The sequence below is a fragment of the Anopheles moucheti genome, chromosome 3, assembly GCF_943734755.1.
Source record: "Anopheles moucheti chromosome 3, idAnoMoucSN_F20_07, whole genome shotgun sequence".
Taxonomy (NCBI): domain Eukaryota; kingdom Metazoa; phylum Arthropoda; class Insecta; order Diptera; family Culicidae; genus Anopheles; species Anopheles moucheti.
The window spans coordinates 82,893,638-83,024,679 of record NC_069141.1 but is presented as its reverse complement, the minus strand read 5'-3'; the positions used below and the strand labels follow the sequence as shown (position 1 = coordinate 83,024,679).

At 44.9% G+C, this 131,042-nt stretch overlaps 3 protein-coding genes across 6 annotated transcripts in view; 2 read left to right on the top strand and 1 right to left on the bottom strand.

The window, feature by feature from the left end:
* Positions 1-10,579: 10,579 nt before the first annotated feature.
* Positions 10,580-80,795, top strand: LOC128303444 (BMP-binding endothelial regulator protein). Of its 4 annotated transcripts, none has more exons than XM_053040393.1 (7): positions 10,580-11,020; positions 38,210-38,430; positions 42,947-43,023; positions 57,471-57,570; positions 57,634-57,810; positions 76,117-76,553; positions 76,900-80,795. In XM_053040393.1, exons 2-7 carry the CDS (start codon positions 38,328-38,330, stop codon positions 78,163-78,165), a joined length of 2,160 nt encoding a protein of 719 aa, XP_052896353.1. In that variant the 5' UTR covers positions 10,580-11,020; positions 38,210-38,327; the 3' UTR covers positions 78,166-80,795. The 4 variants fall into 4 exon arrangements, with proteins under 4 accessions (XP_052896353.1, XP_052896356.1, XP_052896355.1 ...); XM_053040395.1 differs by lacking the exon at positions 10,580-11,020 and adding an exon at positions 18,947-19,100 and having other exon boundaries at positions 38,215-38,430; XM_053040394.1 differs by lacking the exon at positions 10,580-11,020 and adding an exon at positions 18,947-19,100.
* Positions 80,796-99,682: 18,887 nt separating this feature from the next.
* On the bottom strand, positions 99,683-115,345 carry LOC128304721 (heparan sulfate glucosamine 3-O-sulfotransferase 5). The gene is made up of 7 exons (XM_053041934.1): positions 115,266-115,345; positions 108,319-108,493; positions 108,107-108,238; positions 107,778-107,993; positions 104,964-105,127; positions 103,145-103,338; positions 99,683-99,906 (listed from the first exon to the last, which is right to left on the bottom strand). The coding sequence occupies exons 1-7, from the start codon at positions 115,328-115,330 to the stop codon at positions 99,683-99,685; spliced, it is 1,170 nt and encodes a 389-aa protein (XP_052897894.1). The 5' UTR covers positions 115,331-115,345.
* A 15,449-nt stretch (positions 115,346-130,794) lies between these two features.
* LOC128304790 (cilia- and flagella-associated protein 299-like) overlaps positions 130,795-131,042 on the top strand; it is an 817-nt gene continuing 569 nt past the window's right edge. Inside the window, exons 1-2 of the mRNA XM_053042025.1 lie at positions 130,795-130,934; positions 130,994-131,042. The exon at positions 130,994-131,042 is cut by the window's right edge and continues 105 nt beyond it. Of these exons, the coding sequence (XP_052897985.1) occupies positions 130,795-130,934; positions 130,994-131,042 (189 nt within the window). The remainder of the gene's footprint in view (positions 130,935-130,993) is intronic.

Sequence of the window (131,042 nt, the reverse complement as noted above, 5' to 3'; positions counted from 1 at the left end):
CTGGCGCAAAAATCAACCTTGCAGGAGGTGTTGATTTCGACATATTTCGGATGAAGCCGGCAACCGATAGCGCTGGTTGGCAGGTTGAAGGTCTGCGAGCCTGAAATAAAATTCGCATCTCTATATAAACTTATCTTAATCCGTGCTTAATATTGGAGGCGATTATATGGCCGAAAGTTGCTCACTCATCCAGTGGGGTTCCGATATTGTTACCAAACTTAGTTTTGGTTGCAAATTCTTAGAACTGGTTAAGTAAAAAACAAAATTCATGTTTTTTTTTGTTTGGTTGAAACAGGGAAAAATTCCATTCAAGTGACCTAATTAATAACACTTTGTCTAATGACATAACAGCTTCGCCTTTATTGTTGCGGAAAGTCTTATCAATTTTCTTTGGCTGATTGAGCAATATCAAAGGTTGAGACGGTGCGCGCACACACCAAACACAAAATGAAAAGCAAAACAAAAGCAATGCACTTCACAATATTAATTTTAACCGGCATGATAAGCGACCGCACCGCGCCGAAATACCAGAACCATGCTGTCATGCCCACAGTTCACCTACCCTTCGGGAAGGATGTAATCAACCCGTGAGACAAAGACAGCTCGGGGCAAACGAAGCGAAACAAAAAATCCCAGCCAACAATTCGATGAAACAATTGATAAATTCGCACTCGCGCTCGCTGGTTCGATGATGATTGTAATCGGGACAAAACATTCCGGAAATAGCTGTTGATTGCAGCGAGCGATAGGGAACCGTACCGGTGGAGTTGTTATTTTTGGGGTGGTATCGATTCGGGACGCAGATATTTTCGAGAGCTCGTATTGGAGGGTACGAGATGCGCTGAGTTGCTGACGCCGATTTCTGACACGACAGCTCCGTACAATGTCGCATGCGCGCAGGAAGAATTTGAATTAAAGCTCAGCTCCATAGGCGAACATGCTTCACTAATGGGTCCAGTGTGTGTCGTTCGATTGTTTCAGTGTAAACAATCCACCAACCCGTCCAATTACTTGTTCGCAGCTAGTAGAATGTAAAATTTCCAGATCAGATCATAACTCATAACTTCCCTCGCCCCCTGCACAACCCCACACCGCCCCGTGGGGATTGTTTTGAATGTCGCTTCGAATGCACGTCGCGCGGGTTAACGAGGCAGTCGGGAGGTGCATTCGCGTGGAAGTGCATCGTGTGCAATGAGCGTTGTTTATCCGTGCTTAGCCATTTTACGGCCCTGTTTTTTTTTTGCTCTTTAGCTGTTTTGCCTTTGTGTAGAGCTGTGTCCAGAGAACATTTAATTAACAAGACACATTCGAGAAGACGTCAAGCCGAGGACGAAATGGAACGGAACGGAGCATATCAGGGCACAGGATTGGGTGGCTACACCGGAAATTACACCGTCCAAATGGTGCACTGGGCCGTAAATCAAAGCTTGAAATGATGTTGAACTGTGCATTTCCATTTACAACCCAATCGGCCGACAGTTGGGCCCGATCGCGTGGATCATAAAACTAATTGGTAATACATATTCAAAGTCGTTTACGTAGCTTATCTAACGCTGTGCCTACCGTATTAACGCATTTTGTGCCGCGACGGTATATGCACCCCCTGAGAACAAGATGCAGCTAGTGAGTTAAATATGTATAAGGTTTAATTTAATTTTTACGATTGTGTGCAAATTAAGTAATGAAACCGTAACAGCTTTCGGAAACTGGTTCTCGGGTTCAATTAATTAATAATGGTTAGTTCAAACAAGTGTTCGATCCGTTGGTATGAAACCAATGTAAAGTAATGAAGACAATGCATGCAGAGAGTGTAAAGTAATACAAAAAAATACAGTAGTAAGTTATTGTTGATATAGCACATGAAAAAAATGAATGATAGAAAAAGAAGGAATTAAATAATTGATTAGGTAACTAACAATTACAAACAAACATAAAACATGTAAAAGTTGAAGAAAAAGAGTCATAAAAAAGAAAAAAAATATAAAAGTCACAAAAAAGTCTAAAAGTCTAATGCAGTTATAAAGACAATACAAAAACATCCTTAGAACGGTAATAAAAACGCGATAATAAGTAGAAAAGTCTACACGCTGATCAATTAAGAAACGTATTAGTATTAAATAAAAACAAAACATTACAAGCTTTTTTATTTAAAATATATTATCATTATTTCAAAATCGGATACAAAAGTGAAAAACAGTGCTTGAAAGTTAACAAAAAAGTCAATAACAATTAAATACCAACTGAAGTTAATTTAGAATCCGGATGAAAGAAAAAGTATACAAATGACTTTCAAGCTTAATATCTTCATTTCTTTTTTTTTGTTCCATTCTATATATGTCACTCGTTCCCTTTCTTACCATTATGACTGTGAAAGCGTGCGACTCTAATTTAATATTGGATTAATAATCGATCGACTGATCTGCATACTAATATGCCCAATTCCATTACGTGTGGACTAGCTTATCCAGTTCGGCGTTCGATACCGTTTCTCGTTCATCCCAGCACGCGGCGCTGGGTTTTATAAATGGACAAATTATAATTCCACAGCGCTATTTCCCTGCTAATGCTAAACCACATTCACGGCCAGCAGTTGTGGTTTCAAACCCCACGCAGGAAAAAACCACGATTACTATACATCTTTATATTTAAATCAATCAAATTTACCGCGCATGAAATAAATAATTCCATTTGCTCGCGCCACCAATCATCATCAACGTGTACACGAGAGTGTGTTCATGTGGCCACTCCAAAAAAAAAAAAAAGAAACGATCCTTCAGGGCCTTCACAGAGTGCCAGAAGAATGCGGAGCATAAAAATGATTCCCCTCTGCCGTTCCCAGGTTTTGTTGGCTTACTCTTCATCGCCGCGTGCTGCGCTGTGTTTGATTTGCCTTCCCCGTCGACGGACGGAACGTGTTGCGATTTGTGGCCTTTTGCCGGTGCACAATCCGCCCGCCCGGATTGATATGACACTCACGTGGTCAACATAAATTGGTTTTGTTTCGCTTTTGTTCTTTAACCGCCAGGCCGGTAGCCACAATGAGGTTACGCGAGGCTAGCGGGTACCTGGGATGGATAATTAATGGAGTGGCAGCTCGAGGTGGAGTTGAGAAGTACCCCGATGAGAGCCGACACAGGTAAATCGTGAGGTTAGAAAACAAATAAAAAAAAAATAGTAATACTGGTAGTAACGTAAACACGGTATCATTGAGCAGAGTGATTAAAATTTTTCGTTTACACCTCGGAACGCGTGTGTGAACGATTTGATTCTAACCGGAGTGGTCTTAGGCGGCGCAATTTGCTATGATACCCCATTATGGCCCGCTGGCGGGTGGGGAACGGAGTAGCATCATGGCACATCGAATGAAGGGTTTTTTTGCCCCTTTGCTTCCTACAACATTAGATGCGGACAAGGTTGCTGGAAGCTTGCATTATGTGCTTGAATAATTGAAACGGTTCAAGTGGTGTGGTAATCAAGCTGGACGATTGAGTGATTACATAGCACCGCCGTGCGACAGTGTGTCCGGGATGTTAAATAAGTAGCAATAAATGTCGGAAGGTTGAATAATGTCATGTAAAATGATGAATGAATACCTGCATGGATATATGTATTAGCAGAAGCGAATTTTTCTCTCCACACCTACAAGCCTAAAGTGTAAAACCCGCCTGGAATAGCTTTCGTAATGATAGCTTACTCCGCATTATTTGAATTAAATCAAACGCTCTTAAAACAGTAATTATTGGTTATTTCTCACGTTTTACTGAGCCCTTGGTTTCAAGGCGTCTTTTCAAGTGCCGTGCGTTCATTGATTTTATGTTACGAATGTTATCCTAACCATTCCACAGGTGTCATGTATGTAGGTCGACTCCTTGTTGGGTGGTTTTTACCATGGGTTCTACGATGTACTTTATTATTAACACATGTTCATTAATATCGAAGTCTGAAACATTATTGTAGATGCCCGAAAAGTTATCGCAGATGGATGATCTGATCAGATTTTCAAATATTGTAGCACATGACTCCTGGTAATGATAATGGGGGAATTGTCTTTTCTGGGCTGAAAATCCAGATTGTGACTCATGATCATGTTCATGGCTTAGAGGTGTACGTGAGAAGTTTGTGGCAGAAGGTGTTCTAGCATGATTGGGCATATCTCAACAAGAACGTTATTGTTTGATAATCCTTTTCCTTTCCTTTTTTAACGAAATAGCTAAAGTATAGAACTACTTCCAAGTTGATTTTTTCACGTGATCTTTTATTAGAAGCGTTTATAAGAGCGTACAAAGATTTGTTTACTGCAAATAATCTTCAAAGATAGTAGAAGATGATCTACATGATTTTGAGGTCTATCTTGCGAACGGCTCAAGGAACACTCCGAACACTAAAGGTCAATCATTGCAGGATGAGTTTTGCAAGTTTCTAACAGAGATCGCACTGCAGACTTTAATTAAGTTAGCTCAGTGTTTGCCAACATTCAACCTTTTTGTTTCTTTCAACTTAAGACATATGTTTTGTGATCATGAGATCATGTGATATATGAGCCTTTAAGACTTATGTAAACAGAGTCATTGAACATGATGCTTTATGCTTCAACCAGCGGCGGATCAAACGGTAGGCGGAGTAGCCGGTCGCCTAGGGCCTCGCCGTGTTGGGGGCCCCAAACAATTTGTGCCGATTGTGCGATTTTTGTGAATTTAACAGCAGAGTTAATTTATAGCAAAAAAATTAATTGAAAAGGTAAAAAAATGATCAAAAATATCTTCCTGGGTTATATTAAAAAATTGTTGCTATCGAATATCGACTTTGTGACTTTAAAGTATAAACGAAATTGCACCAGGACCAGGACACTAATTTTCCCGTTAGTCGAGAAAAAATTTCTTCGAAAACTACCAGTTTCCGAGTGTATAGTATCAGGAGAGCATCCACCGAAGAGGTAGCACCTAGTACAGCAATTTTGGTCGAAATCCGCCGAAAAGTATGCAATATTTAAACACTAACTTTCCCGTTAATCGAGAAAAATTTCTTCGAAAACTACCAGTTTCCGAATGTATAGTACCAGGAGAGCATCCAAAGAAGAGGTAGCTCCTGGTACTGCGCCGTAAGGTATGCAATGTTTATACACTAACTTTGCAACCAACTTGCAATGCAATGCGCCGTAAGGTATGCAATGTTTAAACAATAACTTTTCATACAAACCAGCTGTTTTGAGATTTCCGATACCAGGAGATCATGTCTCTCAAGAGGTGACGCTCAGACACTCAGGCACTCAGTCACTCATGAGTGCCAGTCACTCAGTCACTCATGAGTGCCAGTCACTCATGAGTGCCGGACACTCATGAGTGACCGGTACTCATGAGTGACCGGTACTCATGAGTGACTGGCACTCATGAGTGACTGAGTGAATGAGTGCCTGAGTGTCTGAGGGTCACCTCTTGAGAGACATGCTCTTCTGGTATCGGAAATCTCAAAACAGCGGGTTTGTATGGAAAGTTAGTGTTTAAACATTGCATACCTTTCGACGGTTTTCGACCAAAATTGCTGTACAAGGTGCTACCTCTTCCGTGGATGCTTTCCTGGTATAGGCAATCTGAAATTAGCTGGTTTGTATGGAATTTCGTACCAGCCGACGGGAAGTTTGAGCGAGTTGAATTATGCTTTCCGTTTCATCCATCTTCCTTACACTAGCGATCGCTCTCACGGGTTTGATAGTATGCAATGCAATAGGGATGGGCAAATTTATTCCACACTGCAGGTGCCACCTCTTAAAAAACATGTTTTCCTGGTATCGCAAATCTGAAAACTATTGTGTTGTTCATGGTCCTAAACATCAACATGAGCGAAACAGTTTTCTAAGAAATTTCTCTGATTGTTACCGTAAAGTGAACCGATTGAAAACTGTACCTTGGGCGAAAAATCGTAGAAGGCGTTGGACTACTCAGGATTTGAAAATGTACGTAAATCGTAAAAATGTGCTCCAAGTAGTGGCGTTAGGGTTCTCCTTAGCGCATACAAACGTTTATATATAGACTAGCTTACTAGGCCTGTTTACAGGGCTACGCAACAGATCTCTGAGGTGTACGCAAAGGAGCTTTCTTTCCGAGACTTTGCTGGTGTTGTTAAATCATGTTTTTAGTACAACTCCCTAACACCGATAATGTCGTAGCAAAATTATAGGCCCCCCCCTTTAAAAATTCCGCCCTGGACCTTCAAAGGGATTGATCCTCCATTGGCTTCAACTAATAACCCGCATTGTCCTGTGTAAAGCAACAGGACGTAAACGACACACATAAAACTTTACGCAATATCTAACAAGCATGGACACACTGTTCCCATTCAGCTCCGGGCCACCATAATGGCAATTCAATTAAAAATTATCACCAACAGTGCGACAGTGTCGGGGACGGAGATTATCCCAGCGTCGTGGGCATGTTCGGATTTTAACGAGCTACGGAAAGATGATGATCAGTCCCGCCTTTGTACGGTGTCCCGCAATGAACGTCCCGTTGCACTGCCGGCCCGGTGACATTTAGTCGATATTGCACCCCACGGTTAGCGGTTCGTGATCGATCGTGTTCCGGGGCGCATTGATGGCACATGCAAAAGCATTACGTTCCGTATCTCTTGTGCAGGTGCGGCCGTACACATTCAAATTCATCTTCGTCCATTATTAGATGATCGGTTCATCCGACCAAAACCGTGCACAAGTACGTTTGTGTCCGAAGGAAAGAAAATGGTACCGTACGCTTGTGGCATCGGCCGTACGGGGTGCGGCACGCTTTGCATCTTTGCACTTGGTGATCGTGTTGCACTCTGGTCACCGTGGGATCGGGGGAGGAGTTTCTTACACCGTACCGTGCAGGTTAAACCTGGATCGGTTTTGGTTGTACTGTGGCGGGAGAAAGGGGAGAAGGAAAAGAGAAGAAGGGGTGCGTTTAGGTCGAATGCCCTGATCAACGAGCCGAACATATATTGGCAGATAACATGAATACGTCTCGTCGCGTAATAGCATTTAATTGACATTTGAATGTATAATCGATGTGAGAATATCTAATTTATTGTGTTCATAATTTTTCCTTTTATTTAATTGATATTTTCTCAACCCACCCGCGGGGGGAGTTGCCACGGCGTATGCAGGGATACGTGTCTCCAGCCATGTTGATCGTGTACCGTTGATCTGTCGCCCGGTTGCAGCTTGCCTGCCTGTTGGTGGATGCAGCTGAAACCTTAAGCTCATAATTCATCGTATGGAGGACGAATTCGTGCCTGCACTGTGAAGCGATATTTTCTATAAATTGTCATAATTTGAGTTAAAATTGTTACCAATATTTAAAAAAAGATTTTAAAGAAGGAAGGATAAAATGCTCCTTATTGGTTATACAAGAATAATTTGATTACCATGCTTTATTTTACATTTCAATTTTCTAAACAATATCGCATAAATCCCACCGTCCATTTCTATTCTGCGTGACCAACAAACCGACAGCTCCCCATTGCCGCCAACCCCGTTAGAAGTCACCCCCGTTACAAGATAACCAGCGACTCCCCGCTGGCTAGCTGACTTCTGGAAGTGGCAGGTCACTTTGGTTTGCTCATGCAGACCGCCTACAGCCAAGGGAGCAACCCTCGATCGCTAGCAAGCGGGACAGGGTTTTGCACAACAAAAAAAACCCTCAGACAAACGACACCATCGGCTAGGTCTAGATATGAGCCACTGACGGGACAGTGTGTAGGCTTAAATGGTTTCCGATCCAACGTCATAATGCGGCCACACGCAAAGACACTGACAGGTTTTCAGCTCGGGCGGTTCGGTTTTTGCTGAGTTAATTTTTGTTCCACTTCGAAAAAGTGGATTTATTTTTGCACCGTCCTTATCTAATCATCGCTATGCCGGATTGGAATGCCCGTACCAGAAGCGCACCGTATTGAGATGTAATCTACGATCGAGTTTGTAATGGTAGGAAAACTGACCGATAACCTTCAGGGCGACTGTTGGGGTGTTAATGAATTAAAACGGAAGCAAATTAGATGCAAACTCGGCAAAGAAATGGTAACGAATGACCAATTGTGGGGGAGGGTGGACATTCGATTCACTCCCCCATTTTTGCGTGTTTTTTTTTCTGTCCTCATTGAGAATAAGACATCAAAGAGTCGCTAAATTCAATCGCATTTTTCACACCCAATGGTGTGTCATTTATTCTTCTCGTCGCGCTCTCTTCAATCGCCTGCAACCAGTTCAAGCGACACTAAATAACGTCCATTCTGACAACTGGAGCACGACGTACACTTGACTTGCCGAGTCGTGTGCAGCTGCAGTAGCGAGACAGACAAGAAACCTTCTGGAGTTTGAGGCAAAAGAAAAGAAAATAAATGTTGCTCCAGCTATCCGTTGTGTAAGATGGCCAACCATAACCCCCGTTGGAGAGAAATTGATTCGACACCATTACCATACAGTTCGTACGTACGTTCTTGCTGCTTTCGCGTATCCTTCTCGCTACTTTCGAAAGGAGTCACTTTCCACGGACAAAGAGCTTAACATTCCGAAATGATCAGATTGATCGCGTTTGATTCCAATTAGAGTGGATGAAATAACGCTTCTTGAATGATGGTTGAACATTCTCAAGATGTTATTTGATAGATTTCAAGGTTAGATTGCTTCTTCTAGAGCCTACATCTATTCTGACCTAAGAAGGAATCTACAATAGAAGCAAGGTTTACAGCACCATTAACTAACGCCCAGAACTCCTACCTAGCCCTTTTATGTGCGAGCCACTTCAAATTGGCCTGTTATTAGGGCAAACAGTAATTCACACCTTGGAGAAATATAAAATGGAATCTTTTCCAGCCATTCTTGAGGGTTTGAATCAATGATGTCTATACCGATTTCATTTATATGGTTTTATGGGATCGAATTGGTTGGTGTTGATAAATGTTTGTTGCTCTTCCAAAGGGTCAGTTGTGAAGTTTCGCTCTTCTGGAAGTCAAATAGTCAAATAGTAAAATCAAATCCGCTAAGAGGGATCGAAATAAAAGAAAAAAAACCCTTGAATATACGGGTTTGTTCGATACGTCAACGCTAGTTGAACCTGTGCCAAACTCTCATACTGACCCTCACACAAGTGCCAAGTTCAAGCTCAGCGGAATAACCCGCAACGCATAAATCGCACTACTCATGTGTTCTATTTGGGATTTTCACGAGTACGCCAAGATATTACACATGAAATTATAATTATTGTTGTAAAGTACGCACAAGTGTTCAATTGTTCTACAGAGAAGTTATTGTTTGTTTGCAATACACACGCCAAAAAAATCATCAATAGTTGCTAGTTAAGTGGTTTAATTATACGTTTCGGTACGTGAATCATGCTGTTAGCTTTAATAAGCAGAACAAAACACGATTTGCTGCCCGGGAGGAAGCTGCAAGAACATCTTCGTGTGTGAGTGAGGGGACAGTGCAGGGGCTATAAAGCATATGGCGGGAAGGAATGATCAAAATTAGGATTCATCAAACGTTCGTGAAACGTGGCAAAACTGCAATCTGCTGCATCATGTGCAGGAATAACACACACCACCTCACAAAGGGTGGGTAGTAAATTGATCGGGTAGCGATGGATGCAGAAATGGGTGAAAGAGAACGTGGATGGCCCTCGGAGTAGACAGAGAGGCCAACCCAAAACACACTATAAATCATGTTTCGAAAGCGTTCATCTGTTAGCTTCCTCGTGCAAAAAAACAACAAACCGCCGCTTGGGGAGAAGTGCAGTGAAGCGACAGCATCCAAGTGCACCGGCTTGCACCAGGCAGCACGCGTTGGCTCGCTGAAGGAAGCGGAATGTCGCAATTGAAAATGTGCACATTGATCAAGCGTGCCTGTGCTCGCTGTCAAACGATTGCCATGGCAACGATAGCTTCTTCGGGTGCGCACTAGAGGAGAAAAGGAAGCTGCGAGGTGGTGGAGCTGCCGATCAAATGACAGGCGGCCGTAGACAGTTGCGGTACGGTGGATCATCCAAAGGAAGCAACGTGGTTGGTGTTGTGTTCACTAGCAGAAGCGATAGAAAAAGTATCCGAACGTCGGACGATCCCATTCCAGGAGGAAATTCGATGCGCGATTCCCGTCGATAGAGAGAGAGAGGTGCTTTATAGTGGTGGTGTTGATGGTGATCAAACCTTGCTACTACGCACAGATGACAGTAGCCGCGATAGCAGATGGTTAGGCGATCGTGATCAACCAGAGAGGTGTGTGTTTTCGAGGGATACTGTCCCTTTGCCGAAGGAACATCGAATCGAAGTGATCGTGAAATTTATTCTCCACAGCGAGTCTAGAACAGCTCCGGATATTTTCGAACTTTGGGGCACGTGCGGACAGTGCTAGTGAACTACAAAAAAAAAACGCATACTGGCCAGCACCAAGCACCACAAAAACTGCAACACACCGAACAAAACCGGAACATCTCGTACGGCAAGATGCTGTGCTGCTGCTGATATTGGTGTCCGTGGGGCACCAGCCCTCTCTTTCTCTTGGGATCCCGATCGGATGTCCAGAGATGGAGATGCGTGTATTAGTCCGCCACTCGTGCACCGGCTCGTCTGTCATTACATTCTGATCAAACTGTGTGTGCTGTGCGTTCCATCTGTTACCGGCAGACGAGTGGCAGGCACACCGGGATATCACTCCCTTTGCCCGCAGCAACGTCATCTTATCGGTTGACGCGTGCTCAGCTTGCTAATGTGACACCGATGAAGAGACCGAGCTACCGTGTTGAAGGTAGCTGAATTCCTTCGACTTTCCCCGCCACCAGATTGACCCTTTTCTCCAGAATGATGCGGGCTGGCGTGTGCGGATCAATACCGCAAGGTGGACATTACTAAGTGAGTTGGTGCAGGTTTTTTTTTGTGTGTTACGGTGGCTTTCGATCGAGAGATGTTGCGAACGTTTCGAGGAGAAGTGGATGGATCAAACGAAGGATGGTGAACGATAGACGTGCAGATCAATCGTCGAACATCACAGCTCGGTTTAGTGGTAAGTGTGTTTATGTTGTTTATTTCGCTTTTTTATTGTTATTATTGGAATGTGCCAAAGATAAGTTAGTTGCTATGAGATTGAATAATAAAAGTTTGTAACTGATATAATTTTATAACCATTTCATTTTTTATCAAACACCGTTTTTTAACGGTTAACAAAGTAAAAATACAAATTACCTGCTTGTACCTTATTACCTAATATTGGTTGTAAAATGGATGCTTTATTTTTATAATTCAGTAGTTAATTTTAAATTATTACAGTGTACTAGAATATTTGATTTAATGTGGAACTTTTTGAACTGTTCGCTCACAAGAAGTGTTCATCTACTGAGGTAACTTTTCAGGCCATTTCCCGCTGAAATGCATGGATGGAAAAATGGATCGTGCGAGCTTCAAGAAAGGACCCAACAAAAAAACTGAGGAAGGAAATTCTCCAGAATAAAAGAATTTAAGCTTACTTTGCAGGTTGTCAGATTGGTAACCGAATTGATCAATCATACAAATTGTGATTGATTGTATTAACGAAGGTTTAGAAGTAACATCATTTTGTGTAACTGACTTCGTTTAAATAAATAATAATTTTGTATAGACTTCCCTTAATTGAAGATTGTTTAGAATACAAATACATCTTGTAATAGTCTACATTTGCACATGTGATTGAACAGTATTTGGACAAATGAAACTGAGGTTAGGTTTTCCACAAATTGTTTAGTTAATTATTCGATTCCATCCACACAAAACTCAAATTCTAATTGAAAACTGGTGTAAGCATTAGGTTAAATTAGCCATTTACAAAAAGAATTAAACACTCAGCACGTGAACATCATGTTCGAGCATGGTGCACATGACACTCAACCGATGTTCGGGACTTAGTTTGATGGAAATGAGAGAAATTGAAGTACACACACACACGAGCGAGAGAAGCAAAAAAAAAAGCTCACACAAAATTACACCCGTCGCCATGTCTCGGTCTCTATACACCTCGGTACCATATTTGTAGCCGTGGCGCTTCACCACAAATGGGCAAATTGTTCCGTTGGGCCGAAGAAGAATCTCCCAGCGGTTGTGCGTTGTCCCTTCCCCGGGCTGGTGGTGTCTCATATTTTGCCCAATTCGGGAACAAGCAGACATACCGGCCCGTCGGACCGGCATGGCCACAGCTGCACCACCGGAAAGCGGTGATCCATGTTCTGTGCCGCATCTTCTTCTTCGCTTGTTCGTTTGCATCGTTCGGTCCAGCATGCCCCAAGACTCGACATGCTGGTCGCGTTACAATTTCGTAAGGATTCGTTCAAGTGTCGCGCGCGCACGGACGGGGGCTCTTGGTTGTAGGGAATCGAAACCCCCCACCCCGGCCAGGTGAGTTGTTGAATTTTAAAACAATTAGCCTTTTTCGGAGCAGTGTCTGCGAGGGGTTGTGCGTTTATACAGCCAGTATGGGTGGATCTTAGCACGCGCTCGCTCGCTCGCTCAGGAATTGTGGTGCGTGGTGCACGGAATGGGTGGTGGCACTGCACAATGCAATTGCAGGTTTGTGGCGCGAGCCATGATTCGCTTCCTTATAGAAAGAAGCGTACTGGCGCTTGGATGTACTTTTAAGGCAAATGGAATTGTGCTCGCATGCTTGCTCGTTTGTTACCGTTTGCTGCACAGGACAAAGACACAAACACCAGCTGTTAGATTGGAAAATAAATGTAATAATGATCCCAAATGGAAAGGATAAATAAAAGAAAATATATTAAATTTCTTTAAAAATATATCAATTAAGCGAAAACTCCACCGTTCCACCGCTAAACATTATTTGATTGATTTATTTATGCGCCCAGATAATAATAATTAATCGACATATTAGCAAAAGAAAACAAACCGTAATTGATGATTCGGCAATGTATAATAAATGCAGCCCGACCGTCTGACCGGTTAACCGTCAGCAGGGGATTGCAAATTAATGTATTACTACCCTGTTCACGAATCATCGTCATGTACCGAAAAATTGACAGTGAAATGCAACCTGCCAAACGATCACAATGGACATAATCAATCCACAACTCCGTCGCCCAGCGCAGACATTGTGACGTGATGTGAAATGATGATAAACTTTTGTGCCGAGTTTGTTTTTAAAATTTATTTATTTCGATTTCCCTCGCCAGATTCGCTAAACATTACGGATCATGTCATGTCTTTTTTTGCTCTCTAGGGAGTTTTTGATGTTACTCTAGGTTGCCGATTCGGACCTGGTGGAGCCGATTGTATCCTTTGCTGCTTAAACTGATGGCGCATAAATGCCGCGAGTGTGTAGGTACATGTGTACATTAAATTGTTAATTTGAAATTAGCGTGATTCAGTGTCATTACGAACCGTTAATAGACCTGCATAGAGATGGTCATTCCGTTTCGTTGCGTTTTCATTTCCGATTAGAAACCCACAATCTGTACCTTGGTGCCGAACGGGTGGTGGAAAAAAAATGCATGGCGAAGGTTTGCACCCCTGCGAGACGTGTTGCGGTTGGGCATTTGTGTGCCAGCACGCTGGCAAGGTGTTGTGGGCGTAGTGAAAGCCTTCTTTACTGACTTCCCTTTTGCGTTCGCTAGGGTCTGGCCGATTCGGATCCGATTGCGATCGGTTTGCAATTATGGGTTATTTGGATAGGAGCAAGATAAATAAATTAGCACCTCCTCAGATAGGTTTGCCCGTTGGCGAGCTATGGCTGGATAATAGTAACAACATCCAAAGGGAATCGAAACCGAGAGATACGATTGTAAAACAGTGCAAGACTCATGTTGCTCTAGGCTTCGGCAGAGACAGAGATCGCATGGCTAGAGATTGAATGTTGGTTTTGGCGTCTGATCAATTGTTGAAAAATAATATATATAAATTATTATAAATGAAATAATTTCCAATTATGGTCAATCTTAGAATAGAAAATAATTTAGAACTAAAATATTTGAGAATAATTTAAGAAAATTAACAACGATTTGTTTTTTTAAACTTTTTAGTATTACTACAAAACTTGTTGTTGTATTATTCATACAATATTTTCTCATTTTTTTAAATATTTCTATTTTTATGTCACTGAAATCATAGATGCACTGTAAAGTGAAATTTATTGTTCACTTGTCTAGCTAGCAACCCACGAAGGCAAATACACCGGTTCTCATGTTCAGACATAAAATGGGTAAAAGACGTATTTTGACTTGTTGTTCATATTTCTTACAGTAAATGAAATAGAGCAGCAAATAAAGAGGGACATGAGATTGTGTAATTGTTTTTTATCGGTTCATAGAAGCGAACATTACTTTCTTTGTGAGGAATGAGAAGAAAAAAATAGTTGTATTACATGTTTGGGGACTATTCAAACAATTTTAGGTACAGCGTGAAACGTTCTTCATTTTAACTGTTACACTTATTTTTTTCATATTTAATTTTGGGTTTAATATGACTTTTAGATATTTATTTTGTAGTACGAATTAACAAATATATTAAAACATAATCTTACTCTTCTACAAAATACACTTAAAACATTTGATAGTTATAGTGTTAAAGATTTGTTAGTAAAATATTTCATGTTACGCTCCCGATCTAACAGCTTACCACAGCCTTTTGATTGTTTACCGAGTAGGTGTAGAAAATATGTACTCGACATCAGGTGGAATATGTTTACTGGACAGGCGTCGTAGGACATGAAATGTCTACAGCACGAGGTATTATTTATCGTTACACCGCCTCGAAGACCTTCAGTAATATCAATCAAAATTTCCACACCGTCCACGGTACGGCAGCTTGTGGAGGCAAAGTTAAACAAATAATGCTTTTTTGGGGCGTGTGAAGAAATGTTACAATCCGGGATACATTGGTGCAATTGTTTGCTTGTATCCCAGCGCAGCACGTTTCTTTACGGTTGCACGTGAAATTATTTATCCGGTAAGGACTTCATAATAAAGCTCGCAACCAAAATAAAGCGTTTGCGCTGGTGATGGGGTGAACTGGGCCGAAGCGACCTAAATCTTTCGCGCGCCTTGCAGGACACACCTGGGACAACAAAACGGGATCTCGCGAACCGGAAAATTACACTACGGCCAAAGTCTTCCCACGGCGCAACCAGGCGCTAATGAGGGTACAATGATAGTTTACTATTTATTTGTTTTTGTCCGCGATCGGTCGGGCAGCTAGCTGTGGCTGATTGCCGGTACCGGTCCGGTAGTACGCATCTGTCTAGTATGTAGTAGTAGCATCAACCAATGGCAGCTGCATGCGGCGTGCATCGCGCTTCAATTATTGCCTGCACGCGTCTCGTTTCGCACAAGACAAACAGTCACCGGCGGGCACACATTATAGAACCTTTTTTGTTTTGTAATCAGCCATCGAACTCTGGCCACGGAGCGGGACTGCCTGGGCAGCATCCTTCTGGTTGTTTTTTTCTCCCCCCTAGCACCGCGAAGTATGGCAAAAGCAATCGATGTGCACTATCGAACCGGCCGGGAGCATATTGCGAGCGATAGGGTGCTCGCAGGGTCTCCACGGGTCACCATTATTGTTTGTGTCCCATCGAAGGGTGTTGTTGTCACCGTTACAAACATAACACACTGCACTGCAGTGGTTTGATAATCCGTGGCCAATCTATCCGCTCCGGCTGATACGATAGAGCCGAGTGTAAGGCGAAGAATGGGACGAATAATATTATTAGTGAACTTGGGATCTTTTGCCTTGCTGGGCCGACCGACTATTGTTTTGTTGCTGTTTGTGAGCTGTGTTGCGTTACGCGCGCAGTTCCCAGCGTCAACTAATTGGACAGTGTCCTTCACGGGGGCAAAACTATTAAATTGATACACGCCGGTACGGGGCACAGTAGCGTTCTGGTAAATATTTATTTAAAACAGCGTTTGAGTGAAATCCAATTTGTGCGATAAGAGCTGGCGGAAAGGACACTTTTGCTGATTGATCAGTGTACCTTAATTAATGACGTAGAAGAATGGAGTGATGGAAAAATAATTGTTGATCAAATTAAATATAATAAGTTTCCTTTGGTGAAGTGATGTGATATTATTAAAATCTTCGTTCTGTAAAATCACTTAGTCAGTACATACTTTAAACTAAATTTAGTATCTAACATAACAAACCAAACAAAAGCTCTTAAGCTATAACACTTATAAGGATGGGAGTAATTTCCTTCTATCATAGACATTTTGTTTACCATATTCCAGTGGGACTCAGCAGTAAACCATCCCCGCAGTAGAAGTTCCGATAAGTGAAGTAAATGTATATACTGGAAAAAATATTGCTGAGTAGCCAGTCCATAAAAAATTATTATCAAAAGTTGAAGCATGATAGAGTAACATTCCGATCAAATTAGATTAGAAGTAGATGATTCCATTGCCAAATCGCTATCTTTTATCTCCGTGCACTATGGCGTATTACTAAGTGATTGCGTGTGACTTTGCGAATAACAAGAGACTATTTCATCATCCAACATGACCTACGTCAATGAGTATTAATCATTTCTTGAGGACGAAAAATACAACGATCAAAAGGTTTGTAACGCCAACAATTCTGATCGTTCTCCTTCGGCATAAACGACCCAGCTTAGTTTTATTTCCTTTTCCATGTTGTCCAATTTTCCTGTTAACACAGGAAAACGGTGTGAATCATGCTATTTTGTATCATCCCCCAAGTTATTGTCGCCACGGGTTCCGCTCTACACGTGGAACTCCGTGCTTGGTGGAGATGATTCACCGATTAAACTGAGCAGCTCGACGCGACTCGACCGCAATGTGCCCCGCTCGGTTGGACAGTATTTCGTAGCGTTAGGCCTGTCGGTGGATGATGCCCGCCGTCATCATCCTCCTATCGGTGACTTCAGTTCGATCTCGCGCTGATGATGATGGTAAGGAGGTGCATATGTTTCCACGAATTCAGAGCATGTGTCATGTCGTGGGGTGGTGCCGGCGTTTTTTTTGTTGTGTTGTATTATTGCTATCCTACCCAGCGTGTAGTTCGTGCTGGATCGATCAAAAATGAAAAACAACGATGCTGATCTTGTTGCTCGCTTTGATGATCGTTTGAGCAGATGAGACGGTCCGGTCGGGAGTGACCATTCCATCATTACCAGATGCTAATTTTGTTCGACTGCTCTCATGCCCAGCGGTTTGGAATGTTGGCGCCAATCTTGTTAAGTTGAATGGTTTTGGAACCGCGAGACCGCTAGTTGTAACTTGTAATGGTTTGTACTTGAAATGTATTGCCGCTTGATAAATAGTTCGAAAGTTTTTAAATGAGTAAAAAAGGAGAATGAAACAAAAGCATATTTCGTCATTTATATTGAAAGTAATTGATGCTTTCTATTTTAAAGAAGACACTTTTTATTGAATATTGTTAAATTTTTATCATCACACTTAACCGCAATATGTACATTTCATAGTAAAAAGTGTGATGAAATTGAAATGACAACATTTTTCAAACACCCTACTTCGCGCCGAGAGTCAGCGGCAGACGAGAGAGATTACATTCGGTGAGCGTAACTGCTCGAACTCACCCCATACTCGCCGGAGAGCTGCCCGAATCGTCGTTCCCTTCGGAAACGGTTTCTTCGTTCGGTGCGGTGTGATTCTACCATTCATTTTGAATTTATCTCTTCATCACAGCGGACACGAACGCGCCCGTGCTTGTAAACGCTGATCTGTAACTATTTATTGTGTGTAAGCACGATACGTCGTGCCGCGATTAGTAAACGAACCAAGGCGCCTGTGTTGGTCTCATCGGCGTAAAGCTCGCACGGGGTTGAAACTTGGTGTTCGGAGTGGAAAACGAAACAAACCAGCAAAAGGAGTTATGGAAGAATAGTGAAATTGCACCCGGTATGCACTAAATATATTTAAGAATGCGAAAGTATGACAATTGGGTAACGAATTCCCAGTGCGAATAGTAGTCACGGTCAGCTGGACACTCTCATCTTCGACACTGTGGAGAGATGTGAATAGCACGGGACACTACTTGGTGTCTGTATCAACTGTAAATAAGGTGCACGCAATACGCACGGACCTGTTCCCGCCAATTCGCCCTGTAAGCCTTCCAGGGTTTTCACTTCCAACCTTCCTTCATCTATTCCACCTCATTTCTCACCCTTCCTCCTCCAGCCCTGCTCAGAGCGGGTGTTACTTTTTCCACCCTTTCACATTCACACACACGTGATCGCAGCGGGTTTGGAATTGGTGTGGCGCCCAAGTGTTGCGTGAGTTACATCTAGTGTTTTGTGTTTGGTGAGCGCGTTGTACGTGTGATTGTGATTGCCGTTAAGGTGATCACTCATCTCGGCATATGAATCATTTGCTATCGGCGGAACTTTACGGATTGTGCGAAAACCACGGATTGTGCAGACTCTTTGTTGCGGAAGAAGTTATGTTGGGCGAGAGCAACTTCACGCGATAGATCTCTAACCTGTCGCGTTAGGCCACGGATTCCTGCGGGGCACAGCAACTGATTGTACAGCAAACCAATCATCTTACCCAGAGCCAAGACGGAGCCAGTTAACCGGCCAATCTCGGTTGGGTCGCTTTAATGAAGAGTGACGTTTATTGACAGCCCGAATCCGTCCGGCTGCCGTAATTTTGATTGATTCTGCCCTGAATCTCGCTTCCTACTGTCCTCCTTTCCCAATTCCCATCCCCATTCCTTCCCATTAGGCCCGCACGATCGGGCAATTGGTTTGCGAGTTGCAATTTCATCAGAGTGGTAGGGAATCACATATTTAACGTATTCGTGCGTTTTTTTTTCAACGTTGTTGTAGTCGGTCGGTTCGATCGTGTGTTGTTTTTAGTGAAGTGCATTTGCTGTTGTTGCCTGTGCGAAGTGTATTAGTGTATGTGCGTTTTGTGATAGTGGGTGTGCGTGGTTGTAAGTGAGAGTTTATTGGGCACAGCAGTTGCAACCGGTGCAGTTGGTTCTGATCGTGTTCTCTATCAAGTAGCCGCCGGTTGACTGCAGGTGATCGGTTTTCCATCGGCCGAGAAGCATCTGTGGTCTACCGGAACGTTCCAAAGGCCTTTTGTGTACCCGGTTGATCTTTCTTCTCGTCAACAGTAAAGGTAAGTCCTCGAGGATGTTGCTTGTGAGGATGTGTGAGTAGTTTTACGCAGAACCGGTGGACAAACCATTAGCAAGGGATGAATATGTAAATGTATACCTCCGGGAGCTTCACGTCAGGTGGAATGTAGTTCGAGTGCTTGCTTGCTCTCTCTCTCATAAAACTGTTAGAATTCCCTAAGGATGAGCTTCATTGATTTAAAGGTGTCATACGCTAATTGGACATTGGACGAGGCAGACCAGGGGTACGGATGTACGTCTTGTGGCACAGGTACCACCGTGCTCAGAATTGCCTGTAAATTACAAACCGATGTATCTTGTCCCCTCTTACCTGTCCCATGATATTGAGGCTTCGCTTCTAAATCCTTTCGCCGGCGCAGGATTCTGCACACGGTGCTGTGCTCCACAGATGCACAGTGATGTTTGTTTTAAACCTAGCCGGAGGAGGCACATAACTCGATCTCCGGTCGATCTTCAATTGATCGCAGTTACCTATACGGAAGCACGGCAATGGATGGCAGTAAAATGGATGTACCGCAAGGCAGCCGATTGGCACAAGCAAGAGCCCTACTAAAGCCCTTACAAGGACTTATGGATCCCGCCCACCGTAGTTTGCCCAGTGCTCCACCCTCTTTCGATAAAACGTGCTTGCGCGGGCTCTGTGCGTCCAATGTCGATTGAGGCCCTATGCCTTTTTTTGTTGCCGGTTGTAATAGCCGGTTTCTAGCAGAAGAGGACTTAACGTAAATGAAAAGAGAACGTCAGCGGCACGTTAATCGTCACTCACCAGACTCATTGTCACTGGTTTGGTATTTGAATGTAACGATAACAATCGGTTTGGTACGCAGTCCACCATTTCCTTTCGATCGGTATCGCTCCCCACCCGTAAGGGGGCCGTCGGCATTTTTCTTGTGCAGAATTGATAACACCCTGCTCCGCTTATTGTTCCCCGTTTTCCCCCCCGGCCACCGCAAAGGGTCTCCGGTGTGATTTATGTCGGGCCGCTGTAATCAACGGTGCTTCGCGCAGTGTGCATGCCCTTACGCGGGATTTCACAATCCCCAAACCTTCCAATCAATGACCGGTTGAGCAGCGAATGTGAACCGACTGATCGCCACCCGAATGCGATACGAGTTTGATGAGTGCGCCGCCATTGTGAGCTGCTGTGCCCGAAAAGCAAGATGAGGCCCGAAAGTTCAAACTCCCCGTATCAGGTACGGTGCGGCCAACGGGAACCAACGGGTGCGGGAAGATGAAATATTGAAACAATCAATTTAGTCCATGTTGAACAAATTGTTTGTGCTTCTTGCGATTCACCGACCGTTGGTGGAATGATTTCCATGTCCGCAATCATGCGGTTTTTTTGGTGTGTAGTTTGTTGGTTGTGTTGTGAATAAGGTCATTTTTTTTCTTTAAAAATTTTCATGTGTCGTTTCGCACTATCAAACAGTGCACAGTGCGCAAAGCATTGCGGCCCGTCACCACCGGGACCGGGAGCCAACGTTATCGCAGATTTAATGCCATTTCGTATTGTTGTGAGGCGCACCACCAGCAAGAAGACAAGGCATTATTCGACGAAACTATGTTTGTGGTGTAGATTGTGCGTTGGCGAATCTTCGGCTCAAACAGCTGTTTGATGGCGTATGTGTCGCCATCGATGTAAGAGCAAGATGGTTGACTTTGCGATTGCTGTTGACCAACGGGTCCTTATCAAGCCGAAGAAATGGTCTGCCACGCATCAGGAGTTTCAATCTCTAAGCTTCCAGAACATACTGTTCAGCTGTTAATTTCAGCTGTTTTATGCTTTTGTACTGGCAACACAAAAAAGAGATTCACCCAATTAGTAATGTAATGTTTAAAATAGAAGCACAAATTATTAATCCCAATCACTTCATGTGTTAAGATGTGCTCCTTAGCACACAAAAAACGAAATGAAATCCCCGTCGTACTCTTGCCGGAGTAATTTGATCGTCCAAGAAGCGAACGGAATGGAACGGTTAAAATGTCCCAGCGAGATCTTATGTGTTATTCAACAAATAGAGCAAAGGATTAAATAGAAATGCCGACCAGGAATTCATGTGGGACCATGTGGCCATGGCAAACCCAAGTGCGCTGTCCGAAGGGATGGCCGAGGGAGGGATGGGGAAGAGTGTGGGGGCTTGTGGATGGGTTGTCAGCTTTGGTGGCGTGAACGTGAAAAACGTGCCACGAGTTGCTAAGTGGAGCCGGGACTCACTCTCACGCTTGCAAACCGGTCAATTTCGGCGATGAGCAGCGGCAGCAGCGGCAGCAGCTACGCCCTGTGCGTACAAAGACGTTCTAATCAAATTAGTAAAGTGACCAGCGTGATGGAGATTTCGTAAAACGGGTTAAAGGGTTGGATGCTGCGCGGGGCAGGGCGGGCGGGGATGCGAAGGAGGATTTCAGTTTTCGACAGGCTGTTTTTCTTGTTGTTGCTTTTACCATCTTAATTCCCCGTTCCCTGTACTGGATATAGCGGTCTTGAGGGAAACATGTTTATTCATGTTGGTTCGTTGTTTGTTACATGACGTTGTTGGGATTTGGTATCATATTTTTTGAGAAATAAAGAGATATTTCTTTTTTGTTTACTTGAAATAAATTTGTGAATAAGATTAAAATACATAAGTGGCAAATGTATCGCGGTCTAGCACAAATGTAGAGGATACATCCAAAAAAATATTTAATATTGGTAAGAATTATTATTTGGAATATAATGATTTATATGGTGGGACCCGTTTAAAGTTGGGTATTATGAGTTTTTCATGCTAAATTGAAGAAAACTTAGTACTACGATATTTCATAATAACTTTCCAATGATACTCAATATAAGCACGAAGGTAATTGTCCAAACTGCCCTATCTTCATTATATGCCGGTTGGAAAAGTTCTGTACAATGTATGAACTTTATACCTTCCCTCCAGAAACGCCACAAAAGAGTCCGTACCACTTTACGCAATCGGTCAGTTAATGATGATTTACCATATCACTAACCAAAACGGCAAGTATGAGGAACCACCACCGGAACGGTCGCTCGCACACATCGCGGTTGGTGGGGTTCGGTTCACGATCTGACCCAAGGACGGCCATCGTGATTCGTCGTGGCCCTGTTTCTCGCTGGTCCATTAATTGAAACTATTTCATTGTTAATTAGCGCCATCTCGATTCCGGAGTGAAATCAGTTCACGGCAGGTCCCTAGGATTTGGTCCGGCGGAGGCTGCACTGCGTAGTGGCCGTTATGTGCCCGGCTGGTTGACTGGCTTTCAATCGAATTGATTCACCATAACCATTAACGCCATTGGGGCAGGAGAATTACGCAGAGGACACACGGGGTTATGCTCCTGGTTTCTGTTAGCACCTCCTAATCGTATCCACATCATCCGCGCACCAACATTGCACTGCGTATGCTTCGGTCGCTCGCTCGCTCGCTCGTTTGTTTGTTTATTTACTCATGTGTCACCGTGCGTTTTGTGTGCTTTGATTTTCATCGCAGCTCGTATTGTAGAGGATGAGTGTTCCCCCTTCCGCCTGACCTGCAACGGCCTCGTACTGGACGGGCCGGCCTCATCTCATCATCTTGGATCTGGATCTTGTGCTTTGTGATTTGTTTGGCTTGTACGTGTTGTTTATTTAATCGAATTGATTCGATTGTCATTGCCGCTGATTCGACGAGGTACATCGATCAGCTGAGCTTGCATGCGTCTGTTCAAACTAATCTGTCGCTTTGCGCTGTGGATCTCCGCAAGATTGTAAACGGTTTGAGCGAAACCTATTTTTTTTTCGTTGTTTGTTCAATGTCTGAGAATTGGTAAAAATGTGTGCTGCTGTGGTGGTGGTGCTGTGAAAACCGTCCGATCGTGGTGTCGCTGGAAGCAAACAGTCATGAAAGAGGATATCCCCGTACGAACCGATAGCATTAGGGGCATTTATATAACCCCCTTATTAGCGCGCCGAGAGCAGTGGAACTGTCACCCAACTCCCGCAACACGGAGGACTGGAGCTCTTCCTTCCCACGGGGGCAGAATCGGCACTTAAAAGCTGTCACGCTAGTTGAGTTGGCGCCTGGCGCCAAACGTGAGTCCCGATGAATCCAGTTGGAGAACCTTCTACCACGGCTGGTGGTTTCATCTTCGCCGATTTTTAGTAGCGTCAAGCAAAGCAAAACAAGCAGGACAACAGCAAAAAAAAAAAACACACACACACACAGAAATGCGCGCGAGCGGCAGAATTGAGGTTGAAGCTTTGTTTTGACAGTCCGGACGGATCCGGATCTGGACGCTCCACCCTGTACGGTAGAGACAGGGTGTGAAGCCCGGGTGGATTAGGAAATCTAAACCGAAATCGTCTGCCGCCAGCGTTACGCGGTTAAGCACCCGCAACACGCCACAAATGATGTCACGTAAACGTACGAAGCTTAACCTCCGCCGGCCGGATAAAAATTGGAAAGGAATTTAAAGCCACGCTAAAGTTTAAACAACTGTCTGGACCATCGGCACCGTCTGTTCTGGCCGGATGGTACATCTGGAGATGAGGTTCGCGGGTTAAGGCGGGCTTTTTTCTCTTTTCGGTGTCGGCTCTTGTGTCGTGTTGGTTGGGGTGTTTGTTATTATTGTGTCTTGGTTTATTTATGTCCAGCTTTTTCTTTCATTCTTTTGAGCAAAGTTGCACATTTCTTACCACAATACAGACACCCGGGGCATTTGTTTATTGGGACGGATGGATTGAACGGTGCACAGCAAAGCGAAGAAATTGTTTCAAGAGATGTCTCCAGGTTGTCTAACTTCTAAAGATTTTAATGGTGCTACCACTATTGCCTTGTTATGACGTACGCTAGATTAAGGACGATGATATAGAATTGTACAAACGATGGATAGAAAAACATCTAACGACGAACATCGACGTACCAAATGATGATGCAGCAAGATTGGACCACCACAATTGATATCCCGCGAGGGCCTCTCCTTGGGAAGCTATTAGACAGCGGGCTCACGCTAGCTTTGGTGCTTATGTTTCTTTTCGGACGTTGCCGTAATGGGGGGGAGTTAAGCAAATTCCTTGGAAAAAAGTTCTATTTTTGGAGCAACTCACCAGGACAAGATTTGCCGAGATATTACCAATTTGAGAGCTATATATGAGAGCTCGTTTATCTCGGTTTGCCAGCAGTTGGGTGTATCCCTACATCTTGGGTTAATGATTGGTATCCTAACTGCTGGATGATGGTCCCTAAATCATGTTCACCCAGCATGCAACTGCTCGTCAGCAGAATTTTCTGCAGGATGTCTCTTTATACTTGAATTACCATTCCAACCAGTGAGCATAGACGGCTTGGACGTAAGCATTTTTTATTCACGCCAATTTTGTGACGTGGGTATAAGAAGCGTCCATCAGTTCCGGTTGTAAACACCGTAAGTCATCAATTTTCTTTTGCAACACGAGCCATTAATGCTGAGGTTGAAGGAATGACCTAGGTCCCAAAAATTGGTGGCGCTCAAGACCGATAACAACACGGAATCAAGAATTCAGCTCGCTACAGGAAACTCTATCCACCCGTTGGACTCAAATTACGGACCTCGCATCGGGTCGACCCTGGACGCGAGCCACGCACACCATCTGGGCCGGTTTTGCATGTGCGAATAATTATGCCAACTAAAGTTTTTTGTTAATGGGGTAGTAAGGTGACGTAAAAGCCTTTCCGTGGGTCAATAGCAGCTTTCAATTTGGGTCTTGTCCTATTGCGAGCCAATCTTCTGTTGGGAGTACTCTCACAAGTTCATTCTGCATCGAACAGTTGTACATCAGAAGAAATTTAAGAATCGATTTAAGATAATAGTTACCTGGTAATCTTACTACTAACCGGTACGAAGATTGTCAATGTTTGGTTGTCACCCCAGTTTGGGCGTCCTCGTGCGCTAGTTCCGATTTCTTTCCTCAACTTCAGCTGATCGGTGCACTTTTCAACTGCCCCTTTCGGATGTTCACATCCGTAAACTTGATCGGTCTGGCCGGTGACAAATTACACCACACCGCAGCAAATGCCACCGGATCGCGCACGCACTGCTGTTGGTGCTGGCTCAGTGTCTCCCATGTTCACCACACGTTACGCGACGGAAAACATAATTGCATCCATGCGCCCGTCACCGATTAGCACAGCTGATTGGACACCGGGTTCCGCATCGTTGTAGGTTGTATTGCTTGCCTGGCAACGGGTAGAGAATGCTCGAAAGTTGTAATTGGAACTCTGAGGGTGCCTCGTTTGTCGGTGGATTACCGGGTGAAAGGTTAATCACAGCAATGAGCGAAAAAAAAACGGATCGACATAACATCAATATTCTTGGCAAGCAAATTAAGAATGCAAAATACACCATCACATACAGCGTACTTGAAAGAATTCCCGCCCGGTAAAAGATGGTAGCAAGAAGGAAAGATTCTTCTCCGGAAATAATAATCTGGCCATGGCGAGTGAGAAATAAACTGTGGGAACGAATGAAGATAGTGTCAGGAGAACAGACTGTAAATAACATGCATTAATCAGGAACGCGGTCTGGGCCGCAAATTCCGTGGTTTAGCGCGATTACCACAAGTGAAATTGCGAACACATGAACGCCCAAATCGATGCGATGGTTAAGCTGGGTGTCCCACGGTGATCGATCGTCCGGTTACGTCACAACTGTCACTGCTGAAGGCGACGGTTTCGTGCGGCGGAGACCGTTTGAATTTTTATCGCTTCATTGTTACCCCGGGTGTGCTGGTTGCTATTTGTCACCTGACCACACAACGCCCAACGCTCATCGACGTGCCGAAAACGTGCCCAAAACCGATCGGTGCTAGATCCGTGCCTGTACGTGATCGGGTTGCTAATTGTTGCGGTACTTTACCGTCCGAAGATCTATTGTGTTTCAAGTTCTCATCAAGAAGCTTTCAACATTTCCATCAACGGGGGGAAAAATGCAAAGAACTCGATCACGATCAAATGTACAATCAATTAACGTTCGGTTGGACCTCATGTTGATTAAATTTATAAAATTGGTAACGCGTCGTCACGATATGAGAATATCGGTTTTGGTTTCTTGGTTGTATTGTCGATCGATTGATGGACAAATTTTTGTTCAAAACAGTCCTTGGGTCTTTTGAGGATTTTATCATCTGACATTGGAAATGTTAATTCTGGTCTATTGTAACAACTCTTTTGTAAGGTCTGACTAAAAATAAGGACTTGGGGACTTAATTTCGGGTTTATAAAATTTGTGGACGATTGCAAAAAATCCCCCACCTTCACTCCAATATTTGTAGAATTAAACCGTAAATTCCATAATTTGTATATTTTGATATTTCTTCGTATGATATGAAGAAACTTCCTGATTGGCATTATTAAATGTTCCCAGTGTAAATTAACGAATACAATCTACTTCCAAGCAGCAAGAGCAGCATGGAATGTATCGTTAATCGGTCAATAATGAAGACGGCGTTCTTCGATGGGTAATAAATTTTTCCACACTTAATGGCAATTATAGTTTTTATTTCAACCCATAACCCGCAAGCTGGAACCCGCTGTCGGATTCGGGGAGTCGAACAGAAATTTATGCACCCGCTCAATCTTCCGACAGTGGTGATGGGATACTAAATAAGCAGTAAATTTCCTTTGCGAGCACGCGAGTTTGAGAGGTGTGTTTGAGTTCATACGTCAAAATCTGGGCAGTAAGTAAGTGGTTCGTTTCTTTGTGGAGAGCATAAATTTGAGGTTAAGAAAAAAACAAACGTTTATACAAACATAAGCGCGGTGCCGCGGGCAGCGTAAAACGATAACGTAACCGAGTGCAGTACGATCTCGACTAACTTGTGTTCGATCTGATGACCTTGATCAGAGCATCGTCTTCGCTCGTGTACGTGCGGCAGTTAGCAAGCAAGAAATACATCAGATGGAATGGTTCAACGTGGCCACAGTTTAGACGTCGCTGCTCCAAAGAATCGTAAACAATCGTACCCCACAACACAGCGCCAATCGGTGCAACAACGGCTGGCGTCAACGATGACGATAGATGCGACGAACGATGCGCCGGTGTTACGGCACGGTCTGGTTTTTGGACACGGGATGCTCGGGAAGGATAAATTAGTAACTGATCTAGAGAAAATAAATAACACTAATTGCGTTTGAAGTGAGACGCCGATGCCGCCGTTTTGCGCCGAAGTGTAATCTCCCGTCCGGAGCAGATCTGCCCGATCTGTTCGTACGGCGAAAAAAAAAGAACCGGTAGGTTATATATCTCCAAATCATGGACGTTGGACCGTTTTGCGATTAGCGATTGAGTTGTTGAGTTCGCTGCAAGCGCTTCATGATGGCGGTCACCGTTTATGAGCTCATTTGATGAATAGACTTACTTTCGGTATGTATTTTGTTTTATGGTCCATTACTTAAGCTTATGTCACTTTACGACCGCTCGGACACACAGCAAAACTGACGACAAATAGTTTGGGGTATCATTAAAAAGCTGCAGTTAAAAATGCTCACACAAATGCAATGCATGTGCCTTTTACATAACGTTAACGCGTTAAATATTTTATCTACTTCACCATCCACTTGGGAATTCGCTTCATTTGAAGTGAACTTGCGGCGCACCGTGGATTGACTGTTCAAGGAGAGTTCGAGGCAAAGCTGATGTGTTTTGTTGTGAGCGCACGCGGCTGTGTGTGTGTGTCTGGTTGTAAGCGAGCGTCTGAAGTACGAAGCCTCAAGCGATCGAAATGGTAAATTGATACAACGATCGGGTCCCAGCCTCGACGATCACTTCCCAGTTGCAGTCGCGCTGCACGGGATGCCGGCAGAGCGGGTGTTGTGAGAAATTTGTTCGATCTCCTCTTGGCACCAGCGAATCCGGGACAGAGCGCATTTTTTGTTGTTGCTGTTGCTGTATCGCCCTTACGATCAACCACCCGTAAATCGTCGATTGATCAATTGCCATCCTGTAGGTTTTTTTCTCTCCTCTCTGTAGCTTGGTGTTGTGGCCCGACCAGCTGGATGTGATAAAAGTGAACGAGAGCAAACGATCAAAGTTGTGTGTGGAGATTGAAATCAACTGTGTAAACCCTTTCCTTGTGATAGGATGGAAAGGGTTGCATAGGGTGAGAGGGGGGGGGGGGGGGCGCAGACCATCGTTCAGGTGCACTTGCAACTCGACCGCCGGTACCGCAGCGCCAGCGTGGACAAGCAGCGAGTGGTCCACCGTACCGAAAGTAGTTGATCTCACTTTCGACTGTTACGAGTGCTGATGTGAAACACATCCCGTGGCATCGTATTTTGTGTGTGTTCGGTTTATTTACTCGATAAATTTCCCCCAACAACGGTGTTGGTGTAACGTATTTGGTCCATAATTTTTTTTTTTCCTTCATCTTTTCTCTCCCTATCTTTCTTCACCTGTTCAAACCCACCGAAGGGACGCACGGGGTGCACCACGTGCCCGTACTGCTATTGCGTTTTATCAAGCGTGATTATTTCACCGCACGAAAAAGTCATTGCGGTAAGGTACAAATTGCATTCGGTGCGATGGTGCGGGTAAGCAAACACCCAAGGCAACCTAGGGGGTTGAGAGAGAGAGAGAGACACTGCGAAGCATTTCGAATGCAACGCAGACCGCAGATTTTCCATGGTGTGAATAATCCATTCCCGGCACCGGTGGACTGCCCTAATGCACTACTAATTTAATGGTGTAAACAAGCAATTAGAAGTGATTTACAAAAGTTCCGCCCGGATACCCGTCCCCACTGGTAGTAGAGGTACAGGGCGTCTCCATATTGGGACACCCCGTGGTGCGTAGCAGTCATGGCGCGTAATGGGGGTACACCCGGTGATGCTGTTTACACGTGAGAAAGTTCCGCACTACGACGGTAACGCACCGGTTGCATGTTTCGTAAAAGGGCAGATTTTTTCTTTTTTCACGGAGCGTGCGGTGTTATTTTAACTCCATGTCGGATGAAACTAGCACTAGTTCCTGGTAGTGGGATAGTTTGGCACACAGCAACACAAAGATGCAATCAAAAAGAGGGTGTAATATATTCGCCACGAAACACAATTCGCGGAAAATCCTGAACGATTCTTTGGAGGTTGATGATCGTACAGCCAGCGTGTAGTAATGGGAAAAACGTTCCATTTGGTGTCTCACAATTTTGGGAAGCGAGTTTTCCTTTGTTTCGTCTAAGGGATATAGTTCAATTATATTGCAAATTAAACGTCACCAGCGTAATGAATTTTGCATATGTGCCCCGAGATAAGCCATCTTGTTGCAAACGCAATTGAACGGCACACACAAACCACTGCACCACTGTGTATCTTCATAAAAGATTACCGCAAATCGCGTAATATTTCATAGAAACTAGCATTCCAACAATGTGCTTATCTTTCAGCACGAAAGCACTAGCTCCATATGCTCCGCGGCCAGCTATCTGATGCGCTCGCAGAAAGAAAGCAAAAGTACAAACTCATCCCAAAAACCAACAAGCGGACCGTGTTACGGTATTGGCCGTACGGAAAAAACTCGCGAAATATACACACATTGATCCCCACACACGCGCGGGCCCCGTACGGGTTGTACAGCATTAGATAATTTCCATTTATCTAAACATTTACACTATGCAGATGGGCAAACGGGCAAAATTGAATTCGCGGCCTTCCTCCGTTTTGCCCCAAACTCCCATTCTACATCGACTTCTTCCAACTGTTGCAACACTGGCTCGTGCAGACCCAGACACGATAACCGCGTATTGGTAAGATCTAATGAGGTAGGTAGGTAAGGCAAGCGAAAAAAAAGACACACAATTACCTTGCGCGTTGGACAGCAACAAGAAAAACAAAATGGTGCGATGGAGCGAGAAAATGAGCGGTGCACGCTGCAAGACTTTGTTGCGGATACACAATGTGTTTTAAGGGGGGCGATTTTGTTGCCCTGAAGGTGTTAATCTGATACCATTAGGCAGGGCAACTAAAATAAACACGGCTTAGTTAAATAGATGGTGGTGGTGGTGGTTTCGGTTCCAACTGGTCCGCACAAAGGTCACTGCCGGTTTCGGTAACTACGCGGGCAAATGCTCAGTGTTTGACCTCCGGCAAACGGTTAATGGACCCTCCCTGGTTGCGGAAGATGAGTGGCTATTGTAATGATGCCGCATTATAGTCGCGATCCGGTCTGCTACTTTGTAATTAGTGGTCAGCCAGATGATACTGGATGGGTTCTTGAAAATCCCGCCAGAGGGCCCCCGGAATGCTGAGCAAAACTGATGGGTTTTCACCGGTTGATTGGTCATATTAACCGCATCAGGGTTTTGTGGTTTTGGTGGGTAACGTGCGAGACAACAGCGATTGGATATTGGCAACTTCGGTAGCAACACGGTTCCCCCGGATGATAAGGATATCTTAAACCACCGGTATCCGGTAGCAAGTCGCACGGCGGTGGTCTGTGGTGAACTCTATAAATTCACCGCGAGGAGATCAAATTTGATAGATGGTCTGAAGCTATGGTAACAGGACCGTATTGAATTCTACTTCCACCCCAAGTACTATGACCACCGGCGGTCACAGCTCCGATAGATGATCTATGTACACCTTGTTACACCGGTTCCACTTACAGCCCAACAAAGTATAGCATTGTTTCTAATGTACCCAAAAGACACCGTGGCTAACGATCGCACCGGCCAACAACAGGGAAAAAAAGTCAACCACAATGTGCAATACCTCCCCTTGTATTGGAGGTGGTCTCGAACAGCTTTTTTTTTTGTTTTACTATTGGTGCGCTATAAATAATGTAAAGATAGTGGTACAAAGCGTGTAAAAAAGCTCCCCCTCCCCCCATTTTCCACGGACGCTGGAGGGAGGTTCTTTTTTTAACGTTGCTACGTTTCAATTTACGAGCTTTGGGGTGGTGCTGCTGCTGGTTACTTTGTATTGGCGCGCTGGCCGGCAATGCTGTGGAATGTTTTACAGCCAGAACCGTAATTTATGGAACGGGCAAATGCATGCTGAAAGCAATTTATGAGCATTTTCTTTCGGTAGCAGTTAGTTTTCTCTCTTATTATTTTTTTTTGTTCGTTGTTTGTAGTTGCCGTTTTAGTCGACGTCGCAGTTGTTTAACTATCGTGCGCCATTAACGAACGGTGACACATATTGATAGGATTTTTTTAGGTTCGTCCCTACAGCTAGTGGCCATTGATGCACACGTTCATTGACCCCCTCTCCGTTCGTCTGGGCAGACTGGTCGTTTATCAGGGAGGCCACAGAAATGGGCGCAAAAGTTTCACCATTCATCTCGGTCGGTCGATTATGGTGGAAAGTTTTCAGTATCTTTGGGGGGTTTTGGGGATCCGGACAAGAATATATCAAGTACCGGCAGATACATTTCGGTGCTGTAGATAAAAAGTCAGAAATAGTGACCATCCGGTTGCAAGCAAAAAGTACAATTTTGCCAAATTTATAGCTACCAAGTCACCGTAATTTGGATTCACCAAATGCCATCCATTAAAGCATAGACTACAGCACAGTGCTTATGGTCGACAGAACCGCAAGAAAACCCGTCGCGACCGGAAGAGTGTAAGCGCGTGCATGTTTCGCTGACTTGTCGACTGACGAGTCACGTAGAAAGGTAGCTCCCCCAAAAAAAAGAAAGAAAAATCCCCAACTACGAAACAGAACATTCTCTTCAAACACGGATGTATCTCGTCTGCCGCCTGTGCAGAGTTCAACAGTATCCAAGACACCCTGGCAACTTGGATGGCAACTCTTTTTGGTACCTAATTAACCGCAAGCAAATTAGACAGGATGACTGGCTGGGTTGGAGAGCGCATCGCAGTCGAACTCCTGCCGAGGGAGATCCCTCGCAGTTGTTGCGAATTAGCAGCAGTGGCAACCGTTCGCCACTCTAAACACATGTACTACGCTATGCTATCGGCGGTCTAAGCCGGGTGCGCTTCTGCCAGAGCAACCCCTACGTTTCTAGGTTCTCCAAATAAACATTGACCTTCTGAGTTTGTGCCGACGGTACTCAGCGCAGTATCCGTCACATCCGCTCAGTTTTTTCTGTTGGAGGTCCGGGAGGTTTTGAAGAGTACCTTCCCTTACTCGTTCGGTGAGGTGTTTAGCTATTGGAAGCTGCATCAACAGAAACCCCCGTTGCTGAACGGTGTGACCCCGTTGCGACGGCCAAACGCACGGAACAGTCCGAACCCGCGTTCTGACCTCGAGAGGCTACGCAATGTCTACCGCTTCTGGCTTAGCGGCTGCCGGTTCCATCCAACGCCATTCCTATCGCTCGACGAAACGTGTTGCGAAGGACCGTAAACCGTTGGGGCACTTTGGTTGCGACGTGGAATAATTAACAGGTGTATAAATATTTACTTCCTCATAATTCCTGCAGCACATGCGCGCGCGGGTTTACGCCCGGGCCGGGTGGATAGGCGACGGTGTAGAACATGGTCTTCGCCAGCAGAGCCGCACGGCCAGCGATGATTCGCACGGTCAGGTGTTTCGTCGCGTTTTGCTTGCCGGGACCGGACCGAACCGAACGGACCGCTGTTCGCAACCGTGATGATGAATGATCCTTCTGCGTTGCGTCTTCAGCGGCCACGCTGACGTCGTGTCGTCTTGCATTGCGGGGCACGGATTTCGATGCCGCGACCCTTTTACGATCCGACCCGTCCGTGGTGGTGCGTACGGCAGTAGCGATGGCACAGATGGCACGCTAAATATCATCCGGCCGATTAACAAGGGCGAAGCGGAATCCCTTGGGGGGAAAAGGGTTCGGGTTCGTTAAATATCGCTTAGCGGAGAGGCGGCAACTAGCGGCATAGACTTGGGACGTGTGTCTAACGGGTCTGAGCGAGCACTGATTTACGGGGCAACACGACCATTTGTGTGACGGTCTTGCCTTTCTTGCGGGAGACGATGCGCGCGTATATTTATTTCACGCGCGCGCGAGCGCTATTCCCTCGGTGGTATCGTAAAAGTGAACCGGCATAAGTTATGATTCGATTTGATATTTCCTGATAGCCCAAGACCAAACCCGACGACAACGGAGGAAGGGAGGGTGTTTTGGGGAGCGTTTGGGTATCTTTTCATCTGCGATACAAGCCGACACGAGCATGATGTAAAACCGATGCGAAAACATGCGCTCAGCGAGAGGAAGTTTTGCACACCAAGTCACCAAATGGTCGTGTTTTATCTGAATTTTAATGTAAGCTGATCGGTCGCCGGAGGGGATGCTACTTAAAACGGTTTGCTAATCGGCAAGATACACCGCCAGACGGCTATGCTAAACAGAGATGACGTATAATCTATGTTAATGATTTAGTAGCATTAACGTCTATGCGACACACTTGCTTTATGCGGTTGATGGTTAGAGTACGCGAGAGTCTTGGAAAGAATTTTTCAAAAGGAATAATTGAAGTCAAAACACAACATTTTTGCTTGCAATTTCTTGTACCAATATTGTAACAACGATCAAGAAGCAGAATCGAATGAAGAAGCAATAAAAAGTAGGAAAACAAACTACTTACATTCCATCCGCTGACGCTTTACTGCAAGTCATGCGTTCTGATGATTGATCAGAAATTGTTCTAACAAGTGATGTCAAATTAAGTACGCCCTCGGGGAAGAATCTTAAAACAATCCTCTTGAGAAAAAGTACAGCAAAGAACAAGCCATTTGTACATGGCTAAAGAAATGAAGAGATTTTCTTCCATCCCCACGAAAAGTGTGTGAAAAATGAAACACACGCAGACAAATGTGCCGTTCGATGACTTCGTCAAAGCGGTCAAAGAAGGCTGTACGCCCTTTCGGCACAGAACAGATGGATGGATGGATGGTTGCCTGGGTACGATCAACAGTCATGGGAAAAAAGGGCAATGCCACCGCACGCTGCCACCAGGAAGCTTGTTGAAGCGAAAGGAGTGTCAGGCCTAGTAGCGGCGGTAGGAATTATGGCATACAAACTTATCAAAACGCTAATGCGTTGAGCACCGATGGGCGGTGTGTGGAGTCACGCTGCCCGCGAAACAAGACAGACTGCGAGACTCTCGAGCCGAGGGGAATGCCAAACAGCACAGGCCGTAATGCCTTCGGTATTGCGTGAAGGAAAAAGGCAACTCTCGCCGCACCGGAGTTCATCCCGGGAGGCACGAACTGTTTCGGGTGTTTGGACGGTGTGCGACCGGGCTACGAAACCAAAACGGCAATTAAGATGATGCTTCCGAGACGAGCTACATTTATGCATGCACACTCGTTCGCATTTAATGTCTTAATTAACGACCCCCTTCCACGGGCTCCGCGCACCCGTGTTCGAGTGCGCGGGCATGTACCAATGGTTCGGCACCGGCATCGGTTGAAGCTGAGATTTTAATGCTAATTGTTATTTTTATTGTTCCTACTGGCCACTATTGGTAATATGTTTTCCGCTCGTTGCACACGGCCGGTACCGGCAGCGGCATTCCATTTCGGTGGTAAGACATTCTTTTCCGGGGCAAAAAAGGCGAATGCTTTCTTCCAAGGCAGCTGCTGGTTTGGGGGGTATTTTTTTGGGGTGCTGTCAGGATCGATGGTATCGTTATTTGTTATTCGGAAGGATTAGGAAATCTAATCCAGTGGTGATTATGGTGGAAAACTGGAAGAATCGCATCACGATCCACAATAGTTTGGTGAGTTGTTGTGAGAATATGAGGAAAAACTATTTATCCACTTAATTACAGCTAAGATTAGCTAAAGTCGAATGGAAGAAATACATCAATTTAATTTAATCTCCACAGAACACAGATTTTCGACTGTTGAGTTCATGACATGTGCAAAATTCCTCAAGTCTCTTGTGAAGTGTGAATCTACGATTGTCACATACCCCAAAGAAGGTGTTAACAGAAGTCTAGTCTAAGTTAGGCGAGTGGAATTAATGAACCACAAGCTTGTTACTTAACGAACTTCCACAAAGTTTTCGTGTTTTATTTGACGTAGATAATAATTTTTGAGAAACTATTCATTTATATTCTACCAGAACAAGTTCAAGTCGCAACAAATCCTAATACCTTTCACAAAGGACATTAACCGATCTACAGAAACCAACGCCACGATCACGTCCCGTCACCTCACACAGCATATATCGTGCCTTCCCTGCAAAATAGTGCCTTAAATAGTGCAATGCACCGCTCCTCTCGTTCTCCAATATACGACACAATCCCCCTGGAGGAGATTGAGGAGACCCGCGTGCCGATATTTCGCTTGTAATTACCCGTTGGGGCCACTTATCTGAAATGGTGTTTAGTCTACCCGATGCGCTTTTACGACAAGCGAAGGGGTGTCTCTCTGCGGCAAGTCTTGCACAAATGCGCGAGCGAGCGCACTCTCCGTAATTCTTTGTGTGCGCCTCCCCTAATCGTTGGGGGGTGGGTTGAGAAGAAGGCGCACACAAGTTCGACTTAAAACGATCTAATATCTACACACACTCACTCTCTCTCTCTCTCGTCCGCGGGTTTGTGATGAGGTAGTTGTTGTTACTTTGGTTAAAATATTATACTTCACAGATATTCGCAGAGCGCGATGGAGAGAACCAGAAGAGCGATGGGTAAAGAAAACTCCGCTAACGTCCTCGCTCGAACCCGGAACATGGTTTCCTGTCCATGTGCTCTTGTGTAGGCTCCCACGCTTACCGTTTGTGCTACGAAGCGATGGATGGTAGTGCGTGCTTAGAGAAGCATTTAATAGAGCGCTGTTACCGGGATGCTTGGCCGATTCAGGAAAAAGGACAAGAAGCAGGAGCCGGTACCGGGCAATCAAGACTTAATTTGGCCATTGAGATCGTTGCTTTTGTTTCGATGAAATTGTTCGAACAACGCTTTCGGGTTTTACACACTTCCCATTCTGGTCGATCTTGCTACATTTTTCTGCCCGGGACTCACCTGTCCATGGTTATACACTCGGTGTCGGTGTCTCTAGGCAGCTTTCGCTCCCGGATCTTTGTAGTCTTTACTCCAGCAACCACGGTGATCACGTACGGTCGGCATGTTTTTAACCTGCGCGCTGGGTAATTGATTTGATTATTGGAACACCGCAAACGCCGAACGGTAGGGGAAGGTTAGACGCAAGGTCTTAGATTTTTCCAACCTGCCACGCACCTCCAGCTTCTAATCATCTACGATTTATTGGCCATCATTGGGGCAGCATTGGGAAGAATGTGTCGACAGAGGGAAACCAACACCGGTGCGGGCCTAGTTTGACCAGGGGGTCCGCAACCGCACCGTTGCGGATACGTGTGAACGTGGAATTGTTGGTTTGGCCGACTTGATTTGCCTGCAGATCGTCAGAACGCTAAGCGGCGAAGGGAGCACGGTGGGAGTTTCTTCATCACACACATCGGTGTAATAAATTTCAAGTGAAACAAGATTTCTTTTCCCATGGGCCCTGTGTCTGTCGGGCACCGCCGTACACCGGGTTAAGTTGTGGGTACGCTACTAATCGGTTTCTTTCTGTGTGCCGACGTCTTTCGCAGTGTTTCGATGCGGGTGCTTGGTACGATGCATATGATTCTACACGCGGCCATACAGAAGTCACCTCCACCGTGGGGTGCTGATAGGGATGATTGGTCGGATTGGTAATGTGAGCTTGGATTGTGTAAGTGTAGGTTATTAGCAATGAAGAAAAACACCGCACTAGCTACTAATAGCCCCCCATGGATTGAATGCTGAACGATGCTGACTGGGCGACAATTGCTGAATTGACGATCTTTTAAGTGATTTTTCGTCTACAGAAAACACCTTTACATGTACTATCCTGGTTTACGAGCTAATTTACGAGAAGTATTCTGATTTTGCAACATTTTTTTGTGCAAAATATCACTCAACGATCGAGTGATCTTTGTGCATTCTCTTATCCTTGATCTGTGACCAGTGCGATTTCTAGACGTTTGATTGATTTTACCGTTCTACCGCAGTGGAAGGGGACCGTCGTAACAGGTGTTTCCTCTTTGGGCAGGTGAAGCTTTCATGAATGCGCAACGGCGCAATCGGCTAAGCAGGGTTACATTTCAGTTAGAAGGGTTTTAGCATGTAATGTCTCACAGCACCCGCGGGTGATCATTTCAATGCCAATTGCATAAGATTGGCAAAGAGCTTCGGTACGGTTTGTATCATTCAGACCCCTTTTTATCGCCGCCTTGACACTGATGTGTCAATAGATCACGTGTCGCTTATTCACTAGCCCCTTATCACCAGCATGGCTGTGCGACTCAAGAGTTTGAGGCCGGCTCGAGGAGATATGTTGCTCTGCTGCCGATCTTCCTATTCATCATCCGAGCTGTCCGCTAAAAGTCAGCAGCCGTTCGAGAAGGTAACGAAAGACCCCGGGACGCTCAATTAGGCGTAAGCGCGGAACGGAACTAAAGCATTGGATAAATCTGCTGTGCTCAACAGCACTACTACACCGGGTAGAGCGGGTGGATTTTTGGGAAGATAGCGTAGCGCTTCAAGAACCCATTCGGGTACGGTGTGGAGTGGATTTGCGTCGAAAATCTCTCGAAAATGGTACTCGACATCGGGCCCGGTGTGCTGACATCCGGTGAATCTCACCGCGAAGGGAATCACCCGCTGACGCACCAGCCGGCAAACGGATCCTCTGATGGCGAGCGCAAAGTTGAGTTCTGGCCACTTCAGAGCAGGAGTTTTTGAAGGGTTTGTTTTGAATTCCACTGCTTCCAGTGAGGCTCAGGCGGTGAAGGGGGCGCGCACGATGGTACTTCTGATGCTGCCGAACCCCGCCGTTGGCCACTCCAACGTGCTCAATCTTCATTGACGGCGATGAAAAGTCAGATTTATGTAATTGTTTTTTTTTTTTCGGGTTGGTTAATGTTCGGCCTGTTCTGGATTGTTTCGGGTTTCGGGTTGAGATGGTGATGTTTGTGAGGCAGGGTGAAACATTGATGGGTGTAGTATAGATTGAACTGTTTCGTGTGGCACTTCCGCTAATTAATGAAAACGCACCCAGAACCGAAACATCATCCAGGCTGGAACTGGTGAACTAATCATTATTCGGTTTGGTTTTTTTTTATTAATTTCGTTTCCTTTTTTTGTTTCTTCCAGTGCAGTGTGCGACGACGGAACAACGGGCCATTAATTTCCAGCGTGACACGGCACACAAGCCGTGTAACGAGCGCAAACGAATAATTCAACCAGCAAAAACCGGCAAACGCACCACACCATGCATCCTGCACAGGGAGCGTCCCGAAGCAGCCACATCCTGCTCGGCGCGTTGGTGATCCTCGCGATCTCGATGCGACAAGCCACAGCCAATGCATCTTTGGGTAAGTTGTCCGTTTTTTTAATCATTCCTTTGGGAAGTTTTTTTTTGGTACAATGCCTTTTAGCGATAGTTTGTTTTCGCGTATCATTCAGTTGACCATAATTTCTCCCTGAGCAGCAGCATGTCGCAGTAGCCTAAGGAGCGGAAATGAATACTAGCAACAAGAAGGTCCAAAGTATGCGTTGCATTCCTTTCACTTGCATTTAAGCGAACGGTCCATCAATACATGAAAGTGTATGATAATAGCGAGGGAAACAACACACAAAAGTTGCCTGAATATATAAATAAAACCCTAATGACCGCCTCACGGCAAATGGTGGATGGGTACGGTGACAACTTCTACCCTGTATTTCCGGGAGAAGTGGGGGCGAAAGGGGTGGTGGAAGCGCACGAATTTGGGGGGACCGAAATTGAGCCCGTCAACAGTGTTGCCACACCCGCCCGTTCCCGTTCGACCGGGTCCTGAAAGGAAAACAAAAAAAATGGCAACGACATAAGCCTTTAAACGATAAACTTTTGGGGGGCGAAGCAGAGTCCGGGCGTGAGCAGCGAAAACAAGCGCTCACACAAACAGGATCCTACCGCCAGCGGCCGCATTCGGGCAACGCGCAAAACCCCGTGCCAGGGTGCAGTTAGGTTTTCGTATGGCGATTGCATGTGCCTCCTTTCTATTATGGCGACAAGCCGATTGCAGCGTGAATCTCCCAATCGCGCGGGTAGTAAGAAAAGAAGCCAAGAAATCGTACGACCCGTAGGGGTGGCAAGGAAAAAAAACTCGTCCCGGATGAGATTCTTCTGCTGGAGAGTTGCGGGACAAGTTGCATCGTTTCGCTTGAAGAATGTGGTTGGGGGGATTTTTTGTTTTGCTGCGTTTTTGGGAGTAATGGGAATATTTTCGGCTGTCAGCTGTCGCGAATACACCTGTGCCGGAGACGGCACAAGGAGATGAATGAGAAAACGACGGTTGACATTGACCACGCAAGAGAAGTCCTCTGGTGCTTGACACATCCTGCAGGGTGGACAATTCTGAGGAACTTTAAATAATTAATTGAAGTATTATTTAAAGAATTTGAAAGAACATGTTGAGAGCTAACTTTGTCTAAATCCAACGAATTCGCACTAGAAACCCCCAAGCGAGTAACCTTATCCAAAGCATCTTATCGCACAGTGCATCCCACGTCGACGGGTCGTGTACGTGCATTCCAAACCATTTCCACCGCAGTTGTTGATGAGCTGTGGGGACGCATCTCGCGTCAAACTACTGGCGACGGTACGGCTCGGAACGACAATTCCTGTTGTTTCAACAACATGCCGAGTTCACGTAGCAGCTGTAAAGTTGGTTAATCGTTGTTAAGAAGAAACAAAGCCCGTTTCTCGGGTTTGGGTTTGGTGATGGTAGGTGACGATGGTAGTTACTTTTAATGACCGTGGACGTTTGTTGTAGCCGAGTACGAGTACGAAGTCTTCGAACGACTCGCATCAGCTCGTTCCGTTATCCAAAACCACGTTTTTCAGTCCATTGGAAGTTTGTGCGTTGCTTTTTCGTTTGCTTCTTCAGAAGATGGACTGTGAAGGTTGGCAATTAACTGAGGTGTTTCCCTGAGATGGGCCGAGCGCGATAGTGCATGATGGTGGTGTACTATGATGTTGTTGCACCCTTTAGCAGGATGGTGTCGCTTGATGTTTATCGGGCACCTATCAGCCGTTCAGTATCCCCTTTCTTCTACAATGGCCGTACGGCTTAAAGTGTCGCGGCACCCAACCGGTGGAATATGTCGGTGTGACAGCACACAGCACGGAGTTCTGCACTTTGTACTTCACACACTGTCTCTTTGATAGGGAAGAGGCTTTGTTGCACCACTATCACGATTTTCTGCTGACGATCGGAGCGGTGTACGTGTTATCGTAGTGTCCGATCGACGATCTCGTTAATATGGAGCTTCTTAACATCTTCCCTAGATGGCGCTCGGGATAGTTTCAACCCAGGGTAGAAGCGGATCCCATCGGGCACTCGTGACAATAAACGTGACCGTTGACACTTACCAGGCTAAATGCAAACTTCCGGCACGATCTTCTACCAACGGGTGCCCCGGTACGGTTCGACGCCGAATGTGGGAAATGCAAGCGACGTTCTAAAAACCACCCCAAAACCGTATGCACCTAGAAGCTGTGGAAGCCAGCGTACAAGACAAGGTAGAAGAGGATGTAAATATTTGCCAACGTACTGCTGGCCGCTTTTTGTCGGCACTGATGGGCAGGTCGGTCGCTGATGAAGTTGATGATGATGACGGTGACGGTGGCGTGCGTATGTGTACCCCATTTAAAAAAAAAAACGTCATCTTCGTGAGTCACCGTGAGTTGCGCCGTATTTCACGCGCCGCAGCCGTTGTTGTTGCTTGTTGGATACTATTTGCCACCCAACCACCCGGCTCCATCCGATGTGCGCCGGGTGAACGCATTCGTCCCGAGTCCGGGCGGCACACGGCGAACGGGATGGTTTATTTACTTCCAACCGCCTTTCCCGCGGGTGGAAGTTGAACGATGAACCGTCGGGTAAACACGGCGCTTGGTGGGTGTGGTATTGACACATGGCGACGCACTGGAGGGGAGGATGGATGGATGGAAGGGTATTGTTGGCGTCACCGGAACCGGAATCTTCGGCATCTTTCGGCTCATTCATTCATCCCGGGGCGCTGCACTCTGTTGCACGTCTGCCGGGACCTACTGTCCCTTATCAGCGTGGGCTCCAACTTCCGACCGCATTATACATTCCCTCTGGCCAAAGTGTGAATGGCAAATATGTGCACATGTAGCTGGCAAACCGCTTTCACCGCACCGCTTTCCGCAGATCCGACCCGCGGAGGATAATCTTGTTTGCCATCGCTATCGCTAAATTCTCGTCGCAAACGTAGACTCGTCCGCAAACAATGTCCGGATGGGAACCGTGCCACCGGTTGTGTGTGTATTCCGCCTCCGCTTGCCTTCATGGTGGAACGTTGTGACGAACGTTGTGACGTCAGCAGACAATGGGCAAAGAGGATAAAACGTCTGCAAAGTTGGTAGTGGATTTAACGTAACCCCCGCTGGAAAAAAGATGGCTGGCTCTCGCACTCCCTCGTGTCCCCAATTCGAAAGGGGTTCATTTTTGCGACGGGGGCGAAATGAAATCAACTTCGCTAACGTGCTCCGTAAGACACTTGAAACTACCGCGAGCATTATCACGGCACTCATTTCGGTAACGGCGTGGCGTTCGCTCCATGTAACGGTCGAAAACAAAATTCGCAATTATGAAGGAAACAAAACACCCCCACCCCCGGAACGTCAGAACGCGGTACGCGCTACCTCTTCCCAAAAAAAACGGAAACTAAACGCTGTATCACCGGGCTAAAAATAACTACCACGGAGAATTAAAAATAAATACGTTTGATTTATTTTCGGAACCGAAATATCATCATCCGGACCAGGATTTGTGGAGGCAGGTGAACGCCGCCGGTTTTGCTGCGCCCACCTTTAAGGTGGGTAGGGAGGTGGTGGTTCCCGGGTGTTGTGAAAACAGCAACAAACTCGTGACAGCCCGTCAGCGAAAGAGTGTTGTGTTGCTTCCACGGCTGAAGAAGTTGACAAATGGTCCCCGACAAACATCCCCAGCCGGGGGATTGACCAGGGAATTGGTACCGTTTGGGTTTTCCTTTTTTTTGAGATTTTGAGATCTACTCTTTTTGCACGGCCTGCTGTGTGCGTTCCAGCTGAGTTGTCCCACCTCTTCACCACCACCACAAGTGTGATACATTTTCAGGCCATTGGACGCACCTATGCAAAAGAAGAAAAAAAAACCAGGAGATGATTTCATAGCGGGATGGGCTTTCGATGCAAATCGAGCTGTGGTTGAAACGCGCTAACTAATACGCGAACGGGTGCAGCGGTCTAGAATTGCGGTCCGTTTGAAGTTGCTCGTCCATGACTGGTCAGGATCGCGAGCTTTGGAAGAAAAGGTTTTACCAGTTGTTTGCCACTGTTAACAGCCATTGAAAGAAATGTGCAAACAGATGGGTGTATCAGCTGCACACAGCAGCGCTGTTTGATGCCGGCGCTTGACGTGCTAATGCGTGCGCCACCTTCAATGCTTTTGTGGCGAATATTGTCCATCCCACTTTGTAGTTGTCCGACAATTGGGGGAACGCTTCGGCGAGTATTTGCCGAATGTGTCCTCATAATCACAGCTTACAATGGAGCTCTAATTCCTGGCAAATTCGTAAAGTGAATTGTGGTGATAATTTACCGATCGGCTTCTCTTTGTGATGCTGCTGTTTAAGCGTTGCCTTACCTTTCATGAATGAAGCTGGGCTGGTTCATTAAAAAAAGAACGGAAATCCTTCCCCGACGTTTGTTTATTGATTGAAAAATATTGTGTTGTTTTTTGTTTCGCCCTCCGTATTTCGGGTTGTTTATTGAGTGTCCATTTTTGAAGGAAGGTCTCGGTTTTCTAAAACTTTTCCGTTTGTTCTTCTCTTTCACAGCTGGATACCAGGCACCGTGCACAAACGAGGGCGAGGAAGTTAGGATCAACATGCGCTGCTTCAAGTGTATCTGCAAGGTAAGTTTTGGTCCCCGGGCCATGATGTCTTGATGTCGTTTTTTTTTCTTTCCCCCGATTCGTTCCGGTCGAAAAGGGATTTCTCGGTAATTTTCGGCCAAAGTCAAGTGGAAAGCGTTCCTGCGCTATTGTTTTTTCTATCCTACTGTGCTTTTATTAGCTTAAGGACAGCCGGACCTTAAGCGGTGTGACAGGTAACAAGGGGAAATAAAGGACTCTTCTCGCGACGCATGTGCCACAGGACGATTGGTCGACTGACGCCAGCACCCGCTGGTACTCAATTTGAAGGGTTTTCTTCTGGGACGGCGCCACCATTTCACATGATGGGCCGGTTTGTGGTCCCTCTGAAGACTCGGTTCTTCATTCATTGATAACGCATTTATTCACATAACGTGGAAGATGCTCAAAAGTCCTCGTCTGTTGTGTGGGCCAGTTGACCGTACTACCTGCACGGAATGCCCGATCGAACAAACCGATCCCTGCCGGTGCGGTAACGTTTCCTTACGTTTGTTTGTTCGGTTTCTCTTCCATCGCACAAAACCAATGTTTACCACTGCACACCGTTTTGCAGCGTATTGAGGATCGGTCCATCCGTTGGCCCGGGCGCCATTTACCTTTCGTTTATTGGTTTCTAACGTGGAAATGCTTGTCCCTCCAAGACCCTCCGCAGTGGCGTTCTGGTATGCGTTTCTCCAGTCGGTGTCGGCTTCTTATTGACAAAATGAAAATGAAGACAAAGCGACAGGTACTAGCGACAACAAAACGCGACACATACCGAAGCACCGGAGGAAACGGTAAACAACACCAGACGTGGAAGACAGAAGCAACAAAAACCAACTCCAACTGGTAGTTATTAACTTTTTCCTTTTGCCACTTGTGTCGAACAAATAGCCTAAATGAAAAGCTAATACACACTTGCGCTGGGCGGTAGGCAGGGTGCGTACGTTTCCTTTCCGCTTGGGAATACGTTGTTGATCTTGGCAAAACCCCTTTTTACCAGCGAGCTGCGATGAGCTGCGTCGCTTGATGGCCAACCTGCAATAAAAAAATGGATGCGGCTGGCGCTTGGGTACATCCAGAAGGCAATGTGTGAGATCTTCTGGGGAATACTGGTAGCCAGTTTGTAGAGTTGATGGTGATCAGCATTTTTGGCCTTTTTGGAAAACAATTTGGCAATTTTGGGTTAATTTTAATGTTTTGTTTAAAATTTTGGGCTCACATGACTCATATGTTTTTGGACTTGAAGATCCGGATTTTTTGTGTATATGAGGCCATACCACAAAACTTGTAAGCACAAAGATCAAACCACCTTCAAAAAATTGAAAATCAACACCTTGTCAAACAAAAAGGTTTGGTGGGATCTATTGCAAATAGTGTATTATGAGCGGTTCAAACCCTTTTTAAGTTTATCACCCTGCAGATATTAGGTTTATATATCTCTAGTCAGCACGTAAAATATACATACCCCTTATTGTTTCTTGCGCATAAAGATTTTATTCAATCATGTTTTCCTACCAACATGAATATTCGCTGTAGTTACAAGAAGATGGCTCCAAAATGGCTCCAACCCTTAACATTCAACAGGTGCATCGCATTTTAAATCTAAATGACTGATGACTTTTGAACAAAAAAACCAAGATGGAACATGCAGAGCCTTACCACGTGAGATAAGCGCTGCAATAATGCAGCAATAACCTTCCCGATTATCAAATCTACCGAGATCTCCCCGAGCCTGTGAACGTAACTATCCGGTTCGTCGTTGTGTGTGTATGTGTGTGTCCGGATTTAGCTATGTCTCGGCGAATTCTTGATCGGAAATCAAGCATAAAAAATTCTTCATTCCGTTCCCCACCTCCCCAGCCTCCTCCTACCCTCCCACAACTCAGCATCTTCGCTGCTCGTTAGCAGAGTGCTGCACAGCTTCATGGACGACCCGTATTTTTTCGCTACAAGAGCCAGAGATCGTGTGTGTTGCGTTCGGTAGCACTATCTTGATGCGGTGGAAGCGAGAATACGCTGCGTCCGTTGTAGTCGCAGTCATGCTCGGATGTATATACCTCCTGCCGCGTGAGCATCAGCTGGCCCCAAAACGACAACCACCGAAGAAATGGCGAAATGATCAGCTTGCCACCGGTTACACCGGTGCTGGTTAGATCATGTGACTAACGATCGACGATCGACGGAGCTGTCCCCGGGGCGTGTTTCTCGCCAGCTGTTCCGTCCAGATGCGAGGGTGCGAGGCCCGTAGATAGAACGCTCTTTTATCGCACTGTCCGCGCATCCCCCCCAGTCGCTCTCACTCCCTGCCGTCACCGCTCGCTGGTTCGTCCCACGAAACGGGAGGGAATTAAAATCTTTGCATACATTAAACACAATATTAGTATTCATCGGATGGAATGTTCCGCGTGCGTGCCATGGTTCGTCTCGTACCGTCGGCGATTTTTCTCCCTATCGCGCCTATCGCACTTCCTGCTCTCCGGTCTCTTTGGTCGTCACTCGGCCACATCTTATGTGTGGCCGCCATGATGTAGATTTACCCCTTACGCGGTGAAGCCGGATTTTGCGAGGGAGCTTGCTACGGATTCTTGCGTTCGCATGGCTGGTCGCACCAACATTGTTAGCATGTGCGTGTGCGGGTATGTTGGCTGCTTTGAAATGCGAAACAAACAATAAAGAAACCAAGAATGCTACCCGGTCGCGTAGTACCTTAGTGCGATTGCTTTGCGAATGTGTTTTTTTTTTGCTCGCGCGGGCATCGTCGAAAGTGTACGGCCGCCCTGGGGGTTTTACGAACGGGAATTAAGCCGTCGTGCGTGCTGAGTAGGTTTGGGCCGCGCATGGAGAAAGATGTTTCTTTAGGTGATCGTTAAGGACCCACGAAATGTTTCTGCTGCTTGGTGCGAGAGCGCGAGTCAAGGGGATTGAGCGATGAGACGAAACAAATCAAAAACAAAAAAAAAACATCCGCGATCCACCTGCGATGTTCGATGAGCTCCACGCCGTCAGTTCGTTCGCCATGTGTGTGATGCTGCTCGTGAAAATACGCTACGCGCGCAGAGTCACAGGTGTCGTGTTGGTTGTTTGCTTCCATCCTCTTCGAGCACCGCGCCGCCATGCAGATGATGATCGTTTTGGATAGGTTTTATTTATTTACTTATGTTTATTCGGGGTTTTGGAATTGTTTCGAATCGCGCTCTCGGATCTGCCACCCGGTGTTGGATATTTCTGCCATCCGCTACCAGTGTTGTGTTGGTTGGCATAAGGTCACCTGTTGGCGCAGGAATCCGTCTAGTGGCAGCTTCGATCAGGCGTTGTTTGGCACAACAAGGCTCAAAATAGGCGCGCGTGTAGCGGATCCTATAAAGACGATAAGGTTTACGATCGTTTTTTTTTCGGGGGTCCCTGCACCTTCGATCTTTCGATTATCACCGGTGCGGATCGCAATGCAAACTGGGATGCTGGGGGTATTGGGGACCGTAATCGAATAATCCGCAAATTAGCGACGTGACCGCTCCGATGATGGTGATCGTGTGGATTGCCTGCGATGATAATGCAATGCGATCGATGCGATAAAGATCAGTCAGTGTTTGGTTGTGTGTCCTCCCGATCGTGGAATGCGTCTCCACCGATTGTCGGGGAAGGGGGTTGAACAAAGGGTGGGGAAAATGCTAAAAAAGAACCATGATAAACATAGGTCGAATCTGCGAACAGGTGCCACGATCGTACGCGTGTGTAAGCGACGAAGAGAAAGGTTTTGCCCTCAGTTAGCAGACGGTAGACACTTTACGGCGAAACCAGATGAAGAAAAATACCGCAAAGGGAGTGCGAGTGGGGAAACGGAAAAAAAACAACGATTGCGTTCGAACGAGACGCAACGATGCGCGTTCGTGGGCGGTAGAGTGAGGAATGAACGGACTTTACGACTCGTATTTGCCTGGCCTGGGGTCTCTGCCAGAGAGTCAACATGTTAAGGTGGTCCCCCCCCTCCCCCCAACCCAAAACCACGCTGCACATAGTGCAAAGGAAAAACCGGTCCCTAAGATGGCGCAGGGCGCACGGCGGTGTTGGTGGCGGACGGTGAGAGTTGCGGTTGACGAGAAGAAGCAAAAAGAGAAACACATAAAAATATGGCCGAGTGTTATTATACAATGAACAAGGTCGATAAAGGCCGTTCGCGCACTCACTTGCCGTGCCATTCCCGTGGTTTTCGGGGGGGGGGTTGTGGCTTTTTTGCTGTTGTTGTTGCTACTCTTGTGCCTGGTTGTTGGGGTTTTTTTTTTTTCTCTCTTATTTAGGGGGAGAAAATAACACCACCCCTAGAAGTAACCCTAGTGTGGTGGTTGATGGTGGTGATGGTGCACATGCGAAAGGCATGCGTGATTTCCTGCTCGTTTCTTCTCCTGTTAGGCAAAGCGACGATATGAAGGTATGCTAAGCCAAAGGGGGTGGGATAGGGGGGGGGGGGGGGGGTGGTATTTTGAGGTGGAAGGGATGGAAGGTTGAGGGTCGTTGAAGCCCATCTCGCTTTCATCTTGTACAGTTTGATATCAGATGGTACGAATCGTACAGGTCCATCGCTGGCTAGCCGAAGCGTCTTCGCCTGCAACTCCACCAGTTTAAGCTGTACGTACACTCTGCGCAGCTAGCGGTAATTTTGCGCATTAAACGGAAACAGTTTAGCGGCGAATTGGCGAATTGCAAATGGGGATCGATTTAGTATCGTGCTCGCACGGTGTACCGATAAAGATGTTGTGATTGGTATGCATTTCTCAACCATCGTTCTTCTCATTACGAGGGCAACCACTCCCCTCTGGGGAGTTGCAACCCCCAAGGTTAGCATCGATTATGCTAAATTTACGTTCGTGTAACCAACGTATCGTGGATGGTTTGTTTGTTTATTTGTTTGTGCTTGTTGTGTTTTTTTTTCTTGTGTCGGCACCCTGCACAAGAAATCGTAGCTTCACCCGCATGCCACATTTTTCATACATCCCAGCTGCCAGATTCGCCAGATCAGCCAGCACTTGTGTGCCCCGAACAGCTGTATATTGCTTTCCCTCTTCCACTCCTCTTCCCTCCGCTTCACCTTGCTTCGGGGTGCCCTCGCGGATCACCTGTTTTCCATTGCCATTTCATCCCCAATCGGGGAGCATTTATGTTGGTAAGGTCAAAGCGTCGAGATACGCCGGGCACCGTCGAGAATGTGGGTCATCGAATTTTGGTTTCCCTTCGGTTTGGTGGTTTTGTCTCGTGTGTGTGTGTATGCGCGAGTGTTGTTGTTGTTTGTTTTTTTTTGCATACCATGGTTTTTATCACTCCGCCGACTCTTTCTTTGCCGACTCGCGAACGACTTGAAGGTTGCTGCGGCCGGTTTGTATTTGCCCGCGCTGATAAGTGAGGGCAGCATTCCATTTCCCCATTCGAAGTACGTTCATGTCGAATAGGTCTCGTTAAACATCTCTCGGTTGATGGTGTGTTTTGATGGCTTTACCCGTGCAGTGTTGGCATTTTATTAATCTCTCCTTTTACGAGGGAATTAAAGTTCAATAACAGTCGTGAAGGAACATGAACCGGGTACAATACTTATATTTGTGCAGGTACGCATCAAAATGGTTGGTTCGTCCTTGGTGTTAGTCGTTCCACACACTGCTCACCGCGTGTATGAAAAGGAAATGTTTTACCCGAAACAAAATTCGAATGGTGCAATTGTTATTCATTTTTATTTCTTCGGCATATCTGTCACTGCCACTAAAGCGACTAAAAATTGGACAAAATTTGGACAACCTTACGTTCCATTCGCACCCTCTCCAAGGAAACATTCCAATGCCCGGCCGGTTGTGGTTCCCGCCCGTCGCTTAACTCTCGTTTGCTCCCATTTTGCTCCTTTCGGGGGTTCCTTCGATTACAGTTTTCACATAAGACTATCGTCCACTGTCCACCAACCCCCAGCTTCCCAATACCTTCGCAAGATATCTCGAGAGCTTCCAAAATGTCACCAATACAATGCGTGGCGATCGTGAGATGATGGAGTTCCTCCGAACATTCACGTACGGGCACACTTTCGTGCCAAGGGAGTTGATCAACAGCAGTAGGATCACAACATTGGTCAGGCGAGTCAAGCGGTTTATGCTGGGGATATGTATGATGCATGTACACGAAGCAACCCCCTCTCCAAACCCCCCCCCCCCCCCCCAAACAGCCCGACGACCTCGAGACGATGGCCCGACGTAACGATTAATGATTGACGTTGATGAATATTGTATGAAAATAAATAAATTTCGTAGAAAGTCATTTGCATATCATGATTTCAGCAGTCCAGCGAGTTGTATCTCGCTGTCTCGAAAAGGGAGCGAACGACCGTACGAAACCCAGCGCAAGATGGGGAAAGGGTAATGGGAGGAAAAGACATACACACACACACACGTGGGGCATATGTGAACGGGTGGGAGATCAGCGAGAGGGAAAAAGAAACGTCTTTGCAAGGGCGAAATAGGTAGTGCTGTGAGGCCTAAAGTTGATGGAGCATCGTCTCGAGGCCTTTTCAAGATCCGGTCTCGCCGGTCTCGCCGGTCTTAGCCGTTCCCACTGCGTGGCCTTGCCGTTTGCTCGAGATGGGGCGGTTAGATAGGGAGTGGGAAGAGACGTTAGACGATGTACAGATACCACACAGTGGTACAGCTGATTGGCATTGGACGTCAGTGTGTGGCAAAGCTTATTTTTAGCAGTCCGAAAGGAACTTTCCTTTTCGTCTGCTGCTGGTTCCGTTTCCGGCGGGTTTCCGGCAGGTTTCGCGCTATGGAGAATCAATTTTTCGATTGGTTGTTCTAATAGTGTGATAGTGTTGGATAGTGCTATATAATACGGATAAGCTGAAAGTGTATCTCCAATATTCGCAAACTGTGCGGATCGATTTAATCTGTCCCCGGCTTTGCGCACGCCTGTCGCTCCAAACCCGGCAAGCGCAGAGCCTGAGTAATTCCAACCGTCCGATCAATCCCATTATTATTAACTACCTTCGGCCCTCGACGCCGTGGGGATCGGTTTTGAGCTGGAAGCACACCCTGCGACGCGAAATGCCAGCACCCTTATAAAATTACGAGACACTTTAGTGGTCCATCATTGGCACCTGCAATTTAGCCACCACCAGCACCTAACTATTCAACGACCACATTAAAAACCTTTAGCAGGAGAGGCTCTGTGCCTTGCGGATTGTTGTGGTGGGGTGGGGGGGGGGGGCGGGTAGGGGTTGATTTTTTGTTGTTGTTTCGTTCAGCTTCAGCAGGCGTTTTCATCATAATTAAATTGTCCGCAGAGAAATGGCGCACACCGCTTGACCTGACATTTAGCCCGCGCAATCGTCGAGGGGCTTGATTACGCTGCCAACGGCGATGATGGATACTGGTACCCGGTTTGAAGTATGTTACTGGGGAGCGGTGGGGTGGAAATCCACCCCCGTGGAATATGAGACGGTGGACGGTGGACGCTAACGTGCGAGCCGGGAAAAGAATGCCACAGACGTCAGGCTAGACGTCTGGTGCCGCTCTTGAAACGTGGCCCATACGCCAACAAATGGATTCCGAGCGGCATAGCCGTTTATTGGGCGGGTGGGATTTTTTTTTTTCAAAACGGTGGGAGTGCATTGGAGCAGTGCAGCATGCAGATACGGTTGCATTGCCGCTCTGTTTGCAAACTGACGGAAGCGGCATTGGCGTCACGTTTAGCGGTAGTAGATATTGTGCAGGTGTTTGCTGCATATGTGCGTTGCTTTCAATCAGGAAATGGAAATCGTTTGGCGGCGGCTGTTATTCAATTTATAAAGCGCTGGAGAAAATAAAATGCCGCTTTCAAAGGAGTAAATAATAAATTGACAGATATTTTTAAATTAAAAAAATATTTAATTAAACAGTTTGAAAATTATTACCATAAAACCATACAAGAACAAACTGTTTAAAGATTATTAAACATTATCATAAGCTTATCAGAAATTTTATTTTTCAACTCGCACTTTAACTTAGTTTTTTAACAAATTAATTACTCTTCCATTATTCGCAGTGGAGGCGCATGGTACATTTCAATATTTTAAGTGAATATGTGCTATGCATTTGTTGTTTAACTGTAATTCAACATCCCGTTTCGGATAAAATGTGAAGTCAATTTGTTAAAAAGTATTTCCCAATCACAAAATGGACCTCAACTCTTTAGCACGACCAGGCCCTTTGTGACCTATTGTATTGACAGAAGTCCGGGAAAAATCCGATTTCCTTTCGCGTGCCCGGGTGAAAAGGAAAAACCCCTCCCAAGAAGGACACTCAAAGCAAAGCAACCGGATGCCGGTTCGGACCGGAAGCGTACATTCAGTGTACGGTCCAGCATAAATCATGCGGCCCCATCTGGGTCAATGCTCAGCGGAGCGCATCGGGATGGAACGGACGGCTTTTGCTGTTGCTCACGGTGGCCTCGATGGCTTCTGCCAGGCCGGAGGGTTGATATGTTGATGCACTCACTGCGGCACTGCACTTTTTAGCGTGAACGGAACGCAAAACCCCGGATGCATAAAGTGGTGTCCCAAACGACCGTAGTGGTAGCTGCCCAGCCCGATTGGTTCGTGGATGCTTGGTGGATTGCTCTGTCTAGTCTAGTTGCTTGTGCGGTCCGAGTGCGTGCACTTGTGTGTCGTTAAGTGAGCGCCCGAAGGACAGAAGCTCCCGTTGGAACATGAGACACAATTCTCGGGCAAAATTTAAATCCATTTTACAGCACATAAATAACGTCTTTTCGCCCGCATTGGACGTCCCGTCCCGATGGGGAAGGTTTTTCCGAATCGCTAGTAAAGTGTTCTCCGAAAGCTTGGAGAAGGGGCTTTCTTTTTCAAGAGCAAAACACTTAACGTGGGAAATATTCGTTCTCTCGAATGTCCTGCTGTCTTGGACGAGGAAGACCTTTACCCAGAAACCCTTTTAAGCTATCCTTTGGTAATAGAAAAATAACACCAACATATAGTTTCTAAGAATGGAGAATAATGTACGTGGGTTCGTGTTATGTTCTGCCGTTCAATATTTACGACAACATTAAGCATATTTATCGTAGCGTTGATACGCTATATTCCCTGTATCGTTTTAGTGGTGTGTCCTTCGCAGAACGAGAGAGATATAGACAAATTTGTTTCCAGCGAAAGCAACATCAAATTGCAACGGCTACATTGATCGGCTATTTATCTTCCACCGGCGTTTGCTAACAAGGTTAGATAAGTAATAACGTGTCGTTTAGTGTAGAAAGATGAATGATAGCATCGCGCTAGCCACGATGTATCTGTATTGTATATTTTAGCATGCGGTACACCTTCATCATTTCATACCAGTTTGATTAACATTATTTGTGCAAAGTGGAAATTGAATTGCACATCGTCAAATGTCGCTTTCGATCAATAAACGTTTGATGGTAATGAATATTCTATCGTTTCGTTTTAGCCGGGATGTTTTTTTTTTCTTCCTCCCGCCTTTCATTGTTACTACAACGCCAAAGGCAAACGGGCTGGCGCTTCGCAAACGATGTGCACGTTGGACGTGGTTGCAATGTTGCATTTGATTGTCCGCAGATGAGTTACGTGAGCGAGGTGTATAATTTGTATTCTGTCGTTTTTTTGTTGTTGCTGCTGCTCCTTCTCTGCTCTTCAACAGCGTTTTTCCATTTGGTTTGGTGCACTGTTCATCCTTCGCGCCCGTCGACTGCGATCTGTTCTGGATGCTCTTGCATTGAAAATGGCTCGCGCTTTCGGTAGTTACTTTCGAGGAACGTGCGATCAATTAACATATTTAATTCCATGGATGTCAATCAAGAACTCTGTTGGAATGTATGTGTGCGTGTGTGTGCATGGTGGGTGCAGAAATAGTTGGCTTATTGCAATGAGCTTCTTTTCTGCTATTGCATACAGCTACTTTGCGGAGCCGTGATTGACAAGGCACAAACAAACATTTATAATAAACAATATTTATCTACAGTGTGCCACATAGTTATACAACCACTCGTTTATTTGAGGATAAAAAAACACAAATTACTAGATTCTACCATTATTTTTACGTTGCATTACTATGACGTCGCATTCCGTACCGATTATGGGTTTCCCTTCTCGAGTGTGTGTTTGTGTGCTGTGTAGCTATTGTCTCACGGCTTGGCGCCACCCGCACACATAAGCGATGGCAAGGGCGGGAGAAAATGGCTGATCAACGAGCTGTATTTAACGCGCACCTCGGTACGTCTAGAACTCACGATTGTTTTATCCCGCGTCATTGAAGGGCTGTCCCCCAACAGCAGCAGCAGAAAAGGTTGACGAGGGATGCCCGGTGGCGGCGAGGTAACGGTGTAGTTCCATTTTGAATGCACCATTCCACGGCTGATGGAGTTGCATCGACGATTGCCCCGTGTTCCATTACCGAGTGATAGTGATTGGAATGATCGTAATGCTTTTTTTTCTGTGCTCCCCCGAGCTGCCTGTACTGCTCCTGTCACTAATATCCCCATCTTGCGTTTAGTTTTATTTTTGTCCCGTCTGTTTTTTTTTAATACACTCCACGGTGTAATGAGATGGCAAAGATAGCAATCCACCCGGATCGGCTGGGACAAGTACTTAGCTCCCCCACTCGTACCCACTCGGCGGTCTCCCTCATCGGCGGTCGATATATGATCTGCATCGGAATGACGCTAATGTACAGTTTCCGCGGCAAACGGCGACGACACGATTAGTTTCGCACGGTAGCACCGCGTTAATCGCGGCCCGGCGTCAAACGAATGTGTGTGTGTGTGCGTGTGTGAGTGTTTGTGCGTGGGTATGGGAGTACGCTGAAATTGAAGAGAAGGGGCACGGTTTTGCCAATCTTCGCACCGCTGGTGTATGTCTGTCAGCTCGTCACCTACTGCAAACGCGCGTGACGGTGACTACGGTGCCGGTAGTGACGACGAACTTCTTCTACCGGGCAGCCGGCGGGGTTGACGACGACGCAACGTTGATAATATTATTAATGGGCGCGATATCGAATCGGAACGATGGACGAGGGTGGGTGAGGCGGGGGTGTTACATTGCAAGAGACTCCCCTACCCGATGCTGTTGACGATAATGATAATGATGATGTTATTGATGCGTACGATGATCGTCATTCCGTGTGGTTGTGTTGGCGGTGACGATCACGTCGATGCTGATGCTGATGATGATGATGATGATGATGTACATGTACGATTAAGCGCAGCTTAAAGTGACGGCTTAATAGGTACCCCCGCAATGGCGCTTGGGTACGCCGACATGGCGTCCCGTAATGGGAGGACCCGTCCCGGCCGCACAAGCCTTAGGGTTTGGCTCTTCCGATCGGATTAGGGTTGCGATCGCGATCGCGGAGTGAAGGTTTTGCTATTTTGGCTTTGCATTCAAACAACCACAGTGCACCACTTAAGCAGCACCAGTGTGTTGTGCAATTAAAATCGCTCGTAATTGCTTCCACCGGTAGCTAATCATAACGGTAGCGGGGACGGTTCGCGAGTGGAAGAATTGATGCAAAAGGTTGAGAAGGAATGAGAAGAAAAAAACAGTATAATATAAATTACTAAACACGTTCGATTGGCGGTGTCGTAGCGGGCGTTGTTTTGATTCTCATAAATTTTGCAATTACAGAAAATTAAACACTTGATTGCGGGTTTGCTCGCCAACCCGGAGATCGGTCGATGGATAATGCTAAAAAGGTTGCTTGCTGTGGGTAGCAATATCTAGCATCCACCGAAGCTTGCTAACAATCGCTGATGATTTTATTGCACATTCTTTTCTTGCAGTAATTGATTTTTATTAAAAGCTGCATAGCAGCCACCCCTGTACCGCGTTGTTCCGCTTTTATCTGCCATCCGCTTTCGGAGTTGGAGATGGCAACCTCCCTTCCTCCCCCCCATCTTGAGTACGCTGCATGCATAATGACCCACCCCGAGTTGCAAATATAACGCAATGATAACGCACACAACCGCACCCTCGCGTACGGCAGGGCTAGGGTTACAGTGTAGCAAAAATGGCGCCACGCTTTACGCGCATATTTACACCGCCATTGTCTCGAGGGGTCTCGTTTTCCTGCCACACTATCACGCTCGGATAGTGCAGAAAGCAGAGCTACTAGATTTTGAATGGAATGGCAAAGGAAAAATTAAAAAAAAAACGGCAACTACATAACACTGCAACGTACGACGGTCAAGTTTATGCTACCAAACCGGATTAGACCGGTCTTATCAGTACGTTTGAAGGCACAAGCACATTATGCGTTTTTTGTTTTGTTGGAAGAAACTTCCGATTGTCGATTTGCGTGGATGGGTTTTTTTTCTTTCTTTTTTTGCTTTTGGATAAGCCTTGCTTCGGTCTGACTTATTTGAGGACTTGCTGCTGCTTTATGGTTCATTATCACCAGTGCTAGCACGCGCTAGCGGTCAAGAACCAAAGTCAAGAGTATTACAGGGTTTTGCAGGGTTTTTTTGGATAGGATAAATGGCAAGCACTGAACTTACTGAAGGGAGCAAACAAATGAGTGAAGCTTACTGTGACTTCCTATCAATCTTCTAGTTTATGTTCATCGTTTGCGCCAGTCAGTAAGTTGTGCTCGCCATATATCCTATCTACTGCAAAACCCTGCATACCACGTTAGCCTTAATCCTTCTATTCCTCGGAAGCGGTTCGAAATGGGTAAAATTAATCGAAAAAGCTTTCGGGCCTTCCTGTTCTACATTAACCTCGCTTGTGTTGTTCATATGGGCGCTCATAATCATGGGAGCGCATGGCTGAATTTCGACCATGTGATGTGGATTTCGGCAAAGAAAATGCGCGTGTAGAGAATATAAAACAAGTGAGCATAAAAATTCATCCAAATCCCTTTTTTCCGGGCGTTCTGGACGATTAAAGACGAATCCGTATCGGGCTCAGTGAGGTTGAAATAATAGAATATAAACAGAGAGAAAGGGAAAGGGGGAAAACGAAAGAATGAAGAGACAATCCTATCCCAATGCAAAATAGTACGCCTATGCTTCGAAGCGCAAAGTTATGCTGCCGCTCAATAACACTGGTCCGATGGTCGGCGTCGGCCAGTTTTGGTCAAAGTGTTTCGCAATTACGATGGCAAATGCGTCCGGACTGTCAATGGTGGCGTGTGTGGGAGCAGCCTTGTGGAAGATTTTATTACCCTTTGGCGACCCTTTTGACCGGAACGCTTCAAACGCCGGCCGGTTCGAGTAGGAAAGTGTGGCATATTAAAGGAAGGAGACGTGTCGATTTGTTTGTGAATCCTCTGAAGTTTGAATACCGTTTTAACGAGTTTAAGTTAACATTGATTTTATTAAAATGATGCAAACAGTATACTCGGGAGGTTGGATTTTTAAAACAATGGTGGTGGTGTTTTGTGTCCTTCCGGCTTGTACATCCCAATATTTCCATGAACGCTTAACGATGGGAGGGATAAAAATCATAAAACAATCATAAAGCGCCAGATTCAATCAAATATTCACAGATAAAAATCAACCACGAAGAAATAATTTGTGCAATTTCCGGATACAGAACGGAACGTTAAAATTGATTTTTATCGCATGAAAAATATATCATGCTGCCGATAGTATTGTGTGCAAAGTTTGCTCAGTTTCATGAAAGGAAATAAATGCAAGTTAAATCCGTACAAAAAAACCCTTCATAATAAAGCGCCGTGGTTTAGCGATTTGAGGCGGCATTGTTTGCGATGTGGTAAAGCGTAATCAAATACAAAACTTTGGCCCGTTTTTTTGGCGTTACAGAAGTAAACACACACGAGATTTACAACACATTACTTCCATGCACGCGCATGTAACGAAGAGCTGGAACGAATGGTTGATTTACGGAGTTGTAATCATGACCACGTCCAATTGATTACATACTGCAGCATGGTCTGCCTGCCACGGGTCTGCCAGCTACCGGAAGCTTCTTCGGTGCTGTCACATGTAAAAAAGAGAAAAATGTTTAGTCCAACAACACACCGAGGCACAGACGGAGTTGTCGGCCTGCTTTGACCTAGCTTCGCAGGTTTGAAAGTGTGCCAATGTGTACTCCACCATTCCTAAACTCAACGCGACGTGAAAGGAAATGCACTTGCATATGATCGTTTTCGAGCGGGGAAGCCCGTTGACTGCTGGTCCAATTCTCATGGCTACATTTCAACTAGAGATGGCTTTCGTAATATCGCGTGGTAGGATCTTTCGACGCATTGTCGCGATGTTGTTACTGCAAGCTGTCGCCAGCAATAAACATGCGATGCGAAAAAAGGACAACGGCAAGATGTTGGGTGCTTCAGACTTCTGCCTTTAATGTAATTGATTTGTTGTACTATTAAGCATCGCTTTTGACAGTGTATTTACGTTTCATCGAGGATTACTAAATACCCATTCCGGGTTTTTTTTTCTCTCACCCGCAGAACGGTTTCGTGGAGTGTGAACAGGAAAGCTGCCCAGCGGTGGACGACTGTTACTTCTACAAAAAGAAAGGTCCCGACGAATGTTGCGACAAGTGTATGGGTAAGTCTAGCAAAAGTGAAAACACTCACCACAGCGCTAATGAAATCTGCACCACATCGGCAGGATGTTTATACGAGGGACGCCACATCGACAGCGGTACCGAGTGGACCGATCCGGAAGATCCCTGCATGCACTACAAATGCGTTTCCGGTGTGGTAACGCGCTCGGAGATGAAATGTTACGCACCCTGCTCGGATCCCAACCCACCGCGGAAAGGCCAGTGCTGTCCGACTTGTTTAGGTGAGTTGCAAATTTTCACTACACTTTTCCTAACGCCGCCACGCATTTTCACGCATTTCACTCCAGCAGTGCCACCAAGGTCAGGAACGGCGGTTTCGCTTGTATGTGTGATTGTGTGAGATCAATTTTCTTCCCGTTGGGTGGTCAAGTGCGCACTCGTTACACACAAAACTCCCTTGCCCAATATTTAGGAGATACCGCCACGGGCACCATTATAATCGTATTAGCTGGCCGGGTTCGGTGCGGTTAGGTGGTTTTTTTTTTGGGACTGCTGGACTCACCTGGCTAACTCGGCGGGGTAGCGCTACGGAAAGTCCAGCTGCGCGGTGGTGAGAACGATAATAAGCGTACACAAGCGCCACCGGGAGGATTGAACGATTGAGCGAAAACACGGGGAAAAGCGTTCAATGTTCTTAGCGCCTTCTTCATGAGAACAAAACATTCGAACGCCAGATTCGAATAGAAAGATCGACCGAGAACGGTTGATAAGACGTAAAAGCATTGGTTAAAGATGGGGTTTAGGATGGAATTCTAGCCGCTTTCGACTCGTCGAAAAAATCCCTGAGAGAAAACACCTGGCAGAAGGCGTCCAGAGACACTAATTCTATCGAATGTCTTTTGATCTGAATGGTTTAATGCTTCCTCTGGAACGTTCTGGAATGTGGAGGATTGCTTTCCAAATGGGTTTTCCTCGGTTCCCGTCACGAGTCGATGATTTATTAACCAAGCCGGGCGTAATCAGTCCGTGTCTGCGTACCTTTTCTTCCTGCTTTCGGTGATCCATCCGTACGCCCGAACTGTTCCAGATGGGAAGCTCACGGACCGTTCAATGATTGATGTCCCTGGGTCCCATCCCTCCTGGACGTTAGCAGTAGTTGAGATGGCATTTTAGTTAAACGGTGCGGGTTATAATCCCACAAAGGGAAGTGGCTTTCGATTTTATGACCCAGGTAGACTTGTTGTCCATTCCCGTTGACCCATTCGCCGAAGAAGATTTATGAAGTAGCACCGAACCCAACTTGCCTATCTGCCGCGCACATTCGACGGCCCCTCGCAGGTCGGTGAAATTAGCAAAATTCAAACCACTCTCCCATGGGTTCCCATGGGGTTTTGCAATCGCACGGGTTGCAAATGTTGCGGGTCTCGGTTTGTCTGAAAGGTCGCGCAACCCGAGAGCGACTTCCGCCATTACGATCCGCGACCCCCACGGCACCGAGCGCGCGAAAGAAAGCGAGCGCGTTCGCATTCGGTACACAATATTTGTGTTGTTTTGATTTATGTTGATAATTGTTGCGAACGTTTACCGCACGTTGGGTGGTCCGGGTGCCTCCCTGCCAACAGCATCATTGTTTTCAAACGCGCATCACGAGTCGGCGTTGCTGTCTCGCGTTGCTCTGGAGAGGGGGTTGATGATTAAGCAGCGTGGAAGAAAGCAACCGGCGCAAAGTAAAACAAATCACGCGCATCATCTTGGCCCGGTGACGGCTGAAGGTCTTCTGGTACCCTCGTCTTTGTAGGATGTTCGTGGAACTTACCGTTGACTAGTGAAAAGCACGTGTGGGTTGTGCTTACGCACCTAATGGATCCATCTTTGAGACTTGTGCTCGATTATTCCAATCGATCTTGTAGGTTGTTGTGCTATTCTTTGTTCCGTTCTCGCTTTATTCCATTTGGGTTCTATATAAATATTGAGTTTAATAACTCTCCCGGCCACTCTTCAGTTGTGCAATTGTTTAATAATTATTTCACAGTAGCTTCACACTTTGTGCTTCCGTGACTTTCATTGCTTACTGTCCGGATTAAACCGAACCGGCAATGAATCAAACTACACGAGCGATAAATTAACGCTTACTCGCAGTGGATCAATGCAGATGCAATCTATTGCTTCCTTCGCGATACAACGCAAAGGGTGTTTAATAAATTGTGAACTTTACCATTGCGCGAGGCCACAAACCATCGACCACTGGCCGTGATAAGATCGAATTGCAAAACCCCTTTTCCCGTGCTCCCTATAATGCGGTAATTTATTGCTTCGTTGAAGAGTGGCCCATTATACGACGGACTATAAATTAAAATAATAAAAAAAAATCACCCAACGTTCTATTAAATGGCGGCGTGCCCACTATGGCGTCCGTACCGTGCTAGGCTCCAGATAATTATTCCTGCGCGCACTTGTTCGAAGAAGTAATTATCCACACTTACTATGCTAATACGGCCGACAGGGCCGACACGGCGAGAAGTTGCATGTAGAATATGTTTTATTTGATCGCCTTAGTCGGTGCAGAGGTGAGCAAGAGATCGATTTGTGATAAATTAAATCAACACCTTCCTCCAGCGACTCAAGCGATCGACGATCGTGTATCGGCTCGGTCTTGTTGCTCCGTTGCTTTGCACATAATTATTTACGGATATTCACCACCACCGAACAAGGATCCGGTGAAGGATGCTAGAATTGATTAAGCAGATCCTGGTTCTCAACAATGGTGTCTGTGTGTGTGTGAGTGTGTTCTTCTGATACACCTTCGCCTAACGGCCGAACCGGGGCCACTATAGCATGCCCATCTTGGGCTGTAAATTTTATCACAATCACCCAATTGGAGCCGGCACTGTTCCGTCGAGACAACGTAGAAACACGCACTCGCAGTTCGCTTTTTCGTAGCCATCAAACCCATTAACAAGCGCCGCGTTGCGCCCTCCATCAAACCCCGTCGGCCGAGATGCCAACCATTCGTAGAACCTCCCGGAAGGGATGTGTATTAGGTCGGTGCGCGTAGTAATAAGATGGTAAAATTTACGATAGCGCTCGTTGCCTTTGAGATCGCGCTATAAAAATGTCGTATTTACATAAGAAATATCTTTCGCGATAAAATATTTCCTATCGCAAACGGCGGGGCCGGGGCAGTTGGCGTGGACCTCAGAACGACGTAAAGATCGGTTCCTCCTTGAGGCGCGGGTTTTTTTCTCCGTTGCTTCAAGTTCAATTTTAAGCCTTTGCTCACACAAGATTCTTCATTAGCGTTCCAAGTGTGACTTTCACCCTGTCGCTGGTTTGGGAAGCCCACCCAGTTGCGAGCTGCGTGTTTGTAATTTCTTGAAGGAGAAGAAACCTCAATTATCATCCTTATCGATAGTGCTAGGCCTTGTTCAGCATGATGTACATAAAACAGTTTAGGCGGCTAAACAGCTGGTGCTGGAGATGTCTGTTCGACGTTGCGGGTTATAATGTGCTGCGTTATAGATAAATGTGTATGAAGTCTGTAAGAAAAATGCGGATCTCGCATAAAGACTACTCCTATTAAGAACCATCCAAAGGCGAATCGGCCACATGAAGCTAGTGACAGTCATCGACTCGTCTAGCGCACTAATAAACCCAATGTCTAGCAAATTATTTCATTCCGAATCACAAACAAGTCGTTAAATCGACTGCAAATGCTAGACGATTGGTTTGGCGTGGCATAAATTAAGAATAAAAAAAGCCTCTCGTTTGCAATCACAAGCGCCGTCGGGTACTTGTTTCACTACGCCCAAAAGCGAAGTGCTTGACAGCGATGATCACGATGCAGTTAAAAGTGGTGGTAAAAACTTCACATTTACCTTCCTTCTCAAGTGGAGATTCTCCTTCAGTGGAATGCCTTGTACTGCGTGGTTTTTTTCTTGTGCCACACGGGTTAACCATTTCTGACCCTTTGCGAAATGTCACGCCTCGCAGCACGCGAGGATATAGCAAAATGTAATAATAAAAAAAAACTATATATTCAACCCATCAACCCATCGCCCCCATTGTCATCCAATGATTTCAATTTGTCAACGATTTGTCTAGTAACTAATAACCGCAACAACAGCAAAAAAAAAATCCGGCAACAAATGCCTTCGCCTTTTGACTAGGCACGGGGACGCACCCGAACATGAAGTCATGGCGCTTGAAATACTGTGCGTCCTTCACGCGTCGGGACGCACAGGGAGTGCGCGACATACCGAAATTGATTCATCAAATTCCGGTGCTTGGAAAGGGGTAGTTTCGCTGCGTGATAGCATCTGGGACTCTTAAATTAAGACGGGGCGGAAAAGAATGGGCCTCAGTTTCCTGGTTCCTTCGTGGCCTCGACGCGAGAGACCCCAATTTGTCATGTGGCACACGGCGAAGCAATGGAGGAGCACCCAACTGTCAACGATGTTCAACGAGCGGTTAATTCTCCGTGCTCGAGGCGTAGGAATTGGGCAAGAAGCACACCGGGAAGGAAAGGAACAGGAAAACAAAAAAATCCCGGATTGTTTCCAGGGTGTGTTCTATGTCTTGCTTTTATCATTAATTTTCATTTGATTGTATCGCCGATGTTTTACGATCCGATCTTCGACACCGTAAGATTTAGCCGTTGTTGTCGCTCCTCCAGCGGATGTTCGTTCATCGTTTTGCTATCTCAATTCACGGTTGAGGCTATTTTTATTCGTGTTTCTTTATCTCCTACCGTTACCCTTTTGTGTCTTTGGCTGCCTTTGTCAAGCTGTCAGGCTAATTTGACTATGATTAGTTCGTGTGTTCCCGGGCTCACCGAAGACCCGCACGACCGGACATTCCTACCGGAGGACCTCCCGTTGGGCCCGATTCCATGCTTTCATGGCGGCTGGTTGGCCTAGTAATACGCGATGCAAGCTGCTGCACTGGATCGATTGGGCTCGCGGGACGGAATGGAATCCATCCGACCACCTAGAAGCGTCCATCGGACCAGCAGTCGGACGCGCCTTGCTCTACAAAACGTTCGACATCTCTCGTTCTCGGAATTGATTTTTATCTGCCCAACGAGATCTTAATTATATGCTTAATCTATAATTAACAAGCGCATTAATATACGATTCGGCTCTTCTTTGGTGATCACCCAGCTCGGGTTCTCGTTCTCCCGCCGCACATCGAACCATTATTAGCGGAGGCACCGTTTCGAGTGTTCGTTCTCACTCGCACGTTGCATCATTGCCGCTAGGTTCCGCTGCGCTGCCCCGTGTGCCACATTTCGTTCTAGGGCCGCACCTATGTCTGTACGAGCTGAAAGCACGCGGGATAGACTCCTGCTAACCGTTTTGACATTTATTTATCGATTTATTTATTGTCGACAGGTATCTGGACGATCGCCGATATTCAAGACGCTCGCCCGATCATGCAATAACTAATCGTTCCGGTCGGTTTTCATCGCAATCGATTACCGCTGATAGATTCGTGACATGCTCTCGCGCGAATAGGTGGATGATGATGTTGCGGCCTTTTAACCGGTCGCGTACCGGTGCTAGAATGGAATTTTTCCAACAGAAGAATATAGAAGCCATCGCAGAACGAATAAAATCAACCGAAAGCGATCGTTGTTTTGAAGCGTTGCTTGATGATTTAATTTAACCGTCAGCACGATCGTCCAATGGCAAGGTTTTGGGCGTCACACCGATGCGTGATTTATCACCAAACATTTCGTTTCGGACAGCTAGAAATGAAGACTTGGGGAAAGCTTCATTTCGGTCCACGCGATCACCGCACAATATTAAGATATTGTGAAAGAGTTGTTAAAATTATGCGCCCAAGGAAAGAGGTCGCCTGGGTGAAGGGGTGAAGCATGAGGGCGTGAAGTTCCCAGTGAGGTGATGGATTTGGCGACCTTGGCGTTTGGAATTCCGCTTGCTAATTTATGCGCAAGCCACACTCCCCCTGGGCCCAAACCAGGCCCACGAAACCACGCAGCCATCGCCAATTCGCGCGGGCTGATAGGAAGGTGTAGCGAATACGCGAACAAAAAAAAAACGCTGTTAAATCCGGAATTCCGATACGTGTAATAAACACCTAGGGACAAATATGGAAATCATCAGACGAATGTGCGATAGTCCGGCCAACCTTCGGGAGGGGTGCTTTTTTTTTCTCTTCCTTCGGAGCACCTTATATTACCTAATGCTAGTTTATGCGGCACGTTACCGGTACAATCTGTGCAATAATTCTCGCGATGTGTGAAGATGTTGCCTTTTGCCAATGGCTATGGGAATTTTTGGAATTTGTATTTTTTGTGTGCGTTCTGACGCCTCCCCCCCCTCTATTGAGATCTGGGCTCGGACTCGGGGCGGTACCGTCTTGATTTTAGTTGAAATAAACCGCACGGTACATAATTGGATCCTAACTAGCAATAAGTGAACCTGCTCCTGATCGCAACCGTAATGATGATGAGAATGATGGGCATGACTTTCGTTCGCTCCTGGCAGGGCACTGTCCAAAGCATCGAACCGAACCCCGTACAAAATAAGGATCTGATTAATGCAATCGACATCGCGTGTGGGTTCGGGTACGGTACGGCGGCAGAAGTGGACGCCCCGCTAAGCAAACCCAAAAGCAAATAAACACACCATGTAATAATCGACGGTCGTGCGGCAAATCATGATTATGCGCCTGTCGATACGGCGGGACGGTCCCCATCTCCGCAAAACGGTCATCCTGGGCGGTCCAAAATTGGCTGGTCGGTCCGTTTCGGTTGTGCCTTCTTCGCGCACCGGGTAACCATTTGGCCGTGTGCGGTAGGTGCGGCTTTTATTTTGGCGCAAGAAAAAGGAGCAACACGCCGGCAATCAGTCATCGGAACGGAGCCGGAGATGAAAACATTAACGTATGCGATCTGCACCGACCGATCGCTTGCCGCGATCATCCGTTTTCGGTGTATGTAAAATGTTTGCACCAATATGTGGGTTCCACCTTTTTGTTTTTTATTTGGGCTTTTTTTGGGCACATCCTTTTTGCCTTTGCCGGATGCCTAACGCAAAGATGCGTGCGCGAGAGGTAACTGCCGACTGACCACCGGTTAGTGATGGACGTTGAGTTGACTCTTCCTCGAAATTGGACGGAATTTTCAGAGCCGGCAGAAGGTTTGAAGGGCATAGTGAATGAGCAAAAAAGCAAAATCGGACCGAAATCATCGTCCGGAAGAAAACAAACAACTTATACATAATACGGCCCGAGGTCAGACTCATTTGGTGGGCCCCGGAGTCGAAATGTTCCGCAATGGAAGCATCTGTCCAAATGTGTGTGTGTGTTTGGTTTCATATGGTTGTATTCTTGTTCTCGCTTCCCCCGATCACAAAAGGGACCCGATCGGTGGAGTAAAAGTACAAAGGAGGCCAAATTATTGCCCAGCGCGGCATGGCATAGAAATGTTAATAACAAACCGATTGAGCGAATACCAGAACAGAAGGGTGGCGAAGCTTTTGGTGGCATCGACATTTTGATGAGTCTGTTTCCTTCAGCCACCATTTCGTCCCCCAAAAAACCATCCTTGTGCTTGAGGAGAAGCGACCGCAGCATCCCCGCTTGTCCATTGTTGCGGACCGGAACGACGTCGTTCGTAGGTTCGCCCTTTTGACTGCTCGGTTGCCCTTCGTCCCTGCACCAGCACGCACCAGCGGCACGAATCGATTTTATGGCGGTCCGCTCTTACTCCTTTTTCGGTGGCTCGTTACTTTCGGTCGGCTTGTCGAAATGAATCAGTTTGGTCCGAAGACCGATGCGCGCCCCGATGAAGTGATTGTTTGATTATGGAGAAAATTATGGAGCCATAAAACAACTGACCGTCAAGATGTGGCGGCGCTTAGAATCCCATTCGTCGGAAGGGGTCGGTTTTTTGGAGATGATAGAGAGAGTCACCTTTACGGCGTGTGGTCTTAAGTGGTGTGGTGTTCTGGGGGCTTTTATGCTTCGTTGTTGAAGAAGTCATTAACTAATTTCGATTGTATCGTTCCTGGCGGGTTCGTTGCTTTTGACCAGCCAGTCTTTGACACGGGTAATCAAATTTGTCGTAATTATTTTCAATTATTTATCTGTTTTGTTCCTTGAAAGTTTTATCCATCGAATTTATTAACTTCCAATTGGGGGTTACAAACTGCAAGCTACATTAGATGGAAAATATAATTAAATTATATAACTACAATTTATTTCAAATAATTGCGCTTTATTATACTTAAAAGCTTCTATTTTTATTTGATTTTCTATACACCGAAAGTGCACATTAAAGCAATAAATTAAGGACACCACTTGAAGGTGAAGGTTGATTAAATCCAATTTTTTGCCGTTTCCCAGCCAGACAAATATTTGTTTTAAATGTCCCACAATGGCCGCATAGTGGTAAATATTCGTCACCAACGAACTGTACGCTTAAAAACGAGCATTTCCGCTCGTAAAAACACAAACCCAATAAAATAATACCATTTATGGGTGGGTGCCGATATTTGTGCCTCCGTTGCATCTGCGCTGCATTCCAGGAAGTCCCAGCCCGTGCACAACGTTAATCCTTCAAACATCGGGCGGATTATCATTTATTACGCCCGGGAAGAACTTATCGAACGCGTATTGGCAGCAGGATTAACGATCCTGCCCAGCCGACGAATTCTCTGGTCCAACTTTATATTCCCTCCCTGCCTTCTACGCCAACCCATTCCCAGATCCCTTTTACGGGGACGAGATGCAAGATTTTCGCATTGTACGGCGATGCACCGGCGAACTTCGTGTTTTGAAGGATTCGCACTCCAATCTAAATTGAATACAAATTACCCGATTTATTGGAGCTTTATCGTTTATTTACTGCTGCTCCACCATTGCTGCTCCATTAACCGGGAAGCGTGGCAGGCCCATCATTTGTTTTCCCTTAATGAATGCAAATACCTTGGGGTTTTTGTTATGCTTCTGTTTCGTTGCTTCCACTGGTGAAACTTTTCTGCACATGCGGCGCGACTTTCGGTGACTTAATGGTGAAGGCCAGGTTGATTTCTTTTTCCTTTTGCGTGTCTATGAGGATGGTTTGTTTGTTTGTTTGTTTTTTTGGTTATGTTTTGCAACAAATTTGCTCAAATCTCGGGGTATTCGGTGTTAGGCGTATTTAATCCGATGATATTAATTTGCTTTTGATGGAGTTTTGGTAGCTTCTGGAATTTATATCACGTGTATTTCGCTTTGACCACTAGCCACTAGCCTCATTTAACAGGCAAGAAATGTTAAGTCCACCGTAAAAGATTGATGAATTTTATTTGCATTTGCAAAATATTTGTTTTTGTGGTTTAAATCCTTATGATTTAATATGTATTACTTAAGGCATTAAGATGTTTTTTTTTCTCAGTGTCATCGATGTGTACACAACACGCAGGACGCAAAGAGAGATTTTCGGCATTTGCGAAAACACATGAAAGCAAAAAAAAAAATACATAAATAAAAACGAACATACCAGTCAATAAACGGTTAAACATCTCAAGCACGGCCGAAAAACTCATCTCCCAATCTCCGTTATAGGACCACCAATGCCGATTTTTAACAGCGAATTTGCGGTCGTTTCGAAACCGATAAACGATCCGGTTTTGGCGCGAAACCATAAGCCAGAATGATTTGCCGCTGCAAAACGATGTTGCCGGGGACGATCGAAACCCCTGGACGGCAGCATGAATATAAGCAACGGTGAGCGCAAAGTAACAACAATAAAAAAACAGACCACTAAAGCCAACAAAATAACACATTACCAACCTCGGCTGCTCATAAAGCTTGATGAACATGTTGATCTTTTTTTCTGTGTTTTTTTTTTGTTGTTGGTGAAATTTATTGAAATCCATTCGGAAAAGCTCTTCGGCGGTGTCGGCACGGGCTGGAAAGGTTTTTTGGAAATGTCGCCCTGCCCGGTGATCGTCGCCGGTGATCGGTTGGCGAGTGAGAAATCCCATTACGCATTCCGGAGAAGACATTTAGAGAGGTGCTCGTCGTTAATTCTCGTACCGGACGCAGTGGAATCCACACGCACCCGTGCGAGCATAACAACTGCGCACCGCACTCCACCGTTGCCTCCCTCGGCCGTGTCGGCTGGCGGGGCTGGAAATCCTTCACGCAATCGGTGCGGTGAATAAAAACCACTCGCCAGAAACGCTAATTTCACTTGACATCTGACGGGGCCAAACGGTCGATGGTGTGGCTGAAGCTAACGGCGTGGCAGCAGCGTTTGTTATCTTTCCGCTTGACGAAACGCGCTTGTCCCACACTCACACTGTTCCTCTGCTCCGTCTGTCCATCCGCGGCCGTCAAAGATCACGCGGCTTCGTTCGTCAGACTGCGCGACTGCACTGCCCGAGCATTGGTCTGCGGCCGGTGATAAGCCGTAGGAGTTTTCGCTCCCTATCCACCAGCAGAGGGCACCAACAGCACACATGTGTGTGCGCTGCGGTGTCTCCGGACTGGCTGGCTGGGCCATGGCATCACGACCACGGCAGTCCCCACGAACGACCGAACCGAAACGACACCACCTGCATGCGGCGGCGTGGTAGAGCGAATTATGAATTTATAATTTATACGCTTTTAATGAGGCCGAACCGGTTGCGATGGGGGGCTGGAGTTGCGGGTTTTGATTTGATGTTTGCTGAACCCGAATTACCGCAACACTTGCGTTAAGGGTGGCCTCAACTGCAGCTGCGTACGGATGGTTGAAGGGGTTGTGTGATAAAACGCACACCGAGGGGTTGTGGATGGAGCAGGTTGTTTAGGCGGTTTGTCATCATCTTGGAAGGTGTCGTTACATTTTGTTTGGGTTTGGGGTGTGCTGGATACGGTTCAGGCATTGGTCATGCAACGGCGATGTGGAAATATTCAAAGCAAGCAAACATATGCGTAAGATAGCTTTGTACTATCTCCTTCAATCCGTTTGATGAGATGGATTAATTTTATAGATGGAATAAATGAAGCATTTCAGCCAAGAACTGGCTTGTTCTACAGCAAGCAGATAAAGCTCGTTATATCTATGTATTAAAAGATTAGTGCATGTTTACGTTAGTATTAATGTCTATGTCTCTAGAGTATATAATTAGTGAGATGCAATTGATAATGAGTTCGATTGAAATATTGTATTGTATAAGTGTGGTTACTTTTAAATATTTCGAGAAGTCAGGGCTTAGCGAATCTTTTGAGAAGAATCATTCATATGAATCTTTAGCAACAATTGATTCAATTCAGGAATCGATTCTTCTGAGAAATCCTTAGAAATTGAATCTTTAGAAATTCATGAATCCTCAAAGATTCTCAAACTCTGAGGATTCATGATTCTTTGGTATTGAGATTCAGATTCATTCATTCGGGTTAATGATTCAAACAGATTCATCGATAAGGACGATGATCTTTCGCTTCAGTTCTTGCTTATTTAACTATACTCGACGTCCGACTTTTAAAAGGTGAACCAATTCTTATTAGTCTTAACACCACATAAAATATAATAAAAATAAATCATCCAAGACATCCAGTGATGAGCATGATGCTCAAATAACACTTGTAGCTAAAGACAGGGCAGGACATAAAGCCCTAACATATGAATATAAAATGTTGAATAATACAATACCGGCATCAATATTCAGATAATCAAAACACAGCTTACGTGCAAACATGAACTTCAATTACCGAAGGTCCAAAGCCTAATGGAGACCGCGGAGTTTACAAGTCCCTATAGTAATTTGAATCCGCATTTGTTTACCAAAACACGTTTGTTTACGCGCCTCAATATATGCAAAGTTGGTTCGGTCTTTGCTTATGAGTTATTTTCGTAGCGCGATAATTTATTTTTCTCCAGCAAAACAGAAAAAAAACATCACATTAATTTCGAAATCGATGTTTCTGAAGAAGTCGTCTTCTTCTGAGAGACCTACGACAACATAGTGAAGTGAACGTGATTGTGCTCACACGCAATACTTTTTTTTATTACCAATGCAAACTGCACAAAACCGAATGGGGTTCAATGATCCTTGTTTCCGAACACAATCCGCACTGTTGCTGCAACCGTTCACCCAACATTGTATGCAGCAGCTGTTGATCGACTTTATGTTGCTCGCTTGGGCGATGATGAGGATGATGATGACCGCGAAAGGAGCGCGGTCAGCATTTTGCCTCATCAGCAGCAACGTTCTGTCCTCCGTCCGAACCTCCCACAGCCACAGGGACAGAGATTTATTTATCTGCTGGTGCAATTTGCTGGCATACCATTTTGGCAGCAGCACGCGCTGCAGCCTGCAGTTAAGTAGTTTCAGGGGGGGGGGATGGAGATGTTGGAAGCGATGCATAATAAGTCACGAAACTAATTTCCACTATCCGGCACTTCATGTTTACCCTTTTTGCTGCTGATGTACAAACATACCGAAACATGCTGCAGCACTGAAGAATGATCACTTCGTCCAGGCCGTCTTTTTGTTTCATGCTTGCTCCTGCTCAAGCGGTCATCGTCGGTTGAAAGAATTTTGCACAGCTCTTATGTGCTGATGTTATCCAATGCCCGCTCGCTACCCTTGTGGGGCCGATGTGACATTTTTTGCTCTCTCATTCCGTAGTTTTTTTTTTGTTTTGTTGGTGGCCGTCTGATAGAGCGAAAGTGTTTTCAGCTGTTTTAGTCTTTATTCCGGCTCAACGTGTCTGGCCGCACGAAACCCACATACGTATGCTCTATTAGGGTCCCGTGAGCGGAGAATGAGAATGATAAATTTTGGCACATAAATTAAAGAACAAATTTCGCCTCAGGTGCTGCTCTTGAGGCCACTAACACACACACACACACTAAAGCACGTTTTCCAGGAGCGGTGACATTTTCTTCACCCTCGTAGCGAGATCCTGTTGCTATGGGACCGTCGGACCGTGGCCGGGGTCACCGAGCGTTGGATGCCGGTTGTGGCCGGTTATTACCGGTCCCAGCCACAGGTCGGAAGCGTAAAGATACTTTAATAGAATCGAATAAAAGCAGTCAGTTAGCAGAAGCGTTCGGTTGCGGTGGGATGGAATTTTGTGCGCGAGAGGGAAAACTCGTCACGGCGCGCCACCAGAGAAATGAGACCATTCCGTTTCGGCACTTGCTCACGACATCTTTCAACCCGATTAGTGTGCGTTAGGTGGCGAAGGTGATGGGGGTGGGGGAGTTTGAATGGCGATGTCGAGTGATAATATTTTATCGTTAACGAGCTTCCCGACCACTCCGAAATGATACCGATGTGCCGATGATGAAGAAAACAAACCAACGCGCGCGTTTACCATGAAGCTGAGGCGAGGGAATGAGCTTTGGCGAACGCAACAGTGAGGAGAAGCAAAAAAAAAGACGACCACATCACCCAAAAACCACATTCCGATTCGCTGGACGTGTTCGTCCACTTCGATCCAGTTCGGTGGTGTTGCCTCCCCCCCCCGATCTTCAACACTACAAGCTAGATGATTTAAAGATGGCTACTAGTGTGGCCACTCCGGCGTGCGTGGTGCGCGTGCGGGCGTGTTCGCGCGTGCCAGATGCAATATTTTAATAAGCGGATGGTGCCGGTGAAAATTATTGCAAATATGACAAACAAATCAGTGACCGGCCCCGCGTGTTGTCGGCCAGCGTTTTGCACGTGGCAAATGCGCAACACGTACGCCCAGGAGGACGTGTAAGATTTATCACCATCGAAACAATTCCTTCGTGCGCAACTGTTGCCCCTTTGCCCCCTATTGGACCACCGGTTTTTGGGTGGGTATTTTATGATTATGTTTTAACTTCTACACTGTTTGTGAATTATTTTTTTTTTTCCCCGGCCCGTCCCCTTTGCGTGCCTTTTGTCCCCGTTCTTCCGAAGTTCCGCGTCCTATCGGGACGAGAAAAAAAAGGGGGATGGGGGAAGATAATTCGCACAAATAGCTTGCCAAATGGCATGCAAACTTGACTGGTGTCGAGTCTTCGGATGGTTAATTTATGATAAACATCTCCATAAAAACGATAAAAAATCTAATATTTTCTCCCCCCTTTTTACACACACACACAGCCAGGAATGGAATGTGCGGTATATCTCTACGTTTTTTTCTCTCTCTGGACGATCTTCGGATCATTCGAGTCCTCTTATAGTGGGGGTGACTTCTTATCAGTGTGATTCTTCCGTTGAACTCACGGCAGAATGCTTTCTAGTGGGGGTGGTGTTTTTTTTGTAAATTAATCGGATTTGATGACCTTTCAACCTGGCAGCCTGGTTGTCTGAAGTCAAAAGTGGCTGGAAGGATCATCACCTTTTTGATAGTGGCACTGGCACTGGAGATCAAATAGCGGAATGTCTATTCTACACGAAATAAAAAAAGGTACACCAGATGAAGAAGTCACGTCAAGTCGCACCGGGCCAGAGTAACTTTATGTCACCTACGGGTACGGGCTTTGATTGACAGCTTATAATAACATTACCATATTATAAACGATTATAGCGCCGTGAAATGTGTTGCTTGTTACTTAACTACTTTATTTCGTTGTCGTCGTTAATTTCCGTAAGCAAGCTTATCAAAATTGATCTTTTAAGTAGATTGAAGAATTTATCATTCTCCGTTCTGCCGTGTTTGTTTTTTCTTCCCTGCTCTTAAACATATATTTTTCGAATTGCTTTAATGATACCATCCATCCCCGCGTTTTCGCAACAAGGCATGCAAAGCCTGCGTGCGTGCGGTTTCCCCGTGTGCGGCTGGCAGAAAGCCGAATTGTTTGCGGCCTCTTGAACATCGCGGTTTAGTTTTATTTCCGTGCCTCTAAATTCCATCCGAACCCAAAATTCCCACCCGCGCCCAATGCCCCGCGTGGTGTTTTTTTTTTTGTTTTGTGTCTTGCGCAGGGGTTGGGGGGATTTATTTTGTTATTTTTAATATTTAATCAGAATATCAAATCAATGGCCTTTCGATGGCGTCTGCAAGGGGGTTTTCTGCAGGAACGGGGGTTGGAATTGTTGAGGTGGTTTTGGGATGATGAAGATTGTTTGCATATACTCTCCGGCAAGGTCCCAGCATCCGACCCGGTTGCGCTGTGTGCGGTCGTGGAAAGATCCTCCAGACACACCGCCACAGCACCAAGAAGAAAGATGGCCACCAATCGAAAGATGAGGGTGGCGGTTTTGGGATCGGGCTTTCGGCCGAGCCGGAATCTCGCGAGGGTGTTATTACATTTTATTTTATTTGTTACCACCTTCTCTGCTCGTCGCTTGTTTTCCTCTCGGGTCGCTAAGTAGATTAGTCGGTTTGTCGGCTGGTGATGAAGGTAAAGAAGGTGGTGAGAAGTGGTTAATGTGTGGAGAACACAAATAGAGTCGTCATCTGAAGGCCGTCAGGTGGGGTGGATCATAGGAAAGAATTATAAAGAATTTGTAATTGTTTCAGTTGCACTTCTACCTTTGTAACAGCTTTTTTTTAATAATATTCTTCATTAATTAAATGATTGAAAATATTTTTTTCTATTCTACAATGTCCTAACTCCCTCAGTTTGGAGTCATTGTTAGAATGACTTCAAAGATCCGTGCCATTTGGATTAAGATTTCGTACCCCTATGGGATGTAAGGGGTTTGTATGTATTAAATGTGCTTTCCACTGTCTAAAAAGCACTCTCCTTGAACGTTGAACGGCTCCAAACGATCTTATCACCGGCTATTGTAAAAGGTTCGAATCGTTTCAATCACACACGTTCCTTCCCCGTTTTGGACCCAACACGGACCCGGAGCTGCCATTGGGAACATGTGCTCATCGCCATCAAAAGCCGTTACGATACAATCGTGCGGAGAGAAAGGGAGCGAAAACAAACCTAAAAGCTTGTACACATTCTGTACCAAAACCCTATCGTTGGATTATCGTCGTTAGGCCGATCACCACTCGCCACCGGTGGTGGTCATTCGCTGTTGTACCGGCCTCTTCCGTTCTGAGCGCAGTCCATTGTGAATCACCGGTTAACCTCCCTGCATTGCTTTGCAGTTCTCCCAAAGCTCACAAACGCAACGTGTAGGGCCGCAATGTTGGCCCGAACGTGAAACATGCAATTAAGATATAAAGTAAAAATCTGTTCCTTTCCCAAACCATTAAGGGGTTCCCCATGGTGGGGAATGCTGCGCCAATCGAGGCGGGGGATGAAAGGGCACGGTAATAGAGCCACCTTCACCATCCCACCGGATCGGAAGGATCCAGAAACAGTTCGGAAGGGAAACGTTGTAGCGCACAATAAAATAAAGAGTCCCACAGAGAGAAGAAGAGGGAGAAAATAAGAAAAACAAACGGTTTTCGAGAAAAAAAAGGCATGTAACTAACCGTTTTCTTTCCACTGTTTTGTGCCAGTGTGTGTGTTTTTTTTTTGTTTTGCTGTTGTTCTCCTGTCCCATATGCGCTCTTTGTTTGTTTCTGTTTGACCACATACAAACAAAACCGAAAAAAAGAAAAAAGAAACGGTGTCCGTTCCGGTGGTGATGGTCGACACTGGACACGGACACAGGACCGTTTTGCCCGGCCGAACTCCCCGGGCCGTGTCGAACGAGACGGGCTGACAGGTTCCCCGGGCCCTGTTCGGTTGTAGGTTTTTCGAAGTTTTGCGCTCCCTTTTAATGGCGCTGCGTGTTCCCATGGTGAGCGTGTGTTGCGAAGGGGTACGGTAGAATGGAGAACCGGAGACGTGGGGGTGAAGGGACAGAACAAAATCCGCAGTGGTCGCTGCCGGTGGTCCGCTGATGCGTTACTCACGACATCGTCCTGCCATCGTCTGCCATCGCGTCGCTGACTCTGCTCACCATCTCCAGGCCCTGGTCGAGGTTCGACAGGTTGGTTTGCGAGCGGCTGTGCTGGGGCTTTAGCTTAAGCCTGATGCTTTTGCTGGGGACTTGTTCCACCCGGTACGTTCTGGGTCCGGGTCTGGGCGGTGGGTAATGTGTCAGTGAAATGCCTCACAATGTCCATTCGCGCTCTTCCATTCATTCTCGACGATGGGCCGAATTGCCTGCTTGTTTTTGTCTCTATTGTTTTAAGCAGTTGATAAAATACCGAATAAAAAAGGTTATCCCCTCAGGAATTCCTGGGGCCGACCTGGGGATGGGTAAAATGGGGATGAAATTTAAGAAAATATACAGCTGGCCGCACATGAAACATATCGTAAAATACCGTGCAGAAACTGGTAGGGTTGGGGTTTTTTCTTGCCACACGCGTTGGAGATTTATTGTGCAGTTTTTTTGTTGTTGCGCAAGTTCAATTCAGATTGAGAAATTCACTGTTTCAGCGCCTCCTGGTAGATACCTCAGTCTCAGTCTCAGTCTGCCTGTATATCTGCGATCCTCACATTTTCATGAGATTTCCTTCCAATAAAATATTCTTTACTCTGCTGTAGGTAGACAACGTAACGTAGCGTCCCCCAGACGAGCAAAGCCCATTTCCTTGAGGAGATAGCGATAGTCTGTACCTTTGAACCTGAATCAGTCGAAAGGTTCTACCTTGTTCGCACGATCTTCATCTTGGGAAATTGAAGAACTCAGCTCAGCCTCAGACCTTAATCTGCTGAGTCAGCAGCGATTTGCTACCGGGCTTGAAGTTGCTCCGACGGCGATCCTTGGTCGGCAACATTGTATCACACATTAACAGTGGGGGACTGCAAATGTCGTGAGCTTGTGCGACATAATCCCACCAACCCAAAACGGAACTTGACCGATGGACATTTTTAAAAAGACAAGGCTTAGGAGGACCAGTTTCGGATCGTTTGGAGTTTGCTTTGGTCCAGAGCACATTCTTTTCGCGGTTGCTTTCTCCTGAATGGTTTGTTTTTTCTCTTGTGTCCCCATGCGCCGGAACGCTACATTGCAAGACGCGTACGGCTCTGGTGTGTAGGCTGCCAGTTATGGTACACCCGATCACTTCCTGCTCGAGACAAAATGTCAACTCTGCGGCTCCACACGTGTGTGTGTGCGTGTGAGTGTGTGAATCAAAATTCCACCGGATTCGCCTCCATTACCTTGACCAAATCTGTCAACGCGAACAACAGGAGGCCACATGCACAAGCCGTACGCGCACACGAATGCGCCACCGGCGTCGATTATAAAATCGATTTAAATTAGATGAAGATTGATTAACTCTCCGTGCTCTTCTCGGGTTCGGGCGTAGCGGGCGCTGTAGCGGTTGTGCGCTTGCGCTAGTTAACGCCTACGCCGATCCTTAGACGAGTGGCCCGGCGCGGCGCGGTGTCGCGAGATGTTTAGCATATTTTCTGATTCAATTCCGTGTGACATTGAACTTGTCGTGGTGCTGGCGGCTGGGTTAAGGGGCAGACGCTGGCTGGAAGCCGGGAGCGTCTTTCCTTCCCTTTCGGTGACCTTTTGCGGTGGTGTCGCACGCACGCATACAAGGTTTGGCGGCATTGCTGTAGGTCGTCCCGTTTCCTTGGCGTTTGTCTCGTTTACATCGTGCCGGGATTGGATAAAAAAACTGCGGAATCGTGTTTCACGTTATGTTCCGTTTTTTTCGTCGTCGCTGCTAATCCTCCATTTATTCGATCTATTTCGCAGGCTGTCGCTTGAACGGGCAGAAAGTGTTCGGCGAGGCAACGCTTAGCGAGGATCCGTGCGTGAAGTGCACGTGCACGGGCCACAAGCTTACCTGCACGAAACGCTCCTGTCCGGTGTTGCAGTGTCCGCTGACGAAGCAGATTAGAACGCCGGGCGAATGCTGTCCGCGGTGTGTCGAACGGCGGGAGGAGATTCACCGTGGTTCGCCGATGTGCATCATTGGCAAGGCGGTCCACTTCCCGGGCAAACCGTACCACGGCGATCAGTGTTCGAACTGCACCTGCCAGAATGGGACGTCCGTGTGTGAGAAGAGCACGTGTCCGATACTGGAGTGTGCGGTGGAGGATCAGCAACGCGAACCAGGCGAATGCTGCCCGTCCTGTCCGATGCCGGCCGAGTTCCGGAGCACCTGTACCGCTGATGGAAAAGTTTATCAGGTAAGAGGGCAAAAACACCAGTTACAACAATTGTTCTGTTGAATTAATTATATACTTTTTATTAATAATAATGTACTAGTAATTAGCGATACAGGCAGTCCCCGAGATACGCGGTCCGCTATAATAGCGTATCTCGGGGGCTTCCAGTGCATTGACATTCTTGAGGTGGAAGGACTAAACCATTTGTTTTTAATATAAATATTAGTCCTAACAGATGGCGCTAGTGTGCCATTTAATTTTGACAATCACTTAGGATGTGCTTGTCATGTTTAATTTTTCCAACGCCTACTAAAGTTTGAAGATTTATTCATTTGGCTTTCACTCACTTTCTCTTTCACATCTTTAGAACAACGAAACCTGGAGCCAGAACGCATGTACTTCCTGCGAATGTCGGGCCGGTGAGGTTCGCTGTGCGAAAATCCAATGTCCGAAGAAGAAGTGTGGCCCGAACGAAACGCTTCTCACCGTGTCGGGCGAATGCTGTCCCCGGTGTGTCGAAAGCCCGGCCGTCTGTACCGTGTTCGGTGATCCGCACTACAAAACGTTCGACGGTAACTTCTACAGCTTCCAGGGTTCGTGCAAGTATCAGCTGACGGCGGACTGTGTCGGCCACACGTTTTCGATCCGCGTCACGAACGATGCGCGGCTCACGAAGTACTCGTCCTGGACGAAGACGGTCACGCTGAAGCTGGAGGGTGTGAAGGTGAACCTGGGCCACCGGATGCGAGTGAAGGTGAACGGGACGCGGGTCGAGCCACCGTATCGGTTAAACGACACGCTGCACATTTATCGGAGCGGCGACGGTACGGAGGTGATCGTGGAGACGGCACTCGGCGTGAAGCTGTCCTGGGACGGGCTCAACTTTATCCAGGTGCAGGTGCCGACCGCGTACAAGGGCAAGCTGTGCGGGCTGTGCGGCAACTACAACAGCATCTTCCGGGACGATCTGTTCACGCGGGGCGGATTGAACATGACGCACAACGTGTGGCGCTTCGCACGTTCGTGGGCGGTCGGTGGTCCCAAGGCGTGTACGCGTCAGAACAAGAAGGAATTGGCCGCACGCCATCCGCAGTGCAAATCGAAGAAGTTTGTCCCGCTCTGCAAAGCGCTCCGCACGCCGGAAGTGTTCGGTCGGTGTAACTCACTGCTCAACCCGGACAACTACTTCGCGTCGTGTAAGTTTGACATGTGCGAGTGTCCCCATCTTCAGTGCTACTGTGACAGTATGGCGGCGTATGCGCACGAGTGCGTCCGGCAGGGTGTGCAGCTGCCGGACTGGCGCTCGCTGACCGGTTGTAGTCGTAACGCGTCCGGAATGCTACCGTACGTGAGAGGATCAGCCGCACACGAACCGAACGCTATCGTTGCCGGTACAACGCAGCACAACAACATTCGTCGACATCCGAAGCGGTTACGACGACCGAAGCTGATCGAGCCGCAGGGTGAGGACCCACTGGATCTGCTACCACTGATGGTACACGATCGGAAGCATCACAAGCTACTACATCATCCACTCTATAGGAAGCAGCAGCAAAAACAGCAAGAGCAAAACAACATCCCTTTACGGCCGTTAGGTGGTAGTCGTAGGACACCACCGCCACTTCAGCGTTAGATCCTATCCTTCCACACCCGCATGTATCTGTGGTCACATCGCTTTAGAGGCACTGGTTTGCTGGAAGCGAAATGGCGACCCCACTCATCAACTCGCCAATGTATGCGGCTGACCTCCTTCGACAACCTTCCTTTCCTTCCTATGCCCATTCTAACGACTCTGTTGTTTTCTTTTTAAGAAACATACTCTCGCTTGTTGTACTGCGTTTAAGGTGTAGTTAAGCACTAGTTAGGTTGCAGACGGAATCGGTCCGTTCTGTTAGTAAGGACACGTCCCAGTAAGGAAGCCATTACGTTGTACATATTAGTTACCGCAGGTTCGAATGTGTGTATGTTTGTGTGTGTGCGTGTGTGGGCTTCTCTTCTTTTCTCCCTCTTCTCCTCAGCCTCCCTCTTCACGGTTGCTCATCCACGTCAAGAATTTGGGACTGGAGGAGTCGATGAATCTACAAAACAAAACAAAAAGAATAATCTCACAAACGGATGCAAGGCAGCGACCTTCTTCCGGTTCCGGTGAAAGTGGGCGGGAAAACTCTCATGAGGATCGTATGAACGAATGGAGAAAACATACTTAAAGTCCGACCATGCAGTGTGTGCATGTGGGAAGGGTGCAACAGGAAAGGAAGAGAAAGAGGAATGCAAATGTTTTAAATTTCCGGCTGATTTTACGAGTTCAATTTTATTACTAGCGCCTGTTATTATGTTAGACTAAGTTAAGGAAAGAAGGAGACGGAAAAGTGTTTTATGTTAGTAAGTACGTACTCGTAGGATCGTTTTAGAAGCGATGATCGTTTGCCACACAGTTCACTCCCCACATCAGCTCCTCTTTCTGCTCTTACGCTCGACGGTTTCTTATCTATTTCTCTCCTCCGGTTACAGTTAAGGCTAGGATTTTATGTTATTTTTTTAATAATCCCCTTCGAATCGCGTTATTTTAATAATTTTATTACTTTAGTACGTAATGTTTAACCATCATTAGGAAGGCTTAGGCTCATTTGGTGAGCGTTTGTGTCGGTTTTTTCAGAGGTCTGCTCTGGGTGTTGTCAATGCACAACGGTCCTACTACTACCGAACCTATGAGTACTTCTATTTGTGACATTCATCAGTATTTATTTCCTTTCTTAATCGTTTAAAGGACAGGTTCATCCTTTCTTCAGCAATCCTTCGCATACTACGAGATGTACGCAAAAGCAAGAACAGCTAAAACCGTTTTTTTTTTGTTCTACCTTAACAATTGGGATCATTTAATCATTTTTTCTATTGCGTTCTTATCATGTGTTTGTATGAGCGCGTGTACCACAAACAAATCTCAACATTCCATAATTTTGCAAATCCCATACATCAAAACGCTTTGCTTGATCGCCAACACCACATTTCATCCAGCGATTTCAACGTTCCGTTTCATACTCACACTCATTCTCCGTTGGAATGCTAAACCTGCTCGTATTTACTATAAAACAATTTGGTAACAGCTCGCACATCGAAGAATAGCTGATGGAAGGACGAACGTAAGGAGTAGTTAAGATACAACGATAAACTAAACATAAAAAAATAAACGTAAAAGGCCACACAAACAACAAACAAAACAACTCTCCAGTGAAATAAGTGGTATACTAAACTGTATGCTGTAGGTAGGAAATAAGTAAAATGTTAAACAACAACAGAATAAGATAAAAGAAAATGAGAGAAATAAAAGTGGAGAACAAAAAGTGCGAAAGAGATATAATACAAAAAGCGGAAGTAAAAACGGAGGTGTAAAGTGTGTGTTTACTTAATAGGAAAGGAGAATTAGTGTAGGAAATGAAAAATAGAAAAAACAACAACAAAAAAGCATGTTAAACCAATAAATAGCAGCGCAAAATGTGATCTCGTGAGTGAATTAGTTAAATGAAATTGAACAAAACAAAACAAAAAAGCGTTGCGCAAACGAATGGCAGAAAAGGTGAACGAATCGAATTGAACTATGAAAGGAGCAAATAGGCTGAACAAGTGAGAAGTAAGGATAGTAAACGATTTCTGAAAGTTACTCAAGTAAACAAAACAAAAACAGGTGAAAGGAAACACGAACAAGGTGGAAACGCACTTTTTACACGGATGATTTGTTTTACTGTATCTCTAATGGTTCCTACACACATACCAACGTACACAAACATAGAGAAAGTTGGGCACGTGGTTACAAGCGCGTCGGAAGCATACATAACGTACGAAAACATACATACATACACATAGAAACAATTACGAAAACTTGGAACAAATAGCATTAAGCAGTGAAGGCGAAATGGATTCGTCCAAACAAGGAACAAATAATGGGCGTACGTTATATAAAGTAAACGTAAAGTAAATCTAATTTATTGTGCAAAACCTCGAAGTTCATGAAGCTCTAAATTAATTAAAACAATGTTTACACTTTAAAACGAATGCGTGCGTACGATCCTGTACTTGCGTGTGTGTTGTGCATACGCACTCATTGCTGCAAATACCCAAACCGTTGATCCGGTGAATATTTTATTTTGTTATTTACCTTTCTTTTATTTTGCCGAACCGGGAACGATACCTAGCGGTACGTTCGCTTCGGAAGGGATGCAGCAGACTCCTTTCATACCATGAAGAGATCGTGTGTTGTGAGTGAAAATGACCAACAGTAATAAACTACAATGTATGTGAAAGATGAAAGACACATTTAGATGAATATTGTTTTGAAACATGATGACACTGTTCCATGGGCGAGTACTGTGGTACCTCGACATACGAGTGTTCTTACAATTTCATTATATGCTGATTATAATTAAGAAATTTTAGAAATGCTTGATAACAACATGGAAGCTAAACTAGTGTGTATAAGTAACTTAATTGAAAAATAGTGGACTCTAAACTCTAAATGGTACATAACAATACTTATTCTAATAATGAGAAAGTTGAGACGTGTCTGTCATCCATGATGAATACGGTAGCGTCATCTGTACGTCGACTTTGTCGCATGTGTCGCTGATTGTATGAAATGCAAAAACAAATACCCCGTGTTGTATGCAATCCGCAGTACATTCTCATCCTGGTTTCTGTTTCGGTCCATAGCTTTAGCGCCAACATGTATGCAATTTGTAACACAAGCATTGGAATTTGATCTGACGGTTTGAAACAGCGACAGCACAATAGTTGAGAGAGAGAGAGAGCAGAAGAAATAATGCCCAGGATTAATTTCGATACAGGACATCATTGGATCTAGCCCAATATCAACCAGTTATTTCTCACCAAATAAAACTCAAACAATAAACACGTGCCAACGTTCAATCGTTTACTGATATGTTTTATTTTTCTTCTCCATTTCCCCTTTTGCATTCCATGTTGCGATTGTATTCATTCCGTTCCGTTTTTTTTCTGACCATTCGACACCACCAGCGTTTTAGCATGTTAGTTTAGTATTCTTTACATAACTACGAAGACGAGATATGAGATATGTATGTGATTTTCTGTTTGTTTGTTTCGGTATGGATTTTTGTTGGTAGAATTTTAGGCTTTCTTTTTCCTTTGTTTTGCGGTACATTGGTTTACTGCTTTGCAATTAGTTCGCTTACTGTATGCGTCTTTCATTTGCACAGCAGCACGAACATGATCTGAAGATGGAAGAAATGAATGATGCGCGGTATATTTTACAACTTGCCATTTGCATAAACGAACATCTTTCCTGCTGTTGCGTGCTGTACATGGCTTATTGTATGCCACTTTTTTGTTAGTGAATTCTTCATCTGGTGTCGATCGGCTTTGGTTGTTATTAACAGCGAGTAATAGCGAACACGACAAATCAAAACACGAGCCCGTTGGATGATAGTTTCGATTGTTTTCTTTTTTCTAAACTTTTTTGTTCATACATTCTTTTGATTCACGACAACGAGTAGTAAAGAGACAAAGAAGTAGCATAAGTTAGCAGTCCGAAGTCGGTTTTAAGTTTGGTTCTGTTCGGTAGTTTGTGTGGTTTGTGTTCGTTTTCGTTTCATGTTTGATTTATGTTTTGATGTGAATGTTTACACGTTCGCGTTTCTTAAAATCTTGTACCTTAAAGCAACATTTGTTACATATCTGAACGGAAACAACAGCGGTAAATAGTTTGGAAAGTCGGGAAAACCCCTTACGTAGGAAAACACATTCAAGTACAAGTTATCATCAGAACGGAGCTTTTGTAAATAAGTAGCTACGAATAATACTCTACCAGCAACAGAATCAAGCAAACGGGTAAATAGACACATTTTACATCTAACAGAAAACAACTCGCCGTTCACTGGTAGTTGTGATGATTGTAACAAGTGATTGAACATGTGCGTCGTTGCCATCGTTACCTCATGAGGTAGGAACAGAAGACTAGACGAGCTCACAACAACGGAAAACGCTTAAACTCTGAAAAGAAACGCTTCAAACGCCTGGTCGGTTTTCGATTGAGTGCAGGGCTTTCCCTTTAACGCTTTTGGGGGTTTATCTGTGGGTTTCTTTAGCAATAAAATATTTTACACGCTACTATTGACTGAATCTATCCAGACAAAGCCAACGCATTGTTCCTTACATGCTTTACGTTCCACAACAGTTTCGTTAATTCTTTCTATACAAACACAAACAGAATTGCTAACAAAGTTCTCTTGTTGTTTTAACTGTCCTTTTTACCATTCTAAAACACTGTGCCAGGTTTTACTAATAAACCGAAATGGTTCATTTAACCCAATAAATAACACAACATGCCGTGTCGTCACACTGCCGTAAACAGTTCGACACGTTTTCACCTTGCTACGCGCGTGTAGTGTGTTGCATGTCTTTGGTTAGGTTCGAAATTTATGTTTTTTTGTTGTTAATAATTGTGCTATTCATTGCTTTTCCATTGCATCATTATTGGTACGTAATAAATCCCTAGTGTCGAATAAAAATGCGGGGGTTTTATTGCTGAACTGAAACACAACGGTGTTTTGTTTGTTTCGATTTTTACATAATTTAGTTTCTGCCTTAAGTTGTTCATGCCTTAAGTTGTTGCTTTGTTTTTAAATTTATTTGTTTCGTTTTTACTTAACAACGTGTCACTTACGTGTATTCGTTTGGTTGCATTTAATTTTCAATTTCCCATCGGTTCATTTCTTTGGCCCTAATATATTCAATATGAATACGAGTTCGATCACGTAAGGTATACAAAACTGGGAGTTTTTGTAACATTTTCTCTTTCCTTTGTTTGTTTTTGTGTATCATGTTCATGTTTTATTTGTTTGATGCGTTCAGTTTGCTGGTCGTGTTTGTTTGCTTGTTGGTTTTTAGTTGAACTGTGTCATTTCATCTGTGTCCTTGTCGTTTGTTCGTTTTCTGCTTTGCTATTAAACTTTTTCCTTTTCTCAACAAAACATTTAACATGTTCAATTCTCTATCTCCTTTCCTTTCTGTCGCAGTTTTAGTATCTGTCGTCGCCTAACTACGTGTTCATCATCTTTGTGTTACATTCTCTTTTGCATACGCATTAACTGGGTCAAAACAAATTGTTATACAACGCTTATTGCTAACGATTTTTCTTTTTGCTCTTTTTTTCTGTTCCTTCTACATCTCAATACATCGATCTGATTTAACAAGCGTACCGTGCCCGATCGCATGATGGCTTAAAACTGCTTAAACACGAACACATACATCGTACGCTTCCGGTTGAATACTATGTGTATATACAATTTTGCTTGTCATGCTTCCATCTCCGTTCATTCCTGCATCATAGAAAGCTACATCATTTGGGGTTAATCTTTTGTTCATTTGTTTTGATATGTCTGTTGTTTGTTTGCATTCATGATATGTTTTCGTTTCGGCTTAACTGTTACTTTTTCTTTTGTGCCTTTCATTTGCTTATCCCGCTATTTAAAACTATTTCAGAAATTCTTAACTCATTTGCTTTGTTTCTGATAGTATCACGTTGAACGGGTTCGTTACACCCGATTCGATATGTGTCGTGTTGGTTTTTGTTTCGCCTGTTCGACGTCGAACAAAGTTAAAGTTTGATATTCTCTGAACGATACGAATGCCTAAAGCGATGGCTTAGCTTAATGTAATGTAGTTTCGGGAGGGAATGTACCAGCCAGCAAAACTGTTTTGCCAATTTCATTTTCTCTCTTTTTCTCCCCTTTTCTCCTTTCTCTCTTTCATGATGTTTACTTTTGTTTTCGTTCGCTAGTAGTAAGTACATGAATGGTTTGGAAATATTAAAGAGTTACATTTTAATTACAACATCCAAAAATAGCGCTTTTCTTTTGTTTCCGGGAACTTCCCATCGTACTATTGCTCTACCTTTCCTGAAGCCTGTGTAGTCTGTGTGTAAATTTTCTTACGTGTACGTTTGGGGAGTTTGATTTTTAACTAACAAAAGTTCCTCTGTCAAAATACAGCTTGGCTAAATGAAACACAGTTGAAGCATACGCATCCATGAAACAAGCAACTTAGGTTATCTTTTAAGCTATGAAAGTCTCCACGTTATTTTGCTGTGGATATAAATCGGACTAACGAATCGCATTCAACAAAAAACATCCGAGACATCTTATTTCTGACTTAAATGCTAACGACATCCATTTGTAGGAACTCTGATTACTTCGCTTCTTTCTTTTGCTATTTATGCTTAAAGCCCTCCCGCTGGGACTTCTTTTGCTTTGAGATAGAGAGAAAGAGCTTTACATCCAAAACAGATCATTTTAAAGATGTGTACCCTGCTGGGAATGGAATTTTTACAAGCATTTTATGTAAATAAGGGTAATGACGATGTTTTTTTTTCAAATTTAGACATCCTAGAAGTAAGATTCAAGAACGTCAACGGATAACCCTTATAATTGAGGCAGGGAGTGAGAAAACTTAACGTGAGGTTTTAATGATTGAACAAATCGCAGCTGTGATTGGTGAGTAGCTCGGAAGATTTACCAACGCAAAATATTGCAGCAAAAGATCAATTAGCCCACAAGCTCGTCTGAAACAAAGAGAAATGGATCCAATTTTGCCTCCTGTTCTGTTCGCTTACATACTACACTCGGCATTGCACAGCTGAGCTTTGAAATCCATATAGTAAATCCGCAACTACCTGAACTGACACCGAGTTTCGTACACTAGTTTTTGCTGGTTTTGCTTAATGCTACCCATTCGTTTAAATCGCCGCACGGGTGCGTCAATGTCTTACGAGTACACGCGCTAGTTACACGATCAAAACCTATTGCTCACATGGTTGCCTGCCAACAACCAAGCAGTGTGATTTTTCTTTGTATGTTTTTTTTCCACCTGTTTCCAACTCGTATCGAGCATAATATTTCAACAATCCAGAAGTAAGACCAGGCTAAATCCAAACTATAACATGTTAAGCACCCATTTCATCCTACTGAATACCTTAGCTGATATGAGTTCTCCATCTTTGTTGCAAGTACGCTTATTGTTCCATTTTGCTGTACCGCTGCGCACAATGTCGAAGAAGATTATGAGAAAGGAAAACTGTGTTCCTGAAAGTGGAAATCAACTAGGCCCAATTTAGTAACACGTTGCTTAAAAGCCGATTTCACGGTCTGCAAAAGGAGCATGATTTAAAGAGCATCACATTAAAGAATGATACGATAAAATCTTGCGCCCTTCCAGTTTTTTATTTTGCGCACTGATCCGAAATGTAGAACGGGACGGTAATGGTGTAATTGAGTGAGGTGAAATCTGGAGCGGCGAATGGTGTTCCTTGCCGTGTAACTTCAAACGCCTTCTTGCGATCGACCTTCCACACGGGAAGGGTGTTGATGGGCCCACTCGTTTGAATTAAAGGCCTTTAGATGTCAGGGATGCATTTTTCATCTCCTTTTCGTCCTTTTATCCCGTTCTCTGAATTCTGGATGTTGATTTTACTAATTTTGTTATCATTCATTTATAACTTCAAAGGCGGAAATAAGATGTAATACACGTGATGGGGAGGTTTTTTATATTTTAACCTACAGCTTTTCGTGGAACCAGGTAACCTTGTGAAGTTGTCACCTTTTACCTAGCTGATGGATGGAAAGACATTTTAGACTGGAAAGATACTGGCTGGGTAAAATACGGTTTACACAGATCAGACAAGGGTTTGACAAACTTCCGTGGACTTTTATGGTAGTAACATTGATTTGATAAATTGCCTAACAGTTTCCCTTCATTGGAGATAAACAAAGATAACTTCTTGTAAACAAAATATATCATCATTTAAAAAATCAACTCCATTCTTGCGGGGAGCTGATGTTGGGGGGCTTGCAACAATCTTCTTTTCCTTGGTCAATCCCATCATTGATCATACTGCTTATAGAAAAAACAACAGGCAACTGCTCCGTTGGGCACGACTTGTGTTTGGAAGATTTTTTCCCGCAATTCCCGGAGGCACCCGAATTCCTAACGGACCATCGTAACAGAATTTCCACGAAATAAGATTTTACAGGTGAGGATGATTCGATTTGTTCTGGTTATCTCTTTCCAAGGATAACTTTTGTGGGTCAAGTTAGAGAGTGTTTGATCGAGCTAAATCATGTGGAATAGGTGTGCAAACAGTGTGTTGCATGTACAGTAGCGCCCAACAAGCCCCTCAATAAAACACCCAGCATGGGAATAAGCTTTGATCTTGTACATGTTTCATAAGTATGCTCTGTAAAGGTAGCAGCATTGATTTATATACGTTTAGTATAAAGCGTTTGAAGAAGAACTTATTATTGGCAGATGTACAATGATTATCTTATTACAAGCTTTACAATCCGTAATGATTACCTCACACAAATAAATCAAATAACCGCCTAAATGTATGCAATCTGTATAGGCGGAAGTCAGCGATGGTATTAGAATTCGCCCATTATAATATATACTTGCTTTTGAAACAATATAAAGTAAAAATACGAGTAAACATGGTAATAAATGAATCACTTATGCTCTATTGGATTATTTCGATGTGGAAATTCCGGTAGATGAAAGATCCAACAAATGTTCTTTCATTGCCAAAATAACCTGTCGCAAATTGGTTGAAGAACTGTCTTCCTTTCTACAATCGCATTTCCCTGTACCATGTCGGAAATATGTTTCGAGAAGTTGCTTTAAAAAAACACACTTTTCCACAACCCGATGCGATTAGTGTTCGGTGGAGTACCTTGTGGGCTTTCAACCCCAAATGAATATGGCCGGGTTTTCAGTACCGTTTTATTCATATCGTTCGCGTTCGCTTTTGCCCCACACCTGACACCCAACAATCCGTTTTTCCCATTGTCTAATGCATTGTTTTGAAAGCATGCGGCTCAAGAAAAACAATCCGAATCGTATGGAGGGAAGAAACAAAAAATAACAAAGCAAATGTGTTAGTTTAGGTTGTCCGGTGCTGACCTTCGAGCAGATCGGTACCAGTCCGCCGGGGCAGAGTTGATGCCGAAGTTTGGAAAGCATAACTAAAGCCTCTACCCCCCCCCGTCGAAAATATGCCCCAAAACAGTTCAGCCACAAGCACAAACGCATCGTGATGAACAAAACAGGAGCAACTGCGGTATAACAACACGGCCCGAGTCTGTTTTACTTTTTTTTCTATTTTGGGTGTTTTTTTGTTGTTGTTCCTCTCTCTCTCTGTTTCGTCGCCTTCCGGAGTCCAAAGGCCATTTTGTTTTGGGAAAACTTTCTCAAGCGTGGCATTTACTACCGCTGATCCTTCATTCCTTCTATCAGCACCCATTATTCCACCCATTTTCCAATCGTTCGTTTGGCGTTGTTTTTCTTAACCCTCGGATCGGTGTTTGTTACATCACGTAAATATCAATCGACTGGTGAAACGGCATCCTGGTGGAACTACAAACCCGGAAAAAAGGCACCCCCACACTCAGTCAAACCTTTGGCCAGGAAATATTGCCAAAGAAAAACAACAACAACAACAACAACAACAACAAAGCACCAAAACTCCCATTCGTTCTTCGTTTTTACGATCATCGATAGCAGGATCGTTTCCGGGGTTATGGGTACAATAGTTTCGTTTTCGCTTTTCCCCGTTCCATTTTCAGTTTCATTTTATTGCGCGGGTTGCGCGTGTTCCGTTCCCGGGGTTCCGTGGGGTTTTTTTGTTGTTGTTTCTCCATCCGGTCGAAACGTGATCATGATTTCGGTCCGTAAGGGCATGTGCACTTTTCACTTTGCGTGAAAGCGAGGTGAAAATTTTGTGGTGGGAAAATTGCACCCTCCCGGCTGCCATTGTGTTACCTTGAAGGTAACAGAGCTATGCTAAGCTTCGAGTGTTTTGTTAAGGAAAACTGAAGATTAAATTTCAATTGCCTTTAATATTGCGTCCCTACCAGCGGCACACAACTAACACCAACATTCCCTCTTTTCCCTCTGGTGTTGGAACCGGGAAAAAGCGATGAATTTTCCCAACCGTTTTGTATTTGTTTTGAGGGTCATTTCAACTACCGAAAATCCGAAGTTTCCGTAGGGTGCGGATGGCGAGGGACATAAAATATATTCCTATCCTATCTCGCCATACCCTCGTGCCGTAAGGCAACGGTCGGCAAACCGAACCGAAGCAACAGTACTACCGCCGATTCCATTGGCATTGGGTCGATTTGGATCGTTGTTTTGACGTGCCCATTGTTTTTCCGTCGATGGTTTTGCCTCACTCCAGGCGGGCCCGGTTGGTGCTGGTAAAGAAGACTCTGGCCGCTAGAAGAGTGTATTGAAGAAGGTTATAAATTATTTACGATACTGTCGGCGAGCGAAATATGTGCAAAGTTTCCGCATTTCCCGCCAAAACTTTTCTCTCATTCTTGGCATGCTCAAGCATGCGCTAGGACGAGGGTTACGCAAGCGAAGCAAAGGAGGGCCGGACGGATAAGGAGACGGAACACGTTTGCTCAGTAAGCGCCCAGTTTCTTGTCTCGGGGTTTTGCGTTTCCGAACCATTGGGTCCTAAGATAAGAACGTACGGTTTTTGCTATTGGGAAATTATTGTGCTGCGAAAGTTAATCGTTCCCCATTTTCCGTGCCCAACATTCCGCTGGCTGTGTTTTGTTGCCGGGTCGTTATCCTTTAACGTTGTGCCCGAAAGGGGTTTTTAAGATGCGCGGTGGAAAGGTAGCGCCGGGAAATTAAAGCCACCTGCCCTCGAGCCAGGAAACGACAGCCTGTGTTTGACTGTTTTTGACGTTTTCGACGGGGGTGACTAATCGGGTTTCGGTGGTTGAGGAAGCTTTTCCGATTTCTTCACTGAGCAGAGGGTAATATTTTCTACCCACCGGGTATGTATTTTCCGATAACTAAGCTGCCGAACTGCTTGTGTTTCATTAAGTTTTTTGTATGCCAATTTTGATGAGCACTGTTCACAAAAGGAAATTCGCCTGAAGGCAAGTAAATCCCCGTTTTTCCTGTCGTCTGTGTGCAAAACAAACATTATTCTTCATGTTTCATTAGGCAGGTTATTCGCAGTACGATATTTTATGGTGTTTTTTTTTTTCAACCAAGATGAATCAAGCAAATTAGCTTTGTGTTTTTTACTACACTTTGAAAAACTGAAGACAAAATTCCTAGTATTCTTTGTTTGGCATAACGATTTGCAAGGACTCATGAGTACCTAATGACGTGCTATGTATTGTTTAGAATAATTATCATAATCAAAATTGGCATTAATTTCCCAATTTGGCCCATTCCGTGGTTGATTGATCGTTTGACAGGTAAAATAAACGATAATAGCAAAACAAATTTAAATTATCCTTCAAAATTGTGCAGCATTAGTAATCAACTAATGCAATTATCTCTTCACTTTGTTCGGTGGAAAATAATTATTTGGATTATTAATACCCCGACACGATGCTTGCAATTTGAGTTCGAAACCACTCACAGCTTAATCCAATCCTCGATGTTAGTGGTTTTGGTATGCAAAAACATACCAGCTCGAACATAAAATTAGCATTCATTGCTCGAGTTGCCGGTTTCGAATAACTTTTCCGATAATTGGAAAGTTCCCTTATCCGGAAATTACATCACATCAGAGTGTCGTGTCGGTCGTCTGGATGAGAGTCGCTCCACCTCCAAACTGTAACGGCCCACACCCGTTAGAAACCGAATAGTTACGCTAGCTCGTCTGGATAAGGGCGGATTGTGGCATAGGAGGGGGAAAAACTGCAAGAAAACCTAAAAACAAACATCGATATGAAGAGGGCCATGCAAATATTGACATCATTTTGCCATCCGTACGCGCCCGACATGTCACTTAAGGTCTTGGTGTAGCGCTGTAAGGAAGTTTCGCGTCACGTTTCCGGCGTGGGTACTTCCGGAAAATGGTTTGCCAGCTCGAAGCGAACACTGGAAGGAGAAAACCCAACCAAGAAAATAAAATAAATTGAGTTTCCAGTCAGAGGTCCCGTGCCTGCCGGTTGATCAAAAATCGTGTGCTTGTCGGTACACATTTGATAAGCATCTGAGTTGAGTCAGAAGCAGGAGAAGGATATGAAAACACACGCACACACATCCCCGCGAATGAATCAACCACACAACAAACGCAAACCGGAATTATTATCGATTCGGATTGCGTTTGGTTGTTTGTTTATTTTAATAAATGCTGTTCGTCGATTTTACTTCACTTTGGCGGGAGTGCCCGCCCAGGACTAAAATCGACCAAAGCTTTAATCGATCGATCGAGCGATCTCGTTCACAAAAAAAAATGCTTCCTTTACTCTCATGTTTGTTGACTCCAGCTGGAGACGGTTGATGGAATTCCGCCGATCGTTATATCTTTCCTAGAGAAAATATTTCCTTTTCCTTCCACCAGGGAAATGATTGTTTCCGATGAAAAGAAAATACACGGATATGAAGCATTTTCTTAAGCGCAACACAAGGAAAACATAATGATGCTCCATGCTAATGATGGCTTCCCACGGTAGCCATCGCTGTGTGCGTACCATGATTGATTACCTGTTGCGTAAAGTCAACCTGAAAGATGGATTTACTAAAATCCCTAAAAGCACAGCACGGTGAAACAAGCAAGAAACTAAGCCCACTTTTGAAACTAGTTGTAATACGTTCAAATGCCCCGAAAACCCTCCCCGGTGAAAGGTTCTCGTACCGGCAATTTATTTCACATTAGAGCAACCCGACCATTATGCTCCTCGAGCCCGTTACCTGGGCTTTGCTGACAATCAGTCCAAAAAAAACGAAAGGAGAGCAAGATTTTGAACATTAAAAAAACGCGAAACGAAAATAGGCCATGTGTTTACCATATGATACGGAGGACAGGTATGAACAGTGAGTGCGCACCGCACCACCGGGAACCTACTGACCTGGAAAATGCGATACCTGGAAGCATTTGCTGCTGTATGGCATAGTAAAAGCACCGAGATCCCGTCGACTTGCGTTAGCACTATGAGTTCATTGTACACATCGACGCCACGGTTTAAATGTGGACGCATCGAATGTGGTGTAACGTGTGGCGAGAGACGGTGCGAGAGAAGCAACAAGATAAACCCATTCTACTCGTCACCGCCCCAGCGTAACAGCATCCACACCGAAAACTCTCCTTTGTTTTTCAAAATGCATGAAATGCAAACCCACCATGGGATGCATGCATGAAACGGGGTATTTATGTTAAAGCTTTCTATCGCAATCGAATCAGCATTCAAGAGAGGCGAAAGGATGAAACACAGCGGTACCGATTGTCTGTGGTGAATTGTTTTGCAGTAATTATGTGGATTATGCTCAAACGGTGCATCCAACCCATTTTTTTTTGGGGGAGGAAGGATGGGATTACACACCCTTAGGTTTAGATGGTTTTGGGTGTGTTTGTAAACTCCATTTCATACTCTTGTTATCTTATTTACTTCCCATTTATCTAGTGCCATTGTGTGTATCCCCGCGTGGAACGCGCATCGATAAAATCGTGGGGACGTATAAATAATTTTCATCATTGGGTTTCGATTATCCCTTTCCCGACCTCGGGGAAGAGAGCTTGAAGGTTTGTGAGCTTTGGTACTGCGGCACACTGGGACTGAGGACGGACTTGTACTTTAAAATTCGTTATATAAGAGTTAACTCGAATTGACATTAGATGAAGAGTATGAACTCCAAACATTAATCCCAGTTGATTGAAGATTTAATTAGCTTCAAGTAACTTTAGTCGGAAGTTAGCAAAGAAGTTAGTTATAGCAAAGAAAATAGTTTTTTTTTGCTCCACGCATGCTTTGACATAAAGAATGACATTAGACATCATTTTTGATTTCAAACGTCACAACGTATATAGAAAAGCTAGTTTAAAATATGATAAGGCCTGACTATGATTGTTAGATCATAGTCAACAGTGACTTCACAGTAATGTAGATATCCATGTTTACTAACTGGCGTGAAGGAATATAAAACACCGTGGATGAAATTAATAAAAAAACTTTAATCATTTTGACATCGACCAATGAGGGATTTTTATATGAATTTCCGTTAATTTTTGAGTATCAGAAATTCGAATAAAATAAATTCACCACATATTTGATCCGCGCCATTCCCACCGTGTGTCGTTCAGGACATGTATCATTTTATCCATGTAACTTTGGTTCTGGTTGGTGGTTTACCGTACACCCTGCACCGGATGTTCGTAAATTGTATTGTTACACGATCCGTTCATCCACCGAGCGCAGCGCAATATTTACATATGGTTGCGGGGTCATAGAAGCGAATAAATGTATACACAAAAAAAAATTCGTTTAAAAATCTCCACCATTCGCTTCGCTTCTCATTTTCCCCATTCGTAACGGATGGCGTAAAAATTATTCATCACCAAGAACAAATCCAGTCCGCATACCACCGTGCCCAAGTAGTAGAGCATCGCTGAGCACGTAAAATTGGAACCTGTGCGCCATTGTTCCTGCTGTACGCAAACCGCACCCCTTCCTCCCAAAACATGCTAGAATGAAATGATAAAATATTTCCAGCATTAATCTTCTGCACTTCTTTTGTCATCGTGCGAGAACCGAGAAGTGAACGGTTTTGCTTGTACGCCGGTTCTCCTCTATGCGCCCACTAGGCTGTGCGATGCAGCGATGGTGGTTTGTCGATCACGGTGCACGATTCACGCGCACACACATGCGAGTGTTAAGGTGAGGTTTAAAATTGTACCATAAATTGTTGGCTTGACGGTATACTTGTTTTGCGTTCTCTTTTTTTTGCGCTGTCGTCGTTTTGAGGTGCCCGAGCCGTATTTTATGACCCTCGCGCAGAGACCCGCGAGTCATTTCGGTCACGCAAAGTGGGATTTAACAGTGCCGAATGGTAGAACGGAGAAGCGAATGATAAGAACGTCTCTCCCATAGGGGTTACTAATTTTGTAGCGTTGATGGACACATTGACAGCATCATGGTGGTGTAGCGGGACAACCATGTGTGCACTTTTTGTTTCCAGTTGAAAGCCATTTTGAACAAAATATATTTTTTTTAACTGAATGTGTATCATGTAATACTCCACGCATTATTCAACATGTATACACTAACTCAACCCATCTCTCCGCAAAGCCTTGACCGCACTAAGATAATGCTAGCGCCGGAATGTATGCAAAAGCACGCACCACCTCCTAGAATATTTAAATAAATCAAATCAGCAAGCAAGCAGCCCTACTTTGTGCGCGCTTTACTTCACTTAAAGCTGCTTTTTACTTCCTGGCACATAAAAATTGTAACCCTTTTTCGTGGTAAAAACGACATCAAGCCTGTTTGCTCACCGCTCCTGCCACCACTTCTGACGGAAATGCACGGGAATATAGGTTGATCCCTTTTTCTGCAACGAGCATAAAGCTACGTTCCCACGGTGCAGAACGAAAAAAAAGGAATAAAAATCCTAAAGCTCTGACAGTATGTCCTCCACGAGCTGTGTTTCTGTTTGCAAGAAAACAGAACAGGAAAAAAAACACGAACACGTGACAGTTATGACGCATCACGCTGAAGGTGCAAAAGCTAGAGCCGAGTTAAGCAGATTAAAGCGTAAACGAGTGCCGAGGGTTATAAAAAAAGAGAGGGGTGGGGGATAAACAAAATAAAAAAAGAAAAAACCGTTGCCTCCCAATCAGGAAACATCCGGATGCAGCAGCGGAAAACTGTAACATCGCCAAGACCAGACAACCTTTCCGGTCCGGATGTGTCTGTATGGCGTTTTCCTGCAACCCGTCATCTTTCTTGTGTGGGATGGGTAAGAACCGCTTTGTATCGGACGTGCAAAATGCAAAGCGTCTTTTGTTCACCGGAACTCTAAATTTGCTGCAGTCATCTGACTGTTACAGAGATGGTTTTACGAGCAGAGCAGAACATTAGTGATGGGAAATGCGTTACTGGCGTGTGGTTTTAAGGCTTGCCTTTGTACGACTAGTTGAAATATTTCAAAGAAAATAGTTAATAAGCGCTTTATGTTCAACATATAACCATCCATACAGTTAGCTAGGATTTCGCCACATATAAACCACCCAAAACTGCACTCTAATCCATTCGAACCGCCTTGAAAAAATACCCAAACAAATTTTAACACCTCATTTGCTGCGACCACCTTCAAATCTAAACATGGCTCATGTAATGTATTTCCTGTGCGAACTCTAAATAAGCTGGCATTGAGGCATTCCATCATCAAGATAACCCCAAACAAGGTACCCACTTGTGATCCGTGATATCGGAAGAAAGAAACCGAAACCGAACCAAGAAAAGCAACCTATCAAGCACTCAGGACAAGAGCTGAAAGCAACACCGAGCCCTGATCCGATCGATGACCACCATTCCCCGGGTTCGAGCCCGGGTCCATTGAGCCCGGGCCGTTGAGCTGTAGATTTGGTGACGATATCCCCCCTCCCCCCACCTCCCTTTCCCTGTACCGCTTCCTACCCCATTGGGGCACATTATGCAAATGGTTCTAATTATTTGATTTCCAAACAGGAAACTTTTCCCGTTAGCCAAACCTTGGGCTATCTGCTTTGTTCTCCTTCCTTTCGTTCACATTCCAGATAGAGTTTCGCCCACCCATTGGATGTACCATCGGGTTGCGTTTGTATGTGACACACCACACACACACACACACTGTTACGTGATGATGGTTGTCGGCTTTCGGGTGTGGGTGACGCCCGTGGGCCAGAAAGATTCACGTGAAGTGGCGCGCGCGGCGAAAGGAGAATGGACGAAACATTGGACAAAAGAGTGCGCTGCCAAAGTTCGGCAAGAGTGACTATGTGAAGTGCTACCTATTCGTTCTAGTGGGGAGTTGTTGTTTTTTTTTCTCTTCTTTGTTATTTAATGTTCCCTCTACTACTTGACCAACTCGACTTGATTGTTCGAGCATTTTTTATTTTGGCCGACGATAAAAATGACCCTCCAAGGCTGGCGAATCTTATCGCAGCACACAGAAACGAGTCTGTCAGGTGAAAAGTTGATGCAACCCTTATGGCCCGTTTGCCCTGTCCTATTCCCCATTACAATGGATTTCGGTGCTTTCCTGTGTGTGTGTGTTTATTGTCGTTTTTCTCTGCAATTTAAATGTACGCTCGGCGCGATATCGAAGCGCACTTTCGCGAGTGTCCAGCCAACCACGGAAAACCGTGGTGGCGTGGTGCAACAATTTTGCTTCGATTTCCCGAAACACTTCCCGGAAAACGAAAAAAAAAAAACACCGAAAAGGAAAGCAACCGGGTTCGGCCGATACCATCCATCGCAGAGTGGTCACCAACGAGGTCAACTTATCGCGCAGCACGGTGCACGCGATTCCGACCATCGTTGGCTGCTGGCTTCAAAACGTGAACGATTGAAGGCCACCTACCCTTTATTTCGGGTGGTTGGAGGACACAACTGGAATGACCTTTTCGAGGATGTAAATTCAAGAGCTTCACCTTAACGGGGCAACCGCAAACGCTGGGAGCCACTTCATTCGTTGTAATGGATTTTTCATTACCCATTCGTGCGGTTGGCCGCGATTGAAGAGGTGAAACCGAGGAATTGAAGATTATTATGCACGTACACGCTCGCGCGGTGTCGGAAGCGGCGAACGATAAGGCTACTCACGATCGCATCTGAAGGTGTTTTTCGTAGGATATTGATTGTAGCGGAAACAGAGCGTTCTTTTGCTGCACTTGTCAAGAAGCCATTCTTGCCTTTGGAGCACTTGAGCGAGGAAGAACTTCAACTCGATTGGATGTACTTGGAATTTTCCCAGCGCTTATAATAATTCAGCGAGTGGGATGGATTTTTAAACTATGAAAAAAATCATTCATTTACTTCCCTTTAAAGCGTTTTGTATTCTGCTTTATTTTCACCCCAAAAACATCAGCACAAATCGATGTTGCGCCACCATTCAACGCCCACGCTGCAGGTCGCCATATTTTTTTTTTTTGCTGCAACAAACACGAAAATCAAAAACATAGGCAAAGCAAACATAAGCTTCCCTCGCTATGCACTGCTGTCAGATGCAAAAATTTGTCAACAATGCTAACGAATTGGCTTTTGGCGCCCACCACCACCGCACAGCGACGGAGCGATGGAGACGCCTGGTGGGTTTCATTAATCCGCCAGCAAGTGGGAAACCTCTGCCATATGGGGCCGTCCCACACGCGCAGTTGGGCGATTGCATAGATTCAGGCTGAAAATAGGATTACGCAGCAGCTTCGGTCAGCATCTTGCACCGTCTCGCGCCGTTGTTGCAACGTTCGTCCGTGGTGCAACGTTCGATGGAGACGCATGGTGCCCCGTACAAACGGGGATTAATTTAAAGCAAACAAACAGAAAAATGGAAAAGAAAAATTGACACGACGTTCAAATCTTCATTCGCGCTGATAGCTGAACGCATTTAGGCATGTGCAGCTGATGGATGCATCTCCGAGGGGCGTTTTTTTTCTCTATCTCAAAATGTCAATCATCGAAGGGAAACCATGTTTGCTAATAGGACAGATGTATGTGTTCTTTTTTTTCTGTGTTCATTTTTTGCGTTCGTTCTAATCGTTCCATTTTCCTTCCAAAAACTCTCGGCACTTGTTTGGCTCACAAAACACACGTTCTCCGATTGGCCGCAAATCGAAAAGTCACCGAAAAATTGGTGTGCGTTTTCCGATTCCATTTGTGAGCCGCATTTCCCCACTACATCGGAACGTGGGATGGTCGTTCGAGAAGGTTGGCATGTTTTTTTGTCTGCTGATCGGGGATTTGTGTGTGTGTTTTTTTCCCTCCTTTATTCATCGCTACATCAACAAACCGAAGCATATTCTTCTCGATCCTAACGACCGCGTTTTTTGTTCGTCCTGCTTCACACTCTGTTCGCTTGCACACCAGCCCACCTCATGTGGGCACTGACGCGTGGAAACCACCGCCAACCACAGCCAACGGATGAAGCACATTCCATCATCAGGTTTTCCTCGTGGGGCTTTCACTGTTCGTCGCTCGTTGTTTCCCTCCACCGCAGCTGCCCCTCTACAGTTTCCCCTGGTTTGGAGATATATTCTAGAGCATGGCAAGCAAAGTGAACACAGCGAGCATTTTCAGTTTGTTTAGCGCCACATCACCACTCAGATCGTCTCAGCTGCGCGCGGTGAAAAGTCACGTACTGTTACGCTCATACACGTGTGACCTCGATGAATTTTTGGGACGAAAACTTAATCCGTTACCAATTCATACTGCAAGCAATCTGAGGGATTTTTTTTAGACGATGGGGTACGAGGGGGAAAACTCGGTCCATACCAATATAATATACGTGTGTGTGTGTGTTTGTACATGTTCCGTAGTGCTGGCGATTCACCATCAAACAGACATTGCAATGAACTCGGATTTTCGGATTCGTTCAGTGCTACATTTTCCCACGCGTCTATGGCACCATTCTCGCTCATTTTGGACGTTTTGGACATCACGAACGGAAAGCTCAGACATCTTGGCCGGGCACGTTTTCCAACCAGCACATGTCGCGGTTCACACGGTCCGGCATCGGCCGGGATGAGTCGGCCCTTATGTATGCTCTCCAAAGATGCATCCAGGCGATCCGTGCATGCAGCTGAACGTTGCCGAATGGCGATGGTCGAGCACATTTCAGCTCAATTTGTCCCGGCGAACGACCGATTATTTTCAACTTAAATGTGGCTAGCTATCGCTAGCTACGGCCTCTGGCCAACGTGCGCCCGGTATGTGCCGGAAATGGAGCGACACAAGTGGCCGGACGAGAAACGGTTACATCCGTGCCATCCAGGACTCGTGCCAGCATCATCAGCTTGCTGTGCTGAACACGGCCACGGAAGCGTACGGAACCAGTGCCACCCGATGAAACGGATTCTGGGAAAAGGGGCAAACATTGGGACTCATGAAATATTTCTTCACATTTACCAAACGAAACGTTCGTCGCCCACCTACACGGTGGCGTAGGTTCGAGGTTCGAGGCGAGTCGGTTAACCGGGACCGTGCAGCAGCAGGGATGTAATCGGGAAGAATATTTATGGTTCGAAAAGGCATACACACTGACCTTACCTACGGACAGCAACCTTATGGTCGAACAGAAGCGCGTTTTCGAGCCACAAACCTTGCTCAGCAAGCGGACCCGGTTCTCGGCGATCTTTAAATGATTTGGAACTAACATGTTTATCCTACCGAAACGAACCGGGCACACCGGAACGGTGAGCATTGAACCCTCGGTAAGCAGCAAAATGTGCTCGAAGATGTGCAGAAATAAGTGTTGAATTGAATAAAACATTATTGACACGAGCAAAAGGCTGAGTTGTTGAAGGCTTGGCGCATCTAGTCTTTCGAACAGTTGGTGGCGTAAAAAGGACTTTCTTCACTATAAGTATTAAAATAGTTAATGATTAAAATAATGAATTTGTTAAATGAAATAAATGTGTTCAGAATGTCATTGAAGAATTTAAGAGTCATCCCACTCATAATCTTCTTCCCATCATTGCGCACAGTGGCTTCCATGTGTAAGCGATTTCAATTGATTCCTATCTAATATGTTGTCATACGCGCGGAGAATTACCTCACTTGCTGCATTCGGTTCCCCATTGTTACGGGCACCGGACTGCCATTTGTATTTTCAATTCATAGTTACATAAACCTATCAAAAAACCCGAGCAAAGCAACAAATAACGTTTCGCAACAGTCCGCACACCACGATCACCGGCGGTAGATGTTTTGACACATCCGCCGCATCTACTTCCGATCCGATACGGTTCACAATAGCTACGATCGAAGTAAATTGGCCGCAACATTTTTACGACTCACCGGCTCATATACTCACCTTCGCATGATATTACTTGACTATTTGCTTACTTTTGCTCCAATCATGCTCCCCACCTACCACCATTTCGATCAGTCTCACTTGGTTAGTTTTGTGTGTGTGTATGTGTGTGGGTGTGTGTTTTGTGTGTGTATGTGTATGCATTTTTCCATCCGCCATTCACCAGCCTGCACACAAGCTGTCGAATGGCCACATGTATAATGGTGATGGTTTTTGCTACAGTTTCCGATTGTTTTTCCTGTGCTGCCCTCGTTTCGCTGCACCGTCGAATGCAATCCAACTCAGGTTCAGGTTTCACCCTGAGCCTACTCTTCCGGCCATCCGAGATCCTCGCCGACGAGTTCGTAGAATTTTTGATTGTGTTCAACGAAGAACTTACGCAACTTCGATATCACGACCGGATCGACGCGTGGGTGCTTCCGGCCTTTCGTCTCCCGCAAACACTTGTCGCCCGTCTCGTTCCGCAGACAGTAGAAGCCTTTCGTTTCATTGAAGTAGAAGTTATTGCTACCGATCCGTGGCTCGATACCTGGGTGGGGTGGATGATAGGAGAGAAAGCAGAGAGAGAAAGCAGTGAGAAGAGGCAACAACAAAAAAAATGCAACCCAACTCCAACCGACCGTGCCGAAGTATGAAAACTCCGCTCAGTAAACTAATACACAGTAGCTACAATGTATGAACGATTGCACTCGAAGGCTTCCATTTTCCATCCACTGGCAGGTAACAGTGGAATTAAAACTTTTCCAACTGCACACACACACAAAATGGAGCTGAAAATGGAAATTAAAACGGGAAATCTCCTCAAAACTAAACCAACTGCACGATGGAAATGCTGGTTAAGTAGAATTTCCTGTTAATTGCTGGCGCTGGTTTTACCGCACACATCTTCAACTTCAATGTTGCGCGTACTATCTATGTAATTCGATGAATCGGCATGTGGCCATACATCGGATGGCTAGTGTTACCACTATTAAAAATGAATTTTACTTTAAGTACTCAAAAATTTACTGCAAAGAGCGATATAAAAACATTATGTCGCAGCAAGTATCGTTTAATACTCTCGATCGATGAACTTCTCGATGTGCATTATCTCACGCGCTCAAAATAACAAAAAAGAAACATCACATCTTACAAAACATGACGACAAATTTGCAATTTCTCAACAAAAAACAAATTACGCAAAGCAAAATGAAAGTCAATTAAATGGTCCAGGAAGTGTCCTGCTAGCGACATCGTTATGTTTGTGTGGTTCAAGTGATTCCTTCTCTAAGTAGCGCCAAAGGTTTGTCACAATTATTATTCCCTTTTCCGAACTGGCCGCTAGATGGTCGTCGCTAGTTTGTCCTTTGAGTGCATTTTACCTACACTTGACGATTGGAAAACTCGTTGACCTACATATTCCCTCATCATTGACCGATCGGAAGCGGATAAAGTGCGCTTAAGCATCGATTGTAGGTAGCGTTATTTCTATTAATGGAACGGGGGCCAAGGAAGGGTAACAAAACTGCTTCCTGGGAAATAAAATTCGTTTCCGTAATGTGATAAGTTCCATTATTTGTGCTGCCCCGGTATCGACCAACGCATCGAATTATTAATCATTGGATACGAATCGTTGCACCACACTATCATGTGCTAGAATCTGTTAATTATCGTTCGACCGGTGGAGTAAAAATTCCACCCAGGAAGGGTAATGTGCACACGTGTGGACAGGCAAAGGCCCACTCACGGCCCCAGGGCCAGTGACAGTGGAAAATCAATAAAATTGAAATGTCAAACGATGGCGTAGGCTGGCAAAAGGGAACGCACCAACGAAAGGTCCTTCCTTCCGTTTCGCTGCGAATTTAATGCGAAGCGAAATAAATCAACGCTCCCCGGAGTGTGCTTTGATCTATGCGACTTAATCACTTACTCGGTCGCTAATCTCGGTTTGATTTACAAAACGGGAACCGCGAGCAGATTATCATCAAACGCACGGGCGCGCTTTGCCCAATGGTGGACTTTACCGTTGCGAGCTGTTGTGTCCCGCATAAATGTTCATTACTGGTGCAGATTGTTCAACAGATTATGTGATTGGCATTAATTTTGAGGTGCTTAAAGTTATATGATTGCTAAAATATATGAGCTGTTATATTTCTTCAAGCTCATTCCATCCCATCAACGTACCACCTATGAATAGTACTAGAACACACTTTACAAAACTTCTCTTCCTACATGCACAATGACACTTGTTATCTGTCTCTTAACGCGAGTGTGTGTGTGTTGGTGTGTCAACGTGCGTGTGCTGCGGTGACATGTTTGTAGAATAAATTGCAATTACAAATGAGCATTCACCCGTCAAATAACCGCCAAATGCTGTCGAGGCAAAAGTTTTCTAATTACTGAAGATGGCAGCTCTGTTTCGCATTCGTCTCTCGTTTACACTGTCACGCCACGTATCCACGGTTGCCGAAGGTTCCCAAACCTAAGGGAGCCACATCCGTGTGGCTTGCCAAGCCAAGCATCCATTTGCCGCCCCCTGTTGCCGCTGAACAAACGAAGAGTGATTGTTTTCGTTCATTGGTTAGGAAAATTGAAAAACGTTTCCATCGCCGAGGATCGAGTCTGCCAAGTTCAGTCCTCCGCGCTCCGTAGTACATTTTCTGGTTTTCTCTTTCGCTTACAAATGCGCCCGAACAGCACCGAAGGGCCGATCGGTAAGGAAGCAGTAATGGTAGAAAATGATTTTCCGCTGTTCACTACAACAAACACTAGGCGACTAGGTGAAGCGCGCAGGGCGCAAGTAGGAAAACATAATCAATAACAGCAAGCCCGGGTGCCCACCAGAGGTTCGTGTTTTTTCCGTTTTTTTTTTGTGATGAGTTTTAAATGACTGATGCTTCCGAACGGCATCGGTGGCAAATGATTGATTGCTCATCGGTTCCGTTGGGCGTTAGGTGGCAACTGTGGCATCGTCGGTGTACCTGTGTACCGAGTAAAACACCTGCAAACGAGGCCGGGTTAATTAAACCACGATTACAATCCATCCGATGGATTAGATGCTTTGGCTGTAAATTGAACTAAATGTGAACGCATTACGATTCTTCGATTTTCCAATGCCACTAAAGCATAATGTGTACTTTACAGTTGTGGTTATCGATGTGCATAAAATGACCCATTTCAACTAACACCAGCGCAGACCACAATTGGACTCAGATTTGATGAGAGTTATCGATGACCCAACTGGACAAAAAGTGTATTAATTTTTATGAAAAGATGGCATTACCACAACAAAAGTGTTTGAACAGGAAGGCCAATATTTGTAAACAAATATATAACAGTTAGGATTTTTTAGAACCAAATGTAACCACATGGTTTTGTATATATATTTTTCAACCCAGGCAGGACAATCTGTCAAAATTTATAATATTTTGCACAAATCTTGAATTATATTAACGAACTTAAATTAAAAACAAAGGAATAATCAACTTAACAAATAAATTAAATTAACCTATATCGTTTCATAGTAAAAAAAATTTTGGAAATCTTTCGAGTAGTACATTGCATTTAGGAAAACAATAACAAATCATCCGAATCAACTTTGTTATAGAAATGATTTTTTTATAGAATTCGTCAAACAATAGCGACACGCATGGAGGCACTATAAAGATTGAGAGCAATTAATTTAAACTTTTAAAATTATGCCCGCAGCATACTGATTCGCCCATCACCCAAAACAACCGAAGTGAATGCAATTAATCCCTGTCGCAATTAAAAGAAACGCCACTTACCTAAAAAATCTTCTATTCGGCGCAGCTGCGAAACCGGATCGTCGATAAGCTGGTCACCGTTGACGACCAGCAATTGCTCGCGGGGGAACACCTCCAGCCAACGGTGTACGTGTACGTGATACTGCGAGATGGCCAACGGTCGGTACGCCTCGTTGACCGTCCCGTTCGGCAGGATCGCCAGCTCCTCAAACGACCTGCACCACACGGCGCGAACGAACGCATCCCCAGGGAACACGCAGACGTTCGGACGTGGGCAGAGAAAGAAAGACAAGAAGAAAGGCACAAAAGTTCACATTAAAAGTTTCGCATCTTTTTGAAAACAAGACAGGGGAAAGGTGTGTGCGGGACAGGGGTAGAAAATAAAATCAAGAAAAACAGACAGCCGAAAACCAAGCAGACAAAAGCCATTCAGCCATTTCGCAGCACCGACGCGTCGTAACCGAGGCTCCGTACGCAAAGGTTGGAAAGTATGTTGGCAACAAAAATTAAAACAAAATTACCAACAAATTAGACCCACGTGAGACCGATGATTAGTGACTTTTCCGTTTGCATTTCAACTTTTGGACCAAAAACCGTTCCCGGGGCGGAAAAGCAAAACGATTGGTTAAAGCGAAACGAGCGGATGGAAGCGACGTTCGGGCCTACGGGCAACGTTCAGACGATTCATCTGTGCCGTGATCGTTACCATTAAATTGTCCTCTCATTTTCAATATCCTTAGCAGCGTTGCTTCTAATTTCTTTGAAGTGTTAACACCAACGCACATCCGTTGCTATGTTTACAATTCGTTTGAAAGTTCTCGTTTTACGCTCAAGAAAACCATCGTTTGCGCAAGAGTAAAGTGTATTGAAATATTCTAAAATTCCTCGGAAAATGCTACCATGTGCGGTGTTCGTTTGAATGAGGGTTGTTTTTGTGTGTGTGTCGATCTTACAACTTTTCCTCTCACTTGAATGCAAAGACATTAGAATGTGCTTGGAAAAATGTAGGCTCACGAACAGCATACTCGATTAAAAGAAATTGTCAGTTGCAATGGATGAGACACTTCAATCTCATGCTGCCGGGGTTTTTTTCTTCAACACCGACTGTACCAGAAACAGCGCTCACACTGTTTGTCGTTATCGGTTTTCGCTTCTCGGAAGTAACCCTAAACTCAACACGCGAACATCAACACAAACCGGGAAACACATCGTGTGTGTGTTTGTTTGTTTGTACGTTGTTATATATTTGTCTATCGACTTGGTTTTGCAGCTCACACCCACCGGGAATGAATATGCTTGAGAAGAAAAGAAACCGCAACCAGGCGGAACAGCAGCAGCACCACACACGTCAACGGCCATCATCCCACCGGAACCGGAACAGAGCAAGGTTCTGGAGTTGTAGGTATGTTTTATTTCCCTTTGGAAAGAACGAGACGCGATGGTTGTTGACGATTTTGGGTGTATTGCTTGTTGTCACCACAACAGGTTACATATGTGCCGTGGGTGGATGGAATTCCCCAATCCAAACCATGGGATGTGTGGGAAGCTTTTGTACACAATCGCTTGGGTGGGATTAAAACAAGTTGAGAAGAAAAAAAACGAAGTTGCATTACCTAAAAGTACCGGTAGATGGGGGATGAATAAATTAAATTCCATGAATTATGTGAAATTAAAGTTATTTAACCACACATCTTCAAAATATGAACTCCACATGAAGCGTATTACTTGTGTTTCGATCCGTTCTCTCTCTCTCTTTCTTCAGATATCAGAATATTGATTGATCTGCTCCCTTCCTGCATTATTATCTGTTTTACATTGTGTATTGTGTAATTTTACATACCTCGACAGAGGCGAAGTTGACGATAGACTCTGCTGCTGGGGTAGTGTTGCCGTTGCCGCGTGACTTCGAAGCTGTGTGTAATCGGATATTGCTCTCGTTACGGGTTCCCTTACAATTAGAAGCAGCTTGATGGACGCATTCATCGCTCGGACTCGTTCCGGAACCTAGAGGTAGAGGATACAACAGATAATGAGACAACATCATTAAGCGTAACAGTAAGCTGTAGCCAAAATTTCACATTCATTAAAAATATAAAATAAAATATCTTTCCCGTTATTACATTTAAGTTATTTTAAATAATAATTTAACATAAACAAATTGAAGAGAAAGCAATAATATTCCTCTCGAAAAGACAAAAAAACGCCTAAATGTATGCTATCCGACGCAAAACTAAGGGTTTATAATATTAAAAAAATGGAATTGCTTAAATTAGGAAAAATGTACACCCATTCAATTTAATGAAATCGCCCACGTTCTTCCACGGCGCTTTAACGCGAATGGTGCTCATTTAAATTCCCTTCGAGTGATGAGAGGATTTAGAATTTTAATCAAAAAAGTTTCGTACCGAAGAAGACGAAATGTGCTGCCATTTTCGTTTCCCACACCCATTCTAGCCGAACTTAAGCAATTCAATCGTTTATGGTTCACGGCGTTCAGCTGACAAACGTAAAGCCAAATGTGGTTCATTGGCATCTGAATATTTTGATCATTTCCAAACCTTTCCAAACCATCCGAAACGTCCGAAACATAAAGCCAACAAACAAAAAAAGCAACAGCGAAGCGAAACCCACTTCGCGTACAATTTGCACCGTGCACAGAGCCTGGTGGACCGAATATCGTACGATTCGTCAGCAAATTCTGACCCACCAGCGAAGCAACTTTCACGGCGCTTAAATCGTTCACCCACTTCTGCCCACAACAACGTCACACCACCGAAACGCGCGATCGATCGCTTCGGTTCAACTTCAACGACCTAGGTCAAACGAATGTCCTTTGCGAAGTTCCTTCGCCGCAGCATGTCGAACGGACCGGGTTCAAAGGGGTGTGTGTGTGTGTATGTGTGTGATTGTAATCTCACCTTCTCACGCTAAACCTTGTCACTTGAAATTGATTCATTTACTGCTACGGTCCACCGCCAGCAACTTCGCGCCGGACACCCATTATTCAGTGAGCTGAGCGAGTGCACATTTTTCGATGTCATCCCTTGGCCTTGCCCCCGACGTACCCCGGGGCAAGATCGTCTTTTTGGGGTGGATTGAAATTTCACTTTTTGCACCAGCATTTCGTTACACATTTTGTGAGTGAGTGTGTGTGTGTGTTTGTGGTTCACCCCCCAACCGGACCGCTTTAACCATCCCCAAACCGTCAATGCAGTTCGACCATTTTGGTGCTCCGGTGGTGCAAAAGAGGGACCATGCAAAGCTAAAGTTAAGGACAAAGTAGTAGCAAGGTCCCACTCGAACAAAGTTGTTGCCTTTTATTTGGGGGGAGGGGGGGTGCACCTGCCGAAACACAGTTTGCGACGTTCGTGTGTGTGTAGTTAGCTGTCACACTATTCAGCTGACACAGTTCGGGCGCTCACGGCAGCTAACTAGCAGCAGCAGCAGCAGCATCGATTCCGTGCCACTCGCATGGCTCATTTAGCGGCACACAGCTGCGAAATAATGTTATTTATGTTGTTTACTGCAAATTTTCGACAGCTTGTGATGTTCGTTTTTGTCTTTGATTATTTTTCCGTTTCGCTGGGGCGTTGTTTGTCCCGCTTTCGTAGCTCTCCGGCCCGAGCCAACGAGAGCCAAAAACTACCCGCTAAGGGTTGGGAAAATGGAAAAAAAGCGAGCTGAGCTGGGGGTAAAATAAATTATTTTCTGTTTTTCGAATGATAGTACCCGTTTTGCCTGGCCGGCAAAGGGAGAAGATAGTGGAAGCCGAAATGAAGGCAACTTACAACCATTCTGGCAACAAATAAATATTAGCAAGATCGACCTTGCCACTTGTGCTGGTACGAGGTTTACTCAACCTTTTCTGTTCTTGCACAAGCCCGTTGGGACATCCGTAGGAGGGGAAGGGCAATTGTTGCTTTGCAATAAATAAGTGGATAAATTTATTAAACCTCAATCGTAATGCTCCAAGCAGCGTCCTACATTCTGAGGACCCTTTTTTTTTCGTGACGTTGCGACCTTGCCGTTATCTATTGCATTGGGATCACAATTTAGTGCAGTTGGCATTTATGTTTCATGTGGACGACTGATAATTCAAAAGCTCGATGGCCCAATCTTCCGACCATGTTTTACATCAAACCTACCACGCGTTGTTGGTTATTTTATACACAATTTCCAAGGGGATGATAAATGATAGGACAAATATGTAAAAAATTTACATTGTTCATCCCTTAAATTGTAGGTAATGCAAACCAAAACAAGTAAAATTACTGGCCCGTAATAAATATTCAAAATAATTGTTAGATTTCAGTATAATTCGAACTCCAGGAAAAACTATCCACGGATGTGAGTGATTATCAAATTGAGAACCCTGAGATAGATGAATAGAGGAGGAATAGTTGCAATTACAAACAGATGCTTCATTAATTCTACGTCAGCTTGCGTTTGTCTGACGAGCGAACGCTTCGTGCGATAGGTACCTGGTTGACGATATAATTATTCTTACACTCTCATCATTATGTACCATCAACCTCAGCATATGAAAGGCGTTTGCAGGCAGACTAAAAATTACACCCTCCCTCGAACACTGGCACACTGGTGGCAGGATAAAGCACTTGCGAACACACAGAAAAAGAGTTCATCCTTCACTTACCTCTGGTGTCACGAAATAGCTGGGGCTCTTCTCGATCGTTATCTGGCCACGGAAGGAGTGTGGCATCTTCTTCCGGTACCACTCGAGCCCCCTCAGGTAGTTTTCGTCGCGATCGAAAAAATGCACCTCGCCGGCGGCCTTCTGTATCCTTGGATGCAAGTACAGCATCTCGAGCAGGGCGCGTGTGCCACATTTTCTCACTCCTATTATTAAACACTGGCGGTGCGACGAGTGAGCGAAGGAGAGAAAAAAAGCAGTAATTAATAACTGGTAACGGTGGTAGATGTTCACTGGGAAATCTAAAATCCCGCATCACATCCAATACTTACTTGCGGTAATCTACGACTAGTTTTGGGAAAGTGTATTCGGTTCGGAAACACGACGGGTTGATTGATAACCGGTGGATTGGGTATGTGATTTGTCAGTATGGCAATTTTATTCTCCGAAATTGCTGTTGCGGCCTGTAAAGTGGAAAGAGTCGAAAACAATGTTTGTCCCTATGCATTATGTTTAAACAACTCATGTACGGCTGTAAGCTTACCTGTATGCTATAAACTGCGCTGTCGTACAGGATGTGAAACGTTAGGAATAGCGATAGCAGCATCACCGATAGAAACAGCGCCGCTAGTTTAGGCCTCGATACGCCTACGACGAGGACGCAATCTGAGTGTGAAGGATCTGGCCCGAAGGGCCTCATAGCCGCTTTGGGTAACCATCTGTGGAAGAGAAGGGGAACGAAGAACGATTAGAAATAATTTTAATAATTGTACAATTCCTGGTACAACCATATGACAGTCATATGAATTTGAACTGAATAGTAATAGTTCACGCAAAACCCCATGGTTTTATCAACTTTATTTGAAGGCAAAACTTTCTAGGTGATGACAAACATCGAGGACTTCCTGTGAACGATGTCACTCCACTCTGGAGAATGATTCAAAATTCGGTGAATTATATCAAATTTTAGAAGCTTCTGAGAAGCTATTTTATGTATTTTATCCAACATGACGGAATAATACAATTTGTTTTGTGCAAATATTGAATTTAATATGGTTATGATTGATTCCGAGCCTGACGAAGAAATGTCGAAATTGATATACCATAATAATGAAGCGTCCGTGCAGCAAAATTCTCGGTCTGTTGATTTTAAATACCGAAAGGAACATGTTGCATTTTGCTTGAAACGAACATTCAAATCATTTTAATTATTTCAATCTGAAAATTCGACGTACAGCAATTGAAGTGAAACTTTCCCGTTACGTTTTCCGTTGCGTTTTCTTTGCCAATTATATTTTCCCACCCAACCATTTCGCAAAGCTACGGCTTGCTGCCGATCTTACGGCAACCCGCTTTGTTCCAAGAAAATGAGTAACGTTTTGCTTATCGCAAAACCCGGCGCCATATCCGTTGTTTCGAGTGCACAAGATTTTGGCCCAAACGACAGAAGGAGAAACTCTCAGAAGGAGAAAAAAAATCCACGCCCATCACCAAAAGAAAATGAACGTACCAGGGAAAATTTATCTAGCCGGAACATTGTCTTTAATTGGCGGCTCTTTTAACTCCTCTCCACATACCAAGCGCCTACCGGCTGTACAGCGGAGGGTATCCGACGCACCAGTATATGGTGCAAACAATTCGTGACCGGAAGCGACCATAAAATCCTTCGCCTGACGATTCGTAGCAACCATTAGCGTTTATTAGCGACCGTATTCCCCTGGGAGGTACGAAGTTGCCATTTTCCCTCGCCAGGAGAGATATGCACAAGATGCTTGTCATAGAGCCCAACGCAAAGAAATTCCACTCGTTACGTTATGGTGTGTGAGTGCGCGGTGATAAAATAATTATTTACAGCAGCAACGACAAAAAAAGGTAATGATATTCACCTCTTTTTCACTCTGTGTAATGGTGGAATGGAAATGGCTTGAAGATACGAGAGCGAACATCGTAAACTGAGCTTGCCTTTCGCAAAAATAGTCACATAAATAAACGAAATGTTTTCATCAATGTCGGTGCCACTAATGGGTTGTGTGGATCTCCTAAGGATCGATAGAGATATTTTTCATTTGAAGAGCAACTCCATTAGGAAAATTTCAAGAAGTCACAGACTTTATTTCATTATTTGTTTCACATGACTTAACTTAACTGAGCGCGTAGTGTATTACTACTTTAAAATTAGTCTCTTCCACCTCCATCAGTTTGGTTTCCTTTTACTGTTAGTTGGAAAAACACTCGCAAATCATAACATGCAATATCGATCAATTCGGAGAAAAAAAAGCCCCATAATTTGATTTACGAGAAACCAAATGGCCGACTCTTTCACGAGACCGTTTCCATTTTATGTGGCTGTTCTGCGAATGTCGTGTTTTTACTTGTGGTCACCTTTTTTTTCACCGATGCTAAGCAATCACCTGTTGATAGTAATGTGTGCTTGCGTGTGTCCGTTGGAAAGCATTTGAAGAAACATAACATGAACATAAGCAAACAAAAACCCAGATGTGCAAAGTAAATGACATTGAAGTGTCTTGAGGACTTGAAGACTTCAAGATTGTGTGGTATTTTCCGCTACAACACATGCTTCCCTTAGTGTGGGTGATGAAAATGTACGATACACCGGAGAAAAGATTCAATTTATTGCATTTTCGGTGTAAGTAGCATCCATGTAGGATTGTCCATGGAGCTATAATTTAAATTCACACCAGGAATTCCGTAGTATTCTTTCTCTTTTCTAACTTTTCATGGGACAATGAAATAGCATTCTGGTTTGCTCTGCCTTGCTAAAAGCTCATCTTTTTTATGTACAACATATCCTCCTCCTATACCTGTCAATAAAATCACCAGCAAACGGTATCAATTTCTCCGGAAACGAGGAACTCTGGAGAATCACTTTTCATCGTTATGTCCTTAACTTGCAGGGACATTCCTCGATACAGATGATAAATTTTAGTAATTGATTGTCATGTAGGTATCCTAAATCAATTCATAATGTTTTCCGGACCGCTTCTAGGGTGGGAAGTCCAAAAGTTGATAGCCAAACGCGTTGGCTCGGCCTACAATGCCAAAACTACAGACAGACATTCACGCTATCTGATGAACATTTTTCACTTGTCCCTACCTTCGCGGATCAGCAAAAGGACGTATTCATTTTATACGACACTTCCGGAAACAAGCGGATGCTCCTCATCGATAAGAGAGCCATCACACAACACCCTCATTATCGTGTGAAGAGCGATTGTATGTGTGGGCCCATTGTTTTCCGGGTCTCGAGACCCGGACCGACATTCATTGTGATAGAAGATTGCTCGTTTCAATGCCATTTCGAAAAACCTTTCATGAAGAAGACCCTTTCCGGTCGGTCTCCCACCGGTATGGGGTCCGGGCGATTTTTGGGGCGAAAAAATATCAAAACAATATCAATCAATAACTAATTCATTACGTATTTATGAAATCCTGGCTTCTCGCTTGAAGGTTGATGGCATCGATGCTTTGTGGGATTTTCCGGTTCGAGCAGCTAGTGAGGCATGGTGCTACCACCATCACCAACAGCGTGCTACGTAACAATGGCAATAGGATTTTATGGAGCTAATTCCAATCGAAGAAAATGGTGGATCAACCAACAAAAAAAAAAGCCAAACTACGCATCGTAGAGCGTTACGATCATCTATAATTTAATTATCAGCTTAGGTAGAGGAGAGCGAGAGAAAGAGGGCGAGTTTGATTGAGACGACTGCACGGACCCATGCCTGCACGTGGAACGTACTTAATGAAGGTCAATCAAATGATACGGATTCGATTTTGGTGGGTGAAAGCATTGTGTAACCCGTAACCGAAGCAGTATAATGCTGCCATTTTGTTCCAATCGAACTTCGAAAAAAAAAAAGGAAACCCCAACCTATTTAGCAGGGCAGCATTAAACCACCGAGCGATGTATCGAACTCAAGAGCGTTACAAAGGTAACTTCTGCCGTACGGTTTATGAGCCTCCTGGGTTCATGTGCACCATTCCGGTGCTGGCGAGGTGAGTTGGTTACTTAATGGGCGTTTTACATCGCTCGTAAACTCGTTACGCCCGGAAGTCAGTTTACAGCCTCAATAGATTGCTCGATTCTTTCACCGTGGAAGAAAAGCTTCCAGCCATGGAAAGGCTGCCTGAACGTTGGCATGGGGACTGTCAGGTGGGATTTTGAAGCGGCAAAAGAAGTAGCTGCTAATATGGCCTAATGAACGGAAGTAGGTGTCCCTGGGACCGTTTCGTAACCGTTTCGGGAGTGGGGAGTTTTGTTCGGTGTTGCATCGTCAAGGTTCAGGACGGTGTTCAGTGGAATACCAGCCCGTCACGACACTGCAATCACATGTTACCGATTATTACTACATTCATATGCAAATAGGTAAAAGTCCTGCCGCACAGACAGAGTCCCCTGCTCGGTTGCTATGTGTTGCTTTTATAATAAACCAACGTGGGTCAATGAGTGCACCACACTTCGCTAGTACTTCACGTTGACCACATTTCCACCACCGGAAAGGCAGAGGGTTGGCCTGTTGGTGGTTAGGTGAGCATTTAATTGCTATGGTCATTTAATGCTGCTGAACTACAGCAAAACATTGTTGTACGCAGTGACGAATTTTACATTAGCAAATTACTGGAATGACAAGGCTGTGATATAGCACAGAAAGCAACATGAACCACAATAAGGAAAGTTTAAACAGTACAGAACCGAACCCTTTTTCGAAGGTTTCTAACAGGCTTGAGTTCAGGCACGTTTTGCTGGTAAAGAATCAACACCAAAACACGGTGAGTTACCCGGTGAAGCGAAGGTGCATGAGTGCATGCATAAGAACATGACAACTTCCGGATGCAAGTGCACGGTACACCTTCTCCATTGGGGCAGCAACAAAAAAATACCCCTTACGTATAACCACCGTTGCTACTTCAAAACTGCACTACGAGTGTGGGGTGCCCTCGACCAAAATATTCAAAAACCACCCTTACACTACATAAACACTGCCAAGAGCACTTTGCCGTTAAACTAGGTGAAAGGTAAGCATTTTAGCATTACTACAAAAAGGGCTGGGTTTAAGGTCGACCCACATGTTGCTGCTACTTGTAAAGATTTACTTTTTGATATTCATTTCCTGGTGAGTTTCCACACTCACCCGCACAGAACTCACAGTACGGTATGCCCCAGAAAAACGGATGCACATCCTTGAATGTGGCAAAACGGGAACGCAACGTGCACTACTGTTACGGTTCCGAAATTGTTGCATTCAGTGGAAGGTTTAAACTTTTACAAGGACCTGCACCAACACACTTTACCACACGCGGCACAACTTAGTTACCGGCACGTGAGAATTGGCAAGAACTTTTAAATGGTGGATTTGTTCTGACAGCCGTTGATTAACGGACCTGTTACGAAGCAAACGGAAACCACACGATGTCATTGATGTTAATGGAGCGAAAGGATACATGAGGTGGGGCTTGTTTTACCACACAATGTAATACAAATTAGAAAGTAGTACAATTTAATTCAAATTTATTTCTATTTCTCCGACAATAAGTTTGTGAAAAATTGTTTTAGTGTTACCTTTCAATATGTTGTGTTTATATAAAATATACAAACGATCGCAAACCAACAAAAAAAACTCCAACCATTTCTTATTGAAATATAATCTTCACAGAAAACCGGAACAATCGCTCTACCGTCAGCCGCGTGGAAAACAAATCGCATTTTCCCGGCGTCAGAAAACTCCATGAAAAGCGGAGCAAGAGATCTCACATTCCGGGAATGCAGCCGACACAGCAAATAATTAAATTGAGAGCTTCGTTCGTAGCAAAACATCAATCTTCTCATGAAAAGCATTTCCTCGGTAGCACTCGGAGCTCGTGTCATGTCTCCGGGTTTTGTCGACATACTGACAACCCTCACACATACAACCTTATACACAAATTATACCTGTGCTTTCAAACAAACAAAGATACACACAGAGCTACAATCCCCGGTCCCCGTGTGCTTTTCCTTCACCAATCTTTAACGCTTTTTTCTACCCGTTCCATCCCCTGTTTCGTGGCACAACGGTGGCGTATTGATTTTCCGGTTGTGTCCCGATCTCCATCAGCCCATTGTAAATTATTCGGTATCCTAATTCCATTATCATTTCGTGATTTCAATTTCCTGACACGAGAGCGGTGTGTTACGGAAGGCTGAAGATGCCTTCCCGAAAGACAGTTCCCGAAAACGGTTTGTGATGAACGCGAGGAGGGTAAATGGCCCCGAGGATGCACAGTGGGGTTGGGTATGGAAATTTCATTCGAATCATCACACCACCCCGAGTGGGTGGGTGAGAATACTAAGCGATCCTTTCGTTTTCGACCCGCTTGGCTCGAGCAGCTTGTGAGTCAGCGGCAACATTAGTCAGTACTCGCAGCGTCATGTGATGAGTGTATTGATTTCTATCATCGGTTCAGAATGCCATTCCGTATGCTGCATTATCGGGCCGGTGGCGTCATCAATTGCACTCAGTCGGGATTTCACAGCTACCGTCGACTTGGTTATGACTTGTGTGACAGTTAGCGCGAAGTTATCAAGTGCCGGCTAAAGCAGACGCAAGCGGCCATGCTTTAAAAGCTTCCATTTTGTTTTATTGAAATGCATGTTCATAAAACTCGAAATATATCCACTATGGATGTGAACAAGCATGGCAACATGAAGGATTCGTTTAAGGGTGTTGAGGTTTCTTCGGAAATCAACTATTGATGCTGGAAAAAATTAAATTGAATTCTTTTACTAATAAAAAAAACTCGTATTTGCTTAGTAATTGCATACCTTCAGGTGCATTAAACGAAAAATTATATTACGATGAGACGATTACTATAATTATACATAAACCGATCATGAACGTCATTTGAGTGAATGATTGGGTATTTATCGTCTGAAAGCATTACCACCGTGTCGTTACATGGATACTCACGCCCGAAAGTATGCAATACAACTGTTTACGAGGTTACGGCTACGTGTAAAAAATGTCAAACCTATCTCAAAACACGTCGCAGCAAACGAACATTTTTCCCGTCTATTCAAGATCATATTTTCTGTAATTCTTAAATTTCCTATAACGCAGAACCTCCATTTGATACTCCAATGTTTCAACTACTCTAGCGTGGGTATTTTATTTTTTACTCCACCATTTTATTTCCTGTGTCGAAAATCAAGACCATCACTCAGCGCACCAATCGTTACTCATCATAACCGGCACGTTATCTGTACACGTGTTGAATTTTGCCCCCGTGCCACGATGGCCAAATTTAAATTGACCTATCACGCTGGCGGATATTTCGATCCGGCCCGATATGATCCGCTCACGGTCAACATTCATCTCCGGTTTGCCAATAAACCGATCCGTTCTCTACCATGTATCGAACTAATGAATCGAATATTGAGTTATAAAGCTACATCCGTGTGCTGAAGCACCCGCTGTGGAACGGGCGAACACTTACAGAATATCCAATGGTAATGTAACGGAACAATCCCTCAATTGATCGCCGCGTCGTTTCGTGGGCATCGGTGATGGCGCGAACGGCGCGAACGGTGACGGCGGCACCAGCGGGGCAACCGGTGACAGCAAAATCGATCTTCTATTATTTCCGTTTCCGATAGTGCCATCTGCTGCAGTTATGCATGGGGTGCAGCATCAAGCCGTCGGATTCGACTGCGGGGAACTGGAACTGGTTCGAGTTTTTTTTGGTGGGAGGGTTTTTTTCACTGTATATCGTTTACGTTTCTCTTATAGCACGTATCGACTGGTCGTGGACATTCACACCTGTTTTGCACTCCCATTGTATACACACACACACATACACACGAAAAATACGCAGACACACACGTACGCACACGCTGCACATAAATCGTTTCTTACACGGGCACGTCTCGCGCTCGCTAATTGATATGCATTAGATCGAGCGCATTTGAAGCGCATTTCACTGGCGATTCGATTGTTGAGCCACTAATTCTAAGTATTTGTAAAGCTTTTCGGTATACTACTACTTATCAAAAAACACGTTTTGCTCACTACTGCTAATAAAGTGTGCAGCACTGTTTACACTACACGAGGCAATTGCTGATATGCATTGTTACGGTTGATGTTGTAGGATTTAAAACTTCCTTTCACTCCATTCAGACTTCTCTACATGATATGTATCGTTGAAGATTTCACCACCTGAAATTGAAGGACAAAAATAAAGGAATTCGGTTACATTTTGACTTTGAAAAATGTGGTTAGAGAGATGAGGTTGAATATTTAAATTTACTGGTCTAATAAACTCTCACCAAAAAAAGAAAAGATAAATATTAAGCAATTCCACCGGAACAAGTTCACCTTCGCTATCTCGTTGGTGTAAGCCGAATACGTACAGTAACGTTAAACCACTGGGCCATCGAAAATAAGTAGTGGAAACAAATTTACTGCAAACCGCACCGGGACGGTAGAACCGTACTGTGCGACTCGCCTCGTTGACCATCTCTATTTGATAACATTTTCAGCGGAAGCTCATTTAAATGCGGTGTCATTAAGAGCATCGTACCGTTGGGTACTCCTCTTCGACCTACCGTTCCCCGGGTTCCCCCTGGTCTCCTTCTCATTCAGCCACGGCAAATAAGTTGACCAGTAAGTATGGACGATAGTATAGAATTAAAATCGGACATTACAACCCACCTCCCACCCGGAAACTTCACCGGAATTACTCCACCCAAAGCTGCCTTCCGTACCAACCCATTTCTGTACAATGCACAATCGACACAGTGTGGTGCGTTCGAATGTTGCAGCAACAGCACCAACACCTGCAAAAGACCTACCCCAAAAACCGTGCGGCAATGGTAACGGGTTTTCGAGTAGGAATGGTTGGAATCGTAGCAATGTACTATTTACCTCTGCAAGGAAACAGAAAATTTCCAACCAAATTACCAACCGGGTGAATGTCACCTGCCCCGAAACGCTGGTAAATAATATACACAAAAACCAGCTACCAGCAACTTACACGACACCGAAGGAAAACACTGCCCCGCGGACAAAAGAAGCGGCGGGTTCGAGGGCAGTGGAGTGTAATTAACGGTAAATGACATTTATTTCTTTCTTCTGACACCCCGGTACAGCCCCGAAAAAGAAAATGCAAATGCAGAAGGACCTTCTGCTCGGTACGGTGGCGCGTTCCCTGCAGTAACCGAGCGTGTCAACCTAACCACGCCTTTCGGGGCACCTGCTAGGTGTTTCGGGATCGGGGCACACGGGGTCGAAGGAAGGCAAATACGGTACGAATTGCCGCGCGCATCGTGACGCGGTGTGGCCTTGGAACGGCGGGGTGGGCAAACGAGTAGGCAAGTGGGAGCAATACGAGGAAGATCAGAATACATCAAGCGCTCAACCTTCCCGGAGCTATCGTATGGCCCGGAGCGACAGGCGAGATCAACCGGGCTTATCGGGAAAATGCACGAGCCACTTCACCTGTACAATTATGATAATGTAAATTACACTTTTTCCCTAATTTGAGACAATTAATATCCATTTTGTTCAACCGTCCGCGGTCACCGAATGGGGCGGGGTCGGATGAGTCGGTGTTTACCGCTGTTCCACTTTTTAATGCAATGGCCTTGTTTTCTTTTGTCTACTTTCTGAATCATTATTGTGCCTCTTTTTTGATCATCCCTACTGGAACGACATTGTTAAGCATGACTAGCATTGTTGTTATTTTGTATAATTTTAAGATTGTAAAATCAACTTTAACAACTTTAAGACTAACGTTTATCATTTTATGCAAATAACTACTGTTTAAGATTTAATTTGACTTTGCTGACTTTAAAGCCTGAAAGTATGCAATTATTAGTTAAAAGAACATTCATTTTACATTGTGTATGGAGTGTTGCATACTTTCAGGCGCAATTTGTAGTTTTTAACATAAGACTGGGGTGCTTGTTGGGGGTTTGAGTGAAAACATCGATTGGAATTTAAAGTTGAAAATAAAGTTTTAAAGTACGTGCCACAAAAATACATACAACTTTAAGCATTACAATCCTGACGTTTACCTAACAATGAGATAACTTCCCTCTGAAGCGTGTAGTCGCTAAACGTTGTGTGAAAATGTCGTTTTAAAGCTCAAATCAAATTTTCCGAAAAGTCCTTCCTACTTCTTCCTCGTCCAAAGAATGTCACTTCAAACAACAACAAAAAAAAGCAACCGTCCACAGGAAATTCGCCAACATTGCATCGTGGGATGTGTGCTGGGAAATGTTCGAGGTGAAATATTCAATTAAGATATTATTTGATTTACGGCCGCTAGATTGACTGCGATCGACGCCAAGGTGCCCGGCATTGACGTGCCGGCAAAAGTAAGGCCACAAAACGCACATCCCACCGACGTGGGATGATGGAACATTGGGGCTTTTTTTTTATTAGCGTCACACGAAAATAGCATCACAACCGCTGGGGAACTCAGCATATGTGACTATGAGGTGTGTGAAGCTTGCTGAATGTCGACGGTATTTTGGATTAAAAAACGGTGCAAAAAAAACGCCAAAGAATGCCGATATACTATCGACTCTCCGGGACTGTGACCTCACACTGTAGATGCTGGAATGTGGAGGTCTTTCACTGGCTGCTTTTTATCGACCATCACTTCCACTGGCAAAAATGGGTTTTTACTGCTCACAATGTGTGTATCGGTCGAGATGGTCGACGAGGAAAATGGAAGGAATGAAATATGCTTTCCCACCATTTCCCACGGAAGAATTTCTTCCCATTGCGAGATAGTTCAAATTTTTCAAAGCACCACATGCTCGAGGGCCGTTGACTGGACAGCAACAGCACGTTCCAAACTAACGGATGCTTCTTCCGGTGGTGGGCGAGCGCATGTTCCGGCAGTCGTGTGTGTATCGTCGCCATATGTAATTTGTTGCCGCCGGGGAAAAATGGTCCACAAAGGCAAAATCCTCCACCCATCCACATACCAATACACATCTAAAGAATGGTTTTGCTCCGTGCTTCTGAGTTCGGGATAAAACGGTTTGTGGCATTTACAATGTTATATTATATAACGTGCGCATTTGATGCACTGAGCAGAAATGTAGTGCTTTAGATTGTAGATTAAAAGCTCGGGAGTATTTTGAAACAGCAGAAGCATTTTTTCGACATGATTTTTTATTTGCTAAACGGTAATGGTAAACTTTGTTTTGAGAATAAAGTAAGACTTATTTAGGAAGAGTAACTATAAACTATAAACTATAAATGTATTATTTTTGCTTCCTAAAATTACAATTCTTCTACTAAATTGTCACTCCTCCGTAGCATGCATCCTCAAGAAGAGGCAGAAAAGTTGTTGATCCCACTCATACAACTCACGACAACTGCAGAATGTTTTCAATTTCCTTTTTCCATCCGCTACCACGCTGCAGCACAAGAACTGTACCGTGCCGATGCACGTGTTACCCCACACATGGGAAGTGACTTTTCGATGCTGTTGCCCATTTTGTCAAAATAGAAAAATATCCCTTTTACTACAAGTCACACCACAAGCACCAGTGTCTCGAGTGAGAAACGACCTTTTCGGGCCATTTTTTTTCTTCTTATGCTTCTCCATCACCCAAACAAGACGTCTTTACCATGGCACGAAAAAAGAGGGAGCCCGATGTGAACCGCTGCTACGGCTCCGGCTTCATTCGTCAAACGAAACGTACCAAGAAGCCACTCGCATACACATGTATACAGCCGTAAGTACGTGCGGAAGCGTAGTTAGCCCCGAAAAAGCCACATGGCCAGTGAAAAAGCGCACTAATTAGTTGGAACACGTTGAAATCGTAAAAAAAGGAGGAAAATGCCAGCATATGCAGTACGGGGAAATTTGGCCACAGATGAACCCCAGCCGGATCACCGGGTACGCATTTCAGTTGGAAAAGAATGAAGGAAAACGTTGCTTGGGAAATAGTACGGTGGGGGTGAAAGTTTAATGCCCGGTAGTGGTTTGATTTTTTTTTTCGCAATACCTCGGTCCCTTTCATTGCGGATCGGTTCCCATCGGTTAATCAATACCAGCCCGGCGGGTACGAAATAAACAAAAATCAATTGATGTTTCTTTGGGCGTACTTACGCCAACCTAAATCACACGTATCCATATCCGAAATTCGCTAATGCTACAGTGACGTTCGTGCGGGTTCTGCACAACTCTCTCATTGCGAACTCGATTCACGTAGCCATTAAACGTTAAGCATGTTAAAGGCCGGCGGTATTGGAGTTTTCCCCTTTTTTTTTCTTTCTATTCTACCCAGAGTTTGGCCACTTCTTGGGCCCAAACTTTGCGCAGAGGTTCCTCTAGCAGCCCTGCTTTATAAAATGAAAATCTCTAACATACAGAAAAAACAGGCAGCACTTTTGCAGTTCGGCACGGGAAGCGGGATGAAAAGAAACAAAAGCATCCGCCGCTCAGCATCCCTCCCGTCCCGGAGCACTCGTTCTGATGTATATCCCACTTTAAGCGACGAGCTTTTGCAATCATCCGTTTTCCCGAGATCGAGAGCCGTTCATCCGTCTTTTGAGGTAGGAAAGAGTGCGCCGGGCGAACCAGCCGGCTTTGAGCAGAAAAACCTAATTAATTAAATTAAGCTTTTGCCCTTCCGGTCGACCGACTTGTTATCGTGTGCGGAGACGACTCGAGACTGACAACAAACAGAACAAAAATACATGCTTAAGGTAACTCCACCAACATCCAGCTGGGGATAGATTCGAAGAGTTCGGAGGGAAAGTAAAACGAAGGCTGTATGTGTGTGACCATACCATTGATGCAGATGGAAAGGATAGGATGTGATCGAGTCGGAACCGTGCTGGCATCGAATATAAATCGAGCAAAAGTTGACCGTAAGCCGTTTTCCTTTTCTTTTCGGGGTCTGATTAGGGTGAGTCTGCGACGTGAGCAGTGTTCTAGCCGGCGGAGCGATTCCCGGTGGTCTTAACATAAATTAGTAAGGATCATATCTAGTGGCTACAAGGAATCTCGCCTCAACTAGCAATCTACCGTATCGAGACGAGTGAGGGGAGGCCAAATTCCTACAACTAGCACAAGACAAATGTTTACCCAATCCAAACCGATTTCAATTCGGTACGAGCTTTAGTAAAATAATTTTCCGGGAAAAAAGGCTTCCGTAAATCGGAAAAATCTGCTTCTGGTTGCATATTCTCACCGGGTACAGCTTAGCCGCAGTAGGAACTTGGCCGTGAAATTGGATTGATCATTATGTTCGTTGTTTCTGTAAAAGCTTTCTCCACTCCAACCGACTGGTGGCCAAAATATTCGTCACCGATCGCATTGAATCCTTTCCGCTCCAAAATTGATGTCAACATTGAACTTCCTGCCCGATTTGTTTGATGTCAGTCCCTCTCCAAACGATCAGCCGACGGCCAACAGCCGACAGCCGACGATCGAGCGGGTATATGTGGTAAAGGTTTATTAATTATTAGCCAGCTATCGCCGTCAGCCAGCGTGAGCCTCTCCGGTCACGGCAAACCGAGAGCAGGTACGGTGTGCATCTGCTCGCTGCAATGCATTCCGGAAAAGGGCACACGCAAAATGGCATTTGGTATCATCTGCACTGCGCCAGTTGATATTGACATTGGATCGGGTCGGAAGCGAACTGATGAGTGGTTGACATGTGGTGAAATTCAACTAGAAAAAGAAACCATTCCAACAGCTAGAAAGTCAATCAAAGTGTTGTGTACGTGGGAAATTGCATTCCGCTGTATTTACTGGGAAGTTATTACTCGTCGGAACGCGTTATTGCAATTTTGAAGACATACGATGACTTATGGCTTTAAGCAACACCTGCACTTAATGAATCACAACAGGAAATTGTGTGATTGTTTCTATCGCTTTGCTTGTAACGATACAGCGGATCATTCTTCGTATCACAGTCGTAACCAACAAAGACTTTCACCCCTTTCTTGTACGCAAACATTATCATGTCCGATGTGAATTTAATGGTCTGGATACAATAGAATCTATTGCACCTTTTCCCGTGCCATGCTTGGTCATTTTATTGCTCGGAAAACCGTTCGCGCGCTCCTGCAAACGGGGGGGTTGAACTTGTCAACTGCTTTTTGCCAAGCGGCACCATGCGCCTCCATCGCTGCGGACGACACTGGAGCGATGATGATGTGTGCATCGATACGTCTCAATTTGCCGCACACTGTCCACCGCACGGTTGCGGTGGACAGTTCGCTTAACCGCGCTGCTATTCAACGGAGAGACAGTTTTAGTTTTTTCACCCTTTTTTGTCGACCCATTTCAAATACACCGACCGACTCCGTATGGATGTCCTTTGGAACTAAGCGAATGCTGTTCTTTCTATTTCTTTCCCCCCCTTCATTCAACTACACTGCACAGCTATTGTGAAGTGTCAAACAAGTAGATAGCTGACATGGCCAGGGCAGACCCTCAGAGTTGCGAGTTTGCGATAAGAAGCATGAAAAGGTGGAGCCATTTTATTTCGAACATGTTTCAGCAGTTGGACAATGGGAACTTCACCGGTGGGGGGAAGAAAATAGTAGACGAGCGTTGTGCTATTACCGGGACCATGGGACAAGCGTGTGTCCCGTCATCGAATGAGTTTGGTTAGCAAACAAACGTTTGAATGGTTGTGAGAGCGTTTTTTTCTTTATCTTCTTTGCTTGTGCACCCTTAACAATCATGCACAGGAAGTCAAACGATGGACATAATCGATTGTAATGCTTGAAGGATTGATAAAGAAAAAACTAACAGATCTTTCCCATAGAAGCTTCTTTTATATTTCAATTGTTCACCGAAGCGTACTTGTCCTTTGCATTTTTATTCGTTTCTTTCAAGCTGATCATTTGATAGTTTTTTTTTGTGGTTATTGTTTCTTGTTGGCCCCTGTGTTTATGCACCCGGCACGTGGAAGCGCTTGGGAAAGCAAACGGTATCTCTTTGAAGGACATCAAGAGGGCACGGTTTTAAAGCGGTGCGCCTGTAAAAAGGGTTTGCTGGTTCAACTGAATCACTGAAATGGCAAATAATCGATGCAATCATGTCGTTACCATTTTTATGCCACACCGAATGGGAGCGAGAAGAATAAAAGGATCGCAACATTTCTGCCAGGAGCAAACATTTCTGCCATACAGCATCGAAACACCGGGTTTATGAGATATTGATTTAGTACCGGCCAACAAAACAAATGCTGCTTGGAGATTGGGAGGGGTTTGTTTTTATTTTACGGCGAACAGATTTAAACGGCATCACAAATATTTGTAAAACTTCGCATGAATAATTAATGTACGCAGGATGTGTGTGTGTTTTTTTGTGCACACACTGGCAAAGGAATGCTATTTATCATACCGTAAACAAACAACGATCAATTTCATATTCGTTCCACGCTCGGCCCAACACACTCCCAAAAAAACCGCTTCAATCCTCTGCTCCAATCGTTCTACCCTGCTCGAATTTTTAGTCCTGCAAAACATTGCTAAAGCGAAAAAAAAACAGAACGATACTGATGCCACCTTATGAAAAATGTGAAATATTGCACTCAGCGCTCACAGCCGATGCAAAGCCGCCGTTTCTTTGTTATCGGATGTGCAACATACGGTTTCGCACCCGAATGCACTCGCCACTGCACGTGAGAGCGATGCGATGCAAAGGCCCGGTACGGTGTGCGGCATGCATTGCAACACGAGCAGCGTCAAATGAACGTTAAAATGCAACAATTTATTTATGACAGCCATCAATTCATCTCGCCCCGTCCCGGACACTACCTTTGCCACGGACGGGACCGGGCGAATGTTTCGCTCAAAACATATGCTTATTAACGGGCCAACATAATGGAACGGATGGCAATCATTTATGGGTATCTATTTTCCCTTGTTGCATTCTTGTTGGCTGAAGAATAGCAATTTTTTTCTAGGGGGTATACTAATGCGATGTTTTAATAGACAACAGCAACATTTTCGCAACCATTGTATATAATATTCCCTCATTTTTCTATACAGTGATACCTCAACATATGACTAGCCTGAGATAAGAGTGATTGTTTAGGTACAAGGTATTTTTGTTTGAGTTACGAGCTATTGCCTACGGGAATCACGAACCTCTCCATTAGAGAGATCTGGAAGGACCTCTATTTTCATCTAAGAATTGTTGGTAAAATCTGAAAAGGTAACAAAATGTAAACCTTAACTCCAGCACACAAGGAGCAAAGGAACTGAAGAGCTAATCCAACTTATTTCCGCAATATCCTGAACAGGAGCCAGAAATAAACCTGATTGGATAGTGTTTTTAAACGATCTGCAGGTTCCAAAAAGAACGAAGGACAATGACGAAATTTAAGCGCTTCCTTGAGCACTTCACTGTTACTTTTATAATTTGTATAGAATTATTTATTTTTGTATAGAATTTATAGTTGAAGATTGTAATTTTTTCTTCTTATAAATTCACAAAAACGTAATTGAGCTAATGTGTTGGAAGTTGGAGTGGGTTTCAATTTATTTTAAAAAGAGCAAATTGCTTTGAGAAACGAGCAATTTCAGTTCCGAATGGAACTCGTATCTTTAGGTACCACCGTATGTACATCGCATTTGCTCAATTATAAAACACATCTTTAAGTGTGTGGCGCAATTTCTTGCTTCATTTGCTAACCATAAACCAACAACTAGCTAGTTGACTACTGTTGCCTTATAGCCTTATGCCTTTGGTATAGCTGTCGTGCGTAAAACTGGGTCAAACCCCCACAAGGAAGGGGGTACATTCATCATCATGCTAGCGGACGATAAACCACGTATGCTGCTGTGTATGAGTACGCCCGGTATGTTTCCAGCTCCCAGAGCTCCCTCTTTTCCAGCTTAAACCCATTCACCCTACAGCCATTCCTGCGGCAGCCTTACCTAATCCCAATCCGGCTGTAATCGCTTAAGCGTGAAGGTTACTTCTGGCACTTACAGACTGGGTGGGCAAACGAAGCAGAGAAGAAACGCGAATGAAAAATACTCCCCCTCCAGAGCGTCTAAAAAGTAATGTAATCCCAAGGAAAAGGTACAACAAAAAAATTGGTCCGTATCTGCTCCCACGGAGCGCAAAAATGTCGGCACCGTTTTAATCTTCCCCACAAATAGATCGGAACGCTCACAACCGCGCACTTTCATCGCGCCGTGCCAATTTATGGTGGTAATGTCTTTTTGTGTGATTGCTTGTGTCTTCTGTCGCGGGGTTATCCGCTCTTCCTTTCCCCACCCCCTGTTGCATTCTGCCCCTTTCGGCTGATTATTATTTTTTCACACCTTTTTACTCTCGAGACTCGGCAAAAAAAAAAAAAACGAACCCGGGACCGGTACCGTTTCCAATCCGTAACGATCCGTACTATTTCTATTTCCCTCTTTTTATCGTTCGCGGTCCCTCCAGCCGTGCTGCAAACAAACAAAGGATTCACGCCATACTCGGGTGTGTGCAATCGCTGTCCCGTTTTGCGAAGCTCTTGTCTGTGGTGCGCTTCACCCGCCAAACGGAAGCTACACGTACCGGATGCCGAACCGATTACTAGCGCCGCGGTGCCTTCACACTCCACCACGGTGGCCACGAAAGGTGGGTGGATGACACCGGGGAGGTGAAAAATGTAGGAAAAAAAGTAACAACGACCAACCAGCAAGAAGTCGAAATGCGTTGTGCGCTACGGAATTGACGAGTAAAACAACGCAGCAACGGAAACAACACACTCGTCCACCGTGGCGTGAGAAACTTCAACCGAAAACCCGGCCCGGGGTGGTGGAAAACCACCCGAGGTGGTGTTGGGAGGACAACGGAAAGAGGGGATGTGTGTATGAGCGAACTCTCTCACACTCTCCCGCACATACTGTCCGCTATATTCACATACACAAACACGCATTCACAAGTACATACTCTGCGGTTGTTCGGCTAGTGAATTGAAGGAACCAGCGCGCAGGCACAATGGGACAGAGAGATGGTAGCAACATCATTTCCAGAATATGTTTTCAGTCAAATTGAAGGCTTGGTTTTTGAGAAGACTTAAAGATTTAAGCGTTCTTGCTAATCATATGTTTTGTTTTCTATTTTTAAACATAATAATATTTTGAATCATTGACATTCAATCCCAATATAATTATACATTAAATCATGGATCAGTGCTCTTTAATGCCTATCTTATTTAGATAATTTTTCTTCCCATAATTTTGTCATTTATGTTTTTGTAACGTATAAAAATCAGTAAAACAACTCTTTTGAGAAGAGTCATTCAATATGAATCTTTAGCGAGGATGAAATCGACTCACAAAAAATTCATAAATCCTCCTAATAAATGGCGAATCCTTAGAGCGGAGGTTTTCAACGGTGTGGGGATTCCATAGAGGACAAGCTCTTTGAAGTCTTTTAATATTGAATGATCGGAGAGGATTCATCAAGGATTTGGAATAGAGATTCCGATTCATGCATTCAGTTCAAAGATTCATCCAATCCGATTCAAATTTACGCAACACTAATAATGACTTAATTAAATCTTAATATTTCACAACATTCCTAACACACTTTAAGAGCATTAGAGTATATTGCATGGAGATTAAAGTATCCTTTAGCCATCTCATAATCCAGGTGAAGTTTTTAAGTGATACATTTTTAAGTGATAATAGGACAATTGTGAACATTAACAATTGCGTTCTTACTATTATGTTATTATATTCTTTCTTTCTAAACCGAACCGTATATGTAATCGGTTAAACGTCTCAAATACTACTTGATGCATTACGTTAACCATCCCCATACGCACACACCCGTCACATTCATGCATTAATACCCCGTGGGAACCATCGTACCATCAACCAACACGCCATGTGAAAGGAAGTGAATACAGCAGGGTGCCACCATTTGTACCATAAAATGAATCAAGAGCCATACGATTTTCCGATTTCTTCCCATACGATCCCACTCCATTTCATTCTTCGAGGTTTCTTCTCGTCCTTACATACACACAGCGGTACGTCTGGTCGAGCTGGTGAGAAATAAAGGACGCACGCGACCATGCAGGCGTCTGCTATCCGAAGCATCCTGACCCATCCGGTCGGAATATATGGGACGACTGATTTCGGCACGCAAACTACGTCCGAAAGAAAATGAAAGAAGCGAAAAACCGAACGGAAACACTTCACCATGCACCGTTAACGATCTCGTCCATCGCACACCCAAACACCCAGAAGCAAGTGGAAACAGAAGTCCATTCGTTATCAGTGCTTCCGCTTACCTGTTTCTAACTCCCACCTTTACCGTTTACTACTTTCGAGTGGAGCTAACTCTTTTTGACATTTCTATTTCGGTACGAACCCGACGAAACGAATCGAAAGGAAGCGGAAAAGCTTTTCCTTTCTGCGCTTCCTTTCTACGAAAACAATCTCTGCGCGTTTCTATGTTTGTTTTTGGTAGTTTGTCTTGAAACAATGACCATTTTATACATTCTAATATGAATGAAAATTACCTTCGATTAATTAGCCCAGGATGCTTTTGGGCATCTTTACCGCTCCGCTGCGTCTTGATAATATTGGAGAGCTCATTGGAGCTTGCTGGCGTCTAAAAAGGCGCCATCGATTCAATTCGACCGTCGTACAAGACGGTACAGGATGTGCTTTTTCGCATTAAATACATCTTCTCCCATTGGTTTCACACTGCACAATATGAAGTCACACACTGCCACTAACAGCAAAGGTCACGGCAAAACACCACGGAAATAGTTAGCGAACAGTGAGATAGTTAAAGTGAAGATAGTACCCCACCGTGCGTCTTTTCTTCTTGCTTCGAAGCAGATAGCAAAGCTTCATCGTATGGCTTTATCAAAACTTTGATTGTGTATGGCTTACGATTTATCGCCTCTTTTAAAATCGGGTACAATTTCATCACTTCAACACTTTTAGCCAATTTGTGTCACACTTTCCGGTTCTGGCTTTTGGTGAGTGATTCATCTCATCCTGGTCTCACGCTCTCACCTCGAGTGTGTTATTTGAATTCGTGCGGAATGTTGGTGCAATTCGTTGCCATTCGATTTTTTTTCTCACGCTCCTTCTTCCTGATTGACCTGTTCACAACTCGTATCTCGCATCTTCCGCTGACAGCTTGCCTTCACGAATTGTCACTTTTTCGACTTCATTTCACTCACCCACCCCACCGTACCGGGTGAGTTCACGGTCAAAGGTACACCTGCCACGATAGATTCCTTTCGGCCTCTTGTGTCGATACAGTGGTTCCACATGAATGGTTTCACCTTAAAACAATTCGAGCTAGCCCAAGTCTCATCCCCACCCCCAGAAAGGAAAAAAAACACTTGTCACGAAACGGAAACACACATACACACATGCGTCGTACGTGCACGCACACCGTGCAACACACTCTCAATTCAACACGTCGACAGACGACTTTAGTGCGACCTCCAGCAGGGGGGAAGATTCGACGAAACGGAATCCCGCCGTCCGCAAAGATGTACCACAGGCGAACGATTGCCACCTCCCGGCCTTTGTGGAGAAGGGAGGGAAGGATTACGCGGAGGTGGTGTACTAAGCAAGGATCTCTGCTCTTGCTGGTTCCCACAGTCTCACCCAATCTTCTCGCTCGCTCGTACTCTCTCACACCACGCACACACACGCTTGTCGCTTTGTGCTAGCGACTCACTCACTCGGTGGTCGATTTTTCCCGTTTCGCGCTGTAAGCGCTTCAAGCGCAAAAGCCTTGTGGGCGCTTTTTATCGAACGAAAACAGAATCACCACAGATAACACACCACAATCGGTGCCAGTAACATGGCCAAATCCGTTCCGTTTACCCTGCCGTGACCCGCACCGAGCACTGGGGCAGCTTCACTTCCGCCTTTCGGAGACGCTCAGCGCTTCACGGGAGAGCCAAAACTCCTTCGAAGCCATCATCCAGCACACGGTGGAAAATCACATCAACAATCATGGCCTGCTGGTGCCCCTAGGTGCTTTATCTTTCACGCTCCGGTACTGGTGGGCATTTATTTCAATCGCAGAAAGCACCGTACGGATTTACCGCGGAAAGCAGCGTGTGGAAAACGAAAACATCACTCACACAGAACGCCACGTTCCCCAAGCAGCAAAGTTTTGGCGCTAGCTCGTGGTGGCCTAGACCGAGAAACGTTCGGGCATTGCTGCTACTGCTTCAAGTTACTTTTTTATGTAACCAACCATTCACTACCACCGTACCACACCGCAGTTTCACCCAATTGGCAGGCACGCGCCACTGTCACTGCCTACTTATCGCGTACGCTCACACGCTACAGGAAGGGTGTTGTTTTTGTTTTCCGTTCGCCTTTGTTTGCTCGAGGTTGTTTTTTTTTCTCGCGCTCTCTCTCTCTCACTCCTGCTTCCGTTGGGTACGCACTACCTTTCTCCTGTAGTTGCCACGTTTCACGACCACCGCGCACGATAGGGGGACCGGAAACACGCGCCGATGGTCCTGCCAGCGCCAGTGTTCATCCGTTTCTGAGCGACGCCACCGACTGGAAGGTGTCTAATATACGGGAAAAGCTGCCCAGCGAAAGAGCCTTCCAACAGAAAAAGGAAATGCCAGCTCTAGCAACTGCACATACTGCTGCTGCCACAAGCGCCAGATTTTGCGCTCTCTGAGCTAGTTTCGCTCTCCTCGCGTGGATTCGCTCCCAATTGAAAAGCTTTCCCTTCTTTACAACACATGGCGCCAAGTTCTGTTTCACATTGGGGAGAGATTTCCTTACTCTGCGGAACAACCCTCTAACACTAACATATATTTTCTCCTTTTTATTCTCTCTCTCTCTCTCCTTTTACACAACCACATGGAGTTATTGATAACCACACACCGTGGAGGTGAAATAATGGTTCCAACATTCCAGCCAGCCGATGAACCGTCCGAACTGGAAGCGCGGTTGGGATGAACCACTTTTTTCCCACACCAAAAAATGCGCAAAGCACGCTTCCAGGAAGGGATTGATTTTGGCGGGCGTTTGATATGTACGCCATTGTTTTGCTCCTGGGGTTGCGCCTGTGCGTGTGCAATGTGATGTCGTGTTTGGTTTTGCTTCCCGTTCGCGCACGCTTCTGTATTGGTGACAATGAAACATTACTATCAGGGCACTCTCGTACGACCCGGTGAAGGTGGGAAACGCGAAGGTTAAGGTATTTCGAATGCCGGATACGTAGGGTTTGCTGTCATGATTCATGATTCATTTGTTGAACTTTCCCAACCATCTTCCGTTGCGTTCGCTGCTTGTGATTTTAGTGGTGGGTTGGTAAATTAATAAAGGATAATTGTTCTGTTGGCATGTTCGAATTTTTAGAATCATTTACTATTCAAATGAAAATTTAATTTGGATGAAAATAATTATATTTATTTTTTAGTATATACAACAAAATAGTACAAAGATAATGGAGACGCCCGGTCATTTGTATCTTTTCTTGAAGAAGGTGATACATTTAGGTTGTTGTCGCTATATACACGGTGTGTTTAAAAGACTTCCGCTTCCGCTATTTATTTTCTTTTAATCCACTTTACAAATAATCTGAGCCAATTACTACCCGCCAACAAACAAAGTTGTTTTTCTTGTCTAACACACAGGTTTAAAACCCTATTGAATGTTTATTAATGTCCTACTATCTGTCATCCTTTTTAGACACCCTCTTCGTGAGTCTCAACAATTCTTCTTTAGTTTTCTCTTTAGTTCTTCTTTTAGTTGACATCTGAATATCAGATAACATCTGAAGCTTTACTGTAGTTTAATTCCACCAGCCATCACTTTGGATGACGCAAATATCGTTTCTTGTACGTTGGGTCAACATCTACAACATCCACTTCAACATCTCCTTCTTGTAACCTTCACATCCGTTATTAATTCTCAACTTCTATATCGTATCTCATTTCCACGAAACCCGGAGATCAAAGTATCAAAGTTATCGAGGTTATCAAAGCAACCACACAAACCGTACTTAAAGTCAAACCGTCCACAAGATGAAGCTGACGGAGCAGGATCTCCGCCTTTTGGAGTTCAATTCTTATGAAGATTATCTCAATTCGCTGATAGATGGAAAAAGTCTCCAATATTTCGGTAATAGGGAAAATTTAATCAGTCTATATCGTACGGGCTACAGGTAAGTTGGCGAATTGTTTTGCACTGTTAAAGATCATTATAATCAACCTTCCGATGCAGGGCTCTTACAAAGGAAGCTTTTGAAGCGCAAAGAACATTTCTACAGGTG

Bases quoted from the DNA above. Each gene is read 5' to 3' on its own strand.
- LOC128303444 (XM_053040393.1), top strand. From the start codon at position 38,328: ATGCATCCTGCACAGGGAGCGTCCCGAAGCAGCCACATCCTGCTCGGC. The intron at 43,024-57,470 runs GTAAGTTTTGGT...TCTCACCCGCAG, and splicing joins GCTTCAAGTGTATCTGCAAG to AACGGTTTCGTGGAGTGTGA. The intron at 57,811-76,116 runs GTGAGTTGCAAA...TCTATTTCGCAG, and splicing joins GTGCTGTCCGACTTGTTTAG to GCTGTCGCTTGAACGGGCAG.
- LOC128304721 (XM_053041934.1), bottom strand. From the start codon at position 115,330: ATGCCCACGAAACGACGCGGCGATCAATTGAGGGATTGTTCCGTTACA. The intron at 103,339-104,963 runs GTATGTAAAATT...CGTGTGGTGCAG, and splicing joins TCAACTTCGCCTCTGTCGAG to GTCGTTTGAGGAGCTGGCGA. The intron at 99,907-103,144 runs GTAAGTGGCGTT...CACCCCACCCAG, and splicing joins CCGAATAGAAGATTTTTTAG to GTATCGAGCCACGGATCGGT.